The sequence below is a fragment of the Lithobates pipiens genome, unplaced genomic scaffold (genome assembly GCF_037356315.1).
Source record: "Lithobates pipiens isolate NorthernLeopardFrog02 unplaced genomic scaffold, aLitPip1_a1.2 Scaffold_25, whole genome shotgun sequence".
Classification (NCBI taxonomy): domain Eukaryota; kingdom Metazoa; phylum Chordata; class Amphibia; order Anura; family Ranidae; genus Lithobates; species Lithobates pipiens.
In genome coordinates this window covers 202,126,722-202,270,900 of record NW_027507787.1, presented here as the reverse complement: position 1 = coordinate 202,270,900, position 144,179 = coordinate 202,126,722, and the positions used below count along the sequence as shown (strand labels likewise).

At 45.7% G+C, this 144,179-nt stretch overlaps 1 protein-coding gene across 1 annotated transcript; it reads left to right on the top strand.

Annotated features, from left to right (window-relative positions):
- Positions 1-43,639: 43,639 nt before the first annotated feature.
- HSPA12A (heat shock protein family A (Hsp70) member 12A) lies at positions 43,640-133,963 on the top strand. The gene is made up of 12 exons (XM_077455433.1): positions 43,640-43,778; positions 86,626-86,714; positions 89,074-89,201; positions 94,108-94,294; positions 97,048-97,152; positions 99,503-99,619; positions 113,835-113,985; positions 120,501-120,587; positions 121,652-121,756; positions 123,063-123,321; positions 125,516-125,619; positions 127,456-133,963. Exons 1-12 carry the CDS (start codon positions 43,751-43,753, stop codon positions 128,088-128,090), a joined length of 1,995 nt encoding a protein of 664 aa, XP_077311559.1. The 5' UTR covers positions 43,640-43,750; the 3' UTR covers positions 128,091-133,963.
- The last annotated feature ends 10,216 nt before the right edge of the window (positions 133,964-144,179 follow it).

Here is a 144,179-nt window from a genome sequence, read left to right as displayed (position 1 = left end):
TCTTTAACATATTGACAGAAAAACGTCGGGTTGAAGAGACCATTCTCCCAGGTGAAGAGTTTCCTGCTCTCTCCCAGTGGATTTTCGTTACAATGCCGTATCTTTATCTATCTTGGATGATAACAGCCCAGATCTGGATTAATTAATTTTGATATATAGCCAGATTTCTTATTCTGTGGCTACCTCCGACTGAGGGATTCCTATATTTTCTGATATGAACAATCTATGTTTATATCCGGGCTTCTATGAGTATTCACTTTGATACGGCATCCCCTGTTTGCAAGTATCATAACTAGACACTCGTGATCATTGATTCACGTGTGGTTCCTGGGTGTTGTTTGCCTGGTGATTCGCTCTGACCTCATTGCACCCCTTTGCCTTTTCCCTTTGTTGGAAATTACTTTTTCGATCACTGATTGATTAATATGCGATTCCTTTTGCAAGATAGTGAGACCCCTTTCTCTTCTCTGCAACTACTGAACCCCAAATGTGTCCTGAAGAAGTGTACAACGAAACGCGTAGACGCATTAGGGCTCATATATAGATTGTTTTTGTATATATGATTTTTATAAATGTTTCTTTCATGTCCCTGTTGTTTGTGTATATTTCCCTCCTCAGGGATTAAATGGAAGCGCTTTCATTTAACCCCCGAGGAAGGAAATTAATACAATATCTATCTAGTCTTTTGGCTCTTTTCCGAAACATGTTGGGATTTGTTGCGACCACCACTTGCATTCGACTTTATGGCTAGAATATCTGTGTGTCTCTACATTTAGCAGCTGTTACATCATATTTGTATGGGTTCTATTCCAATGTTTTTAGATGTTTATTGTCTATATCATTTTGTATTTAGCTACTGAATAAAAAGTATATATATTTTTATACTTCTCTAGCACCATTGTTCTCAATATCTTGTCAATTTTCTTACCTGCACTATCCCTTGGGGCATTTTCTCCAAGTTCTTTAATACATTTGGAATGTGAGATGTCAAGATTTTTCATTGGTTGGTTTTCTCTCTTTTTTCTCTCAATATTTTTTACTTCTTGTTCCAAGTTGACAGGATACTGTTTTGCAGCAGTTTTGAATGAAACTGCGCATAAGGAACGGCTTTGAAAGAAGCCACTATCTTTCCCAACAATTTCATGCAAAGTCAAATAGAAGGATTCTTCTTTGTTTTGACAAACTGAATCAGTTCCCTTATGGAACTGAGCCTTTCCTGGGGCAAAAACACTCTCTTCTGAACTGTATCTATGATCAGCCCCAAGTACTGCAATCTCCTTGATGGTTTTAAGGAGGATTTCTCTAGGTTGAGAATCCAACCTAGGTATTCCAGGTAGCTGACTGTGGTGACCAAACTCTGGTTTAAGTGGGCTACTGACTGATCTATCAAGAGTAGATCATCCAAGTAGGCTAGTATCCTTATACCTTGAGCCCTTAATCTGCCTAAAGGGGGAGCCAGGACCTTTTTAAAATGGTACAGTAGCTAGACCAAAGGGCAGAGCTACGAACTGAAAATGAAGATTTTCCTACCTCGAAGCGTAAATATTTCTGGTGAGCGGGGAAATTCGGCACATGGAGATAAGCATCCTTGATGTCGATTGACGCCAGAAGTTCTCCACCTTGTAGGATGGAGACTACTGATCAGATTGACTCCATGCAAAAAGAGCAGATATTAAAAACTGGTTTAGATCTTTGAGATTTAAAATGGGTCTGACATCCCAATTTGGTTTTGGTACCGTGGAAAGGTTTGAATAAAACCCTAATCCCCGCTCTTCCAAGGGGACTACCGATTTCACTCTGAGACAAGAGGTGATCCAAAGCTAGAAAGAGAGACTTCTTTTTTACTAGATCTCTGGGAAGGTTTGATCTGAGGAAACGAGATGGGAATTCTCGGAACTCTAGTTTGTAACCTAAAGATATTGAGGAAGCCACCCATCTGTCTTGACATTGTTCCTGCCAGACCCTTAAAAACTGCAGAAGTCTTCCCCCCCCCACTCGAGCGAGCTTGGGCGCCTCTTCATAAGGAGGTTTATATTATTTGGTTTTGTGGGTTTTCTCCCCCAGGGCCTCTTTTGACCCTGAGACAGACCATGAGGTTTACCTCTTGAACCTGATGGTGGAGGCCGTCGTGATTGCCTGCAAGCCGATGCTCCTGGCACTGGAGAAGAAGCTTGTTTAAAAGAAAAACTCTTAAACTTCTTCTTAACCGGTAAAAAGGGAACTTTTCCCATTAGAAATTCTTTTGATGCATTTATCCAGATCGTCTCCAAATAACTGTTCACCATGAAATGGGAAACTGGTCAAGAGCTTTTTGCATGGCACTTCGGCTGACCAATTTTTCAACCATAATATTCTACGCACATGTACCAGCCCTAGCATAAGCCCTGAGGCCTGGAGAATAGATTCTTTCAAAGTGTGTACTTTAAAACACAACGCCTCTGATATCCTGGCAAAATCTTGGGCCTGCTAATCAGGAATAACCTTGAGTACCTCTAAACTGGTCCTTTAAGGACTGAGATCCCCCGATCGCTGCCAGCACAGGCTGAACCACTGAACCTGCAAGCGAAATAGTTTTTAAAAAGGAATTCCAACTTCTTATCTGTTGGATCCTTTAGCATTTGAGCATCGTCTACTGGAAAAGCCAGGGTTTTCTTCACAGAGGATATAGCAGCGTCAATAACTGGAATCCCCCATTTATTATTAAAATCTTCCTCAATAGGATAAAGTGTTGAAAACTTTTTGGGAGGAAAAAACTTTATCTGGGTGCTCCCAATCAGAGTACATAAGCTTTTTTAGCCATGAATGGATAGGAAAAGCATGAACAGTTTGGGGAGGCTTTAGTGAACCCAAATCAGAAGTGGGCTCATCGACTGACTACGCTACTGGCAGCAAAAACTTGGAGCAGACCAATTCAGTGAGAGACTGCACCAACAATCTTTCTTACTAACCTGATCCTTCCGTATTAAGCTGTTCAGAAGAGGAGTCACTAGCCTCTTCCTGATCCCCTGAGAGAAATTCGTCATATCTCACCCCTTGTTCCTCAGCATGAGGGTCCTGAGCAATGGACAGGGACCTGTTACGCTTAGTCCCACTCTGGGATGCGATTAAATTGTCAGTTTTTTGCTCCAAGCCTAAAATGGTTGAAGAAAAAAACCTCCCTAGTAATATATACAGGGGCAGCAGTAACACTTGTCACTCCTGATGGCTCACTCTGACCAGCCATATTACTCTCAGGGGAGGAGGACATCTTTTTTGAGATGGTTCTAGGCTTACGTGTGACTGTAGACGACTTTCTAGAGCCCTTTTTTGAGGCGGTTTTACCCCCCCCTTCCGACCATAGCCTGATGCACAAAGAGGAGGTACTACCAGAAGGAACGCATCCACTGCTTGAGCAATAGTCCAGCCCTATCACTGCTATCAGTACTCAGACTGATGCAATAGTAAATGTGTTAAAAGGAATTCCTATGTCATCAAACCTCTTTCATGCCACCTTTGCTCTTGTGTCCCTTAGCAGCTTGCAGCAGTAACAATGGTGCCTTTTAACCACTTCCCATCCGGCCTATAGCAAAATGACGGCCGGCGGTGGGTCAGTTATCCTGACTGGGCGTCATATGATGTCCTTCAGGATAACAGTCGCCGTGCGCCCGTGGAGGTGCGCATCGTGGTGATCGGTGGTGCGGTGTGTCAGTCTGACACACCGCTACACCAATCTCGGTAAAGAGCCTCTGATGGAGGCTCTTTGCCACGTGATCAGCCGTGTCTAATCGCGGCTGATCACGATGTAAACAGTAAAGCCACTGATCGGCTTTTCCTCACTCGCGTCTGACAAACGGGAGTAGGGGAGAGCCTATCGGTGGCTCTCCCTTGACGGGGGGAGGGGGGGTGTGTGCTGATTGTTTATCAGCGCAGCCCCCCTCGGATCAGCGCAGCCCCCCTCGGATGACCACACTGAACCACCAGGGAAGCCCCCAACATGTGGGTGGCCAGGTACATCCTCCATGGCTATCCACATGTGCCCAATCTGTGCCAATCAGTGCCCACAAATGGGCACTGACTGGCACCATTAAGTAACAAATTTAGTAATGCCCAGCAATGCCGCCTAGTGTCCATCAGTGCCCACCTATCAGTGCCCATCCGTGCCACCCATCTGTGCCACCCATAAGTACCCACCAGTGCCGCCTACGAGTGCCGCATACCAGTGTCACCTATCAGTGCCACCTCATCAGTGCAGCCATAACAGTGCATGTTAAAAAAACATACTTATTTACAAAAAAATTTAACAGAAAAAGAAAAATTGTTTTTATTTTCAAAATTTTCGGTTGCGCAAAAAATCAAAATCGCAGAGATAATCAAATACCGCCAAAAGAAAGGTCTATTTGTGGGAACAAAATGATAAAAAATTTGTTTGGTACAGTGTTGTATGACCGCGCAATTCTCATTTAACCACTTTCAGACCGGACCATTTTGCTGGTAAATGACCAGAGGTCTTTTTACACTTTGGCACTGCGCTGCTTTAACTGGTAATTGCGCGGTCATGCAATGTTGTACCCAAACAAAATTTGCGTCCTTTTCTTCCCACAAATAGAGCTTTCTTTTGATGGTATTTGATTGCCTCTGCGATTTTTATTTTTTGCGATATAAACGTAAAAAGACCGCAAATTTTGAAAAAAAATGATATTTTCTACTTTTTGTTATTAGAAAAATCCAATAAACTCAATTTTAGTCATACATTTAGGCCAAAATGTATTCAGCCACATGTCTTTGGTAAAAAAAAAGTCAATAATTGTATATTTATTGGTTTGCGCAAAAGTTGTCACATCTACAAACTAAGGTACGTTTTCTGGAATTTACGCAGCTTTTAGTTTACGACTGCCTATCTCATTTCTTGAGGTGCTAAAATGGCAGGGCAGTACAAAACCCCCCCAAATGACCCCATTTTGGAAAGTAGACCCCCTAAGGAAATTGATAAGAGGCATGTTGAGCCCATTGAATATTTTATTTTTTTGCCTCAAGCGATTGAATAATGACAAAAAAAAAAATTTTTTTTTTTTTTTTACACAAAGTTGTCACTAAATGATATATTGCTCACACATGCTATGGGCGTATGTGAAATGACACCCCAAAATTAATTCTGCTGCTTCTCCTGAGTACGGGGATACCACATATGTGGGACTTTTTGGGAGCCTAGCCGCGTACGGGGCCCCGAAAACCAAGCACCGCCTTCAGGCTTTCTAAGGGCGTAAATTTTTGAGTTCACTTCTCACTACCTATTACAGTTTTGAAGGCCATAAAATGCCAAGATGGCACAAAACCCCCACAAATGACCCCATTTTAGAAAGTAGACACCCCAAGCTATTTGCTGAGAGGCATGTTGAGTTCATGGAATATTTTATATTTTGCCACAAGTTGCGGGAAAATTACAAACTTTTTTTTTTTTTTTTTTTTTAACAAAGTTGTCACTAAATGATATATTGCTCATGCATGCCATGGGCATATGTGAAATGACACCCCAAAATAAATTCTGCTGCTTCTCCTGAGTACGGGGATACCACATATGTGGGACTTTTTGGGAGCCTAGCCGCGTACGGGGCCCCGAAAACCAAGCACCGCCTTCAGGCTTTCTAAGGGCGTTACAGTTTTGAAGGCCATAAAATGCCAAGATGGCACAAACCCCCCCAAATGACCCCATTTTGGAAAGTAGACACCCCTAAATTTAGGGGTACACTAGTGAGACTAGGTAATAAATGGCGGGTGCCCTGAAACTATAAAAAAATAACTAACCAACCAGCGTCACCTGTAACAGTTATATGGTGATCACTGGTGAAAGGGTTAACTAGGGGGCAATTAGGGGGCTTTATGCGGTAGTATATGGGGGTCCCTGGCGCTATAAAAAGCTGCAGCGAACCTAAATACCTACCTGCCTAACTAGCGTCACCTGTGACACTAATACAGCGATCAGAAAAACGATCGCTTATTAGGCTGGGTTCACACTGGAGCGATGCGGGAACGCCACGAATGCGCGGCGGGTTCCCGCATCGCATGCCTCCCGGCGGCAGTTCACACTGCCCTATGCGAACTGCTGGGAGTGTCAGTGAAATGTTACTGACACCCCCAGATCAGTTCGCATATCGCAGTGCGATCTGCAAACTCGGATCGCATGGTGTGAACACCCATGCGATCCGATTCTGCTGCGGGCCAAAAAAAGGGTCCCGTGCGAATTTGCGGCGGGTGCGGCGAATGGCTGAACTCGAATCGCACAGAGATCGGATGTGATTTGCACTGCAGTGCGGTGCGAATCACATCCGTTCTCATAAACCGCTGCAATGTGAACCCAGCCTTAGTGACACTGGCGACGGGGGGTGATCACGGGGTTAAACCTTTATTGGGGGGGTTAGGGGGTTACCTTAGAACTAAAGGGGGCTAACCCTAACTGCCCTAACAGTTATTAGTCACAAATGACACCCGCCGGGTGATCAGGGGGTTAAACCTTTATTAGGTAATAAATGGCGGGTGCCCTGAAACTATAAAAAAATAACTAACCAACCAGCGTCACCTGTAACAGTTAAGCCTCATGCACACGAGACGCAGTTAAACGCGCGTTCAGATGCAGTTGGACAGTTTTTTCAACTGCACCTGAACTCATTCAATGTTATCCTATGTGTCCATGCACACAGTCTCGTTTTTTTCCGTTTATATGCAGTTGCGTTTAATCTCGTTTTTCCAGAAGCAAAAAAATGCGTTCAGAAACAAAAATTTCTGCGTTTCAGACGCAAAACGCGGCAAAACGCGGCAAAACGCCGCTACCGCATTTAGCCGCGTTTGCGTTTATATGCGTTTTTAAAGGTGACCTTTTTTTTTACATTAAAAATCTCAAAAATGATTGCAAATGATGAAAAACCATTAGAAAAAATGGAATTACGTACCGGTAATGTCCTTTTCCAGGAGTCTTTCAGGACAGCCACCTTTGAGAGACACTGGCTCCTCCCCTCTTAGGAAACACCGCCTTCATTTTCATGATTTAAGCCTCCTCCTCCCTTCGTTCCTCAGTTCTTCCAGAGTACCTCCGGCCAACTGGGGAGACACAAGAACACGTCAAATAAACAAACCTTTAAGTCTTACCTGACGGCCTCATGTAAGGAGTTCCCGATGATCTGCAAAAAACTTGGGTGGGAACCGGTGCTGTCCTGAAAGACTCCTGGAAAAGGACATTACCGGTACGTAATTCCATTTTTCCCCAATCGTCTTTCAGGACAGCCACCTTTGAGAGGATAAGCGAGTACCCTGTCTTAGGGTGGGACCTACTGCTTGCAGCACCTTGTGACCAAAGGGCTTGGTCTTTGGCTGAGAGAAGATCCAATCTATAGTGCTTCACGAACGTAGAAAACTTGAACCACGTTGCGGCTCTACAGATCTGTTCAGGAGACACACCAGCCCACATTGTCTGCGGAGTTGCCGCTGTCCTGGCTGAGTGTGCTTTAATTCTAACTGGAGGCTTTAATACCCCAACCGCGCAAGTCTGCCCAATGGCTGACCTTAATCATCTGGTTAGCGTACGTCTAAAGGCTTTGGAACCCTTCCTAGCCCCTGGAAGTAACACCAAAGGTAAATCAGACTTCCTGAACTGGCTTTGTGTAACCAAAATAATGAAGGACACGTCCAAGAAGATGTGTTCCTGTTCGCTCACTGGTTTTGAACGAAAAATAGGCAGCATAATCTCTCGGACTCTCTGAGGATTATAGACTACCATTAGGTAAAAAGGCCAAAATGATCTTAAAAACTGAATGGTCTGGAAAGGGAGTGCCTTAACAGAAAGGGTTTCGAGTTTACTCACTTTCCTTGCCGCAGTGATCGCCACAAAAAACACAGTTTTGAGAGTGATCAACCATAACCAGCCAGATTCCAATTGCTGAAAAAGGTTCCTTTGTGGGAACCTGTAAAACTAATGAGTGACCCCGACTGGGAAGGGGGCGACCAAAGGCTTGGTCTTTGCCTACTTAAGGCTCTAGGAACCTTACTATACCAAGGTCTGATGTTAGATGCCCTTCCAGGAATACGCTAAAAGCGAAAACCTGACTCTTCAATGTTTATGGGGCTAAACCTTTATCTGCCCCTGACTGCAGGAACTCTAGAACGGCTACAAGGCTGTGCACATTGAAGGAGTTCTCTGAGCATCAGCTGTTGAACCGTCTCCATACCTTCAAGAAAATGGTCTGAGTTTCTATTTACCTGCAATTCAGAAGAGTGGCTATTAAACAGTCTGAGACCTCTTTGCCCTTCAGCAATTCCTTCTCAGTAGCCAAGCTGCAAGAATCCACCTGGGGACCGCAGACTGGACCCTGGGAGAAGGGACACTCCTAGACCGGGAAAACCCGGGGGGGGGGGGGGGGAGTTCTACTGACAGGCCCTTCAGAATGGAGAACCACGGCCTCCTGGGCCCAAGAGGTGTGATTAGAAAATAGGTAGTAATCTCCACCTGAAAACTTCCCTGACCCTGCAGGAATCAGAACGGGAGGGGAGAAAGCATAGCACTTAGAGAAAACCTAACTCTGTGCTTTAGTGTGTCTGCTCCCGACCTCCCATCTCCCCTGTTCATGGAACAGGAGATGGCTTCCTTTGCGTTTTCCCTTGAGAAAAAGAGAGGTCTATGCAAGGAATCCCCCAACTCTGGGTGATCCATTCGAAGAACCTCCTGCTTGAGAACCTGGTTGCTCTGAGGAAATCTAATATCAGGATTTGCTCTCCTTCAAGACAGATCACTGAAAAGACAGGATTTTAATATTCGGCCCATCTGAGGATGGCCTTCGCCAGGACCCATAAGGATCCGCTCCAGGAGTCCCCGTCCTGTCGACGCAAGCCACTGCCAAGGGATTGTTTCCATGACTCTTACATGAAGTCTCCAGAGAACTCTGAGAGGTCCTGAGAACCAGATCTACTGTTCTCAACTCCCTCCAATTTGAGGATCTCTTAGATTCCTTCCTGTACCAAACAGGAGTCTAGGTGTGTACCCCAACCTAAGCCGTTCGTATCGGTTGTAACCACCCTGGATACTGGGAAACTCCATTCTAGGTCTTGTAACAAACGTGCTCCCTTTCCCAAAGGGACCTCTTTACCTGAGTTGGAACCAAAGAGTCCCAAGACCCCTGACTGTGGTCCCAAAGCTTCAAGATGAATAGTTTACAGAGGACGGTAACATGACCCCGTCCACTGAACTGCTAGGAGCGTGGCTGTCAGTAAACTCAATCTGCCTAACTGAGTTTTTGACAGTTGCCCTGGAGAAACAACAGTGCTCTGTCTATCTTCTGGATCTTCTCCAAGGAGGGAAGACCTTTTGTTCTGTTGAGCCCAGCACCTACCCCAGGAAGGTGACCCCCTGGTAAGGAATTTAAGTTGGGTTTCTCTAGGTTCAGAGGCCAACCCAGGCTCACTAACAGGTCTTTTGTTACCTGTTGATCCCAAATCGACTGCGTCAGAGAAGGTACAAACCGGAGAAGATCTTCAGGACACACGATCACCGAGACTCCCCTGAGACGCAGGAATGCCAGAACTTCTACCATCACTTTGGTGAAGATAGGAGGAGGAAAGGGATAGCCCAAAAGGGAAGTGCTTTGAACTGAATGTGTAGCACCCCTACAGAAGTTATCACTGCCAGCCTAAGGAAACGCTGGTGGTTCTCTGCAATGGGAATATGCAGGTATGCATCCATACTATCCATGCCCTGAAACAGTTTTGGTGGAAGAGGTGCCCTCACCCAGTGACCAAAACCAACGAAAGCCATCTGTAGGTGACTAAGACACACAGACGTTTCAGGTTCAGGATGAGCCTGAACTTTTTTCCCAAAGGCTTGTGAACCACAAAAATGTGAGAATAGGAGCCCTTTCTATATATCCTGCTGGGACCTGTATTACCACTTCCTGTTCCTCTAACTCCTGAAGAGGAAAGAAGGGCACATTTTGGCAGCTCAGTGACAAGGAGTCTCAAAAGAGGAGAGTTCTGAAAACTCCAAACTGTAACCTCTTACGATGATCCCCAACACAAACTGATTGGAGGTGATCATCTCCCACTGGGGGAGGAAGGCCTCTTTTTTACTGCTCCCCATATTTCTTCTTAAGGGGAAAGGCCTTTTTCTTATCAGCCGTGCGATCTAGCCCTGCTTCAAGACCTGGCCCAAACAGCAGTAAACAGTAGCAGTAACAGCAGCCTCCTGTAAAAAAGATTCCAGAGCTTTGCTTTGGACGCCTTGTCCCCCCTGCCATGCCTTGACCCCCTGCCATGTCTTCAGCCTTGAGGGCCTCCAGGCTGAGTTGGTCAGAGCCGAAGATCTTGCATACATTCGCCTGGATTGAATCGAAGCAGCGTATGCCAACACCTTAAGCAGCATGGGAAAGGAGGATAGAAAGTCTCCTCTGCCGTCATTGCTTCATGCATTAATCTGGCTAAGCCGACACTTCATATTATGAGCCACCACTGTGGCCGCTATGGCAGGCTTAGATATTTTCTTAAGAGAAAAAGCCCATGCATCCTTCAGAAGTGAGTCCATCATTTCAAACATAGGGTCTGAAAGCATTCCCATGTCCCTGAGGACAGGTCAGTATGCCTGGACGTCTGAAGAAAGGTAGTCTCTAACCTGGGAGATTCTATTCCAGACAAGAGCTTCCTCTTCCGTCCAAGAAAAAACCTTTGCTTTAATGCACCAGAAAAGAAAGGTTTTCCTTCGGGACCCCGCCATTCCTGATGGCATCGATCAAGACATCATGAACCGAGAACACCCGCTTCCCCCAGGTCCTAGTACATCTGATCGTGGGGTGACAATGCCTTCTTCCTAAAGTGGTATGAATAGCTCTCAAGAGCTTATCCACTTCATCCAGGGGGAAGTTTATATCGAGGGGTTCTTTTGGGTTCCCCACCCAAGCCCTCACCTTTATCAGATTCCCTTGGGAGTCTGAGACGGCACTGTCAACTTCTTCCTCAACTTCCTCTCTGGAACCCTCTAGACTCTCCCTTAACCTGCAGGAGGAACATCCATCGGGTTAGGTGGAACACTCTGCTGTGCTGGTGAAAGAGTGCTCTGGAGCTGAGGCCACTGGAACCTTCCCAGAAGCCGCCAGATATGCACCGTGTTCTGCTGCCTGTTTCCTGATGGCGCTCAAACAGGGACCTGAACCCTCTGAGGCCACTGGAACCTTAGGTTAAAGGTCTGACTGAGCTATCCGGTGCTTCAATACACTCTTTACCAAGTGCCTTTGAACCAGGGATTCCCCAAAGAGGCTCTATATGAAGGACGCTCCCTCCTAGAACCAAGGGGAGACTTGCTCATGTCCTTCAGAGACCTAGAGATAAAAGAGCAGCATAAAATCCTAAAAAAAAGAAACACCAGCACTACTTAAGAGGACCACCGGGAGTGCCCTCCCCTAGGATCAATCTCCATCTGGATCCCAGACGCACTGCCCTTCCCCCCCGACCACCTAGGGGGAAAAAACACCAGTGGAGCTACTGGTTGTAAGGTAAGGGAACCCCTCGCCAGGGCTTTTACCTTTGAGTGGCTGGTGCCGTTACTCCTGGAGCTCCCGAAGCCACTGCTTTGGACATTCTCCTGTTGAGGAAGAGTGGTACGAACGTGCCTCCAACAGCTACCTGTGCAACTGTAGAAAGAGAGGCTGCACCAGCCGAACGCTAGGTTCCCCTCCACGTGCCGCGTCCGGAACCGGAAGACGCGGATCCAACGAAGAGGTCCGCCCCCACCGGAATTGACGTCGCCCGCCAACCGGTCCGGCCTCTGGCTCCCAGCCGACTGGATACACAGGGGGGCCTTGGACGTCCTCGTTGCAGCGCCCCACTGGGCGAAACGCAGGGATGAACCTCCCCAAAAACTTCCTGCTTTCCCCAAGCGAAGATTGGAGTGCGTATATAGAAAAAGGTCAGTCAAAAGTTCAGCTTCCCCAGCCGACCGGACTGCCTGTTCCGTTAAAACACCCGCGGGTGAACGGACGGACGACCCTGTAAAACTTCCTGCTTTCCCCAAGCGAAGTTTAGGGTGTATAGACAGTACGAACGCTTCAGCTCCCCGCTGATCCGACTGTCAAGGGCCGACCGATAGACGGTCGGGTAACCGAGTGGGGCCGGGGCTCCGCTCGGATAGCTTCAGTCTCACCAACCGAATTCAGCTAAGGTTCCTTAGCGATGTCTCCCCACCGGAGGAAACACCATAACTGAGGAACGAAGGGAGGAGGAGGCTTAAATCATGAAAATGAAGGCGGTGTTTCCTAAGAGGGGAGGAGCCAGTGTCTCTCAAAGGTGGCTGTCCTGAAAGACGATTGGGGAAAATATTTTAAACAATTGCAATTGCAAGTGGACAATCCACAACTTGTGGCAAGTGACGTGGCAAGTGGACAATCCACAACTTGTGGCAAGTGACATGGCAGGTGGCAAGTGATGTGGCAAGTGGACAATCCACAACTTGTGGCAAGTGACGTGGCAGGTGAAGTGGCAAGTGACGTGGAAAGTGGACAATAGACAACTTGTGGCAGGTGACGTGGCAAGTGACCTGGCAGGTGACGCGGCAAGTGACTTGGCAGGTGACGTGGCAAGTGGAAAATCAACAACTTGTGGCAGGTGACTGGCATGTGACGTGGCAAGTGGACAATAGACAACTTGTGGCAGGTGACGTGGCAAGTGACCTGGCAGGTGACGTGGCAAGTGACTTGGCAGGTGACGTGGCAAGTGGAAAATCAACAACTTGTGGCAGGTGACTGGCATGTGACGTGGCAAGTGGACAATCCATAACTTGTGGCAGGTGACGTGGCAAGTGACGTGGCAAGTGGACAATCCACTTGTGGCAGGGGACGTGGCAAGTGACGTGGCAAGTGGACAATCCACTTGTGGAAGGTGATGTGGCAAGTGACGTGGCGAGTGGACAATCCACAACTTGTGTCAGGTGACGTGGCAAGTGGACAATCCACAACTTGTGGCAGGTGATGGGGCAAGTGATGTGGCAAGTGGACAATCCACTTGTGGCAGGGGATGTGGCAAGTGACGTGGCGAGTGGACAATCCACAACTTGTGTCAGGTGACGTGGCAAGTGGACAATCCACAACTTGTGGCAGGTGATGTGGCAAGTGATGTGGCAAGTGGACAATCCACTTGTGGCAGGTGACGTGGCAAGGGACGTGGCAAGTGGACAATCCACAACTTGTGACAGGTGATGTGGCTGGTGACGTGGCAAGTGGACAATCCACATCTTGTGGCAGGTGACGTGGCAGGTGACGTGGAAAGTGGTGTGGCAAGTGGACAATCCACAACTTGTGGCAGGTGATGTGGCTGGTGACGTGGTAAGTGGACAATCCACATCTTGTGGCAAGTGACGTGGCAGGTGATGTGGCAAGTGACGTGGCAAGTGGACAATCCACAACTTGTGGCAGGTGATGTGGCAAGTGATGTGGCAGGTGATGTGACAAGTGGACAATCCACATCTTGTGGCAAGTGACGTGGCAGCTGACGTGGCAAGTGACGTGGCAGGTGACGTGGCAAGTGACATGGCAAGTGGACAATCCACATCTCGTGGCAAGTGACGTGGCAGGTGATGTGGCAAGTGACGTGGCAAGTGGACAATCCACAACTTGTGGCAGGTGACGTGGCAGGTGATGTGGCAAGTGACGTGGCAGCTGACGTGGCAAGTGGACAATCCAAAACTTGTGGCAGGTGACGTGGCAGGTGACGTGGCAAGTGATGTGGCAAGTGGACAATCCACAGCTTGTGGCAAGTGACGTGGCAAGTGGACAATCCACAACTTGTGGCAGGTGACGTGGCAGGTGACGTGGCAAGTGAACAATCCACAACTTGTGGCAGGTGACGTGGCAAGTGACGTGGCAGGTGAAGTGGCAAGTGACGCGGCAAGTAGACAATCCACAACTTGTGGCAGGTGATGTGGCAAGTGACGTGGCAGGTGATGTGGCAAGTCACGTGGCAAGTGGACAATCCACAACTTGTGGCAGGTGATGTGGCTGGTGACGTGTCAAGTGGACAATCCACAGCTTGTGGCAGGTGGCATGGCAGATGACGTGGAAAGTGGACAATCCACATCTCGTGGCAAGTGACGTGGCAGCTGACGTGGCAAGTGACGTGGCAAGTGACGTGGCAAGTGGACAATCCAAAACTTGTGGCAGGTGACGTGGCAAGTGATGTGGCAGGTGACGTGGCAAGTGATGTGGCAAGTGGACAATCCACAGCTTGTGGCAAGTGACGTGGCAAGTGGACAATCCACAACTTGTGGCAGGTGATGTGGCAGGTGACGTGGCAAGTGAACAATCCACAACTTGTGGCAGGTGACGTGGCAAGTGACGTGGCAGGTGATGTGGCAAGTGACGCGGCAAGTAGACAATCCACAACTTGTGGCAGGTGATGTGGCTGGTGACGTGGCAAGTGGACAATCCACAGCTTGTGGCAGGTGGCATGGCAGATGACGTGGAAAGTGGACAATCCACATCTCGTGGCAAGTGACGTGGCAGGTGATGTGGCAAGTGACGTGGCAAGTGGACAATCCACAATTTGTGGCAGGTGACGTGGCAGGTGATGTGGCAAGTGGACAATCCCCAACTTGTGGCAAGTGACGTGGCAAGTGGACAATCCACAACTTGTGGCAGGTGCCGTGGCAAGTGACACGGCAAATGCAAGTGTACAACTGCTCTCTATGCTGCTGCTGCTCACTCTGATCAAAATAGCAGAAATAGTTTAAAAAAATGCTTTGAGAGCTTGGGGAGGGTCTACATGATGTTATCTTTATAAACGCGTCTAAACGCAAACGCGTCTAAACGCGTCTAAACGCGACATGCAAACGCGGCAAAACGCGCGTTTCTAAACGCGCGTTTCAGCTTTTGTTTCATCTGCGTCTCGTGTGCATGAGGCCTTATATGGTGATCACTGGTGAAAGGGTTAACTAGGGGGCAATCAGGGGGCTTTATGCGGTAGTATATGGGGGTCCCTGGCGCTATAAAAAGCTGCGGCGAACCTAAATACCTACCTGCCTAACTAGCGTCACCTGTGACACTAATACGGCGATCAGAAAAATGATCGCTTATTAGGCTGGGTTCACACTGGAGCGATGCGGAAACGCCGCGAATCCGCGGCGGGTTCCCGCATCGCATGCCTCCCGGCGGCAGTTCACACTGCCCTATGCGAACTGCTGGGAGTGTCAGTGAAATGTTACTGACACCCCCAGATCAGTTCGCATATCGCAGTGCGATCTGCAAACTCGGATCGCATGGTGTGAACACCCATGCGATGCGATTCTGCTGCGGGCCAAAAAAAGGGTCCCGTGCGAATTTGCGGCGGGTGTGGCGGGTGCGGCGAATGGCTGAACTCGAATCGCACAGAGATCGGATGTGATTTGCACTGCAGTGCGGTGCGAATCACATTCGTTCTCATAAACCGCTGCAATGTGAACCCAGCCTTAGTGACACTGGCGACGGGGGGTGATCACGGGGTTAAACCTTTATTGGGGGGGGTTAGGGGGGTACATTAGAACTAAAGGGGGCTAACTCTAACTGCCCTAACAGTTATTACAGTCACAAATGACACCAATGCAAAAAAAAAAAAAAAAAAATGACATTGGTGTCACTGTGACTGGGGGGCAGGGGTAATTGGGGGGGTGATCGGGGGGTAAAGGGGGGGTGTGAGTGTGCCTGGCATGTTCTACTGTGTGTGTAGAGTGTTGGTGCAACTCACCGATCCGCTCTCCTCCGTGTCGGAACGAAAAATACCGACACGGAGGAGAGAATACATCACTTCCTCTCCTGTGTTTACATTACAGGAGAGGAAGTGATGTCACCGGGGATTTCTATTCGTCGGGAGCGATCGCGAGGGGGTGGCCATGAATGAATGGCCGCCCCCTCGTCCCGGATCGCTCCCGGACGAAAACCGACCGCCGCAGGCACCGGGCGGGGGCCCGATCGGGCCCCCGACCCGCGGGAGGCAAGGGACGTACATGTAAGTCCTTATGCCTGCCCGTGCCATTCTACCGACGTACATCGGCGTGCGGCGGTCGGCAACTGGTTAAATTGCGACAGCGCTGAAAGCTGAAAATTGGCTTGGGTGGGAAGGTGTCTAAGTGTCTGGTATTTAAACACTCTTTCCCGTGCTGGGAGTTGGTTGCCAAGCCCCACGGGCCCTCTCCTTTCCTTTTAAAAAAGCCTTACCCAAGTAAGCGCGGGCTTCTGATCCTATGGGATCAGCAGTGAGGGGAAAGAAAATGGTGAAGGGGGGGCCTGGAAGCCGCCAAGTAAGGCGGCGTGCCTCTTGCGCTTTTTTTCCCCGGCGCTTCTTCCCTGTGAACAGGGGGAGAAAAAACAGCACTGGGGGGTGTCTGGTGGGGAGGAAAACCCCCCTCAGACTTACCAGAGGTTCACTGCTGGCTGGAGGAAAGGAAAGGAAACTGCTGTTCCTGGACACATCGTAGGCTCTCAGAGAAGCACGAGATAGTAAGTGCTCTATACAGCCCCCAGTGGTGATACATAGGCATAACAACATTTACTAAATTTAAAGCGGTTTTGTACCTAAAAATTCAACTTCATATTATTAAAATCACAAGATAGCATACTTACCTAAATGAATCCTGAAAAAAAAAAAAAATATTCATTACTTACCTTATATTTCAGATGTTTCTGCTGACTTCCGGGTTGTCCTCCCGTGGGAGTAGGTGTGGTTATCCTCCTCGCAATGGTCCCTGGGAAACTTGCTTGTGAGCGTCCGTCTTCATTGCTTCTTTGTTCTCTCTCCTGTGTTATTTTCGTTGCCTTGACAACAGGGCGGGAACTTCTGGGACGCCGCCCGTTGTGATGGTAACAAGAAACGTTTTCAGCGCTGCTCACTGCTATCAGTGAGCATGCGCGAGATGGAGCGGAGCATGCTGGGAGCCGAGCGTCATCAATATAGAGGAAGTAAATGCCTGTGGGCTTCAGACGCCCACACTTAAAATGGAAAACGCCTGAGCACTTTTTTAAAAGTTATCCCGAGCAAAAGAATCGTCGCGCCGGGGGTCAAAAAAACGCAGAACGTGGATGCTAACCGACGGTAGCAGTCGCCCACCTGTGACACAGGTAAGAAAACATCCATAAGAAAATTTCTAAAATTTCTTAGAAAACTCTGCTTACCTTTCCCACTGCAGGGTTTTCTGTGGTAAAACCAACAGACCCAATCTTCACCCTTCACGGTGGGTTCCGTTAAACCTTCAGAAGCTGGGGATCCTCAGGGAAACCCACAATCTTAGACCTGTAATAGCACCACCGCCAGTAAAACTTTATGGCCTTACTACCAAAAGTACTGGATCCCGGGGTCCAGCTCTCTAAAAGCGAAGCGTTTAAAGGCAAGACCTTGTTTCTTCAGATACGAGGCCCGGGTACCATTCAATTCAGCCTAAAAGACACTTTGAATGGGTCTGGCTGCATGGCTATCCCCATCAAGGATTGCTCCAGCACATCTTTACCCGTGACCAACACCTTAGACACTGGAAAAAAAAAACTGAGGTACTCCCAGTAGTGGGAGGGGTTATATAGGGAGTGCACTTTTTGTCTTAGGGCGTGCCAGTGTCCATCACCTGAAGGTGGCCTATAACCCACATAGTAACTACTATGGCGCTGTGTCCCATGATGTACAATAAGAAAAGTGAGCAAGGGCCATGTAAGGCCCCCAGACGACAGTTTGGAGACCACCGTCTCGACTATGTGTAGGCAATGAACTGGAAAATGTAACAAATATTTACAACAATATATAAAAAAAGCTTTTGGGGCTATAGCCCCGAATCTGGGGCCCATATCCCTGAGTCTATGCAGGGGACCCCCAGGGGAGGGGGTGCTCTCTGGGGACCCCGATGTAAAAAGGGGGGGACTCTCCGGGGACCCCGATGTAAAAAGGGGGAGGACTCTCCGGGGAGCCCGATTTAAAAAGGGGGGGGACTCTCCGGGGAGCCCGATGTAAAAAGGGGGGGACTCTCCGGGGGACCCCGATGTAAAAGGAGGGAGGACTCTCCGGGGAGCCCGATGTAAAAGGAGGGAGGACTCTCCGGGGAGCCCGATGTAAAAGGAGGGAGGACTCTCCGGGGAGCCCGATGTAAAAGGAGGGAGGACTCTCCGGGGAGCCCGATGTAAAAGGAGGGAGGACTCTCCGGGGAGCCCGATGTAAAAGGAGGGAGGACTCTCCGGGGAGCCCGATGTAAAAGGAGGGAGGACTCTCCGGGGAGCCCGATGTAAAAGGAGGGAGGACTCTCCGGGGAGCCCGATGTAAAAGGAGGGAGGACTCTCCGGGGAGCCCGATGTAAAAGGAGGGAGGACTCTCCGGGGAGCCCGATGTAAAAGGAGGGAGGACTCTCCGGGGAGCCCGATGTAAAAGGAGGGAGGACTCTCCGGGGAGCCCGATGTAAAAGGAGGGAGGACTCTCCGGGGAGCCCGATGTAAAAGGAGGGAGGACTCTCCGGGGAGCCCGATGTAAAAGGAGGGAGGACTCTCCGGGGAGCCCGATGTAAAAGGAGGGAGGACTCTCCGGGGAGCCCGATGTAAAAGGAGGGAGGACTCTCCGGGGAGCCCGATGTAAAGGAGGGAGGACTCTCCGCGGAGCCCGATGTAAAGGGGGGGACTCTCCGGGGAGCCCGATGTAAAGGGGGGGACTCTCCGGGGAGCCCGATGTAAAGGGGGGGACTCTCCGGGGAGCCCGATGTAAAGGGGGGGGACTCTCCGGGGAGCCCGATGTAAAGGGGGGGGACTCTCCGGGGAGCCCGATGTAAAGGGGGGGACTCTCCGGGGAGCCCGATGTAAAGGGGGGGACTCTCCGGGGAGCCCGATGTAAAGGGGGGGACTCTCCGGGGAGCCCGATGTAAAGGGGGGGACTCTCCGGGGAGCCCGATGTAAAGGGGGGGACTCTCCGGGGAGCCCGATGTAACGGGGGGACTCTCCGGGGAGCCCGATGTAAAGGGGGAACTCTCTGGGGATATATACCCACACACATATATTACTGTATATACATGTATATGTCCGCCCAAGCGTATGACTTTCTTTACTACGCTGCTATGGGCTCTGGCTCCAGATCTTTTGTAGACCTAGCAAAGCCCCTGGTGTGCGCCCAAAATATTTTGCGACAAGCGATAATACCCTATATTTTCCATGGGCGATGCTTTATAAGCCCCCTATAGGTCATCAGTTTAGCGTTGCGGAGGACGTCTGGTACTAGAAATATCGCTCTCACTCCGGCATGCACGACGATATGTACCGTATATACTCGAGTATAAGCCGAGATTTTCAGCCTCTTTTTTTGAGGCTGAAAGTGCCCCCCTCGGCTTATACTCGAGTCATCGCCGTCTGCCTGCTCGATCAGCGTGTCGAGCAGACAGACGGCGGACATTCTACTATTCAAAAGCCGCGCCTCCGTCTGTGATAGGCGGAAAACTCAATTTCCCAGCAGTCAGTGTTCCGCCTATCACGGACATCCGCTCATCCTCGTACTACGGACGAGGATGAGAGGATGTCCGTGATAGGCGGAACACAGACTGCTGGGAAATTGAGTTTTCCGCCTATCACAGACGGAGGCGCGGCTTTTGAACAGAGGAATGGCCGAAGAGGCGCCGATGAATAGCGGCGATCCTGGAAGGACGGAGGCTCGGCTCGGCACGGGACAGAGGAGGCACGGGACGGAGGAGGCACGGGACGGAGGAGGCACGGGACGGAGGCACGAGACGACGGAGGCACGGGACACAGGTAGGCTGGACACACAAGGCTGCACGGACACACACACAGGGATGGATGGACACACACACATGGATGGACACACACACAGGGATGGATGGATGGACGGACACACAGGGATGGACGGACACACAGGGATGGACGGACACACAGGGATGGACGGACACACAGGGATGGACGGACACACAGGGATGGACGGACACACAGGGATGGACGGACACACAGGGATGGACGGACACACAGGGATGGACGGACACACAGGGATGGACGGACACACAAGGATGGATGGACACACAAGGATGGACGGACACACAGGGATGGACGGACACACAGGGATGGACAGGCATGTCTCACCCTCGGCTTATACACGAGTCAATACGTTTTCCAGTTTTTTTGGGGTAAATTGGGGGCCTCGGCTTATATTCGGGTCGGCCTATACTCGAGTATATACGGTAAACATTTTTTGGGTGGGATTTTATGTGCTTGGATGTAACTACGGTCATTTTTTACAATAGAATAAAATTTCTACTTAAACCAAAGTTCCATCCAGTTCTGTGTTTTTTTAGTAGCTGCAGACTTTTAATAAACATTCGCCTGTCCCACAGTCCAGCGATGCAGCATTTTTCTTCCTCCAAACACGGTGCGTCTCCCTCCTCAAGAAGGCACATGGACAGTCATGCCAAAAACCATCTAAATGATTCAGAGAAGGATTGGGAGAAAGTGCTGTGGTCAGACGAGACCAAAATGAAGCTCTTTGGCATTAACTCGACTCGCCATGTTTGGAGCAAGACCCTAAGAACACCATCACCACAGTCGAGCAGAGGTGGAAACATGATGCTTTGGGGCTGTTTCTCTGCTAAAGGCAGGGCTGGACTTACCATTGTGCTTGACTGGGTTCAAGCCCATGGGCCCCACCCAATAGCGGGCCCTGCCGAGATACATAGCCGAGTGTGCTCGGCTCGGCTCCGCTCACAATCATGCCCAGTCACGCCAAGTTCCACCCTATGATGGACATAATACAGGGACTGGGCGTGACTGTGAGCCGAGCCGATTACACTCGGCTACTCTCGGCTCAGCTCGGAACTGCGAGAGGACCCGAGAGCTGCCGAGAGTAACTCAAACTCAGTAACTCAAAAATAAAGTTCCCACTTCGCCACATTAGGGCCCCATTTACATTTCTGCAGTCCGTTGCCTTAATGCGGACCATTGAAAATAAGAGCCTTCCAACGTACCAAAATGTCTGGAAGATTGAACGCATTACAAAATTTGGATTTTGCACCCCATTGTGAGGGTTATTTGTAGGACTTTGTGGGTATAATTGGGAGAAAATCTGCCCCTTCATTGGTGTTGGGCCAGATTGGTGTCGGTGGGAGCAAACGGTGCCCCATCATTGGTGTCGGTGGGAGCAAACGGTGCCCCGTCATTGGTGTCGGTGGGAGCAAACGGTGCCCCATCATTGGTGTCGGTGGGAGCAAACGGTGCCCCGTCATTGGTGTCGGTGGGAGCAAACGGTGCCCCATCATTGGTGGCAGGAATAGTGCATCTTCTTCCTGCAAGCGCATGAAAAGTATGCACAAGTGACTTGAAATGCATTGCTATTGACTATAATGAAATGCACAATTTTTACCCAAGCGAACCTTTGATGCAGCGATCATTTCAAAAACGCACTAATGTGAGAAGCGTCATTGAGTCTAATGGGAACTAATTTTCATTCATTGTGATCCTGTGAATGGTCCCTGAACAAGCCCCATGTGTGCTGCGATTTACAGCAGAGCCGCTCATCCATCAGGACACAAAACCGCCACAGAAAACAAACACAATCATTTATAGATATGTCAGAGAATTTACTGATGAAGAGATAAAAGTGGCAACAAATAACGCTAGAAATAGTTTTTACTTTAGGATTTCTACATTTTAGAATTATGATCAGAGCTCCTTTCTCCAAGTCACACAGAAGCGCGTTGCAGAGGTGTGAATGGGCCCCATAGACAATAATGGGACTCTATTATTATAAACAACCTGTAACATTATCTGTTCCGTGAACTGCTGTACATCCTGCGCTCTTCTCCTGGAGACAGGTCCTCCTTGTGTGTGAGCTCAGGACTAGCTGTGCAGATCTTAGCCACTAGATGGCAGCACTGCACTAGAGAAGAAGACTGGGATGGAGAACCCCTGTGTATTGGGGTCTTGTGTGAAGGGCAGGGGGCTAATAAAATTCACATATCTATGTTTGATCTGTTGCCAGAAGCTGTCAGAAATTTACATAGTCCTACAAAAAAAACTGTCATTTTGCTGTAAATAAGGATCCTTATTGCACAGCATCAGCTCTGTGAATTGCAGTGGAATGTAGTAATATTCACACAACACTCCCTATGCACCCGCTGGCAAAAATTCTTGCCACATCTGAGCAGTTACATGGGAATACTGAACATGCATGTCCAGGGATGGGTTGTCTGCAGAGTTTTGGTAGCAAACAAACTGACCGCTGGTAATCGGGAAAGGATGGAAGGAGGGAGGATTGAAGCTGAAAGGGATGAAAATATGGAAGGATGGAAAAGTAAGGGAAGGATGAAAGGAGGAAAGGATGCAAAAACCAAGTATAGAAGGAGGAAAGAATGAAAGCAGGGAGAGAGAGGGAGAGAGGGAAGAAGAAAGGAAGGGAAATATGGAAGGCTAGGAGGGAAGGAAATGTGGAAGAATGGAAAAGTAGAGAGTGACGAGGGGATGAAAGGAGAGGTGGAAGAAAGAACCAAGTATAGGAGGAGGAAAAAAATGGCAGCAGGAAGAGATGTCAAGATGGAAAGAGAGAATGTTGTATGAAGGAGGGAAGAAGGGGGTGGATAGAAAGGGAAGGAGGAAAAGATGGAAGAATGCAAGAAAGAGGGATGGAAGGAGAAAAGGATGGAAGGAGGGAGAGATGGAAAGAAGGCAGTATGGGAAGGATGAAAGCAGGCAGAGATAAAAAGGTGACATGAAGGATGCAAGAAGGAAGTATAGAAGGAGGAAAGAATGGAAAGAAAGAGGGAGAAATAGATAGAAGGGATGGATGAAAGAGGGAGAGAGGGAAGGATGGAAGTAAGTAGGGAAGGATGCAAGAAGGAGGTATAGAAGGAGAAAAGAGAGGGAGGAGGAAGGAAGTGAAAGATGGAAGAAGGGAGAAAGGGGATGGGTGGAAGGTAGGAAGAGAAGGATGACAAAATGGAAGGATGCAAGAAGAGGGTATAGCAGGACAAAGGATGGAAGAATGCAAGAAGGGAGAAACAGCAACTTGTCCCCATGATGATGGAGACAAGGGTCTTTTCCCGACAACCCTGTGCGGTGGTTGTGGGGGTCTGCGGGAGGCTTATCGAAATCTGGGTGCCCCTTTCAACAAGGAGGTCCCCCAGATCCCGCCCCCCCATGTGAATGAGAATAGGGTACATTGTACCCCATATCGGAAGAAGAAGACATGTTCAAGATTTTTAATAAAAGGACTTGTCAAAACCGTTTGTTTTTATTTACACTACACTGCCTTTTTTTGGGGTGAATGGGTAAGAGTACAATGTACCCCATACTCATTCTCATGGGGGGGTGGGATCTGGGGGGTCTCCTTGTTAAAGGGGGCTTCCAGATTCCGATAAGCCCCCTGCCTGCAGATCCCTTCAACCACTGCCCAGGTTTGTCGGGAAGAGGCCCTTGTCCCCATCAACATTGGGGGTGCAGAGCCCACCCTGCCCCGAAGCACCCACCCCCCCATGTGGAGGGCATGTGGCCTGGCATGGTCCAGGAGGGGACCTCGCGCCCCCCTCATTTCCTGACCTGCCATGCTGCATGCTCTGATAAGGTTCTAGGTATGGTCTATGGTCTTGGGGGGACCCCACAATGTTTTGTTTTTAATTTTGGCGTGGGGTTCACTTTCAAGATCCATACCAGGCTCAAAATGCCTGTTACAGATCTGGGGGGGGGGGCCCACGCCATTTTATTTTTTCATTTTGGCTTGGGGTTCCCCTTTTAATCCACAGAGCACAAGAGTCGCATGCCACATGTTGGATCACGATGATCCAACTTGGATGCAACTTCCATTCAAATCAATGGGCTCAAATTTGGATCGGCAAAGACGGCTCTCATAGGGAACCATTGATTTTGACATGTAAAAAATAAAAAATAAACGCTTGACCTGGCCACGTTTAGAAGCGTCAGACATTTTTACAGCTGTAACGCTGGTCTTCAGAATGCGCTGGCCCTGGGCTTTTTTGTAGCTTGAAAACGCCTATGCCACTTACAGCTCCTAAAAGCCTAATGTGTGCATGGACACATAGAATAACATTGAGAGGCGTTTTTTAAGCAGAAAAAGAAAAAAAAAAAAGAAAAAAAAAAAGAAAAACGTCAAATGCTGGTAAAAACAGCTGTAAAAAAAACGCCCTGTGTGCATGAGGCCTTATAAGTTGCCTTTTTTTTTTCCCCCTTTAACTTTACATTTACTTTTTCTACGGTTACTATTTGGTATTGGAATTTTCTCTGTACAAATTCTATGGGATGAATCCGGTGAACAGATCCAGCGATGAACCATACAAAGGATATAACTGGCCCCTGGATATCAGGACTGGTCAGATGTGTATAGGGGAGGCAGACAAGTCCCAGCTGGAAGCTCTTCCAGCACCGTAGTCCCCACAGATATGAACTCTGATACAGACCCTCTCTGTGCATGGAATGTGTCAGCCGTCTAACAGATGACCATCATACATATGGGGGGTGGGGGGTTAGGGTTGCCACCTCATCCCTCTAAACCCGAACACACATGAATTACACAGGTCCTGTGGCTGTTTAAAGTGGTAATTAAACTCACTTGGTGCCTTATCTGCATTAAATCAGCCTCAGAACCTGTGTAATTCATATGTTCGGGTTTAGAAGGATGAAGTGGCAGCCCTAGGGAAGGGGGGCCCAGATGCCAGAGCCTTCTGCTCCTCCCTGGAATGCAAACATACACCTAATGGATTGCAGGTTCTGGGGGGTGTAGAGTCTCTGGCTGGGAATAGCTCAGACTCCATGAAATCAGCTCCAACCTCCAGAAATATTGCCTGATCTGCAGAGTCTCTGGACTCCTCTCAGGGCCCATTTAGGGTTCATTCACATGAGGTGTGATGAGCTGCGTTCACTGATGCTGAGGATCAATACCAGGACACAGACAAAAACAATTCATTTCTATGTGTCTTGTTCCCATCATACATGTGGATTGCATAAAAATACACCATGACCAATTTTTGTTATTATATATATATATTATATATATATATATATATATATTTATTTTTTACACAGAGCCATAAAACAGCGGGGTTGATTTAATAAAACTGAAGAGTGCAAAATCTGGTTCAGCTGTGCATGGTAGCCAATCAGCTTAAAAATTGAACAAGCTGAAGTTACAAGTTGATTGGCTACCGTTCACAGCTGCACCAGATTTTCCACTATCCAGTTTATGTTATTGGTAAATTATTATGACATGTACTTATATAATACTACCAAGTTTTACTCAGCACTTTACCCATATATTGTACATTTATATCTAGGGCTGCAACTAATGATTATTTTCATAATCGATTAATTGGCCGATTATTTTTTTCGATTAATTGGATAAAATCATTAAAAAAATTGAATGTGCCATTTTTTCATTTATTTCAAAGTAATAATGAAAAAACTGAGTGTTACACTCAAACTGCAGAATAAAAAATGTTTAACATTAACATGACACAACTTTGCAGCAGTACAAAAACAACAAACATTCTGAAAAGAAGTGAACTATGACAGGGTGCTATTCTTCCCGGGAACACCAATGATGGGGCGCTATTCCTCCCGGGGACACCAATGGCGGGGCGCTATTCCTCCTGGGGACACCAATGGTGGGTGCTATTCCCCCCCAGGAACACCAATGATGGGGCACTATCCCCCCCTCCAGGAACACCAATGGGGCACTATCCCCCCTCCAGGAACACCAATGGGGCACTATCCCCCCCCCCGGAACACCGACGATGGGGCACTATTCCCCCCCCCCCCGCCGGAACACCGACGATGGGGCACTATTCCCCCCCCGCCAGAACACCGACGATGGGACACTATTCCCCCCCCCCCCCGGAACACCGACGATGGGGCACTATTCCCCCGCGGAACACCGACGATGGGGCACTATTCCCCCTCCAGGAACACCAGTGGGGCACTATGACTATTCCTCCCTCCCTCCCAGGAAAACCAATGATGGGGCACTATGACTATTTCCCCCCTCCCTCCCAGGAAAACCAATGATGGGGCACTACTATTCCAGCCACCCCCAGGAACACCAATGATGGGGCACTCCCCCCAGGAATACTTAGGAGTTAGGATGGGGCACTGGTCATAAAAATTAATGTTATACTGTGTTATATATTAGCCGCTACCTTTCACAATGTGCAGCTCGGCTCTCTTCACAGCTTTTCACCCTCGCCTCTATTCCCTCGAGGGAACAGTGGGCGGGGCTGAGAATATCAGTGGGGATGACGTCAGCGAGGAGGAGAGGCGTGCCGTAGACGTGCAGCGGCACAGACATGCCTGGTCACGGACGGTGGCGCCGAGGACACAGGAGGGAAGATTTATTTAACGTACGGACAGGAGGAAGGTGCGGACCAACTAATCGATAATGAAAATCGTTGACAACAATTTTCATTATTGATTATAATCAATAATATCGATTAATCGTTTCAGCCTTATTTAGATCAGTCCCTACCATCAAGGAGCTTACAATTTAGGGCCCCTAACTCACATTCATACATACACAAACTAGGGCCAATTTAGATAGGAGCCAATTAACCTAGCAGCATGTCTTTGGATCAACCCTAATGTGTTACGGGGTGGCGCAGGCAAATCCACTGTGCACTTGGCAGTAAAGTCGCTGTAGATCTGAGGGGGGACATGCAAGGAAAATAAAAAACAGCATTTTTGCTCGCACATGATTGGATGATAAAATCAGCAGAGCTTCCCCTCATTTTAGATCTTGCCCTCAGATCTACAGCGACTGCACTTCCAAGTGCACAGTGGATCTGCCTTTAGTAAATCAACCCCAATGCCCCTTGCACCGCACTATTGTACACAAAGTTGAGTGAAGTGCTATTCTGTGACATGTTACTAAAGTAAAAACAAAAAAAAGGAAACAGTGTTTTGTAACAACGCATTGCAAGCCCCCACACAATGCACACGTTATACAGAGCGATGCCATAACAGACATGTGTTGCAGCACGTCTGTTACCATAGCACAGTGCGTTGGGCTGTCATTCAAAATAAATGGCATCACACTTTACCAATGCATCCTCTGTGCATTGCGGTAATGCAAGCAGCAACGCATGTGTGACCACAGTGCATGTTGTGAACAGGCCCTTCGCTTTTTTTTTTGCTGTGCGTTCAGGGCACATTTTACAGGCCTATACCGGAGCGGACTGCAGTCTTGGCAATATACTAAGCAGAGAAAAATTCCCCTGCCAGCCAATAAAGGGGACATTATTATTGCCTGATAATAAAAGCTGAGATCTCAGAGGCGTCTATGGCAGCCACACACCATATACTGCTGTACACCAAGGTCCTACCCTAATCCATGGGAGTACCAACACTGTGCCTTATGTACCATCACAGAGACTGACAGCCATATAACTCTGGGATGACTCTCCCTCATTAAAGCGGGGTTCCACCCTAAAGTGGAACTTCCACTCATCGGAACCCCCCCCCCCCCTCCGTTGTCACAGTTGGCACCTTTCAGGGGGGAGGGGGCGTGCAAATACCTGTCTAAGACAGGTATTTGCACCCACTTCCGGGCATAGACTCCCACAGGAGTCTATGCCTCTTCCTGTCCCGGCACGCTGTCTGTTGGGACACACACGGGTCCCAGAGACAGCAGGGACCATTCCTATTGCGCTGCACGACTAGCACATGCGCAGTAGGGAACAGGGAAGTGAAGCCGCAACGCTTCACTTCCTGATTCCCTCACGTAGAATGGCGGCGGCAGCAGCCGAGAGACGAGCGATCGATCGTCCTCGGCTGCCGACATCGCTGGACCCCGGGACAGGTGAGTGTCCATTTATTAAAAGTCAGCAGCTGCAGTATTTGTAGCTGCTGGTGTTTAATAATTGTTTTTACTGTGAAATCCCTCTTTAAAGTGTAACTCCACTTTTGTTTAGAGAGAAACAATCCCCCCCAAATCACTTCTATACATTGCAAGACTTTTAGCAAAGTCTCACCTGCTTCTGTTGATACCGACACCTGACTGCAGTCACTTCCTGCTTCCTGTGTGGGCGGGTCTGTTATAATCACATGACTATTCCTAGTTCTGGGAACCAAAGGAAACACAGGTAGCCAATCACATGAGCTGGAAGCAACATTAAAGTGGTAGTATAGTCTTTTTTTTTTTTACTTTTACCTACAGGTAAGCATATAATAAGGCTTCCCTGTAGGTAAAAAGAATATCTCCTAAACCTGTACGGTTTAGGAGATATTCCCCTTGCAATGAACCTCTGACTTCAGCTGCGCATGCTCCAATGGGATTCTCGGCTGAAAGTCCGCCAGATGCTGAACCTTGTCGGAAAGAAGTCTCCCGCGCGCATCCCGTGACGACGTCGCGGCTACGGCCACTCACAGCGAGAGAGCCGCGATACCCGGAAGACACGCGGAGGGAAAATGTCAGCTCCCTCGGCGTGGATCGGGTGAGATACCGGCGCCTCATTCTAAGGTAAGTATTTCATAATGAGTTAGTATGTGGTGCATACTAGCTCATTATGCCTTTTCCCTTACAGGTGTAAAAGAAAGAAAAAGTCAGCGGGTTTACTACCGCTGTAATAAAGCAAAACAGGGATATATACTATATTACCAAAAGTATTGGGACACCTTCTTGTACACGCACATGATCTTTAATGGCATCCCAGTCTTAGTCCATAGGGTTCAATATTGAGTTGGCCCACCCTTTGCAGCTATAACAGCTTCGACTCTTCTGGGAAGCCTGTCCACAAGGTTTAGACCCCTTTAACACTGTTTTCCAGCATTTTATCGCTAGAAATAGCCTTTAAATAGCGCCTGAAAACCACCTCCCATTCATTTCACTGTGTCTTTTAAAACTGGGGCTGTGCGATTGTGGGACGTTAGGAAAAGTCCTGCAAGCAGCATTTAAAATGCCCTGCCCATTGAAATGAATGGGCAGCGCATCCAAAGCGCTTCAGAAGCACCACAACACTGGCATTTGTAAACCCTTTCTTTGGGGTTAGAAGTGCCCCGCTAGTGGGCAAAAAGCGGCGCAAAAGCCGTGTGAAAGCAGCCTTAGGATTGTGTGTATGGGAATGTTTGCCCATTGTTCCAGAAACACATTTGTGAGGTCAGGCACTGATGTTGGACAAGAAGGCCTGGCTCTCAGTCATCGCTCTAATTCATCCCAAAAGTGTTCTATCGGGTTGAGGTCAGGACTCTGTGCAGGCCAGTTAATTTCCTCCACCCCAAGCCTGCCCATCCATGTCTGAACAGCGCCTAGAGGCGATTCAGTTCGCATTGTGCGCTATACAAGTATTTCATTCATTCATTCATTTATGGACCATGCTATGTGAACTGGTCCAAATCATTTTGGTGGAGGGGGGATTATAGTGTGGGCTTATTTTTCAGGGTTTGGGCTTGGCCCCTTAGTTCCAGTGAAGGGAACTCTTAAGGCATCAGCATACCAAGACATTTTGGACAATTTCATGCTCCCAACTTTGTGGGAACAGTTTGGGGATGCCCCCTTCCTGTTCCAACATGACTGCGCACCAGTGTACAAAGCAAGGTCCATAAAGACATAGATGAGCAAATTTGGGGTGGTCGAACTTGACTGACCTTAGCCCAATAGAAGACCTTTTGGATGAATAAGAGCGGAGACTTCAAGCCAGGCCTTCTCGCCCAACATCAGTGCCTGACCTCACAAATATACTTCTGGAAGAATGGTCAAACATTCCCATAGATACGCTCCTAAACCTTGTGGACAGTCTTCCTGGGAAGAGTTGAACCTGTTATAGCTGCAAAGGGTTGGCCAACTCAATATTGGACCCTATAGACTAAGATTGGGATGCCATTAAAGTTTGTGTGTGTAAAGGCAGGCGTCCCAATACTTTTGGTAATATAGTGTATGTCACGAGAGATACAGAGAGACTGCCACTGCTGAGCTCAATAAAAATGCTGCCTGCCTGGCTGTCATGCTGATCCTCCTGCTTCAGTACTTGAGTCTCTAACCTTCAAACAATATAAAACGAGCCAGGCAACTAGTGTAGCGCCCTGGGTTTTGTCAGGGAGCTCCTCACCAAATTCCTTGTCAGGAGTAGCTACTGTAGATAATTGGAGATCCATTGATTTCTCCCTAAGTTTGGCCTTGTTGTACATTTCTCTTCTGTCACTAGGTGGCCAGGCACTTGGTGGCATTAGATGTGAGAAGGACATTTTAAGGTCAAGTAATGGGTATATACCAGTGGTCATCAACCCTGTCCTCAGCACCCACTAGCAGGCTGGGTTTTATGTATTACCTTGGGGAGATGCAGACTAGAACAATGCAATCACTGAGCAGCAAATTATATCACCTGTGATGTATTTTAGTTATCTTGCAAACCTGGCCTGTTAGTGGGCCCTGAGGACAGGGTTGATGACCGCTGGTATATGGGGTATCTCAGCCAATGGGCAGGGGTGTTCTTGAATTCCTTTGGCCTGCTGGGAGAGCCTATATATTTGGGAGAGGTCAGGGGATCTGTGTTCGGTGGACGTTTGTCGTATGCCCCAGGCCGCTAGGCCGGAGATTGGGCCTATCCCGGGGAGGGGGCATCTGGCTGCTACGCTGTGTGAGGGCCTATCCACAAGTAAGAGGACAGCGAAGGGTTGGGACTGCGGCTTGCAGTCCAGCCAACACTTACGGTTCTGCCGGCCAGAGAACCTGTCTTGGTTGGAGGTAGAAGGGAAGCTGTCGCCACTAAGGGGCAAAACACCTTTACCAGGGACCACAGTGAGTAACTGAAGAAAGTACCGGAGGAACATTCTCACTGAACAGGCACGGTGGAGAATCGGGAAGCTTCAGGCGGTGATCAAGCCAGGGATCCAACCAGCGGAGGTGACGCTTGCAGAGCAGCCTTTTGTGTCAAGTCAGGGACTGAGCCGGTTAGCAGGGGTGAAGCTTGAGAAGTATCTGGTGTGCCAAGCTAGGGAAGAGTGGGTTACGCTTGAGGGAGATGCCACCGCAAAAGCTAGGACTAGGAGCTCAAGCAGCTGAAGAGCTACAAGTGGACAATGTAGTGAAGCTGAGGGAACTGTTGAACTTTTTGTTAGGAACTGTTAGATACTGTTGCCGTGGGAGACAGCAATCCTGCACGTGCAGAAGTGGCACCTTGCTGGGGCCTGTCTCTGTACGGCTGTCCTCCTATTGAAGTCTCTGAGTCTGCCAATTGAAATTGTTACTACTCAAGGGCCCCAACCCTCTTTGCCTTGCAAAATATAAAAGGACTGGTAAAATAAATAAAACCTATTTTGCATCCAAGAAGTGTCTGGCGCCCAATGACTTTCACCATCTTTGTACCCACTATGCCTTATAACCTGATATTGAAGAATGTCAGCTGTCTTCGGTCTTGAAGGTTCTCATTAGACTGGGAGAGGTAAAATACTTTTCTACACTAGCATTATGAAAATGAGTCAGCAATGGCAGCCCCCATCTATGACAGGTCTGTGCCCCCATCTATGACAGGTCTGTGCCCCCATCTATGACGGGTCTGTGCCCCCATCTATGAAAGGTCACAGGTCTGTGCCCAGTGCACAGATTCACCCAGAGGGAAGATTCATTCCAAGTCTGCAGATTCCCCAGCAGTGCTCTGCCCCCTGTGTTTTGGAAATTGTTACAAATCGTAGGAAAGTGTTGTTTTATGTTGTGGGGGGGGGGGGGGGGGGGGGCAGAGACACAAACTACTGCAGGAAATCTCACCATTGTGGGAGGGGCAGAGACACAAACTACTGCAGGAAATCTCACCATTGTGGGAGGGGCAGAGACACAAACTACTGCAGGAAATCTCACCATTGTGGGAGGGGCAGAGACACAAACTACTGCAGGAAATCTCACTATTGTGGGAGGGGCAGAGACACAAACTACTGCAGGAAATCTCACCATTGTGGGAGGGGCAGAGACACAAACTACTGCAGGAAAGCTCACCACTGTGGGAGGGGCAGAGACACAAACTACTGCAGGGAAATCTCACCATTGTGGGGGGGGGGGCAGAGACACAAACTACTGCAGGAAATCTCACCATTGTGGGAGGGGCAGAGACACAAACTACTGCAGGAAATCTCACCATTGTGGGAGGGGCAGAGACACAAACTACTGCAGGAAATCTCACCATTGTGGGAGGGGCAGAGACACAAACTACTGCAGGAAATCTCACCATTGTGGGAGGGGCAGAGACACAAACTACTGCAGGAAATCTCACCATTGTGGGAGGGGCAGAGACACAAACTACTGCAGGAAAGCTCACCACTGTGGGAGGGGCAGAGACACAAACTACTGCAGGGAAATCTCACCATTGTGGGGGGGGCAGAGACACAAACTACTGCAGAAAATGTCACCACTGTGGGAGGGACAGAGATACAAACTACTGCAGGAAATCTCAGCATTGAGATATAGTGATGAATCAATTTTTTATTCATTTTTATTAATGACTTCCTTTTTATACACTATTGCATTTTCCTGTTTGACACCCCCAGTGCTCTGGGCATGCTTTGGTCTGTAATGAATGTTTATTTGTAAAACAAAGCTTGTATATACACAATAAGAACATGTCATTCATTTAGAAATGTATTGACAAAATTAAAATTAAATAAAACTGACTTGTTATAGGGAAGACTGATCCTGGGGCAGTAGTAGGCAGACTCATGTGTGTTTATGGAATGATTGTCCTGTAGACTGCACTGTCGTCTCCGGGGCCCAATAACACCTGGTTGCAATGTTTTCATATGTTGAGGTGCATTATAGCATTATACACCCCATCTATGTTTAAGCCATGAATTACTCTATTGCATTGTGGTCTTTGGCTTGTTGCTGTGTGTGGTATTGAACGCGCTGTATACACGCGTTAGCGCCTTGGGCTGCGCTGTGATGTATTGCGGTGCTGGTGTGTTGGGATTAGGTTTAAAATGAATGGCATTGCAACATACTGAACTAGTGCATCCCACTGTCTTGTGGTGAGTGTGCTCATCACGGCAACACACCGGTGTGAACGAGCATTTTCATGGCAGGCCCAGCTCACCCAGAACCCCAGTAAAGTCTTATGCCCCATACACACAGTCGTAAATTCCGATGGAAAAATTCTGATCGGTTTATGTTGTCAGAAAATCCGATCGTGTGTGGGCTCTATCAGACTTTTTCTGTCGGAATTTTCAACGGAAAAAGTTTTAGAGCAGGATCTAAAATTTTCCGACAACAAAATCCGATCAGACTTTTTACGATCGTGTGTAGAGAATTCCGACGCACAAAGTGGCATGCATGCTCAGAAAAAATTTGGAGACGAAAACTATTGGCTACTGGCCTCTACGTAGTCCCGTCGTACGTTACGAACGTCACCTCGTTCCGAACAATCGGATTTTCCGACAACTTTGTGCGACCGTGTGTATGCAAGACTAGTTTCAGGCAAAATCCGTCTGAAAAAAATCGAACGGATTTTGTGGTCGGAATGTCCGACCGTGTGTATGGGGCATTAGCTGTGATAGGGATGTAAACTCCCCACATGATCCCCAACCTGGAGTACTGGGTGTCACTTTAAATCAGGACTGTCTAACTTTACAGCTATCCTGGGATGGGTGACCCTTTGGGAGTGAAACCTCCCACTGCCATAGTCCACCTGATACCTACAAGAATAGAGGAGGGTTGCCATCAATATTCCTGAACATATGTCCCCATCCCTATCCATGCTGACTCAGTGATACGAACATGGAGATTTCCGGGGACAATACAATGCTGAGCCAGGGATGGGGTACAGTGGTTTTTCCAGGGACTATGCATTCTAAACCTATGGCAGGTATACTTCCAGGATCAATGGACTAGGTAAAGGGGTATTTCCAGGAACAATGCATTACTAAACCAAGGACAGGGACACAGGGATATTTCCGGGGACAATACAATGCTAAGCCAAGGATGAGGTAAAAGGGTATTCCCCAAGACAATGCAATGCCAAGCCAGTGTCAAGGGACAATGCTAAGCCAGGATTGAGGTAAAGGGGTATTTCCAGGGATGATGCATTACTAAGCCAAAGACAGGGACAAAGGGATACTTCCAGGGACAATGCAATGCTGAGCCAGTGACAAGGACACAGTGGTGTTTCCAGGAACAATGCTGAGCCAGTGAGAAGGACACAGTGGTGTTTCCAGGAACAATGCTGAGCCAGGAATGGGGTAAAGGGGTATTTCCATGAACAATGCATTGCTGAGTCATGGACAGGGACACTGGGATACTTCCAGGGACAATGCAATGCTGAGCCAGGGATGGGGCACAGGGGTATTTTTTTCTAGGTGCAAGGCACTGATGAGCCAGTAACAGGACACAGGGGTATCTCCAGGAACTATACCATACTGAGCTAGGGATGGGGTAAAGGGGTATTTACAGGGACAATGCAGTGCAAATGCTGCACCAGGGACATGACACAGTGAGTGATCAGGGGCCACAAGTGGGTGGTTCGTGCATAAATAAAGGCAGGGTTTGGGCAGGGCTTATTAAGTGGGAGGGCCTGAAGCTCGCTGTGGGCGTGGCTAACGGAGTTCCAGGGACCAGGACTGAAATGTTGGGAAGTATGTACATTACAGAGGTGATTAGAACTATTTCCCGGGGAGTCTATTTCATCATTTCAAAGCTATCACTGTAAACAATCCTGTCTGTAGTTAAAGGAGTTCTATGGACACAGCACACATTTATAGTTATTACGTAAGCATTGTAGTAATAATACAAACTATAGTTTTTTCCAACAAAATTATATAATCTTACTTAAAAAATCTCCCTTCATGTAGTGAGCTCGGCCTGTCTGCTGGATGTCTCTTTCCACAACTTCCTGGACTCCATGCATGCTTTGCAGCTTCTCTTCCATGTCTAAGGACTACATATTCCATGGTACCTTGCTGCCTGGAAGCAGTGATTCCTGTTCTGACTCCGCCTCCTGAAACTCCTCCTCTCAGTACCTCTGTAGTTCAGAAGGCAGGCTCTGTGAAATGTGTGACACAGGGAGGCCTACACACAGGATATAGAGACTACGTGCCATGGCATTCCAGAAGGTAAATGTGTGGGGATCTTCACAAAGTAAGTCCACAAACTTCAGGATCACTCAGATGAATAGGAGTAGGATGAAATGTGTATAAGCTGGCTTTGGGACCAATTCAAACTATGTCCCGCATGGTAAAATGTCTGTCACCACAGGGACACACCAGAAAAAATGGTTTCCTGTGTCCCATTCACACTGCAATGCAGCCCGTCGCTGTGCTGCATTCATACTTCATTTTATCGCAGCACACCAGCCCGAGTCGCACTGCAGTGTCAGGCAGCACGCTACCAGATATTGCAGTGAATCAAGTGTACATTTTGTACACTTCAAATAAAGCACAAACAAACAAAAAAGCAGTGTGAAGAATTGTGCACCACACTGCCCCCTAGCGCAGCCAGAAACACAGAGCGGCTGGAACGGTAAATCGCTCCTCCTGCCGCTCTGCTTTGTGCTGTGAATTGACCCTTAAACAGTTATCCTATGAACAGGTGTGCCCATTGGAAGATGTCCTCCCCTTTCCTGTTCTGATGGCAAATGAAAATATTGAAACTAAAGCGGAAGTTCAAGCGGAGGTCCGCCCAATTTTTATTTTTTTTTTACAAATACTGCAGCTGCTGACTTTTAAAGTATGGACACTTACCTGTCCAGGGTGCCCGCGATGTCGGCACCCGAAGCCAATCTGTCGCTTGGCTTTCAGGTGCTGCCTCCTCCATCTTCGGTGAGGTAATCAGAACTGAAGCCTTGCGGCCTCACTTCCTGGTTCCCTACTGCGCATGCGACTGGCGCTGCGAAATCCGGATGGTCTCTGGGACCCGTGTGTTTACTAGCAGACAGCATAGACTCCTGCAGGAGTCTATGCCTGGAAGTGGGTGCAGATACCCGTATTAGACAGGTATCTGCACCCCCCTCCCCCCGTAAAATGCCAAATGTGACACCAGAGGGGGGAGGGTTCTGAAAAGCGGAGGTTCCATTTTTGTGTGAACCCCCGCTTTCAGTTATTTTTTCAACTTTTCATCTAATAAATCTTCTGCTCTTGTTGTTTTAACTTTGGGTAGTAAAACATTTTTTTTCTGCCAGTAAATACATTATACAGCCCACTTCCTGTTTCTTGTCTGATAAAAAGCCTAGGCGTATGACATCATGCACAGCTCTCTCTCTCTCTCTCTCTCTCTCACTCTTGTCAGAGTTTGCCAGGAAGGGAGGGGAGAGGAGTCATAAGAGGGCTAATGAGAGCTGCAGAGCTGGAGGTGTGTCTGTGTAAATCCAGGAAGTGAACAGGCATCAGCTTCAGCTGCCCACAGTTAAAATGGTTGCAGTCAGACTCAGTGGAGGGAGATTTCTGCTGCATATTTGGCAAGTACAGAATCACAATATAGATAAAATAATATGCAAAGTTGTTGGAGGGAAGCTTCAGAATGGCAAAGATGTTTTTATTATAAATTATGTGAGCAGACTGGAGTTCCTCTTTAACCACTTGCTGACTGGTTTAGGCCGATATATGTCGGCAAAATGGCACGTTCCCACAAATCGCTGTATGGGTACGTCTTCCCCTTTAAGAACCATAGCAGGCGCACGCCCCGCTGCACAGCCACTGGCCACCTGTGATCACGGGCACGAGAGCCAGAAAGGGGATTGGTGTATGTAAACACACCGATCCCTTTTCTGACAGGGGAGAAGAGACACATCTGCTGTAGTAATTACTAAAAGCGATATGTCTCCTCCCCCAATCATTCCCATCCCCCAAAGTAAGAAACACTCATGAGTAAGGATGAGCTCCGACGTGTTTGCATACTCCACGTGCAGAGCCCGCAGGAAGTCGGCGCAGCTCTGCGCTAATCACAGGCAGTGAGACATTGCCAGATCTCTGCAGCCGCACATGGGGGCAATGTCTCACTGCCTGTGATTAGTGCAGCACCGTGCCGACTTCCTGGCGGGCTCTGCACGTGGAGCATGCGAACACGCCGGAGCTCACCCTTACTCATGAGGGAACACATTTAACCCCTTGGTCCCCCCCTAGTGTTAACCCCTAGTGTTTTTATAGCACTGATCGCTGTATAAATGTCAAAAGTGTCCGATCTGTCCACAGCAATGTCGCAGTACCGCAAAAAAAAAATTGCAGATCTCCGCCAGTACTAGTAAAAAATAAAATAAAATAAAAATGCCATAAAAATACCATAAATCTTTCCCCTAGTTTGTAGACGCCATAACTTTTGCGCAAACCAATCAATATATACGCTTGTTGCGATTTTTCTTTTTTTTTAACAAAAATATGTAGCAGAATACATATTGGCCTAAACTAAGAAAGACATTAGTTAAAAAGCTTATTTGGGGATATTTATTATGGCAAAAATTAAAAAATATTGTGTTTTTTTTTTTCAAAATTGTCGTTACATTTTTGTTTGTAGCGCAAAAAATAAAAACCGTAGAGGCGATCAAATACCACCAAAAGAAAGCTCTATTTGTGGGGAAAAAAGGACATCAATTTTATTTGGTCGCACGACTGCGCAATTGTAATTTAAAGCGATGCAGTGCCATATCGCAAAAAATGGCCTGGTCCAGTGGCAGGAAAAAAGTAGGACATGATGCATTAGCTCTTCTGAGCAGGGCCCTCTTAATCCTCTTGTATTTTATTGTATTTTAACTGTAATGTCTCCTTTTATATTGTAAAGCGATGCGTAAATTGTTGGCACTATATAAATCCTGTATAATAATAATAATAATAATAATAATTCTTCCTGCACTGGACTGTGGTGGAATTCAGTAAAATGCATCAAAAACACACCAGCCCCAGTACAATGAAGAAACAAAACAGGAAAATAATCATCTGGAATGCATACAGAAACGCATCAAAAATGCACCGGAACGCATTCCAAAATGCATTTGGAACAGATCTAGAGTGCATTTTTGTGGAATGAACCAGCCCTTAAGTTGGCCATTACAAGGTTAGTAAATTGTTCATAAACACATTCAATGCGCTCGATCTTTCAACTTTGAAACGTTAGTGGGCTAATTTTGATTAGCAAAATGCACATTTTTATGCCAAAACAAATGAACCAACATGTCAGCTTTTTTGAGCCGAAATTAACAATTTCTGAAACATTAGTAGTGGAATCGATCGAAAACAGTTCAAACAGATCTGCAGTGCATGTGCGTGTTAAAATGTAACCCCAGATTCTGTAAACAATTGCTGAAAAATCTACCATTTATGTTGTTTTAATCAATAATTGGGCGACATCTATTGATACAATGATGCTGTTATTGCATGCACGGGCGACAGATTTTTAGAAATCAGACTTTTTTTTTTAAACTACCATATTTATCGGCATATAACATGCAGTCTTATAACACACGCCATCATTTTATTTTAGGAGGGAAGTTTCAGGAAAAGACTTATGCCGCGTACACACGATCAAACAATCGGGTGGAAAAGTCCGGCAAACTCAAGTCCGCCGGACAATCCCACCGTGTGTAGCCTCCGGCATACTTTTTTTGACCCGAAAGTACGGCGGACTTAGAAAGTAGTTTTGCACTCCAATCTTCCCGCCGGACTCGCATTTTGGCGGACAATCCGGCCGTGTGTATGCCAGTCCGCCGTACTTTTGAAATGAACAGACTTTTCCCGCGGAGAGCGGAGAAAAGTCCGCTCATTTCGAGCGGGTCTCCAGGTAGGCGGGACCCGCGAAGGAGACGTCGCTGGCCCCGCCACCTGGTATGGACTTAAAGGGGAACCCCAACGCCGAAAAAAATCGGCGTGGGGGTTCTCCCCAAGTCCACAACATACCCTTGTCCGAGCACGCTACCCGGCCGGCCAGGAAAGGAGGGGCGAGCGAGCACCCCCCCCCCCCTCCTGAGCCGTACCAGGCCGCGTGCCCTCAACATGGGGGGTGCCTTGGGGAAGGGGGGCCGCGCCCCCCCCCCACCCCAAAGCACCTTGTCCCCATGTTGATGAGGACAAGGGCGTCTTCCCGACAACCCTGGCCGTTGGTTGTCGGGGTCTGTGGGCGAGGGGCTTATCGGAATCCGGGAGCCCCCTTTTAAATAAAGAACTTTGAAGCAAAATAAGGGTCAGTGCCCATCTGCTGCCTGATCAATGCCCATCTACAGCCTCACAATTGCCCATCAATGCAGCTCGATCAATGCCCATCTGCAGCCTCACAATTGCCCATCAATGCAGCTCGATCAATGCCCACCTGCAGCCTCACAATTGCCCATCAATGCAGCTTGATCATTGCCCATCTGCAGCCTCACAATTGCCCATCAATGCAGCTTGATCAATGCCCATCTGCAGCCTCACAATAGCCGATCGATGCAGCTTGATCTATGCCCATCTGCAGCCTCACAATTGCCCATCAATGCAGCTTGATCAATGCCCATCTGCAGCCTCACAATTGCCCATCAATGCAGCTCGATTAATGCCCACCTGCAGCCTCACAATTGCCCATCAATGCAGCTTGATCATTGCCCATCTGCAGCCTCACAATAGCCGATCAATGCAGCTTGATCAATGCCCATCGGCAGCCTCACAATTGCTCATCAGTGCAGCTCGATCAATGCCCATCTGCAGCCTCACATTTGCCCATCAATGCAGCTCGATCAATACCCATCTGCAGCCTCACAATTTCTCATCAATGCAGCTTGATCAATGCCCATCTGCAGCCTCACAATAACCGATCAATGCAGCTTGATCATTGCCCATCTGCAGCCTCACAATTGCCCATCAATGCAGCTTGATCAATGCCCATCTGCAGCCTCACAATAGCCCATCAATGCAGCTTGATCAATGCCCATCTGCAGCCTCACAATAGCCCATCAATGCAGCTTGATCAATGCGCATCTGCAGCCTCACAATTGCCCATCAATGCAGCTTGATCAATGCCCATCTGCAGCCTCACAATTGCTCATCAATGCAGCTTGATCAATGCCCATCTGCAGCCTCACAATTGCCCATCCATGGAGCTTGATCAATGCCCATCTGCAGCCTCACAATTGCCCATCAATGCAGCTCGATCAATGCCCATCTGCAGCCTCACAATTGCCCCTCAATGCAGCTTGATTAATGCCCATCTGCAGCCTCACAATTGCCCATCAATGCAGCTTGATCGATGCCCATCTGCAGCCTCACAATTGCCCATCAATGCAGCTTGATCAATGCCCATCTGCAGCCTCACAACTGCCCATCAATGCAGCTCGATCAATGCCCATCTGCAGCCTCACAATTGCCCATCAATGAAGCTTGATCAATGCCCATCTGCAGCCTCACAATTGCCCATCAATGCAGCTTGATTAATGCCCATCTGCAGCCTCACAATTGCCCCTCAATGCAGCTTGATTAATGCCCATCTGCAGCCTCACAATTGCCCATCAATGCAGCTTGATCAATGCCCATCTGCAGCCTCAACTCAGATTACTGCTGCCTCGGAGGGGACAGGGAGGGGGACGGGAAGAGTGCCGTCAGATTACATACAGTGGGAATTTAATCAGCGGCCTCTTTAATACAAAGTCCCGCTTCCTGGACCGGCTTGTATGATAGACAGAACATTGGTCCAATGCCGGCCCAGGAGACGGGGCTTCCTATTACAGAGGCCGCTGAGTAAACAGGAGATTCTCGCTGTATGTAATCTGACAGCGCTCGTCCCAGCCCCCTCCTGGTTCCCTCCTAGGCAGCCCAAATTGCAGTATCAGTGTATAACACCCGATTTTCAGGGTGAAAAAGTGCACGTTGTACGCCAATAAATACAGTATTTTCTAACCGTTTATTGGTCAGCTTTACCCTCACGTTCATTCCCAGAGATAGACATTTAGAGAGAGTGGATCCTCCAAATGCCTTTAGTTATACTTTAACCACTTCAGCCCTGGAAGGTTTTACCCCCTTCCTGACCAGGCCATTTTGTGCGATACAGCACTGCGTTGCTTTAACTGACAAATGCACGGTCGTGCGACGTTGTACACAAAACAAAATTTATGTCCTCTTTTTCCCACAAATGGAGTTTCCTTTTGGTGGTATTTGATCACCTCTGCGCTTTTTATTTTTTATATATATATATATATATATATATATATATATATATATAAAAGACAGACAATTGTGAAAAAAAAAAAACAATATTTATTACTTTCTGCTATAATACATATAAAAAAAACAAAAAACTAATTTCTTCATAATTTTAGACCAATATATATCCTTCTACATATTTTTGATTTAAAAAAAAACCAATAAGCGTATATTGACTGGTTTACGCAAAAGTTATAGCGTCTACTTATTTACTTATTTATTTACGTATTTATTAATTTTTTACTGGTAATGGCGGCGATCTGCAATTTTTGGCAGTGCCATACTATTGGAAAAGAGAGATCCGTCATTCAGCTCAGCTGATTCACAAGATCTCTCTTTCTCTTCCTGACAGATCCACTGTTTGCCTTGTTTACACAGGCATACGTCTGATCCGTCTCTCCTATGAACGATCGGCGGCCATTGCGCCCCTAAACCGCGTGCACTAAATCACATACAGGTACGTGATTTTACGCAGCCGGGCCGCCCTGCAGTAGTGAATGTACGCAGGGCAGTCCAGATACTAATGGACAGGGGTTTTAATTCTCCTTAAAGCGAACTCTAGGATCAGCAAATATTACCTAAATACATACATCATGTGTATTTCTTCCAGATCTGTGCAGTAATCCAGTGTGACACTTTTCCTTTAATAAAGACCGCTCACTGCTGCTCTCTCTACTTGTGCAGAGTGACTGGTCTTGTCTCCTCCCCCTCCTGTAGTCTTTTACAGGCAATCTGTAGTGGGTGGAGCCTGCTGGGCCCCTCCTGCAGCACTTCTCTTTGCACAGGCTGTATACAGCCCAGTGGTGATGTCACCACTTCATTGATAAAAGGTAATATCTGGATTTGTAAAGGCATTTGATGCACACAAAGTAGCTTTACATCCTATTTGCCTATTGAAAAATATATTTGAATGAGAACTTTTGTGGCCAGAGCTCAACTTTAACCACTTCACAACCACCCTATAGCAGTTTTACCACTACAGGGCAGCCTGTGTGCAGAATCACATATATACATAATCCCAAACTTCCGGGTAGCAGGGGCAAGTGTGCGCCATCGGCAGACATAGAGTCCACGGGTACTGTCTGCCGCCACCCACTGATCATTCGGTACACTGGCAGTCGGTCTATGTAAACAAGGCAGTATGCCGGTTTCTCAGTAGGGAAGGCATGGATCCTGTGTTCCTGCAAAGCAGGGAGATGGATACATCTCTTCCCCTAGTAAAAGCACCTCCCCCATAGTACACAAGCACTTTCTAGGCACACAGTTAACCCTTTGATTGCCCCTGATGTTAACCCCTACCCTGCCTGTGTCACTGGTGCAGTAACAGTGCATATTTTTAGCACTGATCACTGTATTGGTGTCCCCAAATAAGCGCCAGTTAGGTGTCCGATTTGTCCACCACAATATCACAGTCCCGCTATAAGTCACTGATCGCCACCTTTAATATATATATATATATATATATATATATATATATATATAGGTTTATTGGAAATTAGAATTTAAAAAAAAATGTTTTATTGGATATGTTTTATAGCAGAGAGTACATTTTCCAAAATTGTCAGTCTTTTTTTGTTTATAGTGAAAAAAAAAAAAACGCAGAGGTGATCAAATACCACCAAAAGAAAGCTCTATTTGTTGGAAAAAAAAGGACATCAATTTTATTTGGGTACAGAATTGTATGACTGCGCAATTTTCAGTTAAAGTAATGCAGTGCCGTATCGCAAAAAATGACCTGGGGGGTAAATCTTCCAGAGCTGAAGTGGTTAAGCTGGCCATAAAGCAGTAAAATTTTGGTAGAAGTTTTGTAAAATTTTCTAATCATTAGGGAAATCAATGTCTGTTTTCAACTACAGTGATGAGAAAATTTGAAGGAGCAGGATGGAAAACTTTTATCGAACAACTAAATTCCTAACAATGAATGCCGCCTTTGTTCAGGAAAGTTCATTTGTTCGAAAATTGATTGTTGAATGCAAATGAGAATTTCAAATGACATTCATCAAGTTGCGGAATCAGAGAATCTCCATATAAACGTCCGCTTGAACATCTACTAATGTATGTGTGTTTTATCTTTTTTTCTTTCAGCCAACAGATTATACGATTCACACAAGCGAGGAGGATGGCGCAATCCTCGCGGTCGGGACATTGCATTATAACCCGGTGCTGTCAGAATACACTGATCATTGGCTGCAGCTGCTGATCGACAAAAGTTTTCCAGCATCGAATGATCATGGATCTCCTCAATGCCTCCTATCAGTTCTCTATAATATCCTTTTTATTATCTGGTGCACCAAACTGGACTGGATCTCCCAGATGAGGTTTTCTCATGCCGGGTACAGAGCAGACCAGGTCCCCTCTCCGGGGTCTAGACCTCTTATATACACCAAGTATCTGTCTGGCTGTAGAAGCTGCAGATTGGCATTGAGTGCTCTATGATCTATATCATGGTGTGATGAGTCTATTGTGGGAGGGGGGCAGGTCCAGCACTGCGGTGTGTGCAGGATGGGGGTCCTGGGACTAGGATCAGGGGGCAGATCCAGCACTGCAGTGGGGGGAGAGGCAGGAAGGGGCGGATGCAGGGTGGTGGGGGGGTGCAGTGTGCTGGGATGAGAGCTCTGCGCACACGTCACACTCTCCTCTGTGCTGCAATGGCTCTGCCTGGAGTGTGATCAGCAGCAGAATCAGCAGACGCAGCATCCAGCATGTCCGTCCGAGAGGTCCAGGCTGCAGGTAGGACTGTGTTGTGGGGGGGCACAGCTGTAATAAGGGACATCTGGGGGGGCAGAGCTGTCATTGGATAGAAGAGGGAGAACATCTGGAGGTGACAGCTGTCATATCAAGATGAAATGGGGATTGGGGGGGGGGGGGTAGAGGTAGCTGTCATATCAGGATAGAATGGGGGGGGGGGGATATAGCTGTCATATCAGGATAAAATGGGGGGGATATAGCTGTCATATCAGGATAGAATGGGGGGGTATAGCTGTCATATCAGGATAAAATGGGGGGGGGGGAAATAGCTGTCATATCAAGATAGAATAGGGGGGGGGGGGATATAGCTATCATATCAGGATAGAATTGGGGGGGGGGGAGATATAGCTGTCATATAGAATGGGGGGGGATATAGCTGTCATATCAGGATAGAATGGGGGGGGGTATAGCTATCCTATCAGGATAGAATGGGGGGATACAGCTGTCATATCAGCATGGGGGGAGGGATATAGCTGACATATCAAGATAGAATGTGGGGGAGGCAGCTGTCAGGAGAAATGGGGGTGGCAACTGTCCTATCAGAATGGAACAGGGGAAACACAGCTGTCACATCTGGATTGGGGGGAACAGTTATTACACAGGGTAGAACTGAGGGGACACAGTTGTCCTATGAGGTTGGAGTGGGGTGTCATAGCTGTCCTACCACAATGGAAAAAGTGGGGACATAGTTGTCATATAGGGTGGAATGGGGTGACAAATGTCCTATCGGGATAGACTGCGTGTGTGTTTGTGTGTGTGTGTGTGTGTGTGTGGGGGGGGGGGGGGGTGGTCCTAACAGGATGGGGGGGGTACAGTTATCATTTAGGATGGAAGGATGGATACAGTTGTCCCATCGGGATGGAATAGAGGAGACTCAACAGGAATTACAACTGAATAAGGGGTGCGGGGAGACATTCTATAAGGATAAAATGGAGGGGGGGGCAGCTGTCCTATTAAAATGAACTGGGGGACACACTGCTGTCCTATCAGGATGGAATGCGGGGGGACAGTTGTCATATAGGGTGGAATGGGGGGGAGAAACGGCTGTGATAATCAGGATAGAATGAGTGGGGGGGGGGGGGAGTTGGGGGGAGACACAGCTGTCCTATTAAAATGAACTGGTGGACACACCGCTGTCCTATCAGGATGAAATGGGGGGGGGGGGCGCAGTTGTCATATAGGGTGGAATGGGGGAGAAACAGCGGTGATAATCAGGATAGAATGGGGGGGTTGGGGGGAGGCACAGCTGTCCTATTAAAATGAACTGGGGGACACACCGCTGTCCTATCAGGATGGAATGGGGGAGACACAGTTGTTATATACGGTGGAATGGGGGAGAAACAGCTGTGATAATCAGGATAGAATGAGTGGGGGGAAGACACAGCTGTCCTATTGAAATGGACTGAGGAGGACACAATGGTCCTAGCAGGATGGAATGGGGGGCAGATACAGTTGTCATATCAGGATAGTTTGGGAAGGTAGCTGTCCTGTTATGCTGGGACTTGTAGTTCTCCTGCGCCCAGACACTGGGGATTGCCCCCTCTGCCCTTGCAGCTTACTGGGAAGTTTTACTTAAGTCCATCTTGCTCAGCTTCTCTGTATGGTCATCCGTATGAAGTAGGGGTGGGAGGGGGGTTTGTAAGTTTTGGGGGTCCTCAGACAGTAATATATGCGTACGCTGGGTTTTGTCATGTGACATCTGCCATGACTGAGCGATGCAGTTTGGGGCTGCGGTTAAATTTATTGGCTGAGAAATGGCATCTCAGCAGAACGCAGCGGCCATAATGTCGCCGAGGAGTTGGTGGTGGGCTGGCAGCGTCCCCCCCAGGGACAGATCTGGGGAGAACAAATGGCCCATCTGCCACATTGATGAATGTACGGGCCTAATGGGGTCTTATAGATCTCGGTGTATTTCAGTATAATTCATGCTGTATAAATGACGGCAAACACTGTCTGAAGCTAGCCACACACCTGACAATCTGATTGTACAATCTCTTGCAGATAGTGTGAGTGCCAGGCTGATTGGATACAAATGGAAGGATTGGTCAGGTGGAAGGTGGTACATCCTATAGAGATTGTACAATAAGGTTGCAGCATGCGTGGCCGTTTATCAGGCTATAGTACGCTGTGATTGGATGATGATGCAGTTTGAGTTATCAGATCACTGGCTGCATTTGTATAATTTCAGGGAGATTGTTACAATCACTTACAGTATATTGTAAAAATGTATTTACAATCATCAAAAGAGAGAATTAGCGTGAGAAAAATTCTTCCCGATTTTTTTTTTTTGGTTATGTGATCAGTCCCGGCCCGACAATCTGATGTCCAGAACGACCCGACGGACATTTCTATCTATGAGGAGTATTAAGGGGGCTCAGCGCTGTCAGTTGGGGTTTTTGGACCCCCGATGTGTGTTAAGAGGCAGGAAATAGTTCTCATATTTTCAGCGATGAGAACAGACGAGGTTTGTGCCTGACTTTGTGCTGAAGATGTGACAGTTTTCACACTTTATATACCGCCAGCCAGCGCACAAGGCGAGTCCAACCCAGCCTGGCGTCATCCGTGAAATCACGCCGTGGATTACCATCAATGTAACCAAACTGTGGCGATAACTGAACGATACTCACATCAGGATTTCTGAATTTATTTAAAGTGTATTTGTAGCCAATTCGTTTTTCTAGTTCTGGAAAGGGAGGGTAAGGGTTGGAACCCCTGTCAGGATTCAGCCCTCATTTACTTTGGAGCCACTTGTCATGCAATTTGACAGATCAAATCGCATGACAAGTCGCACCATATCGTCAGCAATTGTCATGTTCAAATCAATGCGACGCCAACTTTGCAGTGATTTGAAAAAGTAGGTCCTGTACTACTTTGGCGATTTCGGGTGCGACTTGAACCGACGTGTACGCATGAAGCCCCACAGATGTCTTTGAAGTTGCACTGACATGTGGCTTTGAAATTGTGCGATTTCAGATGAAGTCACATGATTTCAAAGCAGCATTCAATGTGAACGAGGGCTTACTTCTATGCAGGACTCCATTAAAGAGATTCATCCTCACATCCTGTTCTGGTGACACACTTTCCACCAGAAAGGAAGTGAGGGAAACTCTTCAATGGCAACACAGACAGTAAACTGCAGGCAAAACTGCTAGACTTATGATTGAGGGAGAAGGCGCAAAAACACGTGGCTGGGCTGCATTTTTATCACCCCCACCTAACTGCCCCCAAACCCAAAGGCAGCAGGAGAAAGGTGTTCACATGCCACAGCATAAGTGATACACCTTGTCGCATTCGGTGGCCAGTAACGCTGCTGAATGCAACCTATTTAAGTGGATACAGTCGCACCGCAGCCATGTGCAATGCATGTGCGATGGTGTGGCATTTACGAGGTTAAAAAAGACATATCACCTCCTCACTGCCTGTCAGTGTCTCTGAAGAGCCATCTGAACATGGATCGCTTTTCAGGGGTGTGACAATCTTGTCACAAGTCTAAATTAAGCCTAAGAGAGGATTATAACCTCTGTCAGTTTTTTTTTTTTGCCATCTGAAACATCAATTTGACATCACTAACGATTAAAAAAAAAAGTAAAATAAAAAAATAAATAATAATACTTAAAATTCTAAAAGCAGTATTTGCACTACTTTTGGTGATTTTGGGTGCAATTTCAATAGACATCTGTGCATGAAGCCGCCCAGATGCCTTCAAAGTCGCACCAAAAGTTGCACTGAGATGCATCTTTGAAATCGCGCAATTTCAGGTGAAATCAAACGATTTCAAAGCCGCACTCAATGTGAACGGGGCTTAAAGTATAACTAAAGGAAAACCTTTTTTTTGGATAGAGTGGGATGGGATTAGAACACCTGTCAGGATTTTATTGCTGTTCCCCCCCCACCCCCCTCGTTAGGGAGATTCACCCTCTCTATTTTTCCTGATGACGGTTATCAAAAGTGAAAGATAATCTTACATTTTGGGTAGTTACCAGAACAGGAAGAGAAAGCAAACCTTCAAATGGGGACACCAGTTCTGGTGCCTACTAGGGATTTCCTCTCATTTCCTGTTTGGCTTTGGGACAGGAAGTGAAGGGAAATCTCCACAATCCGACAGAGATGACAAATAAGATAAAAGAACACCTTAATGCCCTGTACACACGGTCGGACATTCCGACGACAAAATCCGTCAGATTATTTCTGACGGATTTTGGCCCAAACTTGTCTAGCATACACACAGTCGCACAAAGTTGTCAGAAAATCCAATCGTTCAGAACGCGGTGACGTAGAACACGTACGACGGGACTATAAAGAGGCCAATAGCTTTCGTCTCATAATTTATTCTGAGCATGTGTGGCACTTTGTGCGTCGGAATTGTCTACACATGATCAGAATTTAAACAATCGGATTTTGTTGTCGGAAAATTTTAGATCCAGATCTCAAAATTTGTGTGTCGGAAATTCCGACGGAAAAAGTCAGATGGAGCCCACACACGATCGGAATTTCTGACAACACAGTCCGATGGCACATTTTCCGTCAGAAGGTCCGACCGTGTGTACGGGGCATTACTCTATGAAAAAAGAACATAACATTTTTCCTGCACTTCTACTTAAATTTGAAACATAAAATTGCTAAAAACTGACTCAGCAAATTTGGTTTTGCCACTTGATTGTCCATTTGTAATCGACATAGCGATGCCTAAAGTGGAGTGATCAATACAATTCTCATACATCAGTGATGTCAGCATTACCAAATCACATTATTATATTGATTGGAAAAGTCTGACTTTCTCATAATAGATATTGAATATTGTTCCCGTATCCCTGGCTTGGCACTGGTACCAGGACAGGGTCGCCCAGGGCAAGGATCCAGAATTGCCCCCCCCCCCCCGCCTCCCTGTTAATAAATGTCAAAGGAATGGGCATACCACCTTGCGTCTGTTCTGTGCCCCCTTGCTCGTCTGCGCCCAGGGCAGCTGACCCTCCTGCCCACTCATTGTCCCAGCTCTGCTTGGCATATTAGATCACATGACCTCTAGCTACCAATCACTACAGAGGGACCATTGTGTCCAATCAGCAGGGACATCAACTCACCAGAGGTGACACCTTCTATATACAGGAGGCTCATTATCTTTGTCTGTACCCTAAATAGACAACTGATACGGGACCCCAAAATGTCATCATTTATAGACAATCTTTCTTCTGTTACTTAAAGGAATTTTATAAGATTTCCTGAGACAGAACAGATGTCCAATTCATGAGAAATATACTAATATAAAGACGTGATGGATGGACTGCCAAAGGACATAGAGCCCCCCATCCTCCCCATATCACAGAGGGACTCATCTTAGTGCCGTCATTGGTGTAGATGAGAAGATGTCCCCACCACTCCGACTATCCTCCCATCATTCACATAGAGGACTAGCAATAGGCACTGCTATCCAGATACCGGCCACCATCACCACCAGATCACACATCGCTCCACATTCCAGTGATTATTGATGTCAAAGATTAATTCTAGGGTTTGAAAATGAAATTAAATATCTCTGAAAGCAACATCACAAATTTCCTTTGTATTTCCAGGGTGGAGTCTGACATTAGATGAGGGCAATAGAAAGACACTTGACAGGCATAAGAGGGGGGGCGAATGTAAAGGAGAGAGGGGGCCTGGGTACAGTAGAGGGAAAGAGGGGTGACTGGGGTACAGTGCAAGGACACAGAACGGATTGGAGTATAATAAAGGGAAAGAGGAGGAATTGGGGTAAAATAGAGGGATTGGGGGGGGGGGGGGGGGGTTGGGGTATAATAAGGGACAGAAGGGAGGATTGGTGTATACTAGAGGAGCAAAGGGGGGACTGGGGCATAATATAGGACAGAGGGGGGTTAGGGTATAATCTAGGACAGAGGGGGGATTGGGGCATAATAGTATAATGGGAGGCCAGAGGGGAGATTGGGGTACAATAGAGGGACAGAGGGGGAACACTGGGATATAATGGGGGGCCAGAGGGGGTTTTAAGGTACAATAGAGGGACCGAGGAAGTACTGGGGTATAATAGATTGACAGAGGGGGGATTGGGTACAATAGAAGGACATAGGGTGTTTTAGGTATAACAGAGGGACAGATGGGGGATTAGGGGACAGTAGGGGGACAGACGGGGAGATTAGAGGACAATGAAGAGACAGATGGGGGATTATTATTAACATACAGGATTTATATAGTGCCAATAGTTTGTGCAGCGCTTTACAACATGAGGGCAGACAGTACAGTTACAATACAATTCAATACAGGAGGAATCAGAGAGCCCTGTTAATTGGAGCTTACAATCTAGGATTAGGGTACAATAGACAAACAGATGGAGGATTGGGGTTCAATAGAGGGACACAGGGGGGAATAGAGTACAATAAAAGGCCATAGGGTGTTTCAGGTATAATAGAGGGACAGAGTGGGGATTGGGATAAAATAGAGGGACAGATAGGGGTATGGGGTACAATAGAGGGACAGATGGGGGATTGGGGTAAAATAGAGGGACAGAGGGAGGATTGGGGTGTAATGGAAGAATGGGGGGGGGGTGGGATAAAATAGAGGGACAGAGGGGGTGTGGGGTACAATAGAGGGACAGAGTGAGCATTGTGGTTGGGGGTATAATAGAGGGACAGAGTTGGCATTGGGGTATTATAGGGGGACCGAGAGGGGATTGGGGTACAATAGAGGGATAGAGAGGGGATTGGGGTACAATAGAGGGACAGAGTTGGCATTGGGGGCATTATAGAGGGACAGAGAGGGGATTGGGGTACAATAGAGGGACAGAGTTGGCATTGGGGGTATTATAGAGGGACAGAGTTGGCATTGGGGGTATTATAGAGGGACAGAGTTGGCATTGGGGGTATGATAGAGGGACAGAGAGGGGATTGGGGTATAATAGGCCATAAGTGGTCTGGGGTATATTAGAGGGGTTACTGGGGTACAGTAGAGGGGATTTAGGTATAATAGAAGGGCAGTTCTCGGGTGATGGGCTGTTAGGTGCACTTCCTTTGCCTGTCATGGCCTGCTGGGAGTTGTAGTCCTCCGAGTCCAGCGAGTTCTGGTCTGCGCATCCCTCGTGGTTGGTGCCGGGCAGACCTCTGCATTATGATAAGCTCACAGCTTTCACTGCAGCAGATTGTGCTCAGGTCATGGCACGCTGGCTGGCAGCACGCTGGGCGAGGAGGAAGAGGCTGCAGGCGGACAGCACATTATGAATCAATATTATAACTCTCCGGAGATTTCATGATTATAAAGTGTCCGGCTACCTCTTCTCCTCCAGCACATGTCCTGCTGGCTGCAGGGAGCCTCTCAAATATACTGCAGTGTGCTGAGTCTGTAGCAGAGCCGCGCAGCGGAGGGAGTGCTGGGGGATGGGTATTCTGCATTCTGGGGTCCCAGAACTGCAGCAAGTCTGCGTGTGGCCCCCAACATTCCATATTCATCATACAACACAGAGTCACGGCATGCTTAACCACTTCATGGTCAGTTATCTGTCTGTCTCGGGACAATTTTATAGCAAAGCAGCAATTAAATCCCATTGCTGTATCTGCTGATCACTGCTCGGTCCCTGTGGTCGGCTCCCTGCCCTGTCCCTGGGACAACACTTGGGGTATACACCCCTATGTACAATATTATCTGGGTTTATCAGGCCTCCTTAGCCAAATGGAGATCTGCGATTTCAGTGCCAAAAGGAAATAATGATGGGACATCTCCACCATTCTAATAAAGAAAACCCTTTCTATACATTGCAGAGATTTTATCAAACTTACCGTTTTGTGTTCTGAAGAAATACAGTATCTCACAAAAGTGAGTACACCCCTCACATTTTTGTAAATATTTTATTATATCTTTTCATGTGACAACACTGAAGAAATTACACTTTTCTACAATGTAAAGTAATGAGTGTACAGCTTGTATAACAGTGTAAATTTACTGTCCCCTCAAAATAACTCAACACACAGCCATTAATGTCTAAACCGCTGGCAACAAAAGTGAGTACACCCCTAAGTGAAAATATCACAATTGGGCCCAAAGTGTCAATATTTTGTGTGGTCACAATTATTTTCCAGCACTGCCTTAACCCTCTTGGGCATGGAGTTCACCAGAGCTTCACAGGTTGCCACTGGTGTCCTCTTCCACTCCTCCATGATGACATCACAGAGCTGGTGGATGTTAGAGACCTTGCGCTCCTCCACCTTCCATTTGAGGATGCCCCACAGATGCTCAATAGGGTTTAGGTCTGGAGACATGCTTGGCCAGTCCATCACCTTTACCCTCATCTTCTTTAGCAAGGCAGTGGTTGTCTTGGAGGTGTGTTTGGGGTCGTTATGTTGGAATACTGCCCTGCGGCCCAGTCTCCGAAGAGAGCAGATCATGCTCTGCTTCAGTATGTCACAGTACATGCTGGAATTCATGGTTCCCTCAATGAACTGTAGCTCCCCAGTGCCGGCAGCACTCATGCAGCCCCAGACCATGACATTCCCACCACCATGCGTGACTGTAGGCAAGATACACTTGTCTTTGTACTCCTCACCTGGTTGTCATCAGACATGCTTGATACCATCTGAACCAAATAAGTTTATCTTGGTCTCATCAGACCACATGACACGGTTCCAGTAATCCATGTCCTTAGTCTGCTTGTCTTCAGCAAACTGTTTTCGTGCTTTCTTGTGCATCATCTTTAGAAGAGGCTTCCTTCTGGGATGACAGCCATGCTGGCCAATTTGATGCAGTGTGCAGCTTATGGTCTGAGGCACTGACAACCCACCCCTTCAACCTATGCAGCAATGCTGGCAGCACTCATACGTCTATGAGTGGCGAGGCCTGTTCTGAGTGGAACCTGTCCTGTTAAACCGCTGTATGGTCTTGGCCACCGTGCTGCAGCTCATCAGGGTCTTGGCAATCTTCTTATAGCCTAGGCCATCTTTATGTAGAGCAACAATTCTTTTTTTTCAGATCCTCAGAGAGTTCTTTGCCATGAGGTGCCATGTTGAACTTCCAGTGACCAGTATGGGAGAGTGAGAGCGATAACACCAAATTTAACACACCTTCTCCCCATTCACACCTGAGACCTTGTAACACTAACGAGTCACATGACACCGGGGAGGGAAAATGGGTAATTGGGTCCAAGTTGGACATTTTCACTTAGGGGTGTACTCACTTTTGTTGCCAGCGGTTTAGACATTAATGGCTGTGTGTTGAGTTATTTTGAGAGGACAGCAAATTTACACTGTTATACAAGCTGTACACTCACTACTTTACATTGTAGCAAAGTGTCATTTCTTAAGTATCGTCACATGAAAAGTTATAATAAAATATTTACAAAAATGTGAGGGGTGTACTCACTTTTGTGAGATACTGTGCATGCATTTTTAAAAGAAAAACAGCTATGCAAAGTTTTTTTAGCAATACGCCCTTGAGACACCGCCTTACAATTAGCTGCAGCATTGTCAGGCTGCCATGTTAGATCAATCAGATCCCTTGGGCTTCCTTCGTACTGTATGTGTCTAACTTGGAAGGCTATTGGCCAACTGAAGACTGCACAAGACAATAGCACTTCCTGTTGATGGGTGACAACACTAGGCCTGCAACAGGAAGTGCTGCTACTGGCAGGATCTCCAAGGAGGACAACTGTACACGTTTAGGTATGACATTTAGGGTTTACATTCAACAAATGATGTGTGTTGGTTTCACCATGTCCTCTCTGGGAGGGTCAACCTCATTATAACCACCTGGTGCACTCTCAGTGTTCTGAGGAGGGAAGCTGCAGTCCCTATAGACATAATTAAAGAGGAACTTCACCTACTTTCCCCATTTCATTTTTTCATCCCCTCTTGACTAAAGTCGAGTTGTCCTCAATTCACATACCGCTCAAAAAATCCAGCGCCACCCTTTGGGCACCTTTTGCTAATGACATGTTTGGTGAGCATTGACTCCATGCATGCGTGTTTGTATTTTGGACTTTTGTGTGACGGACTTGTGTACACACGATAGGAAAATCTGACGACAGACCATTGTCTGACAAAAATGTACTAGTCTGTCATCCGACATTTGTTGGCGGAAAGTTGGACAACAATTGTCAGAAGGAGCATACTAACGTTCAGATTTTAGTCAAACGATCTGTCATCACACAATTCCCTGCCGAAAATCCAATCTTGTGTATGAGGCTTTAGTCATGGGTCCCATAAACTTTAATAAAAATGGGGGTGATCATTGTCCCAACACACCCCCTATGCCGGGCACATTACCTGCCGCAGAAAGTCACAGAACCGTCTTGAAGGCTCATTCACACTAGGAGGTGCACCTGAGCATGCATGCTTTTTTTGCGCGTTCCTACGCAACACATTTTAGGGAAGCCTATTCATTTCAATGGGATACCTAAAAAAAGATGAAGGAGCAATTTATAAAATTGTGCCACACCAAAACGCATGCTACCATGCGTTTTGCCCGTTTTAAATGTGCATATGCTTGCTAGATGTGTGAGGGTGCCATTAAGGATTAATAGCACTCGTACAAATCTGCAAAAGGCAGAGCAATTTTTTTTTTGCACAATTTTGCATGCGTTCCTGCACTGCACCAGGTGAGAGCAAGCCCTGAAGCGGACACAAGCAGACTGCATATCACAGAAGGGCACAGACCGATTCCATTGAAATGCATTCTGCTCATCGCTGCTCTCACGCTGTCTCGGGATACAGGCCGGGAGACATCCCTGAGACGGGCGACCTTCTCCTCGCTATGAAGGTCAGTGTGGCAGCATCACTCTGCAGCTTAGCCGTCCCTGTAATGTGAGGATGGCAGGAAGTGATCCTTCTTCCAGGGTGACCTTCCAGAGAGATACTACACAGCCGGGGCCCCTCCAGACAGACTCTATAGAGGACGGGGGCCCGGCTGGCACTATGGAGACTTCCATCACATATCATTAGGGGATAGATGGCTTACAAGGCGATTCCGTACAGGAACAGAGCACCTCCACTCCTCATTGGTCCCCAAGGGCCTTTGTCAATGGACTTGTGTTGGGTTTCGCTTTCCCATACAAGTCTATGGGGATAATAAACCTGCTTGAAGCAGGTCAAATAGAAAGTCGTCAGCAAGTCAATCACAGTGAATTCTGAATGGTCTTAAACTGATGTCACTGAAACAAGCCCATCGAAATAGGGCCTAACAGAGCCCACAGCAACCAATCAGTATCCTTGATTGATTGATAACCTTGGGCTCATAGGTGTGCGCAGCCTATTACATTAGGGTGTGCACCCCAAAGATCAAACACACATGCCTTTCTCTGCAGCCCCAGCTACACTGGACAGTGAACGAATGGGAAGTGCTGAGTGGCTTCCTGTTCATTCACAAACTGAAGTGTAGTAAACACCGTTTACTATGCTTCAGTTATGAATGAACACAATGAGTGAATGTGTTCATTTAGAAAAGTAAGGGGCCAGTAAATTCATATTGACTAGCCCTTACCTATACTCGCCATCCTGAAACATCCCCCGCAGCAGCCAAGGGAAGAGGAGGGAAGCCAGCAGCATTGCGGGAAGGGGGGGGGGGGTGAATAACATGGGTGAGGGGGGAGCCCAGGCAGTAAGGGTAGATGGCACTGCACAGAGTGATTAGGGTGTGCCCAGGCACACCCCCCCCCCCCCCGCGCACACCTATGCTTGAGTTGTAAAAGTTGACAGTTGGATGCCTCCGCGCACACTCCTTCCTATTACTTCTTCAGTCTTGCCTCCCTCGCGCACTCACTGTCATCCCCATCCTGTCACTGACAAGTAAACAGATCAAGGAAGTCAGAGAAAAGTTGTTGCGTACTTGTTCTGGGTCACTGACAAATGGTTGAATCTAGAGGATCATAATGACAGCCAGGCAGCTAGTATTTTCAGGAGAGCTCAGCAATGGCAGCCTCCTTGTTACTTGAAGAGGAAGTAAACCCTGATGAGTTTACTTCCTCTTTGATTCCCTGCAAAGGTAAAGCATAATGGACTATTATGTATCGCATAGTAGTCCATTATGTGTCACTTACCTGACACAGGAGCCAGCGAAGTCACCGCTGTCCCCTGTAGTCCACAGCATCCATCTTCTCGGTGGGTCTCACTGCTCTGCCGCTGTCATTCGACGAAGCCGCGATGACGTCACTCCCGCGCATGCGCACGGGAGCCGCCACTCGTGCCATATCGGCGTTGACAGCGGCGCGCTCAGTGCGCCTGCGCGCCGCTGTCTACGGCGAATGCGCCATAGACAGCGGTACCTGTCTTTCGGCAAATATCTCCTAAACCGTGTAGGTTTAGGAGATATTTCTTGGACCTACAGGTAAGCCTTAATCTAGGCTTACCTGTAGGTCAAAGTGGTTTGTAAGGGTTTACAACCACTTTAAGTCATGGCAGATTTAAACAGACGTAGATCCTTACCGGATGACGTTTAGGTTGGGTTCACACATATGTGCGGTCACAGTTTTGGTGCAGTCCGGTGCGGTTCTATTTATTGTTTCAGGTGCAAATTTTTATCTGAATTCGACCCAAAGGGTCCCATGCGGGACCCAAAAACGCACAGGAGGACCCTTTTTTAAAACTGCGCCACGACCGCACCACACATCAAAACTTGTCCGATGTTATGCGCATTGTATGCGGTTAACAACGCATCGAATTAGCATTGATGTGAACTGAGCTTTAGTTTGCACTGTGCACTATGCATTGTTTTGTTTTTTTGTTGCAAAATTTCCATTGAATTTTCACAATTGTACAAAATAACCAAAAAATAAATAAAAGGAAGAGAAAGCAAGAAAATAATAAAATAAATGAGGAAGGACATATGAATGCATTTTAAACAATTGTCAGTTTTTATTTATTTATTTTTTAACAAAGTTCTTGTTTTCTTTTCTTTGTTCTGCAGATCTCCTGCAGCCTATGTGCAGCCACACTCCAGTGATGGCTGCATGGCATTTCTCAGGGGAGTGGAGCTTGTCTATGTATTGTGTGCTGAGACCGCCACTTGTAGTCTCCATCAGAGAAGGGTGACAACACAGGAGCACATCAGGGGCATTGCATTGTCACCTTATAACAGGAAGTGCCTGAACAAGCACATTCATGGCAGGATATCCAGGAAATAGTCTAACCACTTCAGCCCCGGAACGTTTTACCCCCTTCATGACCAGGCCATTTTTTGCAATACAGCGCTGCGTTATCTTAACTGACAATTGCACGGTCGTGCGACGCTGTACCTAAATAAAATGAATGTCCTTTGTTTCCCACAAATAGAGCTTTCTTTTGTTGGTATTTGATCACCTCTGCGGTTTTTATTTTTTGCGCTATAAACAAAAAAAAAACGACAATTGTGAAAAAAATACAATATTTTTTACTTTCTGGTATAAAACATACCCAATAATTAAGAAAAATAAAAATAATAATTTCTTCATCAGTTTAGGCAAATATGTATTCTTTTATATATTTTTGGTAAATAAAATCCCAATAAGTGTATATTGATTGGTTTGCGCAAAAGTTATCGTGTCTACAAACTATGGGATGTTTTGCATTTTTTGTTATTTTTTTTGTTTACTAGTAATAGCAGCGAGCAGGGATTATTAGCGGGACTGCGGCGGACAAATCGGACACTAACTGACACTTTTTTGGGAACCAGTGACACCAATACAGTGATCAGTGATAAAAATATGCACTGTTGCTGTACTAATGACACTGGCAATGAAGGGGTTAACACCAGGAGCGATCGAAGGGTTAAGGCCCGTACACACGATCGGACTTTTTGAAAACAAACATGCAAATTTGCTGTTTTAAGGCAACATCCGACCGTGTGTACGCTCCATCGGACAAACCTTTTTCGGTTTTAATTGGACTTTTGTTGGCTGCGCGAATGGACAAACTTTTCGACAACATAAGTCCGATGGAGCAAAGTCCGATTGCGTGTACAGAAAACCATCAGACTTTACAAACACGCATGCTCAGAACCAATGCAAAAGATCAGACAACAATACAGGAGTAGACCAAAGGTGGCGGTAAAGAGCAGAAAAAACACATGATTTGGTGAAAGTTGGCTGAAAAAGTCTGATCCTGTGTATGCAATACAAGTTCACGGCCAGCGCCCTTTGTACTAAAGTCCACGGGAAAGTTTGTACAAAGTCCTATCGTGTGTATGAGGCTTAAGTGTGTCCATACGGAGTGCCTTCTAACTGTGTGGGGCATGGACTGACTTGGAGGACACAGAAATCCGTGTTCCTGCTTAGTGGGAACACAAGATGACTGTGTTCTTCCCTGTCAGAACGGTGATCTGTGGTGTTTACATAGGCTGGTTACTGTTCTGCCTCTCTGGGGAACGATCGACAGGTCGTGTGCGCCCCTGCTATTTATTGCACAAAATGACATATATTTACGTTGTTTCATGCAATAGAGCCAACCTGCCCCAGTATATCTGCGGTGGCGGTCTTTAAGTAGTTATTGAAAGACTTTTGAAATACCATTAACCCCTTCCCACCTAGCCCCCACATAGCTTTAGCATGGTCTTTATGCCCAGCGAATAGGCAATACTGTGTGATCATGTGACCATTGTGATCATCCCATGCCTGACAAAGGGGTCCAGCGTGGCTCCAAAACGTTGCGATGTGATCATTGTTTAATAAAGATTTGGATGTAATTGATGAGCCATAGTGTGCTGGCAAATATGTACACTTCATTGTGATTGGCTGTCACAGGATTAAGACGCAGTCCTGCCAGTGCCCACTCATTACTATAGATGAGCTGTCTATGACAGCTCAGTCACAGTGCTGGGAGTACAGAGACCTCAGGCGCCCATGGATGCATATGCATGCTCTTTGCAGCACATAGGCGCTATGTGGACGATAATAACATATTAAAGCTTCTATATGATTTTAGTGATTGGGTTTACATCTACATCAGGGGCCTCCAAGCTTTTTAAAGCGGGAGTCCCCCGGGAGTCCGCGTTTTTTTTTTTTTTTTTTTTTTTTTAAAGCCAGCAGCTACAAATAATGCAGCTGCTGACTTTTAAAATAGTGACACTTACCTGTCCAGCGCGCCCGCGATGTCGGCACCCGAAGCCGATCTCTCGATCGTCTCTTGGGTGCTGCCGCCGCCATCTTGGGTATGGGAATCAGGAAGTGGAGCCTTTCGGCTTCATTTCCCGGTTCCCTACTGCGCATGCGCGAGTCGCGCTGCGCAATAAGGATGGACCCGCTGCCTCTGGGATCTGTGTGTTTCCCAGCAGGCAGCAGGGGACTTTCGGAAAGGGGCGTAATCTACGCCCCTTTCCGCAGAGAGCTATCCCGGAAGTGGGTGCAGATACCTGTACTGTACAGGTACCTGCACCCCCCTCCCCCCTGAAAGGTGGCAATTGTGGCGCCGGAGGGGGGGAGGGTTCCGATGAGCGGAAGGTCCACTTAAGGGTGGACCTCCGCTTTAAGCAAAGGGCCAGTTTACTGTCCTTCAGACTTTAGGAGGGCCAGTTGGAGTAGTAAATGCCTCAGACTTGGTGGTCAGTGGGGGGTAAAATCATTTCATAACACCTGTGGGCAGTAGGAGGTGTTGATAGTAGTTGGGAAAATAATCTCCATCATTGGTGTCAGTGGAAGGAATAGGGCTCTATCTATGATGTCATTGGGAGGAATAGTGCCCCACTGTTGGTGTTAGTGCAGAAATGATTGCCCTATAGTTGGTATCAGTAGGAGGAATAGTGCCCCTTCTATGGTGCCAGTGGGATAAATAGTGTTCTATCTATGGTGTCAGTGGGAGGAATAGTGTCCCATTGTTGGTGTCAGTGGGAGGAATAGAGCTCCATCTTTGGTGTCAATGGAATAAATAGTGCTCTATCTATGATGTCAGTGGGAGGAATAGTGTCCGGTTGTTGGTGTCAGTGGGAAGACTAGTGCCCCATTGTTGGTGTCAGTGGGAGGAATAGTGCTCCATCTTTGGTCTCAGTGGGAGGAATAGTGCCCCATTGTTGGTGTCAGTGGGCAGAATAGTGTCCCATTGTTGGTGTCAGTGGGAGGCATAGTGCTCCATCTTTGGTCTCAGTGGGAGGAATAGTGCCCCATTGTTGGTGTCAGTGGGCAGAATAGTGTCCCATTGTTGGTCTCAGTGGGAGGAATAGTGCCTATAAAATCAAGCAAGGGACCACATCTGATGTGGGCGGCAGTTTGGAGACCACTGAACTACATTCATTTTTTTACTCCCAGGGTTTGGGGGGGGTATGTAAGCGTATTAGGAAGACCACCGACTCCACATCGCACATGTTATTTGGTTATTTGAATTGTGACGTACTTATCACCAAATTGAAACTTCTACAGAGCTACAACTCCCAGCATGTCCTCGCCAGCTCACAGATTCTGCAAATGCAGCTAATACTTTTTTATTTCTGTTAATTGAGTCAGGCCGTACCTCGGTCCACAGAGCTGTCCCTATCTCTCAGTGATCTGATTGGCTGCATGATACAGCCCATATATTCATAGCCAATCATAGAGTGTGTCTCCGTTATGCTGTGATCAGCGTATCACAAAGTCTCCAAGATCACCTTTACCCTACAGACTATGTTCTGGATTTCGGCTGCTGCAGGATATAAATCACACATGTTTAATGGCTGCGCAGCTCATTAATAAAACATCGGCACCACCCGGCTGTATCTTCAGAGACTTATTTACCACAGAGGCACAACAGGCAGCTGTCTACTGGTCGCCGTGTTCGGGGGGGGGGGGGGAAACGAGAAGTAATTTACAATATATGTGAACTGATTCTCTTTGTTCTTCTTGGTTATTACTTGCTTGTATTGGTTTCAAGGGTAAAGATGGTCCCACCCGTGGGGGGAGGGGCTATAAATACAGTAAGTTATTTCTGTCACCATCCTGGTTGGCTGGCAATTACTGTGGATATAACGGTGGAGTTTTGAGTTGCCTATTTCCTATTTTTGTGTCGTGAAATAAAATTGTAATACTTTTTTTTTTTTACTTCACATTTTTTGCAAAATACGAGGTATACGAGTGATCTGCTTTCCCAGGACTCAACCCTCCTTCTTTTGCAGCCCAGGCTTAGGACCGGCCATAGCAGAGTTAAATGGATAGAATTCTCTGATTCTCCACAGCTATTGTCGTTTCTGGGACAATAGATACAGGCTCAGTGCTATGTTGGTTTGACCCCCCTATCATACACCCTCCCTATCGGATTCTCTCTCTCCCACTACTCCTTTTTCCTCTATTCTTTCCTATCCTCCTCTTCTGTTTCCCCACATTTCTTGGAAAAAGTGGCTTTGACTGTAATTTTAAATCAGACCCCATTTCCTTCATAGTCTCATGGAAATTTGCTTTTCCCTTATATTCTATCAAGCCCGCCCAAGTGGTCAATAGAGCTCGCAGCTGTGGAGAACGTTCATAGTCTCTGCATAGTCCATTTCTCAGAGTCATTTTCACGTTGAGTGTTAGGCCTTGATGATGATATTCTTGGCTGGTGCATATACTATCTTGGTTATGGTATAAAGCTCAAATGTCTTGCATTGTTGTTATTACTGTTGTTGTGCCATATCTTTTGATTATCGTTATTCTTAAAAAAATTCTTATACTTTCTAAAGCTTTGTGGAGCTCTCATGATTCTAATGTTCTACAGACTGCTCCAGGAACCCCCCAAGATAACACCATTGACTCACACATCCATGTCTTTATGGACCTTGCTTTGCGCACTGGTGCGCAGTCATGTTGGAACAGGAAGGGGCCGTCCCCAAACTGTTCCCACAAAGTTGGGAGCATGAAATTGTCCAAAATGTCTTGGTATGCTGATGACTTAAAAGTTCCCTTCACTGGAACTAAGGGGCCAACCCAACCCCTGAAAAATAACCCCACACCATAATCCCCCCTCCACTAAATGATTTGGACCAGTGCACAAACAAGGCCTATAAAGACATGGGTGAGCGAGTTTGGAGTTGAGAACTTGACTGGCCTGCACAGTCCTGACCTCAACCCGATAGAACACCTTTGGGAGGAATTAGAGTCTGCAAGCCAGCTCTTCTCGTCCACATCAGTGCCTGGCCTCACAAATGCGCTTCTGGAAGAATGGTCAAACGTTCATATGGACACACTCCTGAACCTTGTGGACAGCCTTTCCAGAAGAGTTGAAGCTGTTATAGCTGCAATGGGTGGGCCAACTCAATATTTAATCCTACGGACTAAGACTGGGATGCCATTAAAGTTCATGTGTGTGTAAAGGCAGGTGTCCCAATACTTTTGATAATATAGTATATCTTTCATAAATGGGGGACACACAAGCTCATGTCTTAATTGCTGCTGCACCGCCATATCTGGTCAACTTGACCGCACCCCACCAATTACTTTCAAAAGCAGTGCAATTAGAGGACCTCCAGCTGTTGCAGAACTACAAGTCCCATGAGGCATAGCAAGACTCTGACAGCCACAAGCAAGACACTCAGAGGCAGAGCATGATGGGACTTGTAGTTTTGCAACAGCTGGAGGCCCGCTAATTGCATATCCCTGTTCTAAAGCTTTGTGGAACTTTCATCCTTCTAATGTTCTATAGACTTCTCCAGGAACCCTCTGACATAGCACCAATGAGAGAGGCCGCTAAAATTTAAAATTTTGACTTCTGCCTTTAGTTTGGGATCCAGTGCTCCTCCACCAACGTGTACCTTCCATACATGGAGGACACACAACCTTGTGTATTGACTGCTACACCGCCATTTGTGCATTGCTGCTGCACCGCCATATCTGGTCAACTTACCCACCATACCAATATCCATAATCTAGAGTTGCCATAGGAAAGATCCATTCATACAATGAATGAGAACATAATGCAGAATGCAGGTGAGTGAAGAACGTCCTCTGACCACTCAGAGATCTCCTCCACATTCACAATGGAGGACATTAGTGAACACCACCAATGATGATCTGACAAAAGGAAGCCCAATGGATTGGTCTTTAAAGGGACGGCTACCTCCAGTCTAGTGGCTGCTGGGAGTCACATCTGTTATACCTCTACCAATCTGCCATTTGCTGCCGCAGGATGATAACATTTTTATATTTTAAATCATTCCACCCAAAACAGATCTGTCATTACTTTGTATTCCACCCCCCACTCCCGTAAGTCTAGCGTTCCCCCAGGGACATGTCTGTCAGCCTCCCACATTGCCTTTTCTCTGATGACATTTTGTGGGATCCGTGCGCTCTGGAGGTTGCAGTTGGCGAAGAATCTACTGTATCTCTCACTGTATATTCCTGCAGCTCTTACACACCCACAGAAGAGGAAACTGATCTGTCGTACTGTCATCCCTTCCAGAGGCGTAACTGGAACCTTAAAGCGGTGTTCCACCCAAAAAAAGAAAAGCCAGCAGCTGCACATAGTGCAGCTGCTGGCTTTTAACAATTGGACACTTACCTGTCCTGGAGTCCCACCATGTCGGCACCGCAGCTGATGTTTCCATCAGCTGTGGGGTGCTGCCACCACCATTGCGGGTAAGGGTACCCGGCAGTGTAGCCTTACGGCTTCACGCCAGGAACCCTACTGCGCATGCGCGAGGCCCCGCTTCTCTCTCCTACTGGCCCGGGGACAGGGAGAGGAGGAGGGAGCCCCGCAGTGATGTCACAGGCCGCGGCCCGGACTCCCGGCAGTGAGAACAGGATACCTGTCCCCCCTCCCCTGCGAAAGGTGTCAATTGTGGCCAGGGCCGCCATCAGGGGGGTACGGCCCACACTCTTGTAAGGGGCCCCAGAGTCTAGAAGGGCCCGGCTGTCTGGCGGGGAAGAGAGAAGGCAGGGAGAGGTGTATGAAAGCTCCGTGGTTGTGCTGGCTCTCAGAATGTGTGTGAGTCAGCAGCTGCTGCTGTGTCACTGATATCGGGCTCTTTGCTGCCACCTCTGGTCATTTGCAGCATGTGCACTCCTCGTATGTTTTGCACAAGAGCTGGGACCAGGAACAGCACCTTCCAAGTAAGGACTAATGTACAACTGAAGAGGAATGAGGGTGGGGTGGTGTACATGTGTGTGTCTGTGTATATATGTGTGTGTGCCTATGTACATGTGTGTCTGTGTACATATGTGTGCGTGCATGTGTGTGTCTGTGTACATAGGTGTGTGTGTGTGTCTGTGTACATATATGTGTGTGTGTGCCTATGTACATGTGTGTTTAAAAAATTCTCTGACGGGGATCCGTTCAAGTTTCTCACATTTATAGTACTAACATCCCAGGAATAATCATGTATACACAAGAAATTTGGAGGTAGGGGACTTTATGGTACCAAAGGGTCATAGACGAAAAATTATATGAACGAAGTATGGTTTAATAAATTCATAAATTTTTTATTCATATCGTTTTTCGTCTTTGACCCTTTGGTACCGTAAAGTCCCCTACCTCCAAATTTCTTGTGTGTACATGTGTGTGTCTGTGTACATATATGTGTGTGTGTGCATGTGTGTGTCTGTGTGCCAGTGCATGTGTACGTGTGTGTTCATGTGTGTGTGCCTGTGTTCATCTGTACGTGTGTGTGTCTGTGTACATATGTGTGTGTGCATGTGTGTGTCTGTGTACGTATGTGTGTGTGCCAGTGCATGTGTGTTCATGTGTGTGCGCCTGTGTTCATGTGTATGTGTGTGTGTGTCTGTGTACATATGTGTGTGCCTGTTTATGTGTGTGAGGGGGCTTAGAGAGTACAGATGTGAGGGGGATTGAGAGGGTACAGATGTAAGGGGGGCTGAGAGTGTACAGGTGTTAGGGGGGCTGTTGGCATACAGGTGTTGGTGGGCTGAGAGCGTACAGGTGTGAGGGGGGCTTAGAGTGTACAGATGTGAGGGGGGTTGAGAGGGTACAGATGTGAGGGGAGCTGAGAGTGTACAGGTATTAGGGGGCTGAGACCGTACAGGTGTTAGTGGGGCTGAGAGCGTACAGCTGCTGGTTTGGGATGTCTCTTTTGGGCAAGCACAGAAGGACTTGATGGGATGGCTAGTGGGCGGATTCTGCGGGACGGCCAGTGGGCAGGCCCTGGGGAATGTTGGTGGTCAGGCTTGGGGGGGGGGGTGCCAGGCCTAAAGCTGTCTAAGGGGCCCCACAATTTATGATGGCTGCCCTGATTGTGGCAGTAGAGGGGGAGAGGAGACAAATGAGTGAAAGTTCCACTTTTGGGTGGAACTCCACTTTACGGGCCCCCCTGACTGCCGAGGCCCTTTCCATCAGTTCCGAGGACCTTTCCACTGATCCCAGGGTGCCCTTTATTTTACTGCCAGGGACCCTTGCAACCCTGGTAATTCTGCCACTGATCCCTTCCACATCATGGCCTGTTTATAATGGGGGGAATGATCCATCTGATGTCTTCTGGTTTCAGCCATTCTGAACTTGGTGTCACTTCACCATTTTTCTTCATTAAACTGAATCCAATATCGATGAAGCCTCCAGGTTATTAGTATTATTCGGGTTGATTTATGTATTGATAGATATCTTAAATTTGCTTATCTCAACATTTTCAACACAGAGGAACCCTTGAAATGACTTTCTGATCTCAGGGAAGCCCTGCTAAAAATGGCTATATCTACAATCAATGATACATTAGTTGTGATGGTCAGTGGGAAGAATGCGCCTTACACTTGTGGTCATTGGAAAGAATTACCTCCTTACAGATAGCTAAAAAGATTGTTGGTGTCTGAGGGAAATTATCTCAGAAGCAGAAATGTCTCAAGGAACCCTTAGCGACTTCTGGGGGAACCCTAGTTAAGAAATCCTGTCTTAGATGGTTATGAATGACCCTAAACCAGTAGTAGGGGTACAATTCTTCCCACTGATATAAGGCATTGTTCCTCCCACTGACACCAACAAAAGTGCAACAATTCCTGCACTGACATTAACAAGAGGCACTTTTCCTCCCACTGACACCAATGAAAGGGCACTATTCTTTCCACTGGCACCAACAATGGGACACTACTCTTAACACCGATACCAACAATGGGGCACTATTCCTCCCACTGACACCAATGATTGGGCACTATTCCTCCCACTGACATCATCAATGGGGCACTATTCTTCCCACTGACACCAATGCTGGGGCACTATTCCTTCCACTGACACCAATAATGGGGCCCTATTCCTTCCATTGACACCAACAATGTGGCCCTATTCCTCCCACTGACACCAATGATGTGGCCCTATTCCTCCTACTGACACCAAAAATGGGGCACTATTCCACCTACTGACACCAATGATGGGGCATTATTCTTCCCACTGACACCAAAAATGGGGCACTATTCCTTGCACTGACACCAACAATTGGGCCATATTCCTCCCACTGACACCAATGATGGGGCCCTATTCCTCCTACTGACACCAAAAATTGAACACTATTCCACCTATTGACACCAATGATAGGGCACTATTCTTCCCACTGACACCAATTATGGGGCACTATTCTTCCCACTGACACCAAAAATGGGGCACTATTCCTTCCAATGACACCAACAATGGGGCCCTATTCCTCCCACTAACAGCAAAAATCGTGTGTAGACAATTCCGACGCACAAAGTGCAACGGATGCTCAGAATAAATTACGAGACAAAAAATCTATTGGCTACTGAACTTCCTCTTTACAGTCCCGTCATATGTGTTGTACGTCACCTCATTCTTGACAATCGGAATTTCCGACAACTTTGTGCGATCGTGTGTATGTATGCAAGACAAGTTTGAGCCAACATCCGTTGGAAAAAATCAGACAGATTTTGTTGTCAGAATGTCCGATCGTGTGTACAGGGCATAACAGGTTTTCTTCTAATGCCGTGTACACAAGACCAGACTTTGACGGACTGAATTCTGTAGGACTTCCATCGAATCGGACTTGTCTACACACAATCACACCAAAGACAGAAGATTGGACAATGATGACGTACGACCGGACTAGAATAAGGAAGTTCATAGCCAGTAGCCAATAGCTGCCCTAACGTCAGTTTTCGTCCATCAGACTAGCATACAGACAAACTCGAGTCTGTCAGGAAGATTTGAAACGTTCTAAATCTAAAGTCCGTCTGATTTTTCGACAGCAAAGGTCTGATGAAGCCCACACACGGTCTAATTGTCTGACGGATTTGTTCCATCGAACCTTTGCTGTCGAAAAGTCTGGCCGTGTGTACACGGCTTAGGATTGTCCTGTATTTGGCTCCATCCATCTTCCCATCAACTCTGACCAGCTTCCCTCTCCCTGCTGAAGAAAAGCATTCCCACATAACCCTGCTTTAAACTTCTCCACACCTTTATCCCTGACCTGTCTGGTGTGTTCCTTGGCCTTCATGATGCTGTTTGTTCACTAAAGTTCTCTAGCAAACCTTCACAGAACAGCTTTATTTCTACTGAGATTAAATTAACCACTTGCTTACTGGGCACTTAAACACCCTTCCTGCCCAGACCAATTTTCAGCTTTTGGTGCTCTCACACTTTGAATGACAATTACTCAGTCATGCAACACTGTACCCAAATGAATTTTTTGTCCTTTTTTCCCCCACAAATAGAGTTTTCTTTTGGTGGTATTTGATCACCTCTGGAGTTTTTATTTTTTGCGCTATAAATGAAAAAAAGACCGAAAATTTTGAAAAAAAAACGCATATTTCTTGACAGAATTTCTTATTTCTTCTGACAGAATTATGCAAATTATTAATTTTTCTTCATAAATTTTGGCCACAATTTATACTGCTACATATCTTTGGTAAAGATAACCCAAATTAGTGGATATTATTTGGTCTTTGTGAAAGTTAGAGAGTCTACAAGCTGTGGTGCGAATCGCACAAAATCGATCACATCTGATGTACTGGTGGACTATCTCGCTTCTTCTGACCCGAACAAGCCAGGAAAGTACAAATACCCCCCAAATGACCCCTTTTTGGAAAGTAGACATTCCAAGGTATTTAGTAAGAGGCATAGTGAGCTTTTTGATGTTGTCATTTTTTTCCCACAATTCTTTGCAAAATTAAGATTTTTCATTTTTTTTTCTCCACAAAATTGTCATTGTAATAGGTTATTTCTCTCACGTGGCCACATAGAGAGGCCCAACATGCAGGTAGCGCCATCATGTGTTCTAGGAGCATAAATTACACATCTAACTTGTTGACTATTTATTACACTTTTGAAGCACCAGGACAATGACACGTGACAGGTGACACTGATGACAGATGGCACTGATACGTGGCAATGATGACACTTATACGTGGCATTGATGACACGTGGCACTGATGACAGATGGCACTAATATGTGGCACTGATGGCAGATGGCACTAATATGTGGCACTGATGACATGTGGCACTTATACGTGGCACTGATGACACGTGGCACTAATACATGGCACTGAAGACACGTGGCACTAATACGTGGCACTGATGACAGATGGCACTAATACGTGGCACTAATACGTGCCACCGATGACAGATGGCACTAATACATGTCACCAATGACGCGTGACACTGATGACAGATGGCACTGATAAGTGGCATTGATGACACGTGACACTGACAACAGATGGCACGTGACACTGACAGGTGGCACTGATGACAAATGGCACTGATACGTGGCACTGATGACAGATGGCACTAATACGTGGCACTGGTGACAGATGGCACTTATACGTGGCACTGATGACAAATGGCACTGACAACAGGTGGCACTGGGGGCAGGTGGCACTGGGGGCAGGTAGCACTGGGGTGGATGGCACTGGGGCAGGATGGCACTGCTGGGGGAGGATGGATGGCACTGCTGGGGGAGGATGGATGGCACTGCTGGGGGAGGATGGCACTTTTTTTTTACTTTTTTTTTTCATCAAAGCAAAGCAGAACGGCTGCCGCTGCAGCTGTTCATCTCTCCCCTCTCACACTCTGTGTGAGGAGGGAGAGCGGCGCTGAGAGATGATCTCATATGTTTACATATGAGATCATCTCCCATTGGACACGCCGCTGTGATTGGCCGTTTACAGCGATCTGTGTTTGCCTGTCCCCGGGGGACACGGCGAACACAGAAGTTCCGCGATGCGCGCCCGCGGTTTGCGCGCATTGCGGAAGTAAACATTAGGACGTCCAGGGACGGCCTCCCGGACGAACGCGCCTGCTCTACGGTCGTCATTTGGCTATAGGGCGGGCGCGAGGTGGTTAAACAGAGGTGGACTCTATTTACAAATAAGGCGACTTCTGAAGGCAATTGGTTCCACTAGATTTTAGTTAGGGCTATCAGAGCAAAGGGGGCTGAATACGATAAATGCACACCACACTTTTCCAATATTTATTTGTAAAAAAGTTTGAAAACCATTTATCATTTTCCTTCCACTTCACAATTATGTGCCACTTCGTGTTGGTCTATCACATAAAATCATAATAAAATACATTTATGTTTTTGGTTGTGACATGACAAAATGTGGAAAACCTCAAGGGGTATGAATACTTTTTCAAGGCACTGTATAGGCAGATTAACCCTGAGCTTTAAATACATTAACCCAGTAATACCGCAACCCTATCTGATATTATGATGGTATAACATATCAGAAGTGAGAATGTCTTCATATAGTTCATAAAACACAGCACACTATATGAAACAAGAGCCCAGATGTGCTAAAGTGCTGGGATTGTATTGTCTAAAATTACCACATTGACAAAATGCTATATTTTTTTATAAATTATTATTAATCATTTCTAATATTGCATTAAAACAATAGCACATAATAAATAGGAGCTGTAAAGTAATAACAATACATATTACAATAGGGAAATTGGGATTATGACGGTGCCCAACATTATATATTACATATATGTGGAAATTAAAGATTATTTCCTTGATTCATTGATTAATTTTTTTGATCGATCAAAATTGTTTTGATCGGTACTCACCTCTCCGCCAGCTTCCGGGTCTTCAGGGAGTTCCGTCGAAGATCCGGTGACGTCACGGACATCAACGTCACCGCACTCCTCCCCCCTTCCCCAAGTGCCTCCATCTGCTAACAAAGAGAAGGGAGGAGGAGGAGTCTGGTCACGTCGAAGTTTTGATTGAACGTAACACGTAAGGGGGAGGAGCTACGCATGACGTCATCCGCTGCTGCCCTACAGAACGAACACGATTGTCGGCTTTACATGCTGTGTTTTTATCATCTTTATGTGAGTAGTTTGTGTTTGAACACAAAAATTAAATCTTATACTTAAGCGGTGAGCACTTAGATCTTTTCTTTCTACCCATGACCTGGCGTCCTTGCTGAGATCTAAAGCGACGTGAGAGAAGTTTATGGTCCGTGTTAACCCTTTTGATACCTGCTTGCATGACCACCTGTTTGCACAGGGGTGCATGCCATAAGGTGAGAGTGATTAGTTAGACTGGAGGTGGAGGGATTGTCACACTACTGTGGAAAAACAAAATGACTTACGTCAGTGCTACAGTTTGAATTTAAAACGTATTTTTGTAAACTGTGAAGTTAAGTCATGGATTGTGGAAACTAACTAGTGTCGGGTGATTGTATATAGTGTATACCACATTTACCACTGACTAATGCAAGGAGATCAGCTAAAAGCAGTTGGATCTGTATGTGCGTTATAATTAATCGAAATTAGTCGATTAATTGATTAAAAAAAAATTGATTAATCAAACACAAAAATTTTAATCAGTAACAGCCCTAATATATATATATATATATATATATATATATATATATATATATATATGCATATTTGTTTAAAATGTAAAATATTTTATTACAAAACAAATCTAACAAAACAATCATAGGTGCTTAAAATAACAGAGTAACATATAGTAACTAATACTGACCAGAGTATCCATATGCCTGTAGTAGTGGCTGGTAGTGAATCCCTACATGTTTCGTCAAACATTGGCTTCTTCGGGGGAATGTGTAATTACCAGTGTGAGACAATGGCTCTAATAACAATGGATACAAAAACAACATTTCAGTAATTGCCAACAGATTAGTACTTGATTTACAAGGCATGCAAAATAACAATCGCATATACCAAACTGATCGTGTGGCATGGCTCGTGATATCACCCGCCACATAGTCCCCGCCTACCTAAGAGTGCCTCCACGAGCAGGGCGCTCACCCAAGAAATTCCTTTCACCCAATACTGTTACCCCTATTCTGTTACCTTCTTCCCATTACCCCATCATATCACCTCTGTCCTGTTACCACCATCTTGCTGATTTCATGGGATCATTTTGGGATGCATTAGACATCCTTTGTCCTCCCTAACATAATGTGATTGCTGGTTAATGATTTCCTGGTAGGAATATTATAATGGGCGTTTTATTGTCGGAGTGTTATTACGGGCAGAGCGGTTTATACGGCCCTCAGTGATTGGTAATTACAGCGCTGATTTTTTTTTTCGGTCGGCATGTGTTTTTGTTCCGGTCATCAATCAGTGATTGGATAAACAGAGTGACAGGACACAGAGGAGGTTCTTGTCTTCCTCGCTGTGAAATAAATGTTTGCTCTGCTGTTTGCTGATTATATATTTTGTGCAAAATTGTTCTCATTGCTTGATTTACATAATTTAGGGGTAAGAGCCAATGAAAGTCGCTCTCTGGTCTATAGATATGTGCGTCTTGTAGATTACTGCATACATTTTCTTGCAAAATAGCACTTACTCTTTTATTCTAGTTCTTCCCACACATCATTTGTAGAATCTAAACCCTAAATGTCATACCTAAACGTGTACAGTTGTCCTCCTTAGAGATCCTGCCAGTAGCAGCACTTCCTGTTGCAGGCCTAGTGTTGTCACCCATCAACAGGAAGTGCTATTGCCTTGTGCAGTCTTCAGTTGGCCAACGGCCTTCCAAGTTAGACACATACAGTATGAAGGAAGCCCAAGGGATCTGATTGATCTAACATGGCAGCCTGACAATGTTGCAGCTAATTGTAAGGCGGTGTCTTAAGGGCGTATTGATAAAAAAAAACTTTGCATAGCTGTTTTTCTTTTAAAAATGCATATACAGTATCTCACAAAAGTGAGTACACCGCTCACATTTTTGTAAATATTTTATTATAGCTTTTCATGTGACAACACTGAAGAAATTGCACTTTGCTACAATGTAAAGCAGTGAGTGTACAGCTTGTATAACAGTCTAAATTTGCTGTCCTCTCAAAATAACTCAACACACAGCCATTAATGTCTAAACCGCTGTGGGTGTACTCAAAAGTGAGTACACCCCTAAGTGAAAATGTCCAAATTGATCCCAAAGTGTCAATATTTTGTGTGACCACCACTATTTTCCAGCACTGCCTTAACCCTCTTGAAGGATGGAGTTCACCAGAGCTTCACAGGTTGCCACTGGAGTCCTCTTCCACACCTCCATGATGATATCACGGAGCTGTTGGATCTTAGAGACCTTGCGCTCCTCCACCTTCCATTTGAGGATGCCCCACAGATGCTCAGTAGGGTTTAGGTCTGAAGATATGCTTGGCCAGTCCATCACCTTTACCCTCAGCTTCTTTAGCAAGGCAATGGTCACCTTGGAGGTGTGTTTGGGGTCCTTATGTGGAACACTGCCCTGCGGCCCAGTCTCTGAAGGGAGGGGATCATGCTCTGCTTCAGCATGCCACAGTACATGTTGGCATTCATGGTTCCCTCAATGATCTGTAGCTCCCCAGTGTCGGCAGCACTTATGCAGCCCCAGACCATGACACTCCCACCACCATGATTGAATGTAGGCAAGACACACTTGTCTTTGTACTCCTCACCTGGTTGCTGTCACATACGCTTGACACCATCTGAACCAAATAAATTTATCTTGGTCTCATCAGACCACAGGACATGGTTCCAGTAATCCATGTCCTTAGTCTGCTTGTCTTCAGCAAACTGTTTGCAGGCTTTCTTGTGCATCATCTTTAGCTTTTATCATCTTTTCCTTCTGGGACAATAGCTATGCAGACCAAATGCAGTGTGCAGTGTATGGTCTGAGCACTGACAGGCTGACCCCCCACCCCTTCAGCCTCTGCAGCAATGCTGGCAGCACTCATATGTCTATGAGTGGCGAGGCCTGTTCTGAGTGGAACCTGTCCTGTTAAACCACTGTATGGTCTTGGCCACCGTGCTGCAGCTCAGTTTCAGGGTCTTGGCAATCTTCTTATAGCCTAGGCCATCTTTATGTAGAGCAACAATTTTTTTTTTCAGATCCTCAGAGAGTTCTTTGCCATGAGGTGCAATGTTGAACTTCCAGTGACCAGTATGAGAGAATGAGAGCGATAAAATCAAATTTAACACATCTGCTCCCCATTCACACCTGAGGCCTTGTAACACTAACAAGTTACATGACAACATGGAGAGAAAATGGCTAATTGGGCCCATTTTGGAAATTTTCACTTAGGGGTGTACTCACTTTTGTTGCCAGCGGTTTAGACATTAATGGCTGTGTGTCGATTTATTTTGAGCGAACAGCAAATTTACACTGTTATACAAGCTGTACACTCACTACTTTACATTGTAGCAAAGTGTCATTTCTTCAGTGTTGTCACATGAAAAGATAGAAGAAAATATTTATAACAATGTGAGGGGTGTACTCACTTTTGTGAGATACTGTGCATCATTGCCCTTAGATGGTGCTGACTCTCAAAGGACATAGTTATGCTCCTCAGCAGCACCAACTAGTGGCCATAATTTGGTATTTTGCACATGCAGAGAATATAGTCTGAGAGCATTTGATATTGCCCTTGGTGTTGTCAGCCTGAATCTGGAAGTGATGTTACTGGCAGGATCTCCAGATAAGAAACTTTGCACCAGATTTGCAAAATATTCTTTCTTTTAGACAACTGCATGCAGTGAAGTATTATTACAAACACACTAAAATATACATTCGGAGGTTACATCCACTTTAATGTTATCTATCTGCACTTGGCAACAATGATTTTCACACTTTCCACAAACCCTGAGGGCAGAGGAAAGGATTTTTCTTTCTCTGTAATACATAGTCAGAATTTGATCATACCGATGTGCGCATCAACGACACGGCTGTGCCAACCTCACCATCTTTCGCAGTGCCCTGTAGTTTCCATTTGATCAATGCCAGGCCTCCTGTGTGCAAACATTTATTTCCCCTTTTCTGTCGTGCTTGAGCTGATTGTAGCTGTATTAGTGAGTTGAGTATTGTCTGTCATACTTTTTTATTTTTTTATTTCTGTCAGTAATATAGGAAAGGCCAACCATTTCCAAATGTACTAACGTCACAAAGCCTGTGATGGGCCTGGTACAGGAGGGGGCCGGGGGTGTCATTGCTGCCATCTCCACAATCATTGCTATGTAAGCTCAGTACATCAAAGCCGATATCTTACCCTCTGAGGAATTGGAGAGGCCAGACAGATGGAGCAGCAATGTCAGCTAAAGGGTTAATGTTTTCTCTGTGCCCCAAAATACCCCCCTGGGAAAGTGATTATTAATCTGATCCCGGATGAGGCCCCCAACGGACTGCCCCCCAGACATCTGGGCAACAAAATAATAGCTGCATGTTGCTTCTCAGACTAACCCAATATTACTCATGTATGTCGCTTATCTACCACATACATGTATTATTTATATATTATTGCAGTATATATATTGAAAAAAAGTTTATATTATACAAGAATGACATCACCGCTCTCCAGATATAAGTTATATTATGCAGGAGTGACATCACCGCTCTCCAGATATAAGCTATATTATGCAGGGGTGACATCACCACTCTCCAGATACAAGTTATATTATGCAGGAGTGACATCACCGCTCTCCAGATATAAGTTATATTATGCAGGAGTGACATGACCGCTCTCCAGATATAAGTTATATTATACAGGAGTGACATCACCGCTCTCCAGATATAAGTTATATTATACAGGATTGATGTCACCGTTCTCCAGATATAAGTTATATTATGCAGGAATGACATCACCGCTCTCCAGATAAAAGTTATATTATACAAGAATTACATCACCACTCTCCAGATATAAGGTATATTAGAGATTTCACCATATACAGTTATAATGTATCCAGTAGTAGATCCTCGGTCTCTAAGCTGGACTATGCAGCAAATCACAGGCGCTGGGCTCTGGATAATGTACAGAATATATACAGGAAATAACTGTGGGTGGAGGAGGGGAGGGTGGCGTATAAATAGAATGTGAGTGTAGCAGGTGGGATATGGTGAAGGGATTTCTATATCTGAACAATGGGGGCTCATTACAGCGGCATCGTCCTCTATGTCCCCCCGCTGTGCTCCTATTGGTCAGTTCCTGTTGGATATAAACACGGTATTTCTGCTGCTGTTTCCGAACATTATCTTCATCTTTATTCATCGTCCCTCACTGATCATTATGGAGCCCGGCTTCTCCGTTCTTATCTGTTGTGATGGATCGGAGTCACTGACCCGGAATGAGGATGCAGTAATTGAAACCAGAACCCGATCAGCACCAGTCCAGGTCACATGAGGCAGAGGCTCAGTAGCCAGGCAACTAACATTTTCAATAGGAGTGCAGTAATGAGGTCCCTTGGTGATCCTGCCATGGAGGTACTTGTTCAGGTACTTCCTGGTATAGGGTGGCATGCCCATCTCCCAACCGTGCTTCTGCATTGTCACTCTACCTCCAAGACTACCATTGATAATTGCATTACCTTACTTACCTACAAGAATTGGCTTGGGCGCGTTCGGATCGAACCTGCCAGGAATCTGGCACAGCACATCGCCAATCATAGGCAGCGTGTGGATGCAGCTGCCGGTTAGGAAATGCCTCATTGCCTATGATTGGTGATGTGAAGTGACGGCTTCATGGCAGGTACGATCAGAACACACCCGAGCTAGGGTTGCCACTTGTCCGGGATTCACCCGGATAGTTCAGGTTTGGAATCGTGTCCAGGCACATTATTCAGAGTGGACTATGGCTTCCCAGCAGGGTTGCTGGCTGCAGTTGTCTAACCTGAGAGTGTCTATTACACTAATCTTCATGCTGCCCAAAGCCAGCACTAACAATCCTCCCCCCAACACACACACACAGACGGGAGAGGAGAGAGGGATCGATCTGCACCTCTTGCTCCCACCCCTACCCCTCTGTGTCTGCCCACACTCCAATCCCCGGCGCTGTGCCTCAGAAAAGGAAAGTGGGGCTGGAAATGTAAAGTCCAGCAGCCTCAGATACATCTGGATGAGAGGTGCTGACTGCCAAGAGGTGAGTGAGCTCACCATCCATCCCTATCTATGACTGAAGTCTCACCCCTTCTCTCTCCTGCCTTTGAGTGAGTACACTAAGGTAAATCTAAGGTAAATTAGGGTTCTTAGAGCACCCCGTACATCAGAGTTCCCCTTTACACCAGAGGCCACAACCTTCCCCCTTACATCTATGTCCTCTCCATACATCAGAGTTATCTGTGTTCCCCCTTAAATCAGAGTTCCCAGAGCATCCCTTATGTCAGAGTCCCCAGAGTTCTCCCTTACATCAGAGTCTGCAGAGTCCCCCCCTTACAGTGAATGGGAACTCTGTGGACTCTTGATAGACAGATGTAAAAGGGAAACTCTGCGGACTCTGGTGTAAAGGGGGACTCTTGTTATTAACTTCATATTATTAGAAATGTTATTTTATTATCAAAACACATGTATAAAATAAAATTGCTGTGCGCCGTTAAAGTGTTCGGGTTTGACTTGAAGAAAAAGTGGCAACCCTAGGCCGAGCCCATCCATACCAACATTTTTTGCCCCGTCAACTTACCAAAGTGTTCTACTCGTATCCGCCCACTAATTATGCAGGGACCGCCTGCCCCACCCCTGAGCACTACAATAGATGCCTTATTGAGTTACTGCAGTAACAGAAGAAAAGGTGACACCGTGAGCCCAGGACATATCCCGGGACACAGCATCATTAGTACTGAGGTCCAAGATGGGGGTACTGTCCCGTAAGATCCAGGACAGTTGGCAGCAATGCGTTTTGGCCCATACACACGGTTGGACATTCCGACCACAAAATCCGTTGGATTTTTTCTGACGGATTTTGGCCGAAATTTGTCTTGCATACACACGGTCGCACAAAGTTGTCGGAAAATCTGATCGTTCTGAACAAACACGTACAATGGGACTATAAACGGGCCAGTAGCCAATAGCTTTCGCCTCTTAATTTATTCTGAGCATGCGTGGCACTTTGTCAGATGGAGCCCACACACGGTCAGATTTTCCGACAACACAATCCGATCGCACATTTTCCTTCGGAAAAGTCAGACCGCGTGTACAGGGCATTACAGTTATGGACATTGTTATCACTATCAGGTATCCCATCCTGAGAACGGCCATGCAGCCCTCGCTTGAGTAAATTTATATAGGAAGTGGCTGCAAAGGGGCAGAAAGGAGATCAGCAGCAGCATGTTTCCTGGCTGTCAGTGACCCTCTGTCTTCAATTGTTTATCACTTACCCAGTTACACAGGCGCCACCGTCACCATTGACCACCATATCCAGGGAAATGCCATGCAGACATCGCTGGAGTGCATTGAAATAGGAAGTGGCAGCAAAGGGGCTACATGGGGATCAGCAGCAATGAGATGTAACAAAGGATGAGGACAAAACAAAAAAAGGGAAAAATGACAATTGCATATAATACACGGTGCACAGAGCAAACGAAATGTCACCCAGTTCGGCTACATTTCCAGTATTGCGACCCTCAAAGTCGTGCAATTTGGAATGCGACTTTGAGTGCAGCCTTGATCCAACTTTACAGTCTCTGGATCAAAGTTGCATCAAAAGTCGCATCAAAGTAGTGCAGAAACCTTTTCAAAGTCACTGCAAGTCACATAGGTAACGGGTGCCATTGAAATCAATGGGCTGTGACTTGTCATGCGACTTTATGGTGTCCAAAGACGCATGACAAGTCACACTAGCGGAAACTGAGCTTTAGGGTTTACATTTACTGAAATGTCTGAAAGTAACATGGAGGCTGCCATTGCTGAGCTCTCCTAAAATGACCAGATTCCTTGCTGTCATGGTGATCCCCTGGCTTCAATGGTTTGTCAGTGAGTCGGTTATGCAAGCATGGTCCACTGTTGTCACCAGCAGGGAACCTTCTCTCAGAAATGCCATGCAGCCCATCACTGGAGTACGTGTAGGCGGGAAGGGGCTGCAAAGAAGCTGCAGGAGATCAGCAGCACTCAGAGGTAACAAAGGATAAAATAAAAGGAAAAGGAAGTTTCATTCAATTGACGAGTGTTTCTAAAACACGGTGCACAGAGAAAACGAATGCCAATGGTAGAGGGAGTCGGGAAAGGATGGTAAGGGGTCTGGGACGGGAAGCGTTAATAGCAGCAGATGGAAAGCGCTGGTTCATTACGGGTGGAACTTGTAACCCCACCGCTCCCAGCGGACGCAGGAGGACAAGCCGGGATCTGTGTGTCGCCGGGACAGATGGGACAAAACATCATTTATGTCTTTTCCTGTCCTCGCTCCATGACACAGATCCTCCATACGGGAGGTCAGTGTCCCCGGGAACGCCATCTGGGTCGTGAATGTTAAATGTCCCTCCACCGCTCGCAGTATTCTTCCCCTGGTTATAGGGGGGCCCAGTGAGGGAGTTTGCATATCATTGTCTTCTGTCTGGGATAATCGCATCAAGATTGACACAATGCAATACCCAGAGAGGCAAACGCCAACCTAATCCACTGCCGCTGTATAGACCGTCATTGTACGATGCTCTGTGGTCTCCAAACTGCCACCCGAGGGCCGGATGTGGTCCTCCGCTTCCTTTTCTCTGACCCTTGGGGCACCATTTCATCCACTGATACCCACTATGGGGCATAATTCCCCCCACTGGACCTCGTTGAAGGGGCATACTTCCTCCCAATGATGGGGCCCAATGACACCAATGATGGGGCATGATTCCTCCCAATGACACCAACAATTGGGCTCAATGACACCAATGATGGGGTACACTTCCTCCCACTGACGCCAACAATTGGGCCCAATAACACCAATGATGGGACACACTTCCTCACAATGAGACCAACAATTGGGCCCAATAACACCAATGATGGGGCACAATTCCTCCCAATGACACCAACAATTGGGCCCAATGATGGGGCACACTTTCTCCCACTGACACCAACAATTGGGCCCAATAACACCAATGATGGGGTATGATTCCTCCCAATGACACCAACAATTGGGCCCAATGACACCAATGATGGGGCACACTTCCTCCCACTGACACCAATGATGGGGCACACTTCCTCCCAATGACACCAACAATTGGGCCCAATGACACCAATGATGGGGCACGATTCCTCCCAATGACACCAACAATTGGGCTCAATGACACCAATGATGGGGTACACTTCCTCCCACTGACGCCAACAATTGGGCCCAATAACACCAATGATGGGACACACTTCCTCACAATGAGACCAACAATTGGGCCCAATAAAACCAATGATGGGACACACTTCCTCACAATGAGACCAACAATTGGGCCCAATAACACCAATGATGGGGCACAATTCCTCCCAATGACACCAACAATTGTGCCCAATGATGGGGCACACTTCCTCCCACTGACACCAACAATTGGGCCCAATAACACCAATGATGGGGTATGATTCCTCCCAATGACACCAACATTCGGGCCCAATGACACCAATGATGGGGCACACTTCCTCCCACTGACACCAATGATGGGGCACACTTCCTCCCAATGACACCAACAATTGGGACAATGACACCAATGATGGGGCACACTGCCTCCCAATGACACCAACAATTGGGCCAAATAAAACCAATGATGGGGGCACACTTCCTCCCAATGACACCAACAATTGGGCCCAATAAAACCAATGATGGGGCACACTTCCTCCCACTGACAGCAAAGATGGCATTGTTTATTTCCCACTGATGTTGAGACCTTTTCTACGCCCAATGGCCACAGTCAGAACCCCCCCCCCCCCCCCCCCCAAAAGTCTGAAGGACAGTAAACTAGTTCTTCATTTAGAAAGTTTGGAGATCCCTGATCTATATTAATCTCTCCACAAGTAATACAATCTGACTGTACAATCTACTTTAGATCCACCAACAAACTGTGTATTACCAGGGCCTGTCTGATTGCATACAAATAAAGCGGTATTGAACTCATAAGCAAACATTTCTTATATTGCAGCTTACCAATCCCTAGATGTGATGGCTGCATTTGTTTTCTTTTTTAGGCTTTCTTTCTTCTATTTTCAGCTGGTGATCCAGCCAGTAAGTCTGTTGTTTTTCAAAACAAAAAATTACATTTACAGGGATAAGACAAACTATTTCCCACCATCAAGGGTGCTTACAAAAATCAGCTTTTTTTAAATTTATGTAAAGCCTTTCTCCCAAAAGGAAAAAAAACTGTTTGCTGTAATTGATTACAAAGTGTGAACTGGAGTTTGGCTTCAATTTGTTAGTGTATCTAAATCTGCTAACACCCAGACTGACAATGCTGCTATCCAATGGTGCTCCATGTGCTCCTTCATCCAGAGTGGAGGGCGCTCTAATACAAGAGGTGTGTTACCAGCCAGATCACCAGGTGAAAACAGAGGCAAAAAGCCTAAAAAAAAGAAAACAAATGCAGCCACCACATCTAATGACTGGTAATATGCAATAATTACATTTTTTGTTTTGGGTTTAATAGCGCTTTAAATGGATCATTTAGGCAGGTCGATATGTTATGTAGGGGTCTACATTCGCACAGCCGTAACAAATAATATCTATGTGACTAATATGTGCATTGCATATGGTCATCAGCTCCATCTAGTGGTCATAAAGTGTTATTTACCTGATTACTGCTATTTACCTGATTTATAAGCAGAACCCCATAGCTTTGGCTAATAAGAAGGCGATTGTACAAAGATTGTCACGTATAGTAAGTTTGGATAGGTTTGGCTCGACAACCACCCCAAGTATATGTGGAGGTCTAACCTGATTATTATGGGTGGAAGTCAACCTGACCTTCAGAGGAACTGCATTCTACTTGCAGACAGGGCTGCTGTTAGAAACCACAGGGCCCAGTACAGACAACCTGAAAAGGGGCCCCATACAGCCAATGCTTCTGTTATGAATCAACACAGTGTGTGATCAGTACAGACTGTGTTCATTCAGGGAAGGAAGGGGCTGGTAAATATTTACTGGACCCTTCCACCATTCTCCATATTGAAGGATCCTATTGTGTGCTTGCAGCTTCCGGTGGGAAGGAGAGGAGGGAAGCTGGAAGCACTGTGGGGGTAGGGGGGGCGATTAGTGTGGCTTTGGGGGGGCAATTACTGGAACTGACCCCCTCTATGCAGGGCCGTTTTTAAGGCAGGGCAAAAGGGGCAGCTGCCTTGGGCCCTGTCATTGTTGTGGGGCCCAAAGCAGCTGCTTCATACTTGTGAAGTATCCTGGTTTAAATCCCCTCACCCCTTGAGGTTTTAGTCCAGTGCTGTGTCCCAATATCTCAGTGTGAAGTGTCGCTACTAATGCTGCCCAGCTCTGCTCTATTGTTGTGTACAGATGACTCACCTGCAGACCGTGTGTTTACATCTAAATTACCGGCATTCATATGTAAATTGCGACGGCCGGCAGCACTGATATGTATATAATGCCCCCCTGAGGTCATATCCACAGTAATCTCTAGCAACCAATCAACAAGCAGAAATCATGTGCTGTAACCTCTAGCAACTAACCAGTAAGCTGTAATGTGTGCTGTAACCTCTAGCAACCAGTCAGTGAGCGGTAATGACACACTGTGCAAGAAACGTTTTGCCCAGGGTCCAATGAATATTAAAGATGGCCCTGCCTGTATGGCTCTCTGTGCAGCAGCTGAAAGCCAATGGGAGGGAGAGGAGAAGAAGCCAGCTTTCAGCTTCTGCAGAGAGGGCAATACAGAGGATTGGTTCCAGTAAGTGCCCCCCCTGCCGCGACAATAACCCTCCCTGCCCACATCTGATTCACCTTGCTGCCTGGGCCCCCCCCCCCCCTGCTGGCCCAGGCCCCATACAGGAGGACCAGTGGTACCCCTTATTCACGGCCCTGCTTGCAGATGCCAAGTGGACCAGATTGCCTGGGACAGTCCTTTATCTTGGTCTCCAGTCTGGAAGATGCTGTGTCCTGGGTCAGTACAGTGATCAGGGGCCACAAAGAGGTGGGCCCCAAATAATTAGAGGTGGGGTTTGAGTGGGCCACACTGTTAAGTGGGTGGTGCCACCCAGTCATAGGGAGGGCCTAGGGCAGATTGGGGGTGGGGTTAACTGTGTCCCGAATACTGGGACTGAAATGTTGGTAAGTACGTTGTGTCTAGTCCAGCACTGTCTCCTATACAAACATGAATAGGAAGTCTATGTAAAAGCTGAATGAGAGAAACGTATGGGAAGGTCATTATGCTTCCTTTATTTGGGCAGAAAATGTCAGGTTCATGCATTTCAGTTTTCATGCATTAAATGAAGAGGATGCCAATAATAACCAGGCTTTGAAATTACTGTTTGCCTGGCTGTCTCCCAGATTTTGATCATCCCCGATTCACTGCCCCCGAACCAGCATGCAGCAAATGAAGAGTGAAATCTGAACTCTTAAACCTGTATATTGGTTTTCTGGGTGATGGCCCGGAGTTCTGAGCCCAGAGGATCAGTATGACAGCCAGTGAACTGGTATTTTTAGTGGAGTTTGGCAATTCCGTCCCTTTGTAGTTTCTCTCCAGACAAGTCCTGTTTATTCTGGATTCCTCTGCGCCATATGTGACGATTCTACTGACATCAAAGAGCCCTCGAGAGCTAAAATAAGATGCATGAGAGACTGAAAGGGCCGCTGTGTGATCGCATCTCCGCCAGCTGGAGTCCCACAGTCACTCATCCCCTCCACCCACAATGGTCAGGTGGTTCCATTATTTCCAGGGATCAGCGGGGACAGTCCAACTGAAATGTCCGTGTTATCTGCAGCACCGGAGTCTGATCAGCATCGCCGCCAGCCGCCCATTAGGGCCACTAACTATTTACTGAGCATTGATGGAGCCATTCTAATTCTGTGTTATCCTACAAAAATGTAAAAATATACAGATCAGACTGTCCCCACATACATTGTTGCAGCGTATACAAATCCGACTATCCTGGAAACATTGTTGCAGTGTGTACAGATTGCACTGACCCTGGATACAATGTTGTAGAATATACAGACTGTCCTCTGCCTACATTGTTGCAGTGTACAGATTAGCACAAATGGGGAGCTGTGCTGGGAGTCTCTGCACCAGAATCTGACTGCCCAGATACATACCTTGTGATCTTGTGACGGGATCACTGTAAGTGGTCAGAATCAGATGATGGGATCACTGTAAGTGGTCAGAATCAGATGATGGGATCGCTGTAAGTGGTCAGAATCAGATGATGGGATCGCTGTAAGTGGTCAGAATCAGATGATGGGATCGCTGTATGCGGTCAGATGATGGGATCGCTGTATGCGGTCAGATGATGGGATCGCTGTAAGTGGTCAGTATCAGATGATGGGATCGCTGAATGCGGACAGATGATGGGATCACTATATTCAGTCAGATGATGGGATCGCTGTAAGTGGTCAGAATCAGATCATGGGATCGCTGTATGTGGTCAGATGATGGGATCGCTGTATGCGGTCAGATGATGGGATCGCTGTATGCGGTCAGATGATGGGATCGCTGTATGCGGTCAAATTGTGGGATCGCTGTATGCGGTCAGATTATGGGATCGCTGTATGCGGTCAGATGATGGGATCGCTGTATGCGGGCAGATTATGGGATCGCTGTATGCGGTCAGATTGTGGGATCGCTGTATGCGGTCAGATGATGGGATCGCTGTATGCGGGCAGATTATGGGATCGCTGTATGCGGTCAGATTGTGGGATCGCTGTATGTGGTCAGATGATGGGATCGCTGTATGCGGGCAGATTGTGGGATCGCTGTATGCAGTCAGATGTGGGATCGCTGTATGCGGTCAGATGATGGGATCGCTGTATGCGGTCAGATTGTGGGATCGCTTTATGCGGGCAGATGATGGGATCGCTGTATGCGGTCAGATTGTGGGATCGCTGTATGCGGTCAGATTGTGGGATCGCTGTATGCGGTCAGATTGTGGGATCGCTGTATGCGGTCAGATTGTGGGATCGCTGTAAGTGGTCTCATTACGAAAATAGCAAAGTTATATTCCACATGGACAGGGAGTGCCAGTCAGGAATGGAATGTGAAATATCTTATTTACACACAGAATGTTGAGCTGTACAAGAGACTCCCAGAGAGCCGCCATTTATCGCCCATCTGATCTCCCTTCTGCAGGGTTCTGGGTGATGGTGGACAGTGATTGGTCAGTGCAGGAATTCCTCTCTCATAGTAGAAAAAACATCACAACTCCAAAATAGTAAAACACAAAATCTGCTACTGAGCCATCCTGGGGGGTGGGGGGGGGGGGGGGGGGGTGGCTCCTTCCAGACACGGGGGTGGAAAGTGATCTAAGGAATAGAAAATATATTAAAAGCTAACTCCACCCAAAACTGATATATTAATGCATGGGTGATGGCGACCTAAACCACCTGACAGTTTCTTATACAGATCCTGATACAAACAGGCTGCACATCCGCTGTTTGTTTCTTCATATCCAGCAAGCTTTAATGCAATATCGTAAAATATCTCTGATAGATAGCAGTAGTGAGTTCCCAATCCCCACCCACCTGCTGCAACCCTTTTGGGGGGGGGGGGTCCCACTCTTACTGATGGGTTGGGCAATGCTAGCAATTAACATCCCCAAAAAGGGTGGGAACACCTAGAAACTATAATGTGTTCTAGGTGGTAGCAGAGGAGGGGCAGAGCTGGGAACATGACTCCCTGGGCACCCAGCATATAGCACAATGGCAGTGAAGCTGCTGTATGCTGGGTGTCCAGTGGGCCCTGTGCCTTTAAGGAGGGGTGGGCTTCCTCCAGGCTCACCTACCCTCTGCCTATCCATTATAATGCACTTCTATTGTGCAGGTTCCCAAAATTTAGAGTTAGGACTGCACTGCAGATAATACTGGGATGCAGTGAAGTGGCCCTGCAGCTTAAGCATGTATGTGCAAATGTATGCAAAAACCCCTGTTTTTAACGCATACTGTTAGACAGGACAATTTGGTTGGTTGCAGGCTGATCGGTAAGTTGAGCTGGGAATTTTCTCTGGTTTTGTTTTGCATGTGTTGCCATTCCATGTGCTCCTTGCTGAAAAGGCCAGTTATAGGTGGGACAGTGGCCATTTGTTTGTACTGCCAGAAAGGGGCAGAGGTGGGGACATGACTCCTTTATCATGGTCAGAGAGGGTGCGGAGCTGGGAACATGACTCTTATTAGGGAACTTTCACACTGGGGAGGTGCCGGCATTAGGGGTAATGTGACACTTGTTTTAGGGGCGATTTACCGCTGTTATAGTGGCACTTTGGTGGTGCTTTTCGGGTGGTAGCGGGGTGCTTTTAACCCCCAAGAAGGGGTTAAAAGTGCCCGTGATGCAGTGCTTTTCAGGTGCTTCGGTGCCTATTCATTCCAAAGGGGAGGGGTGGTTTGGGAGTAGTGTATACACCACCGCCCTCAAAGATGCTGCTGGGATGGCTTTAGAGGCAGTTTTCAGGCGCTTTACAGGTGCTATTTTTAGCGCTAAAACGCCTGAAAACTGCCTCAGTGTAAAAGGGATCTTATGGTCAGAGAGTGGGGACATATATAGGAACATGACTTCCTTATGGTCAGAGAGTGGGGACATATATAGGAACATGACTTCCTTATGGTCAGAGAGTGGGAACATATATAGGAACATGACTTCCTTATCATGGTCAGAGAGTGGGGACATATATAGGAACATGACTTCCTTATCATGGTCAGAGAGTGGGGACATATATAGGAACATGACTTCCTTATCATGGTCAGAGAGTGGGGACATATATAGGAACATGACTTCCTTATCATGGTCAGAGAGTGGGGAGATATATAGGAACATGACTTCCTTATCATAGTCAGAGAGTGGGGACATATATAGGAACATGACTTCCTTATGGTCAGAGAGTGGGGACATATATAGGAACATGACTTCCTTATCATGGTCAGAGAGTGGGGACATATATAGGAACATGACTTCCTTATCATGGTCATAGAGTGGGGACATATATAGGAACATGACTTCCTTATCATGGTCAGAGAGTGGGGACATATATAGGAACATGACTTCCTTATCATGGTCAGAGAGTGGGGACATATATAGGAAAATTACTCCCTTATCATGGTCAGTGAGGGGGTGGAGCTGGGAACATTATTCTCCTTTTATGGTCAGAGAGGGTGCAGATCTGGGAACATGAAGATCTTATCATGGTCAGAGAGGGGGCTGAACTGAGAACATGATTCTCCTATTATGGTCAGAGAAGGGGAGGAGCTGGGATCCTGACTCTCCTATTATGGTTAGAGAGGAGGTGGAGCTGGGAACATGACTCTCTTATTATGGTCAGAGAGGGGGCGGAGCTGGGAAAATTACTCTCTTATTATGGCCAGAGAGGGGGTGGAGCTGGGAACATGACTCTCCTGTTATGGTCAGAGAGGGGGTGGAGCTGGGAACATGACCTCCTTATCATGGTCAGAGAGTGGGTACGTACAGTATACAGAAACATGACTCCCTTTTGACGGTCAAAAAGGGGGAGGAGCTGGGAACAAAATTCTCATTTTATGGTCAGAGAGGAGGTGGAGCCGGGAAAATTACTCTCCTATTTTGGTCAGAGAGGGGGTGGAGCTGGGAAACTGACTCCCTAATCATGATCAGAGAGGGCTAGAAGCTATAGGTAGTAGGTATGGTAGAGTCACTGAGAGTGCTGGTTCCAAGAGCTGACAGTCTGTCTTTGTTCTCTGTTGCAGAGAGGGTCTCCACCTCCGCGTACTCCTCACCAGCGCGGAGTTTGGGGGATCCAGGAATTACTCCGCTCTCCCCGTCTCACATCGCTGCGGTAAGTTACTGTTTTTGTGGTTTGTCTCCATACAACTTACAGATTATATAGTTATTACATTCTGGGCATTTTCCTTGGTGAGAAGCTCACAGTGTCCACTGAAAGCCATTTCAGTAGTGAAGAGGAAACTGAAGGGAAGGCTGGAGGTTAGTGCAATGCGCTTTATAGGGCTCCCTTTTCCCTGATGGAGTACATTGCAGCACACTCTAAGCATAGGGCTTCCCGCCTTCCTCGGTATCAGGTCCGGATTTTTTTAGGTTGAATCCAATGGTCCTAACAATTTACATCTATGCATGTCAAGACACTCGCAAATTGCACGCTTTACCGACGCGCTGCCCTTTAGGAAGCGCACGTGGGTGCCATTAATCGCTAAGTGCACACTAAACCACATGGGGCCTCAGCCCTAGCAAGTAGGTTAGGCCATTGAAATGAATCGGCTGTCCTACACGCAGTACATGAAATGTACACATTCACCCACACGTGGTGCCGGTCACATTACGCTATTTGGAATTGCGGGCAGAATCACAGTGATTTTGCCTGCGATTCCACATCATGGCAAAACACACGACACGTGTTTAGGTACCATTATTCTTACTGCCAATTCTGCTGCAAATATTGTGCAATGCAATAGCAGGAAAACATGCATTTTCCCTCCATTGCCCCAACCAGCCGAGAAAGACCGGCCAGCAGGGGTCTCCCTTCCCCCCCCCATAGACACAACCATAATGTTCCATTCATCCAAATGCAATCAGATTGGATGATTGACATCTCAATGGAGATTTTCTGACAAATGATACTGTTGCTGTATATTATTACATGTCAGCTTGTAAAATTAGTGACAGTTCCACTTTGCAGCTTGTAGACCAGCCGCCGTCATTATACAGCGGCAGGTTGGCACGGCCGCGCGAATCACCGTAGGTGTACACGCCCGCTTTATAAACTCTAGGGGGCGCGCCCATGGTGTGACACTGATGCGTGTGGCCAGCAGCCATGATTTACGTCGGTGACCCGCGATCGCTCCTCAGAGAGCCAGAACGGGGATCTGTCAATGTAAACAAGATAAATCCCCATTCTGTCAGGGAAGTAGAGAGAGATCTGCTGTTCCTAGTGATCAGGAACAGCGATCTCTCTCCTCCTCCAGTCAGTCCTCTCCCCCCACAGTTATAAACACCTTCCTAGGGAACACATTTAACCCCTTGATCTCCCCCTAGTGTTAACCCCTTTCCTGCCAGTAATATTTATACAGTAATGAGTGGCTATTTTTAGCTCTGATCACTGTATAAATGTCAATGGTCCCAAAAAACTGTCCGATCTGTCCACTGCAAAGTCACAGTCCTGCTAAAAATCGCAGATCGCCGCCATTATTAGTAAAAAAAAAAATAATAATAATAATAAAAATTTCATAAATATATCCCCTATTTTGTAGACGCTATAACTTTTGCGCAAACCAATCAATATATGCTTATTGCAATTTTTCTTTACTAAAAATATGTAGAAGAATACATATTGGCCTAAAGTGATGAAGAAATTAGTTTTTTTACATTTTTTTGAGGATATTTATTATAGCAAAAAGTAAAATATATTGCGTTTTTTTTTCAAAATTGTCAGGCCGCGTACACACGGGCGGACTGTTCGCCCAACTTTGTCCGCTGAACAGTGTTTGGGCAGACAGTCCGCTCGTGTGTGGGCTTTCAGCGGACAGTTTCAGCGGACAGTTTGACGAACAAGGTTTTTCGGAAATTCCGTAAAACTGTCCGCTGAAACCTTGTTTCAGCGAACAGTCCGCCCGTGTGTAGGCTTGTTCGTCAAACAAAGTTGCGCGCATGCTCAGAAAGGATTTTCACGCCGAAAGTTATAATGCAGTGTATAGGACGTCGTATTTTTCGTCCCGTCGTATGTGCCGTTCACGTCATCGCGCACGGTTTCAGCAAACTGTTCGTTTGTCGTGTGTGGGCATGTCCGTCCATGCTAATTTTGAGCGGACTGTTTGCCGAAACTGTTTGACGGACAAAGTTGGGCGAACAGTCCGCCCGTGTGTACGCGGCCTCAGACTATTTTGTTTATAGCGCAAAAAACGCAGAGGTGATCAAATACCACTAAAAGAAAGCTCTATTTGTGGGAAAAAAGTACATACATTTTGTTTGGATACAACGTCGCATGACCGCGCAGTTGTCAGTTAAAATAACGCAGTGCCATATCGCAAAAAATGGCCCGGTCATTGAGGGGGCAAATCTTTCCGATCCTTAAGTGGTTAATAGGGAGGAGGGGATACAGCTCGGTGATCGGGACCGCCATAAGGATACAGATGGGTGGGATTGCGGTGATGAAGTGGTTAACCTCTCCTGATTCGCTGTTACAGAAGGACTCAGATGCCGGCTCAGTGGATGAACAGAACTTCTCGGTGGTGGTGGCCATTGATTTTGGCACGACTTCCAGCGGATACGCCTTCAGCTTCGCCAAGGAGCCGGAATGTATTCATATCATGAGGTAATAACTGCAGTGCAGCACCGGCGAGGGGGGGAGGGGGATCTGTACCATCTGCAGCCTGCAGGACAGGACACAATTGGTGTCACATCTCTGCTGGAGCGGAGAGGGAGGGGCGCCATGTGTCTGTGATTGCTCTGCGACTACTACATGAGGATCCTTTATCATGACTTTAACATCAGCATTTCACTATGGGCCCATTTATATTTGTGCGATTGAAAATGCGGTATGCAGTTTTCAAAAATGCATAATCGCATGTTAAAATATTGCGTCCAAATTGAACATAGCAGATATGTCTTTAAGATGTGTTTAGCATGCGTTTTCATCCTTGGCTACCTGAATAAAAATTAGAATGCAACTCAAAAAATGCATCAAAAATGCATGGCGGTGCTTTTTTTGGTAGGTTTCAGTTGACCTTATTGGAAGGTGCGAAAGATCCGTTCAGTACATTCCAGAATGCCAAAAGAGACTTGATGAATATCATTCAAAAGTACTTTAACCACTTGAGGTCTGGGCCATAGCCGAATGATGGCTACAGCGCAGACCTCAATTTCTGCGAGGCCGTCATAGGACGTCCTCCCCTGTGCACGCTCCCTGCAGGGCATGGGGAGTGCACTGTGATCACGAGTCACTGAGACTCGGGTGATCACCGTTCCGGTCCCGGCCCCTTACCATGTGATCAGCTGTCAGCCAATGACATAGGGTTGCCACCTCATCCCTTTAAACCCGAACACAAATTAATTACACAGTTTCTGTGGCTGATAATTAAACTCACTTGGTGCCTTATCTGCATTAAATTAGCCTCAGAACCTGTGTAATTCATATGTGTTCGGGTTTAAAGGGATGAGGTGGCAACTCTACAATGACAGCTGATCATATAATGTAAACAAAAGCTTGGTAATCATTTTTTTTTCCTCCTCACTGGCTGATGTTAAAGGGACATCAGTCCCGAAGAGAAAGAATCACAGGCACCTCATATGTGCCACCTGTTATTGCCACCAGTGCCCACCAGTGCCACCTACCAATGCCCACAAGTGCCACCTATCAATGCTCACCAGTGGTGCCAATCTGTGCCACCTATCAGTGTAAGCAATCAGTGCTCATTATTGCCACCCATCAGTGCCCATCACTGCCACCCATCAGGTGCCCATCACTGCCGCCTCATCAGCATACATCAATGAAGGAGAAAAATTACCTGTTTGCAAAATTGTTTCCCAAAATATTTTAAAAAAAAATATTTTTTTTAAATTTGGTCTTTTTCAATTCTTTTAACAAAAAATAAAAACCGCAGAGGTGATCAAATACCACCAAAAGAAAGCTCTATTTGTGGGGAAAAAATGATAAAAATGTCATTTGGGTACAGTGTTGTATGACCGCTCAATTGTCATTCAAAATGCATCAGCACTGAAAGCTGAAAATTGTTCTGGACAGGAGGGGAGGGTTTAAGTGCCCAGTAAGCAAGTGGTTAAAATTGAATTTGCATTTAAAGCTTAACGCCACTTTTATTAAGAAAAAAAACATACCCCTTTGGGTGATCTATGTACATTATTAGGAATTTTAACAAACTATGTTGCAGATTCCTACCTTTTTGTTATTCTGAAGAACTATCTGTTGGCTTGTCTGTGTCCATTTGCACTGTGAATCTGTATGGGAGCGGTATTATAATTATCAATCAGCTGCTGCACCTGTAGGACTCTAATGAGGAAAATGGCAAGGCCTGAATCCCTTTAGACGTGATTTCCCATTGGGAGTATCTTACCAAAAATGACATTTTTGTTGCAGGGGATGCCTAAAATCAGATTTGTACCTTAGTGTAGACTTCTGGGAAAATCAGTGAGCCAATCACACAAGCAGGAAATTACATATCTGGGGGGGCGTTCTGTATACCAATTGTGTATAGAACACCTCCAGGTAGTCATATTACATTTTACAGAAAATTACAGCACTGCAGATTTAAAAGGAAAGGGAATTTTGAATAACATTGAATATGACTTGTGTCACAATTGTATATGACATTTTTTATTTGCTACTTTTTTCCACCCATGAAAGTGGAGTTACCCTTTAACGTTTGATTTTGGAACCAATTGAATTTTTAACATTGGTGATGTGGCAAATTATGAAATCTCCAAATGCAGTGCACAATTCTCTTCTTCTTTAATGGGATAATAATGAAGCTGCTTTGCTAGTGATATTGATGGAATTATTGCAAACTAATTTTCAAAGGCTTTTTTTTTCTAGTGATATCAAGAATAATATTATTATGCTTTTTTTTTTCTATTTTAAGTAAGTTACCACAGCACCATTATCCTGTAGTTTTTAAGATCAAAGATACAACTATGTCAGTGTCCCTTGTTAATTTTACATTGTATTTTTTTTATTATGTAACTGCCTACTCCCAAAAAGTGCATTCTATGCACCCAAAAATATAGAAAATATACCAAATTATTATTCAACCCAAAAAAATAATGTCAAAGCAATAACTCCAAGGCCAATAATAATTAACACGTTATCTCCTCCGATTCGGCAATATGTCCGGTTGACGAACGGCCGTTCAGAAACTAACTGAAAAGTGCAAACTGAAAAGCGCGAATCAACACTCACCAAACTTCTACTAACGCGAAATTAGCAGAAGGAGCCCAAAGGGTGGCGCTAAAGAGCTGAAATACCACGTAGTACATCACTACATTTGTGATTGTTGGCCAACAATTGTGTGGCCGTGTGCATGCCAGACAAGTTTGGGCCAACGCCCTTCTGACAAAAGTCCACTGTTTTGTTGGCCAACAGTCCGATCGCATGTACAAGGCTTAAATTTACATGTGTGCCAGCAAGATTCATTTTATCCACTTTTCTAAGGCTTGGTTCACATCTGAGCAGGTGGTTCCCGCTGTGGGTACGCACCTGGTCAGGTCGGCCAGGGGACTTTTTTCTGTTTTTTGGTTCCATAGACTTCAATGGATCGAAAATATGCATTGAAAAATGCAAAATGCACCTGGAATATGCAAACTGGAATCTGCAAAGGTGTGAATCCAGCCTAAAGCCTCTTAAATGCCCATCAACGCCCTGTACAAATTATGTTCATTGCGGTACACAGTGTCGTTCACATTGATCGCCTTCATAGCACTTTGCGTTGCACCAAAATGTGTCCGGTATGTAGCATTTGGCTGGCTTTACGCTCCCCAAGTGCCTCCATTCATGTCAATGGAAGCGTGCCACAAACGCATCACAAACGCCCCTATGGCGTATAAGATGCATTTAGACAGCATTACTAGCCAAGATAATACAAGAATTCATACAAAAGAAGACAAACACAGAGGAGGGGCATACTATGCTTAAAACGTGTCAATAATGCATTTTAAGGAGATAGGCATGGCAATGGGATTTCATGGTTTATAAAATTTCAAAGCACGTCTAAAAGAACACTTACTGTGAGGGCTTGTTTACACTTGCAATTGGGGAGCGGTAAAGCCCAGTGGTTGAGTTGCATTTTTATCACCCCTCAACCGATTCTCCTATTGCTGCCGAGGGCCTGATCGGGACTGGTTCCCGGTCATGTGACCGCAGTGAGTCACATCTCCCAATGCACCCCAATGGGCGGCTGTGCACAGTGTCAGCGAGTCCTGGGAATGTCATTTAGCAGTCTCTGCCTGTTGTACGGCCGTGTGCATGAAGCTTAAGGAACATCTAAACCCCAAAACAACAATTTAATAAACTGACAGTCCTCAGATGTGGCTACAAGTACAGAATAATCCCTGTTGATCCTGCCAGAAATCCAGTGTCCTTGCCACTTCCTATACTGAAATCTCAAGAAGAGTTATCAGCCTAGTTCTCTCCATGGTCTACCGAACACCTTCCTTCTATGTGATTGAGATGAGGAGAGGTGTTCTGTAGGCCCAAAACATCTCCTGTCTTGGGGGGGGGACAACCCTGCTACTCTATAGATATGGTACAAGGAGCGTCGTCACCCTAGAACAGGAAGTATGTTACTGGCAGGATCACCAGGTGAAAATAAAGGAAAAAGGACTGAAAAAAAGCACTTTCCACACTATGACAGGAGGGATATTCTGATCTTGGCACAATGCAGAAACATATTGTGGGGATACGGCCTCTGTGACCTTGTGATAGGTCAGTGATCACTCAAGGAAGCTGACCGCACAAGGAAGCTGATTTTATCAGGTCATGGTTATGGATGGGTAGGGAAGGTGCAGTGAGTCTGGGGGAGGGTCAGACATTAGTCACAGGGGAAATGTTAGGAACAGGGATGGGGCACTCACCCACCTTTTGCTGATCGATTAAAAGCTTTTCAATGGCCCCATTGTCTGGCTATCCTTCCGACGAATCAATTTCCTCAGCTTTATTATGTCCCTCTGGCCATTAAAGAAACTATTTAAAATAAAATCTTCCACATCACCTAAACCTGCCTGCAAGGGGCGCTAACTGCCCCAGTCCAAGGCAGTTTCCACAGTGGTGACCAAAGCTGCAGGTTGGCTGATGGATTATAGAGGTGGGAGGTGACAGGTGCTCTTTTCTTGTGACCCTGACATGAAAAACATGAGACGAAACGCCAAAAAAAGCACCTAAAAAAGGGCCAAAAGATATGTCAATGAAATTGTAGATTCTGTTTTTTTTTTCATAGCTTTTATTCAGCAGAAAAACTTTCAGTTAGGATTTCATCCTAAACTAAGCCAAGGAATGTGACAGTCACAGCGGTGAAAATATAGACCTTTACCCCTGTGTAGAGCTTTGTGAATTCAGTCAGTAATAAATATTCCTGACCTGAGCAACAAAACCTTCTGTAAATCAATAATAATATTTTGCTTAAAAAATGTCGATGTGCAGAGAAATGAGCTCTATCACTTAATAAATTGACCATATGATGTAGACTGATGGAAAATTCTTACCTTGTCTGCAGGCGGTGGGAGGGTGGAGACCCCGGAGTTTCCAATCAGAAGACCCCAACCACAATACTTCTTATGCCGGACAGAAAGTTTCATAGCTTTGGGTTTGCCGCCAGAGATTTCTACCATGACCTGGACCCCAGCGAGTCCAAACACTGGCTGTACTTCGAGAAGTTCAAGATGAAACTGCACAGCAGTACCGTGAGTGGTCCATGACATGGACGGGGGACATCTCTACATCTGTTCCACTTTATACCCATCTACTTCATCCATCCCACATATAGAGGCGCTAGAGGCGATTCAGTTCGCATTGTGCGCTATATAAGTATTTCATTCATTCATTCATTCACATATACCTCTACTCTTCATCCGTCTCCTTGTATTCCTCTACTCTTCATCCATCCCACATATACCTCTACTCTTCATCCATCTTCCCTGTATTCCTCCACTCCTCATTCATCCCTCATATACCTCTACTCTTCATCCATCTCCTTGTATTCCTCTACTCTTCATATGTCTCCCATATACCTCTACTCTTCATCCATCTCCCTGTATTCCGCTATTCCTCATCTGTTCCCCATATACATCTGTTCTTCATCCATCCTCATATACCTCTACTCTTCATACATCTCCCTGTACTCCTCTACTCTTTATCCATCTCCCTGTATGCCTCTATTTTCATCTGTTCCCCATATACATCTTCTCTTCATCCTTCCCCATATACCTCTATTCTTCATCCATCTCCCTGTATTCCTCTACTCTTTATCCATCTCCCTGTATTCCTCTATTCTTCATCTGTTCCCCATAAACATCTGTTCTTCATCCATCCCTATATACCTCTACTCTTCATCCATCTCAATATACCTCTACTCTTCATCCATCTCCATATACCTCTACTCTTCATCCACCACCCTGTATTTCTTTGCTTTTCATTTATCTCCCATATACCTCTACTCTTTGTCCACCTCCATATATCTCTCTTCTTCATCCATCCATATATAACTCTACTGTTTATCCATTCTCATATACCTCTACTCTTCAACCATCCCCATATACCTCTACTCTTCATCCATCCCCATATACCTCTACTCTCCATCCATCTCCCTATATTCCTCTCCTCTTCATCCATCCCCATATAGCTCTCCTCTTCATCCATCCTCCATTTACCTCTCCTCTTCATCCATTCCCCATTTACCTCTTCTCTTCATCCACCCCCATATACCTCTCTTCTTCATCCTCCCCATATACCTATACTCTTCATCCATCCCCATATACATCTACTCTTCATCCATCTCCATATACCTCTACTCCCCATCCATCTCCCTATATTCCTCTCCTCTTCATCCATCCCCATATAGATCTCCTCTTTATCCATCCTCCATTTACCTCTCCTCTTCATCCATCCTCCATTTACCTCTCCTCTTCATCCATTCCCCATTTACCTCTTCTCTTCATCCACCCCCATATACCTCTCTTCTTCATCCACCCCATATACCTATACTCTTGATCCATCCCCATATATCTCTACTCTTCATTCATCCCCATATAACTCTACAGTTCATTCACCTTCTTATAACTCAACTGTTCATCCACCCTCATATACAGTAACTCTACTGTTCATCCATCTCCATGTAACTCTACTGTTCATCCCTCCCCATATGCCGCTGCTCTTTTTCCATCCTCATATCCCTCTCCTCTTCATCTATGACCATATGCCTCTCTTTTTTATCCATCCCCCCTATAACTATACTCTTCATCCATCCCCATATACTGTACCTCTACTCTTCATCCATTCCCTGTATACCTCTACTCTTAATCCATCTCCCTGTACAGTAATCATGTGCTCTTCATCCATTCCCCATAGACCTCTGCTCTTCATCCATTCCCCATAGACCTCTGCTCTTCATCCATTCCCCATAGACCTCTGCTCTTCATCCATTCCCCATAGACCTCTGCTCTTCATATAGCTCCATATACCTCTTCTCTTCATCCATCTACATATACCTCTAGTCTTCATACAGCCCCATATATCTCTACTCTTCATCCACCTCCCTGTATTCCTCTACTCTTCATCCATCTCCTTGTATTCCCCTGCTTTTCATCTCCCTGTATACTTCTGTTTTTATCCATCCCCATATACCTCTACTCTTAATCCTATCACCATATACCTCTTCTTTTCATCCAGCCCCCATATAACTCTACTCTTCTTCCATCCCCATATACCTCTTCTCTTCATCCATTCCCCATATACCTCTTCTTATCATCCAGCCCCCATATAACTCTACTCTTCTTCCATCCCCATATACCTCTTCTCTTCATCCATTCCCCATATACCTCTTCTTTTCATCCAGCCCCCATATAACTCTACTCTTCATCCATCTCCATATACCTCTACTCTTTATCCATTCACCATATACTTCTTCTCTTCATCAATTCCCCATATAATGTACCTCTTCTTTTCATCCAGCCTCATGTACCTTTACTCTTCATCCATTCCCCATACACCTCTTCTTTTCATCCAGCCCCATATCCCTGTACTCTTCATCCATCCCCCATCTACCTCTTCTTTTCATCCAGCCCCATATGCCTCTTCTTATCATCCAGCTCCTATCATCCAGCCCCATATACCTGTACACTTCATCCATCCCCCATCTACCTCTACTCTTTATAAACACTTCAATACCACTCCTATTCATTCACCCCCCCCCCCATGCATTTCTAATCCTCTCCCATATACCTCTACTCTTCATCCATCACATCTAATGTTAACCCCCCCCCCCCCAGGGAATTACTCCTTCCTAGGCCCCGCCCACTGCGCAATTAAACAGACATTGTGGCAATCCTAGATGTACAAAGTCTTATTGTAATAAGAATTCTGGAGAAGAGTTATAATTTCAGATTTATTAATCTGACTCTGCACACATCATATAACAGCTTTTTTTCCCCCCGCACAGGATCTCACTATGGAAACCGATCTGATTGCCGCCAACGGCAAGAAAGTGAAAGCTCTGGAGATCTTCGCCTACGCGCTGCAGTACTTCAAGGAGCAGGCACTGAAGGTGAGAGGAGCCCCCCTCCTTATATACCTTACTTCAATTAATAGGGGGTTAGGGGGGAAGGGGTACCCCAGTTTCCTAGCTGCCCTATACTTACAGTGTTGATTTACTATAATAGCTTGTACACTTTGCAAGTGCAGTTGCTCCAGAGCTTAGTAAATGAAGGGAAGTTCTGCTGACTTCCATCATCCAATCATGTGCAAGCAAAAAGTATTGTTTTATTTTCCTTGCATGTGATTGGGTATTCTTTGTAAAGTGAAGCTTCACCTCCATTACTAAGCTCAGGAGCAACTGCACTTGCAATGTGCACAGTCTATTTGCCTTTAGAAAATCAACCCCTCTGTGTCACTGGTCTGCAACAAGTAAGCAGTTCATGTGCTCTTGTACTCTCTATGACCAGGGAACTGGTGTTTTTTTTTTCAGAAGGATATCCCTATAGTAGAACCCAGATTTTTTCTCAGCATGAGCATCCTATATTCTGGGCAAAACTCATTTAAATTTTGCAGGCAATTACGTAACTCGAGTTCAGCCTGCAGGACATATTTAAAATATTTATTGAAAGCTAAAATGTAGTCTTTCAGTTTTGGATGGAGTATGAAATGGATAGACCCTCCTATCTGGTTTATCTGGTTTATTTTGTCATCTGGGTCCTATTGAGGAGATTTCCATTCACTTCCTGTCCTGGAGACACAGCAGGAAGTGAGAGGAGATAACTCAAAGTTTGGGGAAATCCCTCTAAGCCCTTGTACACACGTCGGATTTTGTCCGAAGCTGGTGTTGCATACACACGGTCGGACAAAGTCGTCGGAAAATCCGATCGTTCGTAACGTGATGATGTTATTTAGTTACGACGGGACTATGTTCAGGCTAGTAGCCAATAGCTTTGGTCTAGGAATTTGATCTGAGCATGCGTGGCACTTTGTCAGATCGGAATTCTCTACAAATGATCGGACAAAGTCCGATCGGATCATTGTGTCGGAAAATTTTATAGCCCTGCTCTAAAACTTTGTCGGCCGGATATTCCGACGGAAACAGTCCGATGGAGCCCACACACGGTCGCATTATCCGACAACAAGGTCCGATCGGACATTTTCCATCGGAATGTCCGACTGTGCGTACAAGGGCTTAGACAATTGTCGCCAGAACAGTGGCCCCATCAGAAGATGTCCCTTCTATTCCTGTTCTGGTGATAACTGTATGGGACGGTTCACACCACAATTTCTGCATTCGGGATGCGTTTCTGCATGTGCATTTTTTATGCATTCCAGATACATTCCATACAGAAAAAATGCAGCATATTCTACTTTTGTTGACTGCACTGGTGTGAACTAGGGCCTTTGAAATTTATATTAACCCCTTGGCGCCGGCTCCCGCAAGCAGCGATCTGGAGGTTTCCATTAGCATCCGGTCACTGTGCCTGAAGAGTGCACTGCACACACTCTCGGTACAGCTTTATTGGCACTAGTGCACGCAGATATGCGGCTGCTCAGTGTCAGGGCCCGGCCGCCAAGAGGAATGCGTTTTTGATGCCGAATAAAAAAAAATGCTCTGGACTGCATCTGGTGTGAACCAGCCCCCAAATTTAGGATTTTCCATCACTTTCTGTCTCGGTGACAATAGTGGACAAATAGAGAGGGTGAACATTTATGGCTGGATATACACTTTAAAGCTGAAGATTAATCTGCTTATATTTTGCCCTCCCTGGTTCCTGCTTCTACCATCATCGACATGCTAATAATTATTTTTTTAAATAAAATCTTTCCTAAATACCTTATTTAAGATCCAGTGATGTTATCAGTGGGTCTCTGTGCTTCTCTATGCAATGCAGGCAGATCATAACTGGTAGGAGGGCAGAGAAGGGCGCTGTGCACATCCTGAAAACATCTCAGCACTGTGCCTCAGTACCGCTCTCAGCCATAATGTACATAATGTATGCAGTGGGAAGGCACATGGGAGGGGTTATGTAAATATTAAAATGCGTTAATGAGCAGAAGCCAGTTTGGAGACGTGGGCGTTCCAAAACAGACTGTATTTGCATCAGCCTTAGGTAACACCCACATGTGATGCTGAGCCTCTATGATTGAAAGAACTGAAATTCAATGAATGAAAGGGGCGGGCAAGGGAAATTTAGGCTAGGTAGTAAAGTGCTAGATGATGCTGGGTGTCCTCCAGCCAGAAAAGGAGGTGGGCTCTGGCTTGCTGCAGCTTCTAATCCACACTGTTGGAAGCTATTTTATTTTTTATTTCTTTTAGTAATGATTCATGATGACTGTATAAATATGGGAAATAAATTAAACATCAGGCTGGGGTCCACACATCATTGCAGGCCTCACCCTCTCTCCTCTTCCCGTAGGAGCTGAGTGACCAGGCCGGGTGCGAGATGGAGAACAGCGAAGTCCGATGGGTCATCACCGTCCCCGCCATCTGGAAGCAGCCGGCCAAGCAGTTCATGAGACAGGCGGCGTACAAGGTAAGTGCCGGATGACACCGGCTGGAGGAGATTGTGTGAGGGGAGGGTCAGGAGACTCTCCTGTCTATGCTGCCACCACCAGGAAAGATGAATGGCACAAAGTCATGTGTAATGTACTGACACCCCATAATAACCAATCACATTTCATGACAAATATACATTTTTTAACCAAGCTCAACCGCTATATTTTATATCCAGGAGCTGGAGTCCGGTCCTCTGGCTGGGGCGTTTAACTCCCAAGGTTGTAGATATCAATAAGATGAAAGCCGGCGACTCGGAGTGCTCTTGCAAAAAAAAAAAAAATCTTTATTGGCCACATGTAGAAAAGCATGATACAAAAGATGCTAACGCGTTTCTGCTTTTACAGCCTTCCTCATGAGGAACCTCAAGCCGAAACACGTTATATTCTTTTGTATCATGTATAACTCAGCACAGGAACAGACCCCTCGTAAGGGGCGCAGCGAGTGCACAGACCCGAGAACTCAGCACAGGGATGGTGGAAACCCCTCATAAGGAGCACAGTGAGTGTCCAGACCCAGGAACTCAGCACAGGGATGGTAGGAACCCCTCATAAGGAACACAGTGAGTGCCCAGACCCAGGAACCCCTCATAATGGGTGCAGCAGGTACACAGCAGGTCAACTCAACACAGGAATGGTGGGGACTTCTCATAATGGGCACAATGGGTGTGTTGGCCTGGGAACTCATTGAAGGGATGGTGGAAACCCCTCATAATGGGCGCAGCGGGGACACAGCGGGTCCACTCAACACAGGAATGGTGGGAAATTCTCATAATGGGCACAATGGGTGTGTTGGCCTGGGAACTCATTGCAGGGATGGTGGGAACCCCTCATAATGAACACAGTGATTGTCCAGACCCAGGAATTCAGCACAGGGATGGTGGGAACCCCTCATAAGGAGCACAGTGATTGTCCAGACCCAGGAACTCAGTACAAGGATGGTGGGAACCCCTCTTAAGGGGCACAGCGAGTGCACAGACCCGAGAACTTGGCACAGGGATGGCAAAAACCCCTTGTAAGGGGCACAGTGAGTGTCCAGACCCAGGAACTCAGCACAGGGATGGTGGGAACCCCCCATAATGGGGGCAGCAAGTACACAGCAGGTCAACTCAACACAGGAATGGTGGGGACTTCTCATAATGGGCACAAAGGGTGTGTTGGCCTGGGGACTCATTGCAGGGATGGTGGGAACCCCTCATAATGAACACAGTGATTGTCCAGACCCAGGAACTCAGCACAGGGATGGTGGGAACCCCTTGTATGTGGCACCATGGGTGCCTAGACCCAGGACCTCAGCTCAGGGATGGTGGGAACCCCTCATAAAGAACCCAGTGATTGTCCAGACCCAGGAACTCAGCACAGGGATGGTGGGAACCCCTTCTAAGTGGCACAATGGGTGCCCAGGACCTCAGCTCAGGGATTTCACTAGCAGAGGTTCTGAGAGACAGAAATAACTGCCAGGTTTAATTGTTCAGCATCCAGCAAACTCTGGAATATCGCTGTCCGTTGGAGGTGAAGTGATGATCTTTTAGAATGGATCTTTATGTCTCTGCTTAGTTTTCTCACCACAATCTCAATATTTTTGCAGTCTCAAAGCATCTGCCAACAACTTCTCTTCTCTCCACCATCTGACCACCATAAATAAAGTGACCATAAATATGCTGACCTCAGTGATATGATCAAATTCTGCTATTTTATTGGTTGATGGTGGAGCTGCTTCCTGTCCTTATTATGAGTCTCTCCCCTTGCCAGGAAATCTCTTAGAGGCGCTCAGCCACCATCCGATGCATTAACCCCGGTCTCAGGTGGGGGATATAAATTGATTAGCAGAGATTTATCATCCGCTGGCTGCGGAGTCTGCGAGAGACTCGCCTATAATGTAGTGTACAGACCACCATTAACAGGCCATGTTTACTGGAGAAGCTGGCAGATAGTGTGCGGCCCCTGGGGGCCCCTTCAGCCATCGCACAGCTGCAAAGGAAGTTTCAAGGGGAGATATGATGGAGAAGGATGTACAGTGATATAATGTATATCACAGGAGGGACAAACGTGGAAGATGCGGCAGTCAGATTCATGCTATGTAGCCCCCTTGTCCTAAACAGGGGTATTGGGGTTGATTTACTAAAACTGGAGAGTGTAAAATCTGGTGCAGCTCTGCATAGAAACCAATCAGCTTCCAGGTTTTTTTTTTTGTCAACATTTGATTGAACAAGCTGAACTTAGAAGTTGATTGACTACCATGCAGAGCTGCACCAGATTTGACTGTTTTGGAATTAATTCAAGCTGATTGTATACGTTTTCACCAGTTTTTTTCCTAAGCTTAAAGCGGGAGTCCACGTTTTTTTTTTTTTTTTTAAAAGCCAGCAGCTACAAATACTGCAGCTGCTGACTTTTAAAATAATGACACTTACCTGTCCAGCGCGCCCGCGATGTCGGCACCCGAAGCCGATCTTTCGATCGTCTCTCGGGTGCTGCCGCCGCCATCTTGGGTATGGGAATCAGGAAGTGGAGCCTTTCGGCTTCATTTCCCGGTTCCCTACTGCGCATGCGCGAGTCGCGCTGCGCAATAAGGATGGTCCCCGCTGTCTCTGGGATCTGTGTGTTTCCCAGCAGGCAGCGGGGGACTTTCGGGAAGGGGCATAGATTCTGCGGAATGGGGCGTACCTTCTGCAGAATCTACGCCGGAAGTGGGTGCAGATACCTGTACCGTACAGGTACCTGCACCCCCCTCCCCCCTGAAAGGTGCCAATTGTGGCGCCGGAGGGGGGGGAGGATTCCAATGAGCGGAAGGTCCACTTTAGGGTGGACCTCCGCTTTAAATTTGCTTGTGATTTCTCACTGTTGCCAGTAGATGTCACTGGTCATAATATGAGATTTCACAAACAAAACTAAGTCATGAATATTTATATTGCTTTAGCCAGGGCAATCCACTACGAGGTTTATGTCACTGGTGCATGCTGGGGGAGGATATAATTATTTAGGACAGGCCATGTGCTCCCTCTTTTCCCCTGAGGTGAGGCCTAGGGAGGTGTTGCTGGATGGAACTCTGGTCTTAGGCCCAATAGTTGTGTGCTGCAGTGGTCATGAAGCTGTCCTGCATGGTCTGGGGGAAGCTGAGCCAAGGGGGAGACCCAGGGGAGGACCTTTGCTGGAGAGAGCCAGGAAGAAGCCCAGTCTCTCAGAAGGACCTGGTGACTCACTTTGGGAATTTGGGAATGCGTTTGCAGTGTTGCTGTGTCTGTATAAAGGTTCTGACACACCTCTCAACTTTTTGAAATGGGAATGAGGGACACCTATCAGCAAAAGTATACAGGCATAGGACACACCCCTTGCCACGCCCCCTTAAAGGAGAACTGTACAAAAAAACAAGATTGGTTAAACCCACAAGTGCTTTTTTTTACCACTACTATTCCTTTATATTGGCTTTTGGAATTTACAAATGCAGCAATTTAGAAATCAGATGAAAGGTTTAGCGCTGGGAAAAAAATTTTGATAGATAAAAAGTGCATTTTATATACAGCTATATGGATCAGACCAAAATGAGGGACAAATGAGGAGGAAAGAGGGACATTGTTCCAAATCAGGGACAGTCCCTCTAAATCAGGGACAGTTGGGAGCTAAGGAAGTTCTGATACTGTGAAGCTGGACATTGATCTGGAGAGTCTGTAAGTGATCAGCTATGGTGTCTGGGACCCCTGACCACCACCTCAACCATTCTGCAATAAGGCTTCATTCACACATAGTTGTTGTGAATCGCACATCAGTGTGTTGAGGTGCCATTCATTTCAATGGTATCTAAAAACGTGGTGTGATCCTGGCGCGATTGTCATGCGACAAATTATGCTGCAATCGCACAAACCAAATTGCGGGATGCATGTCGCCCAAAATAATTTCTAGAACTTTTTTGGGGCGACACTTGATTTGGTTTGCGAGATGGCAGTGCGATTTGCCTCGCGACAATGGCAGCAGAATTGCACCGCATTTTTAGGTGTCATTGAAATGAATGGCACCTGAACACGCTGATGTGCGATTTGACTTGTTAACAGTGTATTTTGAAATCACAGAGATTCTGCCCACTATTTAAAACGCCTATGTGTGAATGGGGCCTTAAACTTTAAATAGAAAAAGTGACAATATCCTTTCTTAGTCCTTTCTTAGTCGCCATATTTTAGCCAGGAACTCAACTTCAAGGTGAAATGCTAGCCCACTCCTACCTTTGGAGGTGCTATCCTGCCATTGGGGTGTCAGAAGGGTTTTTAGATTTTTTAGGACAGTTCCCCAAATTAGTCCTGGTAATGCTATATCCTGGGGATGTCCATCGCATTGTCACCCTTTTGGAAGTTTAAACAGTCAAAATGTGCCCCCACCATGGGCTATGAACTACTTTAGCAGTACAGGTTGCATGTCCTGCCCCTTTCGCACCCCCTTTCCGTTACTGCCCAAGGCATCTGCCTCTTGTGCCTACCCCTCAGGCCAGCCCTGGTGGCAGGAGCAAAGCTGAGAGCAGAACTCACCATATAAGAAACCACTGTGCGACCCAAGCCTCCACCTGTACCTCAAGTATCACCACTTGACAGAATCATCCCTCCAGAGACAATATTACATAGTGCAAGTCTGCTTACTTATATAACAAGTCATCGCAACGATCAGAATCGATTTTTATGCTTTTTTTTCCTCCCTTGGTGAAGAGCTTAATGGAAGCCTCCGAGCATCCCTCGAACGGCCCCAGCATCCCCTTCTCATTAGGTGCTGGAAGAGGCTTTTATTATCCAGATTTATGCCGTCTCCTTTTCAAAGCCTCATCCCCATCAAACAAGCCTCACATTGACAGACCCCTCCAGACAGGAGCCAAACGGGGACTAATGGCTTGTGAGAGCGTCGCAGACAATGAGCGCACTCTCTGCGCTGGAAGCTTCCCCGGATGTAATGCGCTCCGAGCGTGTCATGAACACAATGTGACACTTAATTCCCCAGATGTAAACAAGACAGCGCCGTTTCCACCGTCTCTGACAATGACCCTCGAAAACCTCTTACGCCAGACGCCAATTACAGGCTCAAGATTACTGCGTGGGTTTTTTTTTTTATCCTGAAAATGTTAGAAAACAGAGTGAAGAGCTAAATTGTTTAAGTGCTAAAAGATATCAATAATAATATGGAAAAGAGTGTAAAGAGCTCCACAATGGGAGTCCACTGAGCCAGACATGGACTGCGGGGTCTGCAACTTAGGGGAGCGATCTCGGCAGGATACCGCAAACGATCCCCGTGTACCAGGGGCATTGCTAGGTCTACAAAAGATCTGGGGCTGGAGCCCATAGCAGTGTAGTAAAGAAAGTCATACGCTTGGGCGGTCATACACATGTATATACAGTAATATATGTGTGTGTGTGTGTGTGTGTGTGTGTATATATATATATATATCCCCAGAGAGCCCCCACTTACATCAGGGTCCCCAGAGAGCCCCCCCTTACATCACAGTCCCCAGAGAGCCCCTCCTTACATCACAGTCCCCAGAGAGCCTCCCCCTTGCATCAGGGTCCCCAGAGAGCCTCCCCCTTGCATCAGAGTCCCCAGAGAGCCCTCCTTACATCACGGTCCCCAGAGAGCCCCCCCTTACATCACAGTCCCCAGAGAGCCTCCCCCTTGCGTCAGGGTCCCCAGAGAGCCTCCCCCTTGCGTCAGGATCCCCAGAGAGCCTCCCCCTTGCATCAGAGTCCCCAGAGAACCCCCTTACATCACGGTCCCCAGAGAGCCCCCCCTTACATCACAGTCCCATGAGAGCCTCCCCCTTGCATCAGGGTCCCCAGATAGCCTCCCCTTGCATCAGGGTCCCCAGAGAGCCTCCCCCTTAAATAAGGGTCCCCAGAGAGCCTCCCCCTTAAATAAGGGTCCCCAGAGAGTCTCCCCCTTGCATCAGGGTCCTCAGAAAGTCTCCCCTTTGCATCAGGATCCACAGAGAGCACCCCACTTACATCAGAGCCTCCCCTCCCCTTGGAGACCCCTGCAGAGACTCGGGGCTATAGCCCCAAAAGCCACCCCCTAGCAATGCCACTGCCTTGTACTCAGCTGATGACATCTAAAAGTTCCTTCATATGTGTGGCGACCGTCAGTTTTCTACACCAACACAGGTCTCTGCAAAGGCACATAGAGAACGGTTGCTTGTTTTACTTGTGCCCCATTCACACTACAATGGAGTGGAGAGGTGTGGAAAATGCAATGTCTGTATTTTCCTGCACTGCAATGGAGTTCATCTGTCATGCACTCAAATTAATGAAATGTCACGTTGTGACATTTCAATAAAGTTTAAAAAATAAAAAAAGGTTAAAGTGGTTGTAAACCATTACATATCCCCAGTGAAGTGACTGGCTTCAGGTGATACACAGATATGAAACAAATCCTCTTACATAAATTGTATCTGTCTATCTGCAGTCTTCTCTTCTCTACATTTATTCAAAGTCCAGAATTTCTAAAGCTTGTTTAACCACTTACAGACCGGACCATTTTGCGCGGTCGTGCGACGTGGCTCCCAAACAAAATTGACGTCCTTTTTTTTCCCACAAATAGAGCGTTCTTTTGGTGGTATTTGATCACCCCTGCGGTTTTTATTTTTTGCGCTATAAACAAAAATAGAGCGACAATTTTGAAAAAAACGCATTATTTTTTACTTTTTGTTATAATAAATATCCCCCAAAAATATATAATTTTTTTTCCCTCAGTTTAGGCCGATACATATTCTTCTACATATTTTTGGTAAAAAAAATCGCAATAAGCGATTATTGATTGGTTTGCGCAAAAGTTATAGCGTTTACAAAATAGGGATAGTTTTATAGCATTTTTATTAATAATTTTTTATTATAATTTTTTTTACTAGTAATGGTGGCGATCAGCGATTTTTATTGTGACTGCGACATTGTGGGGGACCCATCGGACATTTTTGACACATTTTTGGGACCATTGTCATTTATACAGTAATCACTGCTATATAAATGCACTGATTCCTGTGTAAATGACACTGGCAGTGAAGGGGTTAACCAGTGAGTGACAGTGTAGGGGTTAAGTGTTCCTAGGGGTGTGTTACTAACTGTGGGGGGGTTGGGCTTTCATTTAGTGAACACTGATCTCTGCTCCAATCACATGGAGCAGAGATCAGCGTCACTAGTTGCTAGGCAGAATGGACAAATGCTGTTTACACAGCATTTCCTCCATTCAGCCGTCCCGTGAGACGATCGCGGGGATGCCCGCGGCGATCGAGTCCGCGGGTCCCGCGACCGGACTCACGGGGGTCCCGACCAGCGCGGGAGCGCGCCGCCGGCGGCGCGCTCCCGATGGCAGGGCGGCATTGAATATTGGACGTACCTGTACGCCAATATGCCTGCCCGTGCCATTCTGTCGACGTACATCGTCGTGCACTGGTCGGGAACCGGTTAAGCTGTCAGAAAAAAGGGGGTGGAGAGTTGAAATTACATTCTGCAAAGCTCAGTGAGGAGAGCTCCCCCCCCCCGACCCCCCTTTACACAGCAGCAGAGCTGAGGCTGTCAACCCCTTAGTGCTCTTAACCACTTGCCGACCGCCCTATAGCACTGTGATTATACAGTGCCTTGAAAAGGTATTCTTCCCCCTTAAAATTTTCCACATTTTGTCATGTTACAACCACAAACATAAATGTATTTTGGGATTTTATGTGATAGATCAACCCAAAGTGGCACATAATTGTGCAGTGGAGGGAAAATGATAAATGGTTTTTCCAATTTATTTACAAATAAATGTGTGGCATGCATTTGTATTCAGCCCCCTTTACTCTGATACCCCTAACTAGAGAAGAGGAACCAATTGCCTTCAGAAATCACTTAATTACGGTAGTAAATAGAGTCCACCTGTGTGTAATTTAATCACAGTATAAATTCAGCTGTTCTGTGAAGCCCTCGGAGGTTTGTTAAAGAACCTTAGTGAAAAAACAGCATCATGAAGGCCAAGGAACACACCTGACAGGTCAGGGATAAAGTTGTGGAGAAGTTTAAAGCAGGTTAGGTTATAAAAAAAATATCCAAAGCTTTGAACATCTCACGGAGCACTGTTCAATCCATCATCTGAAAATGGAAAGAGTATGGCACAACTGCAAACCTACCAAGACATGGCCGTCTACCTAAACTGACAGGCCGGGCAAGGAGAGCATTAATCAGAGAAGCAGCCAAGAGGCCCATGGTAACTCTGGAGGAGCTGCAGAGATCCACAGCTCAGTTGGGAGAATCTGTCCACAGGACAACTATTAGTCGTGCACTCCACAAATCTGACCTTTATGGAAGAGTGGTGAGAAGAAAGCCATTGCTGAACGAAAACCATAAGAAGTCCTATTTGCAGTTTGTGAGAAGCCATGTGGGGGGACACAGAAAACATGTGGAGGAAGGTGCTCTGGTCAAATGAGGTCAAAATTGTACTTTTTGGCCTAAAAGCAAAACGCCATGTGTGGTGCAAAACTAACACTGCACATCACCCTGAACACACCATCTCCACCGTGAAGCATGGTGGTGGCAGCATTATGTTGTGCAGATGCTTTTCTTCAGCAGGGACAGGGAAGCTGGTCAGAGTTGATGGGAAGATGGATGGAGCCAAAATACAGGGCAATCTTAGAAGAAAACCTGTTAGAGTGTGCAAAAGACTTGAGACTGGGGCGGAGGTTAGCCTTCCAGCAGGACAACTACGCTAAACATACAGCCAGAGCTACAATGGAATGGTTTAGATCAAAGCATATTCATGTGAATGGCCCAGTCAAAGTCCAGACCTAAATCCAATTACGAATCTGTGGCAAGATTTGAAATTTGCTGTTCACAGACGCTCTCCATCCAATCTGACAGAGCTTGAGCTATTTTGCAAAGAACAATGGGCAAAAATGTCACTCTCTAGATGGGCAAAGCTGGTAGAGACATCCCCAAAAAGACACATTTCACATATGTATTTGTAAAAAAAGATTTGAAAACATTTCGGCACTGGACAATAACAGCTCTGCGAATGGGACTATTATTCAGTTGGTTGTGTAACTCTTGTGAGTGCAGCCACTGTCCATGGACTAAGCAGGCAGGTGGCTGCATTTTCTGATGTTACCTCTATAGTTCCAGCTACAGCATCCCTGACAGATGAATATCATCGTGTCCACCGATGAGGAAACTGTTGGTTGCTAGGACTGTCCCTGGCAGAGGAGGAGGTTGTAACTTTCTCCTCTCTGCTCCGTCTCCGAATTCCCCTGCCTCCCAGCTTATGCCCTGCCTACAATGGAACCAACTGAGGTGATGGAGGACCCTCTGGGACCAGGGTCTCAGGACGTGTCACTGGTAAGGGGAGACACGTCCTGAGGACTTGGGTCTCAGCACGGGTCACTTGTAAGGAGAGACACGTCCTGAGGACTAGGGACTCGGGAAGTGTCACTGGTAAGGAGAGACATGTCCTGAGGACTTGGGTCTCAGCACGGGTCACTTGTAAGGAGAGACACGTCCTAAGAACTAGGGACTCAGGACGGGTCACTTGTAAGGAGAGACACTTCCTGAGGACTAGGGACTCGGGAAGTGTCACTGGTAAGGAGAGACACGTCCTGAGGACTTGGGACTCAGGACGTGTCACTGGTAAGGATAGACACGTCCTGAGGACTTGGGAATCAGGACGCGTCACTGGTAAGGAGAGACACATCCTGAGGACTAGGGACTCAGGATGGGTCACTTGTAAGGAGAGACACGTCCTGAGGACTAGGGACTCTGGAAGTGTCACTGGTAAGGAGAGACGCGTCCTGAGGACTTGGGTCTCAGCACGGGTCACTTGTAAGGAGAGACACGTCCTGAGGACTAGGGACTCGGGAAGTGTCACTGGTAAGGAGAGACACGTCCTGAGGACTTGGGACTCAGGACGTGTCACTGGTAAGGAAAGACACGTCCTAAGGACTAGGGACTCAGGACGTGTCACTGGTAAGGAGAGACACGTCCTGAGGACTTGGGTCTCAGCACGGGTCACTTGTAAGGAGAGACACGTCCTGAGGACTAGGGACTCGGGAAGTGTCACTGGTAAGGAGAGACACGTCCTGAGGACTTGGGACTCGGGACGTGTCACTGGTAAGGAAAGACACGTCCTAAGGACTAGGGACTCAGGATGGGTCACTTGTAAGGAGAGACACGTCCTAAGGACTAGGGACTCAGGATGGGTCACTTGTAAGGAGAGACACGTCCTAAGGACTAGGGACTCAGGATGGGTCACTTGTAAGGAGAGACACGTCCTAAGGACTAGGGACTCAGGATGGGTCACTTGTAAGGAGAGACACGTCCTAAAGACTAGGGACTCAGGACATGTCACTGGTAAGGAGAGAATGGGGGCACAGACTCTAGCAGTGGTAGTGAATGGGAACTCTGACGTAAGTGGGATCTGTGTGGTAAACAGAGACCCCCTCACATCAGAGGCCCCCCTTACATCGCAGTCTGCAGAGATACCTTTTGTGTCATAGTCCCCCTTTACACTGTATATAAAGGGGGATCTTGATGTAAGGGGTCTCTGATCACGTGAACCCCCACCCCCCCTTACATCAGAGTTCCCAGCATGCCCTCTTACATCGGAGTCTCCCCCTTACAGTGTATATAAAGGAGGACTCTGATGTAAGTGGGGACTCTGGGAACCCCGATATAAAAGAGAATGCTGGGAACTCTGATGTAAGTGGGGACTCTGGTAACCAGAGACCCCCTTACATCAAAGGTCCCCTTTACACCAGCGTACACAGCATTCTTTACATCAGGGGAACTCTGGGGATTCTGATGTAAGGTAGGCTCACTGGGAACCCTGACAGTATTGGCTCTGGTCTAAGGGGGAATGTTGTTGACTCTGATGCAAAGGAGGACTCACATGTGAGGGGGGCACTGTGGACACTGTGGAATATGTAGGGGCTCATTCACAAATGCTTTGATTTCTGAAGAGCGATCCACAAACGGATCGCTTTTCAGAGAGCATTTGCAAGGTGATGAGGAGGCCTTGTATTACCTCCACACCTCCTTCTTTATCTCCTTGAACTCCACACTGCACACAGTTGCAGGGCGCTTGCAGAGTTCTGCCATTCACTTAAATAGGTCACAGTCAGTGGGTGCTACACCTGCTGAAAGCAACAGGGGGTATAATTGCATCTGTGGCATGTGAAGATGCCCAGTCACTGCCTCTAAAGCTGAAAGGTGGTAGTGGTTGAGGGGTGGTAAAAAAACAGCTCAGCAGCAAAGGATTACTGCCCCTCAACCACTAATGTAAACAATTACATTATTTTAATAAGTAAAAAAAATTAAGTGTTTTATTATATATTTTTAAGATTGATAAATGTTTTAATACATTTTGCAAAATGTTTGTTCATATTTATTTATAAGTGTGTGTGTCTATATATTTACGTATACGTGTGTGTGTGTGTGTGTGTGTGTGTGTATATATATATATATATATATATATACACATATACACACACAGGCATGTGTGTTTGAGCTAGGGCTGCTCATACCTACGGTCCCTCACATAAAATCCCAATAAAATACATTTACGTTTTTGGTTATAACATGACAAAATGTGGAAAATTTCAAGGGGTATGAATATTTTTTCAAGGCACTGTACACAGCGGGAGCCGATCGGTGGGTACGACTTGATGTCCGCCGCCACCCGCCGATCATCCTGCAGAGAGGCAGAATGGCAGTCTGCCTATGTAAACAAGGTAGATCACCGTTCTGTCAGTAGGGAAGGCATGGATCCTATGTCCCTGCTAAGCAGTGACCCGGATCAATATCTTCCCATAGTAAAAGCACCTCCCATATAAAACACTGGTTAGGCACACAGTTAACCCCTTGATCACCTCTGGTGTTAACCCCTTCCCAGCCAGTGTCATTAGCATAGTAACAGTGCATATTTTTTAGTGTCACTGGTCCCCAAAAAGTGTCAAAAGTGTTAGTGTCCGATTTGTCTGCTGCAATAACTCAGTCCCGCTATAATTTGCTGATCGCCACCATTACTAGTAGAACATAAATAACAATTGTAAGCTCTTCTGAGCAGGGTCCTCTTAATCCTCTTGTATTTAATTGTATTGTAACTGTATTGTCTCCCTTTTATATTGTAAAATGAATTCCTTGATTAATTGTTAATTTTTTTGATCTATCAAAATTCTTTTGATCGGTACTCACCTCTCCACCGGCTTCCGGGTCTTCAGGGAGTTGCGTTGGAGATCCGGTGTTGTCACGTACATCGACGTCACCGGACTCCTCCCTCCTTCCCCAAGTGTCCAGTGAAGTCGATGTCCGTGACGTCACCGGACAGCCTGGACAGTGATGGTAAATATGGATGTGGTGAACTGGGATCATTCAGTGAGTTAAAGAGAGATTCCGCCCAAAATAAAAAAATATTAAAAGCCAGCAGCTATAAATACTACAGCTGCTGACTTTTAATAAATGGACACTCACCTGTCCCGGGTTCCAGCGATGCCGGCAGCCGAGGCCGATCGACCGCTCGTGCCTCGGCTGCTGCCGCCGCCATTCTAGGTGAGGGAATCAGGAAGTGAAACGAATCGGCTTCACTTCCCGGTTCCCTACTGCGCATGCGCGAGCCGCGCCGCGCAATAGGAAATCTCCGCGCTGTCACTGGGACCCGTGTGTGTCCCAGCAGACAGCGCGGCAGGGCAGGAAATGGCGTAGACTCCCGTGGGAGTCTATGCCCGGAAGTGGGTGAAAATACCTGTCTTTGACAGGTATCTCCACCCCCCTCCCCCCTGAAAGGTGTCAATTGTGACACCGGAGGGGGGGGGGGGGGTTCCGATCAGCGGAGGTTCCACTTTAGGGTAGAATCCCGCTTTAAGTGTAGGCAAATTTGATAACCTCTGTTTTTAACATTGTTATAAAAAAATAAAAATTTAAACGCTCTGGTATGTCTGCGTGACTGGCTAAAGTGATGCCTACTATAAAGTGACTGACAGTCAATATACTAGATACGTTTTATAATTAAAGCTAAACGAACTTTCTATGTTTTTCTTAAAGTTTAATAAAAAAAAATACATCAATGCTACACTTTGAATTTAAAACATATTTGTGTGAACTGTGAAGTTAAGTCATGGATTGTGGAAACTAACTAGTGTCGGGTAATTGTATATAGTGTATACCACATTTACCACTGACTAATGCAGAGTTGCAATGCAAGGAGATCAGCTAAAAGTAGTTTGATCTGTATGTGCGTTATAATTAATCGTAATTAGTCGATTAAAAAATAAAATCGATTAATCGAACGCAAAAATTTGAATCAGTAACAGCCCTATTTTTTTTGTTTATATCGCAAAAAATAAAAAAGGCAGTGGTGATCAAATACCACCAAAAGAAAGCTCTATCTGATGGAAAAATAAAGACATACGTTTTGTATTGGGTTACAGCACCGCATGATTACGCAATTGGCAGTTAAAGTTACACAGTGCCGTATTGCAAATGGCCTGGTCATGAAGGAGGCAGGGGGGTAAATCTTCCAGAGCAGAAGTGGGTAATGGAGACAAGTGCGCACTATAGTTACATAATTAGTCTGGTTGAAAAAAGACAAAAGTCCATCTAGTTCACCCAATAGAGGGCTGTGCTTTGTTCACATTTCATGCCTGAGGTTTACAACCACTTGAACAGTGCCTTGCATTGTATAAATGCAAAGAGCTGTCACCCCTATCTGTACAAAACGAATAAAAGTCTGCACACTAAAACGTTCATTTTAGCATTTCAACTTATCCAAACATTATTATTTTTTTACAGATTCTTACTGGCTTCTGCTCTGTAGTTACTAATAAAGGCCATCACAGTTTACTTCACCTTCAGTAAGATTTTTTTCAAAAACCCTTCTATGTAATTTTATATCCTCTGAATAGTACATACCAGTGCTCCATCTGTTGTAAATGGTGCACATTCCACAAAAATAAAATGGTGGCCCTTCACCCCTCCCCCCATTCAACGGCTTCAATATTTTCTCAAGTCGCTTAACCAGTACAAGCATATTGACCGCTCTGCACCACGGTGGGGGGCGAGGGACTTTGTATTTCAAAAGGAGGTCGAAAGTGGCAGTTCTCGTGTCCCTTCCTATACAGGTTTGGTTATCACCGACATTACAGAGAGAAGCCTATGGTACAGACTTACCAATCCTATGTGATGTCATAATGCCCTGCTATAACTACTTCTCCATTGACAGGCCGGACTGGCTTATCCTGATAACCCGGAGCAGCTCATCATTGCACTGGAACCCGAAGGGGCGTCCATCTACTGCCGAAAACTGCGCCTTCATCAGATGATCGACCTCAGCAATAAGGCCGCCATTAACGGGGTCAGCCCTACTGATCCAGGTCTGTACAGCATCACAATCCTTCGTAACTTTATTTGGTATAGAAATGTACGCTATATCTTTTAAAAAAAAAAGACTCCAGTTGTATCTTGTCCACGGGTCTTCTGTAATTAGCTGTTCTTTTGCCTCCACTTCACCATGATCACCCTCCACTCCACCATACCCAAAGGACACCACTAACTACCATCTCAGTGCCAGGACAAGGTCAGCCAGAGCACAGGACGAACATGCCAAATTGTCCCCAAGATGTATGAGCATTATATGTCCCCCTGCTAATATCCCCCTCCCAGCACAAATCTCTGCCCCCAGATCAAATCCTCTCTCACCCCATATGCCCCCAGCACAAGTCCCCCCCCCCCCCCCCCCGAAAAAAAAAAACCCCTCTCAAACACCTCTACAACCCCCCCCCCCCCTTTACACTCTAATCATAAATCATCTATCCCCACTGTTGTAATATGTTGGCTGATTTATGTAGCATATTGTATTAACCTCCCTGGCGGTATGATTCGTTCTGGTTTTAGGTGCTGAAAGCGGTACAATTATTTTGCATGGAAATTTGGCGTTTTATTTCGTAGTCCTGTAATTCTTAGGAATAACTCTCTTAAATCTCTTCAAACCAGAGTCTAGCGGACATCCCGGGTATGATAAAGTTTATAATATAATAAAGAATAATAAAAATTATTCAATAATGTAATCAAGTCCTAAAACACTGAAAAAGGGACATGTTTTGGTTGCTATGGACAATCTCCAAATTTCAGGCAGAAAAAACAGTATTTATAATATAAAAGTGCATGCAGGGCACTGCACAGACCACTAGGGACAAAGGGGGTGTGTAATTTTTAATACAGTACTGTAATCTGTAAGATTACAGTGCTGTGTGTGTTTTGTGTGTTTTTACTTTTTTGAATTTGCCGCTGTTCTCCGCTCCCGTGCACCGTAACGCCGCAAGGAACAGAGCTCGGCGGCATTCGGCACTGTGAATCGAGCGGAGGACGGCTCGATCACACAGCGCGGGGGACATCGCTGGATCCAGGGGACAAGGTAAGTAACTCTCCCTGTGTCCTCCCCTGCATCCAGCGATGCGATCCCGAGTCTGTAAACACACCGCCGGACATTCCGACCACAAAATCCGTCTGATTTTTTCCGAAGGATTTTGGCCGAAACTTGTGTTGCATACACACGGTCGGACAAAGTTCACGGAAAATCCAATTGTTCGGAACGAGGTGATGTTCGTTCCGTACAACGGGACTACGTAGAGGCACTTTGTCCATCGGAATTCTCTACAAACGATCTGAAAAAGTCATATCGGATTTTGTTGTGGGAAAATTTTAGATCCAGCTCTCAAACTTTTTCCGACGGAAAAAGTCCAATAGAGCCCACACATGATCAGATTTTCCGATCGGACCTTTTCCATTGGAATTTCCGATCGTGTTTACAGGGCATTAGAGGTTCTATGTTCCTCAATATCTAACACCATCTAACACCATGGGGTTGATTTACTAAAGGCAAAATGAGTGTGCACTCTGCAAGTGGCTCCAGAGCCTAGTAAATGAGGTAAGGCTTCACTTTGCAAAGAATAAACAATCACGTGCAAAAAAAAAAAAAAGAAGAAGCATTTTTGCTTGCATATGATTGGATGATGGAATTCAGCAGAGCTTCTGCTCATTTATTACATTTACTAAGCTCTGGAGCAACTACACTTGGCAAAGTACACAGTCATTTTGCCTTTAGTAAATCAACCCCCATTTTTCCAGCTAATGCCACTCCATATATAAGCAGGACAAGGTAGTGTTTGGCATTCTACACACACCAAACGCCCCCTATGTGGCGCTTTAAGGTAATTACAGATTGCAGCATTTGATGTCACTGGCTTTGTGGTTTCTGGTATCTTCTATCTCTGCCCCCAGCTGGTTATACTGAATGGGAGGACAGACAACAGGCACAGGATCTGCATGTGTGATCATATATATATATACAGTGGGGACGGAAAGTATTCAGACCCCCTTACATTTTTCACTCTTTGTTATATTGCAGCCATTTGCTAAAATCATTTAAGTAAATTTTTTTCCTCATTAATGTACACACAGCACCTCATATTGACAGAAAAACACAGAATTGTTGACATTTTTGCAGATTTATTAAAAAAGAAAAACTGAAATATTACATGGTCCTAAGTATTCAGACCCTTTGCTGTGACACTCATATATTTAACTCAGCTGCTGTCCATTTCTTCTGATCATCCTCGAGATGGTTCTACACCTTCATTTGAGTCCAGCTGTGTTTGATTATACTGATTGGACTTGATTAGGAAAGCCAAATACCTGTCTATATAAGACCTTACAGCTCACAGTGCATGTCAGAGCAAATGAGAATCATGAGGTCAAAGGAACTGCCTGAAGAGTTCAGAGACAGAATTGTGGCAAGACACAGATCTGGCCAAGGTTACAAAAACATTTCTGCTGCACTTAAGGTTCCTAAGAGCACAGTGGCCTCCATAATCCTTAAATAGAAGACGTTTGGGATGACCAGAACCCTTCCTAGAGCTGGCCGTCCGGCCAAACTGAGCTATCGGGGGAGAAGAGCTTTGGTGAGAGAGGTAAAGAAGAACCCAAAGATCACTGTGGCTGAGCTCCAGAGATGCAGTCGGGAGATGGGAGAAAGTTGTAGAAAGACAACCATCACTGAAGCCCTCCACCAGTCGGGGCTTTATGGCAGAGTGGCCCGACGGAAACCTCTCCGTTACATGAAGACACATGAAACTCCTGAAGGACTCCAAGATGGTGAGAAATAAGATTCTCTGGTCTGATGAGACCAAGAAAGAACGTTTTGGCCTTAATTCTAAGCAGTATGTGTGGAGAAAACTAGGCACTGCTCATCACCTGTCCAATACAGTCCCAACAGTGAAGCATGGTGATGGCAGCATCATGCTGTGGGGTGTTTTTCAGCTGCAGGGACAGGATGACTGGTTGCAATCAAGGGAAAGATGAATGCGGCCAAGTACAGGGATATCCTGGAAGAAAACCTTCTCCAGAGGGCTCAGGACTTCAGACTGGGCCACAGGTTTACCTTCCAACAAGACAATGACCCTAAGCACACAGCTAAAATAAGGAAGGAGTGGCTTCACAACAACTCAGTGACTGTTCTTGAATGGCCCAGCCAGAGCCTTGACTTAAACCCAATTGAGCATCTCTGGAGCGACCTAAAAATGGCCGTCCACCAACGTTTACCATCCAACCTGACCGAACTGGACAGGATCTGCAAGGAGGAATGGCAGAGGATTCCCAAATCTAGGTGTGAAAAACTTGCTGCATCTTTCCCAAAAAGACTCATGACTGTATTAGATCAAAAGGGGGCTTCTACTAAATACTGAGCAAAGGGTCTGAATACTTAGGACCATGTGATATTTAAGTTTTTTTCTTTTTTAATAAATCTGCAAAAAATGTCAACAATTCTGTGTTTTTCTGTCAATATGGGGTGCTGTGTGTACATTAATGAGGAACAAAAATGGACTTAAATGATTTTAGCAAAAGGCTGCAATATAACAAAGAGTGAAAAATGTAAGGGGGTCTGAATATTTTCCATCACCACTGTATATATAGATATATATATATAGATATATATATATATCTCCTACCATGGCTCAGAGTAAAGTCTTCTTTAATTAAATTTGTAAAGAGTTGCTGTATAAATCCTGTATAATAAAAGTAATGATAGCGAGTTGGCTCCAATCATTGTGCAGTCCCACCTCTGGGTCCCATTAGTATGTGCAGAGCGCCATCTGCTGTCTGAATAGTAAATCTACTGTTTAGCAGTAAAACGGTGCAAAGGTACAAATGCACTAAGTGGTATTTATACTATGTGCCTGTACCTGCAATCTGTCAATGAAAATGTCTCAGCGGTAGTAGAGAAATCATAGGTTTTAACTACATAATTAAGTTAGAGATAATTTTATTGAGAGGTAACAGATTCCAGAAGGTGTCTTATTATTTATCAGATTCACATTGTGACCTTATTTTCCATACTTCCCTTTTGCACTTTCCAAATACAATCATGCCCTAGACTCCTGTAACAAGTTCTCTAAACCCTCTTAAATTTTTTACAAATCTTTAAATGTGAAGTTAAAGGTCCACGCCATGAAACATTTTAGTATCTGGCAGAAACTGGAAAGAGTGAATCAAATGCAGGCTTCTTGCATTTGCTGAAAACATCAGTGGTCAGATGACTCAGGACTAAACAATAAGTCCCGGCTCTCATCTTGGAGACACATTCTTTCTGCTGCAGCAAGGAGAGTTGCTTCTTGTTACATTCTCCATTGTAAAAGATAGTTCAGCAGGGAAGGTGAGAGCTCCTTGTAATGACCTTGGTGACTCTTCTGGGAACTTTGAGATCTTATTTCCAGAAGAAAAAAGAAAATGCAGCGTCTACCAGAAACTTAAATATTGGTTTTGAATGTGCTGATTTTAATCGCGGGTGTTGTAAGTTGTGCACGCTTTAAAGTGATTGTAAAGCTTACATTTTTGTTATTTATAAATAATAAACATGTTATACTTACCTGCTCTGTGCAATGATTTTGCATAGAGCAGCCCTAAACCTTCTCTTTTGGGATCCCACACCCGCACCCCTGGCCCCTATTCTTTTCTAGTGCTCCATCACAAGCTGATTGCTCTGGGGCACTCATGGAGGCTCGATCCCGGCCCATGCTGCCTGTCTCCTGCTCCTTCTCCCTTGTCACAGGATTTAATTGACAGCAGCAGGAACCAATGACTCCCACTGCTACCTCTCTGTCCTGTGAGGAGGGAGAGACCGGAGAGAGCTGCAGGTCTTGGGCGCAGCACTGGATCGAGAATGGGCTCAGGCAAGGGGGTGCTGGAGGGATTCTAATAACATGTTGCAGAGAATGCATTAAGATAAAAAAAAAAACCTTAAAAGAAAAGTATGTTTTGTTTTTTTGTTTTGTTTATTCATACCTACCTAGGTGGTACATCTGTCCCTCCCATGCCTCTACACTGAGAACTGAGCGATCGAGCACCACCGATCGCTCGGTTCTCACAGCTCCCTGAGTAGACAGCTGCTGACTGTCAGTCACAGCTCACTGCTCTGCCCCCTCCTCGCTCGCTGGAGTGCTGGGCTGTGGAGGGGGTGGGAGCAGCCGGCTCAGGCTCTCAGCGGCTTGCTGAAACACTGAGCTGTGTGTCAGTCCAGGAATCTAGGCAGATCCCGACTTCATGGTAGTGATGAGACGGAGCCTGGACTGACTCTGTAACATCAGCAGAGAGCGGACTTCATCCAGCTCTCTGCTGAAAACGAGTCACAGGAGTGCAAAACGAACTGCACTCCTGTGATCCACAGGAGTACAGACAAACAAGCTTTGGCTGTACTTCTTCTTTAAGTCTTTAGAGCAGCTTTAAGTGACAATTAAAACTGAACTTCAGTCATCTCTTCAGTCTTGCACAGTTGTAAAGGCTTCTCTCCTCTACTGAAATTGCTTACTCTTGTTTCACTGCACACTTTGAGCGTCTCACAATGTGCATTAGAAGCTGTAGTAAGCCTGATAGAGCCTGCCTCATTTCCTGGCTGGAGGATGTCCAGCATAACTTTCCCTGGCCCACCCGTTTCATTCAATGAATTTCAAGTGGTTGTAAAGGCATTCTATGCATGAAAGTAAAAAACTTTCAGTGTGCAGCTCCCTCCTCAGTCCCCCCTAATACTTGCCTAAGCCTGATCTCAATCCAGCGATGTGCACGAGACCCGTGAGAGCCTCCCTCCTGATTGGCTGAGATGCAGCAGCAGGAGGGCTCCCACTGCTGCCAATCACAGCCAGTGAGGTGAAAGGAGGGAGCAGGGATGAGCTGCACTCTCTGTGTCTTATGGATGCAGAGACCTGGCTGGGGAGCGAGCCCACATGAGTGCCCCCACAGCAAGCGACTTGCTAGAGGGGCACTCGGCAAGGGGGGGTGCCCAGAGCACTGGCGGGGGGACCCCAGAATAGGAGAATCGGGACTGCTCTGTGCAAATCTAAATAAAAAAAAATTATTTACAGGCATACCCCACTTTTAAGTACACAATGATGGGGTTTATTTACTAAAGCTGGAAAGTGCAAAATCAGGTTCACTTCTGCATAGAAACCAATGAGCTTCTAACCACAGCTTGTTAAATTAAGCTTTGGTAATAAAACCTGGCAGCTCATTGGTTTCTATGCAAAAGGGAGCCTGATTTTGCACTTTCCAGCTTTAGTAAATAAACCCCATTGTGTACTTAAAAGTGGGGTGTGCCTGTACAATCATTCAGTTCTTTCGATCATGGAGGCTCAGGGTCACAATCATGTTCCCTATTGCTGCTTGGCACAAATCACAGGGTCTGCTACTGAGTCCTCAGACAGTGTCCTATTTCCTTGCAGTTGGATAGAAGGAAAATAAAGCAGCCAATTAGTGAACTACATTCTGTATTCCCTTTGCCTTCACTGGGAGCATACATTGAAGGTGCTGATGTTGTCTTTTTTCTCTCCTGTGTGCTCAGCTAAGGACCACACGCGGAGGAACCGGCAGAGCCGAATTTTCATGGTGGAGAACGTGATTGGAGAGTTATGGTCAGAGCTGGAGGAAGGTAAAATCAACACTCACCTTCCCTGACAATGGGGGGGGGTATAATGATACCACCACTCACCAAACAACCAACACTGGCTTCTGGAGGTCAGAGCCAACTTCCCAGCAGTTTCATCAAGTTCAGATTTCCTACCTGAAATGTATGTGTGAGCTGCAGTACAGGTGCCAGTTGTGCACCTCCTTGTCATTTACAAGGCCCAGAAGGTGGGCTATACTGTGTGTGTGCACTGACCTGAACCTGGAGCCTGGATACCTTTGATAATGTCCCCCCCATGCCTGGTTTTATAATGGGTTACTTGGGCTGAAGTAACATTTTGAAAATGAAATCATGAAAAGAGAATGTCTGTGTAGTTCAGACACAACCTGTCCACTTATCCAGGCACCGATGGCACATAGGAAGTCATTATAATAACAATAAAAATGAAATGTGTTTCTGCATATAGTGCAGCTCTCCTGTACCTGGCCATACAATAATTTATCCACGCAGAATAGAAAAAAATGCGAATAAAATGGAAGTGTATTTAGCTCAGAAACACTGTCTGGCAGGTGTAATGATTTATGCCGAGGGCACTTGTTAAGTATAAAAGGAATGTGTTAATAGCTCAGGTAGCTGTGTCCAATTGATGTGTAATAGGCATAGCTCCCAACTGTCCCCGATTTTGAGGGACTGTCCCTCAGTTGAAACAAAGTCCCCCTGTCCCTCTTTCCTCCTCAACTAATTTTGGTCTGATCTATATAATTGTATATAAAATGCACTATATCTATCAGAAAGTGTTTCCCAGCGCTAAACCTTTCAAACAATTTTTAAATTGCTGCATTTGTAAATTCTAAAAGCCAATATAAAGGAATAGTAGTGGTAAAAAAGCACCTGTGGGTTTAACCAATCTTTTTTTTGGTACATTGCTCCCTCACGGTGGAATGGCAGGGTGTGTGTCCTATGTCTACATACTTTGGCTAATAGGTGTCCTTCATTCCCTTCTCAGAAAGTTGGGAGGTATGTATATATAGGAAGTGGTCCGAAATTGTTGGTGTTTATTGGACATCTTTGTGATTTTCTTCTTCTAGGTGACAAGTATGTGGTGGTAGATTGTGGAGGAGGAACTGTAGACCTTACAGTGCATCAGATTCGCTTACCGGAAGGTCACCTGAAGGAGCTCTACAAAGCGTCAGGTACAGAGCATGAAGAGATCCGCGTGGGAGAAGTATGTGTGTGTGGGGGGGGGGGGGGGGGGAATATAGAAATGTTTGGGTTCACTATATTAATATGTCATTGTATTCTACATAATAACCTTTGCTACGTCAGTTTGTTGCCTACACTTGATTGCCAAAAGTTGGTGAACTTCAGGTGAACAATGCTGCGGATCATCAGGTGAACAATGCTGTGGATAATACACTAGGTGTTTGCACCCTTTGTTTTATTTGTTTGTATTGTTGGAAGATCCCCCAATCCTAAAAGGGCAGCATTGTCCACATCATCCCATCTGGATTTCATAAGTGCCTTTTTTTTACTTGAAGAATTTAGCTCAGCTTCTCCTGGCTTTATGGTGTCTAGTTATTTTTTGATGAAGAGGTAGGGCTTATTCCCGTAAGCGCTTTGGTTTCTGTTAATTATTTGGGGTCTGTTTATAAAATAAATTGCTGTGTGAATGACTCAGCCATGTTTAATATTTCCTATAGCCATCAACTCCATCTAGAGGCCATGATGTGGTATTTTCCTGATCCTTAGTATTTCAGGAAAATACCACCATATGGCCACTAGATGAAGTTCATGATCGTAGAAAATAATCATATTAGACACATTGGGGTTGATTTGCTATAACTGGAGAGTGCTGGTGTAGCTCTGCATGGTAGCCAATCGTCTTCTAACTTTTTCAATTAAGTTTTGACAAAAACCTGGAAGCTGATTGGTTTCTATGCAGAGCTGCACCAGATTCAGCACTCTCCAGTTTTAGTAGATCAAACATAGGGATTATTCATAGCGGATATGCAAATGTTTGGACATTCACACAGCAAATCTTTTGTAAATAAACCCCTAATGCCGCATACACCTGATCAGACTATCCAGCGGACTTGGAGAATGAACGGACTTTCCTCCGTGTGTGGACAAGTCTGTTAATTTCAAAAGTACGGCGGATTCCCGCCAAAGTCCGGTTGTGTGTGGGCAGGTCCGCTCACTCTGTCCGCCAGACTAAGTCTGCCGGATAATCTGATCGTGTGTACGCGGCATTAGTCTTTGGAAAAAAATGTATATCTGGACTTGAAAATCATGGTGCAGTGCTTTAGTTCTAGTCATTAGTATATTATTTAGATTATGAATTGTAAGGCTATAAAATGTTGCAGAAGGTAAGATATGATATTTCCTTGAATAGCTGTGTCGGTGTGCTCTCATCTCTATGATAATTAAACTATAATTATCATTTTCTAACAATAAAACTTGTGAATAAAATATTGAATAACGGCGACTTTTCTATCACAGGGGGTCCTTATGGTTCTCTCGGAGTTGACTACGAGTTTGAGAAGCTCCTCTGTAAAATATTTGGAGATGATTTCATCGATCAGTTTAAGGTGAAGCGCCCGGCTGCCTGGGTAGATCTCATGATTGCCTTCGAGTCCCGCAAAAGAGCCGCCGCGCCGGACAGGACCAACCCACTAAATATCACTTTACCCTTTTCCTTCATCGATTATTACAAGAAATTCCGGGGCCACAGTGTGGAGCATGCACTGCGCAAGAGCAAGTGAGTCCACCTGTCTGTGCTGTAGGAATGAGGCATTTCTTGCAATTCCCTGTTATCTGGAAGACTCAGCCCTTGTACACACGGTCGGAGAATCCGTCGGACTGTGTCCTATCGGACCGTGTTGTCGGATAATCCGACTGTGTGTGGTATGCATCGGACTGATTCCGTCGGACCCAATTTTCCAACTTGTTGGAAATATTTTCCGACCAACTGGTTCGATCGGACATACTCCGATCATGTGTAGAGAATTTTGATCGGACCAAGTGCCACGCATGCTCAGATCAAATTCCTACATCAAAGCTATTGGCTACTAGCCTGAACGTAGTCCCATCGTAACGAAATTACGTCATCATGTTCTGAATGATCGGATTTTTCGACAACTTAGTCCGACCGTGTGTATGCAACAGTTTCGGACAAAATCCGACGGATTTGGTTGTCGAAATCTCCGACCGCGTGTACAGGGGCTCAGAATATCTCACTCCTGTACAGACCAAAAATATCTGTTTACAGGAAAATATTTTATAGGGGATCTTGTAAGAAGCCAAATATACTATTTTAGCTTTTTTTCAGAAACGAGTGTAGGTGAAATGCCATGAGTAAATGCAGTGCTGGGACAAGATCATCCAACGCCCAGGGCAAAGATGCCAAACTGCGCCCCCCCCCCTCTCCCATTCACGATTTGCAAGCTTAGGGGATCCTACACCCAACAGTCAGTCACTTGTTAATATCACGGCTGTCACTACTCCTGTCAGCTTTGCAACAGAAGAAAGGCGCCACATCCCTACATTAAACCATTATGCCCAGGGCAGCTGCCCCTCCTGCCTCTATCTTGTCCCGGCCCTGAGTGAATGGGAAGTATAGAGGATGACTGGTTGTATTATAATGCATTTTCCTAAAAGAGAAACACTCAGAATGAACAAGCTGCATGCAATCGGATTCCAGAGCTTTCTTTTTATAGGGGCTGTTGGTGCTGAAGCTTATAGGTTATAGAAGCTGATTGGTTACTATGCAGAACCGCACCAGATTTTGCATCATGCAGTTTTAGAAAAATAAACTGCATTGTCTTCCCTGCTATTGACTATAGTTTGTATGATACATAACTCAGAGCAAAAATGAGAAAAAATCATGTTCAGGCCTTGAGGAACCCATGTGAACTTGGATGCTCAACCTGTGGCTCTCCAGCTGTTGTGGAACTACAAGTCTGATCATGCTTCTGCCTTTGGGAGTCATGCTTGTAACTATCAGCCTTGCAATGCCTCATTAGACTTGTAGTTCTGCAACAGCTGGAGGGCCACAGGTTGAACACCCTTGGCAGCACAAGGTACATTAACATGATCAGTAAGATGAGATGTAGATATTGCAATCGTAAAGTATTTCACCACCAGGTTGGATCATTTTTTAACATGCCTCATCTCTATCCAACAAAATAATAAAAAAAAAGGAAATGAAGACAGAACCCCTTAGTTAGTGGTCAGCATAATGCTCACTCAGGTGTTGTGTGGCGACCCCTTCCATCGGTGGTCAGTGCAAAGAATGACCTTAAACTGACGGTCAGTGGGCATAATCCACCTCTTACTGGTAGGTCATCTGAAAGACAAGAAGAGAGGCTTCATGGGTGCCCTGCAGTTGGTTCTGCAAGTAACATTGGCACTGTGTAGACAGATGAGAGGTCAATCCACCACAGCTTGTGGAACCCCTAGCAACCTCAAAAGGAACTCCTTGGAAACCTGGTTGAGAATGGCTGATCTTCATACTTGTTCTGGATTAGTGGCTCAAATTATCGAAGCCGTAGGATTTGTATGTCAGCCAGGCAACTAACATTTCTGGAAGGAGTTTAGCAATGATAGCCCTGTACTGTCCTCATGATGGATGGGATGTTGATAAACACGTTTCCTGTTAAGCTGGCATTGTGTGCTCCTCTATATTGCATGTTGAACAAACTACACATTTCACGATCCAGAATTCGAATCATGATTGATATGCAGGGATTCCACCCCCCCATTACCCACTTCCTCCTATACAGACCCAGACACAGAATGTTATCACAGCTGGCACATTTTAGAATTATATAAACAGTCTCAGGTATAATCAGAGGGCCTCCAGCTCAGAACTATGTAAAAAATGTGACCTTGAATATTGAATGTTTTGTGCAGATATTGCAAAATTCTTTGCTGACACCTCTTCTCCCGCGCAGTGTGGATTTTGTCAAGTGGTCCTCGCAGGGAATGCTGAGAATGAACCCAGACGCAATGAATGCCTTATTCAAGCCAACCACGGACCACATAATTGAACACTTGTGTAAGTCCGGGGTGATGTTAAAGGGGGAGCTAAAATAAAGACAATGTTAAGCAACGGAATATTTCAGTTCAAGCATTTTTAGGTGTATTTAATAGTTTTTATTTTTATAAAAGAGAAATACAAAAAATAGGTCTTAATCAAAAGAGTCCACTTTTCATATATAGCAGAGCTTTATCACTTTCCTCTAAGGCCGCGTACACACGGGCGGATTGTCTGTCCAACTTAGTCCGCTGAAACACGGTTCAATCCGCTCGTGTGTGGGCTTCAGCTGACTTTTTCAGCGGACAGTCTGGCGGACTAAGTCTTTCGGAATTTCCGTAATACAGTCCGTCCAAACTTGGTTTTGTCCGTCCAAACTTGGTTTCAGCGGACAGTCCGCTCGTGTGTAGGCAAGTTGGACGGACTAAGTATGGCGCATGCTCAGAAAGGATTTGCACGGCGGAAGGTTGCATTGCAGTGTATTGGACGTTGTTTTTCTAGTCCCGTCGTACGTGCTGTACACGTCATCGCGCACGCTTTCAGCGGACTGTCTGTTCATCGTGTGTGATCAAGTCCGTTCATTCAAATGTTGGACGGACTGTCTGTCGGATTGTCTGACGAACTTAGTTGGGCAGACAATCCGCCCGTGTGTACGCGGCCTAAGTGAAACTGTCATTTTCTTTCTGAGTTTTCAGAAGTGGTGCTTAATAGTAATTAAACAGTTCTTATTGTGGTTGATAGAGAAACAGCTTCCACCAAACAATTCACCACTCGTGGTTCCCGGGTCCCCCTTTGGGGATACACTCACCAAAACACCAGAAAAAATTAGCCTTCAGTAAAACATCATTCACATGTGAACTTTTCCTTAGCCTCTAGATGTCTCTGTTAATGGGATAGGGCTCCAGTGAACCATATAAAAGGAACAGAATATAAAACCATATCGTAATTCTGCTTTACAGCTTTATTAGTAAAAATGGCCCCCCAATACAAAATAAGCGTACCAGAAATTAAATATAAGAACAGCGTTTAAAATAGTCGTACTGTGCCTTTATCCCGATCCCGGTTGCTGGAAGAGTAACAGGCGTTTGCTGTGTACACCAGCGGGCCACTATAAGACTAAGACTACTTCCTATAGTTAAGACTATAGGAAAAATAGGATACGTTGTTTTGCATAATAAGTTACACCTATCTGTATTTTTTATTTTGTCTTTCAAATTACAAATCGTGCTAAATACTTGTTGATCCTGCCAGAGCTCTGTGCTGTATGTCATTTCCTGTTAGAGGGTGGTAACGTTAGGCTGCCTTGTGAGAAATGGTAGAGTTGCCACTTTTACGTCAGCTTTTGTATGCAAGGATTACAGCACGACATGCCATTATTTGGGAGGTGTGAACAATACTGTTGCCTCAATCTATTAGAATGTCCATCGGCTACAAGTACAACCACTTTTGTTAAATGCAAGCTGGCTCTTCCCACAGCAGCTGGTATAAACCAATAGCACACACCTGATTTGCATAGGGTGCAAGTGAGCTGTAGATTATCTTTGGCCTGCACCTTATATCGGGGTGACTTGCAAGCTCAGGATAGTCCCACCCACCAGGCTAGTTCCACCCACAATTGGCCAAATTTCTATAAAGGACAGACAGTTTGAGGCAAGGGAAAGTGAAGAAATATGATTATAGGAAGGTAAGTAAATTTTTTTTTACATAGGCAATTCTAAAAGGCTTTTAACTTTCCCTAGGCAGTGCAAATGGCTTCTGTTATAGTATGCTTGTAGTTGTATTTTAAAACACATAAGGATCACTGGGGTTTTTTCTCTTTAAAGCTTGACGGCCATGTTTTTTATTTTTGTCTTTCAGCCAACCTGTTCCAGAAGCCAGAGGTGAGCGGAGTTAAGTTCCTCTTTCTGGTTGGCGGGTTTGCAGAATCTCCATTACTCCAGCTAGCTGTGCAGCAGGCATTCGGTAATCAGTGTCGCGTGATCATCCCCCATGATGTGGGTTTGACCATCTTGAAGGGAGCTGTCTTGTTCGGCCTGGATCCGGCTGTCATCAAAGTTCGCCGCTCACCTATGACGTATGGAGTTGGAGTCCTCAACCGCTACGTAGAGGGGAAGCACCCAGCGGAGAAGCTTCTGCTTAAGGACGGCACGCGGTGGTGCACAGATGTGCTGGATAAATTCATTCTGACTGACCAGTCGGTGGCTCTGGGGGAGACGGTGAAACGCAGCTACACGCCAGCCAAACCTTCCCAACTGCTCATCATCATCAATGTTTACTGCTCTGAGCAAGAAGACGTCAACTTCATCACCGACCCAGGCGTACGGAAGTGCGGCACCTTGAAGCTCGACCTGACTGGGGTGGACAGCACGCCGCTCCCAACACGCAGAGAGATCCAAACCATCATGCAGTTTGGGGACACTGAGATTAAAGCCACCGCCCTTGACATCACCACCTCAAAAAGCGTAAAAGTTAGCATCGATTTCTTAAACTAGAACTCCACCATCCTGTATTCCCTGTCGGCGCTTGCCCAGCTTCCGGAGACATAGTCCAAGCTCTTCTATATCCTGACAGTCCCGGGACCCGATTATATCACGCAGCTAATTTTTGGGATTAGCGCCATCCTCCAACCATCACATAAGAGAACCTGGAAGCCATTTGGGAGTTGTAATTCCTCAGTTGTTGGAGGTCAGCAGGTGGTGCTCTCCTTCATGCTTCTCCTATATTGCTCAACCAGCAAACATCTAACCCAGGCGTGTCAATGCGTATTTTATATATTATGCTGCCTGTGGTTCTCTGACTCCTCAGACGGTCTAAATGAATGAGGCCCAAATGTGTTGTACAACAGAACCTGTGAAGACTAACATACAAGAACTGCCAACACTGACTTGCTTGTTAATGGTACTGGCTCTGGGAGTGTCCTCCTCATCCTGAACCCACTTATTAATCTGGAACAAGCACCCGCCTATCTTGAAAAGTCTAAGTGTCCATTTTTCATGGTTCTGGGCAATGAATCTCTGGGTTGTGAAACTTGGGATGAGGATGAGGTCTGAGAGCCCACTCTTTAAAAAAATCAATGGCAGCTTCCATATTAGTCCTCACAGGTTTCCTTTACGGTTCAAAAGCCATTAAGACTTTTTTATTTTTCTGCTGAGAACAGAAAATATTCTTTTCTGATCTGATCCCTTTAAGTGTCTCCAAGTTGCAGTAATCTGGCACACCAAAAAGAAGAAAAAAAACAAAGGGAGCATTCTCACCTAGACATGTATAATGTAATCCACATCTCCATTTGTTCTTCTGTGTGTGTTTTCTTCACTTCCTGTGAGCCTTCAACGTACGTTCATGATTCCAAAAATACACAGGACCCCATTTTTCCATTGCAACACAGGTACAAGCATATGCGTGCCATGTTGAATAGAAAGATCAAGTTTATATACTTTTTTGATGTATTGCTGTGTATTGAAAACCAATAGGAAATTGAGGTGCACATGCAAAAAACAAAAACTATTTTGAATGTAGAATGGGTTTGACCAATGTGTATTGGCACATGAAAATTGGCAATATAATGTATCCCCCTGATAGTTTCTGTGGCAGGTAAAATGACTCTATATTTGTAGGATCCTGATGAGCAAACATAACCAATAGAGCACCCTGCCTCATCTAGATTTACCTTAAGATTTCTTTCTCCACATTTTCCCAGAAGGATATTTTTTCTCTCCAGTGGCAAATGAAAACACAAACTGGATGTCAAAGGAAAGTTAATTACAGCAATAGACATTTGCAATGAGATGGGTTTGTGATATTTCAGTAAAAGGTGGAGTCTAAAGCCACGTACACACGGGCGGACTGTATGGCCAACTTAGTCCGTCAGACAATCCGACGGACAGTCCGTCCTACTTTCGAATGAACGGACTTGACCACACACTATGAACAAACAGTCCGTTGAAAGCTTGCACGATGACGTGTACAGCACGTACGACGGGACTAAAAATAGGACGTCCAATACACAGCAATGCAACCTTCCGCCGTGTAAATCCTTTCTGAGCATGCGCCATACTTAGTCCGTCCAACTAGCCTACTCACGAGCGGAATGTCCACTGAAACCAAAGTTGGACGGACAATATTACGGAAATTCCGAAATACTTAGTCCGCCAGACTGCACGCTGAAAAAGTCCGCTGAAGCCCACACACGAGCGGACTGTCCGCTGAAATGTGTTTCGGCGGACTAAGTTGGACAGACAGTCCGCCCGTGTGTACGCGGCTTAATTGTTTGGCTTCTTATGTCCCATGAAACCATCACTGGGGAGGTCTCCTTATCACAGCAATGGTGGGAGCCCATATAATGGGCAAGTGTGAAGTCCCAGGAACTCAGCACAGGGATGGTGGAACAATTTGTAATGGGCACAGCAAGCGTGCAGACCCGGGAACTCTCCAGAATCCACCAAATACTGAAATACCACTTCTGAATGGAGTTACCCTGTTAATATTTTCTGTAATGTAATAATATTGCATTATATGTACGCTGTGGGATAAAATTCCTGAAACAGGATTTATTATGACCCCTCTTTTACTAAACTGCTTTATATAAGACACTTGAGGGTTGATTTACATAGAATTTGCATAGTCATTCACCTAATTAAAGTGTATGTGTTCTGTGCGAATAGGGAAAAAAAAGAATGGAAATAGTCTTTTTCCTGATCTGTTGATATGTAAATCATCAATTTTAAACTGAACATACTGCATTTGACCACTAGATGACAGTACTTATCATAGGAATTTTGTATAATACTTAGTTTTATCTAGTGACCAGATGCGATTGGCTATGCAAATTCTTTATAGATCAACAACAAAATCTACATTTTTTAAATATAAGTCCAAATGTATATTAAGATTTAAAATGAGACCAGCTGTGCCCAGGAGTTCATTACTGAGCTGCCATCTTCAAGCCATTTATCAAGTATAATAGGTTATGTCAGACCTTTTTATATAAGATCTCTGTAGGTAAGAAAACTGTATAACCAAACGCACGCTGCACAGCATTCATACAGGAGAATGTGAGTGCATAGACTGCCAGAACCCAGACCAAACAGATTGTACCAAATTACTGAAATCTAATAAATAGGAGATGAACTCTGATTGGTTAAAATGTTAAACTGATCTGCATGGAGATTTTTGTCTGTCCTTTAAAGGACCCGTAATCCTAAAGTACGAGTTTGTTAATTATATAATAAGCTGCAAACCCATTTCGCAGAGTGTACAGCCCAAACTAAAGATGCTATGCAATGTCTTCCATTGAAGTTACTAGATAGGAATCAGCCATGAAAAAGAAAATACCCACTTCAGGAGCAGAGTTCTGAAAAAATAAAACCCTTCCAATAGCTGAGCCTTGAAAAAGATAATACCCTATCCAAGAGCCGAGTCCTGACAAAAAAACGAAAAAACATTCCAATAGCTGAACCTTGAAAAAAGAGAATAGCCCCTCCAGAAGCTGAGTCCTGAAAAAAAAAAAGAAAAAACCTTCCAGGAGCTGAGCCTTGAATAGAAAACATCCCCTCCAGTAGCCGAGCCTTGAAAAAGAGAATATCCCCTCCAAGAGTTGAGCCTTAAAAAAAAGAGAGTAACCCCTCCAGGAGCCGAGCCCAGAAAAAAAGAATACCCCATCCAGGATCTTGAAAAAGAGAGTCTTGAGTCTTGAAAAAGAGAATACCCTCTCTCTAGGAGCTAAGTCCTGAAAAAAAAAAGAAAAAACCTTGTAGCATCTGAGCCTTGAAAAGAGAATATCCCCTCCAAGATCTAAGCCTTGAAAAAAGAATACTCCATCCAGCAGTCGAGCTTTGTAATAGAGAATATCCCCTCCAAGAGTTTAGCCTTAAAAAAGAAAACAACCTCTCCAGGAGCTGAGCCCAGAAAAAATAATACCCCATCCATGATCTGAGTCTTGAAAAAGAAAATACACTCTCCAGGAGAGCTGAGCCTTGAAAAAGAGAATACCACTTCCAGTAGCTGAGCCTTCAAAAATAGAATATTCCTTCCAGTAGCTGAGCCTTGAAACCCCCCCCCAGGAGATGAGCCCTGGAAAAAAGAGAATCCTTCCCCCTTCCCAAGGGATCAAGCCTTAAAAAAAAAATACAACCACCAGGAGCTGAGCCTTGAAAAAGAGAATATCTATCTCCAGGAGCAGAATGTTGAAAAAGAAAGTATCCCCTCAGGGGCTGACCATGAAAAAAAGAATGTCCCCTTTCAAGAACTGAAAATATTCCTTCTAGGGACTCAGCTGTGAAAACAATACCCCCCCCCCCCCCACACACACACACACATGGAACTGAGCCCTAAAAAGAGAATCCCCCTATCTAGGGGCTGAGCCCTGAAAAAGTGAATACCTATCTCCAGGGTTGAACAGTGAAAATGAGAATAACACACTCTAGTACAATGTTTCTCGACTCCAGTCCTCAAGTTGCTCCAACAGGTCATTGTTTCAGGATTTCGCGATGAGACGTCTGTGGTAATTACTAAGGCAGTGAAACTGATCAAATCACCTGTGCAAAGTAATGGACAGCCTGAAAACATGACCCGTTGGGGCACCTTGAGGACTGCAGTTGAGGAACACTGCTCTAATAGCTCAACTGTGAAATAGAAAATGCCTTTCCAGGAGCTCAGCTTTGAAAAAATAATACCTCTCACCAGTAGCTGAGCTAAAAAATAGAGAACATCCCCCTCCAGGAGCTGAGCTATAACGACTACCCCCTTGAGCTCAACCTTAAATAGAAAATAACCCCACCCATCACCATAGCAATGTTATATTTGTCTCATTAGGTTTAGACACAAGCTTTTGGAGCACTTAAAGAGGATATACGTAGATTTATTGGTGTATTTATTTAGTATAAAAAGAACCTAAAAAAGGGATGGATTTTTTTCTTATTCATGATTTCCGTCTGACCTCTAGGCACAGTTAACCAAGTCACCACTGTGTAAATTAGAGCAACGATTCATGGCGGATGACGAACCAATCCTGACTTTAGCTGCTACTAAAACATAGGCACTCCACACACATTCAACCAATCCTTCAACTGTGCAATAAAGCATGACTTCCCCCCCCCCCCTTTCTATAGCACTCTCCTCCTTTCCGGGCCCCTACAGATACTCACGGTACTCACCCCAAGACTCTATAACGTGCTTACTGTGCGCCGCATAGCTTCAATAGTGCAAATGCTTCAACACCGTCCTCACTGACCGTAAAGAGAGAATGTATTTTGGCTGGAAATCTGGCCTTAATGTATGGCAATGCCTATGAAATTTAGGATTTTAAGAAAAGAAGCTAGATAAAAATCTAAACCTTAAATCTTCAGTCCACCCAAAACTAATATATTTTCTTCTATGCCTTTGAGAGATGTGAAGCCCCAGATCCCCACCTCCCTGTAGATATTGTCTCTGTTTTGTCTTTTGGTTGTCACTTTCCTTCCCATGGAGATTGTACAAGAATAAATGAAGAAGGCAGGGGGAGGAGCCTGACAATCTTTCTCTATTTTGGGGAGGATCCAGAGCCTCAGGGGAGGTGCTACTGGGTGAATCAAGCTCCTTGTACCCCAGTTAGTGGGTGGACTTAGAATTTTAAGGTTAGGTAACCTCTTAGCTATCGAACCCTGGTCCTCCAGGACGGCCATGGTAGTCAGACACTTATTGCGTAACCCTTAAGGGGCTCACTGGAACATATTTAGTAATAATGTAGAAAAACAGACACCCCCAAAACTTAGCGCAGTAGAGAACACTCCAGGCTTATGAATGCTACATTTTGATTGGCTGCTGTTGCTTACTAAACGCTTAATCTTTATTGTCGCTCCACCGGTTCTTTTACAGAACACGCAGATTGTTTAGCTGATGTATTTTTAAGAATTTTTCAGGTTTTGTGAGCCAAAGGAACCTTTTTATTTGCCCTCCCCAAGCCTTATGGGGCATTTATATTATATATAATTTTGTGTATATATATGTAATGATTGTATAATGTACATATGTTTATTTTTACCGTTATGGTTTATTGCTCTGTATGTTATCTCTCCCCACTCTCCTGGTTATCACTCATGATATTGCGTAATTTGAGACGCGGTATTGGGGGTCTATTTACAACTGTGAAGTTCTGCAACTCCGGATTTTTATTAAGATGAAATTTTCAGCCCATTCAGGGGTGATGTTGACACTTTGAATGTCCGACTGACTGTCCATTTTCTGTGTCGCACACAGCCCTGGGAGGGCAGTACAAGCCACAATATGGTCTCTCTTGTTTATTTAACACACAACCGTGCCTGTAAAGTTTACATCAGAGCCCGCATCCCCTGACTTCCTGCAAACAATAAATACACAATTCAATGTGAAACACTCCGTATTCCTGTGTCTGTGCTATCTGCTAATTGTATGGGTGTGTGATTGTGTGTGCAGCTGATCTGCTGTTATATTTAAAGATTTTAGAGTTCCACATTCATTGAAAAACAGAAGGTTGGGGCATTATGGTTCAGAGAATAGCCAAGATGTGACTGAGGGCTTCCTTGATGATAGCCTTACCATTGAGGTGGTTGGTTTATGGTGTTTCCCTAGCCAGCTTTCCCAATGTTGTACAGTTCCAGGTTATATCATTATAGAGAAAGTTCTTATTCTTTGTTTCTATTTTATTAACTAATTTGGAAAAAAGATAAATTGAGGAGCAAGCTATTTTTCTTTTAAATCTTTGAATTGAATGTTTATAAAGAAAAAAAATTAAATAAGACAAAATTGAGCCATGTGCATCAAAATAAAAAGCACATTTTTTTTTAAGAGTCGTGTTATATCATGGGGCTTTCAGATAGTAAGTTACAAACACAAATCTAAATATATGGGTTTTATCACTGATGCATTTAAGGTTTAGAGTTAATCTGGCCCAGTTTTGTGAAGTTTGGCACAAAAAGGTATAAAAACGGATATTATCACTGCTGACATATAAAATGACTTCTGCTGAGTGGAATATTGAGGCTTGTCATGTAGGATTTAGCCTCAGAGTAGTCTGTACTCTACTGGGGCATATCTATTAAAATATGATAATAGTACTTTTTTTTTGCATATTAAAGTCTATCTTCAATTTATCATTCCATTAATTAGCTTAGAGACTAATAGGGATAGGAATTCAGTCTAATGATAAAACTTCAAACTGCTGGGAGTGATAAAGTATTGGTGGAGCTGAGTGTGCTGTACATAAATTTAGATGGCTTCTACCATTCACTTTTAGGGAACAATGACCATCTCTAAGGTAACCAAGGCCTCAAGATGCAGAATTGTCATTGTCTTTTCTTCATTGGTATGCATCACTGGTTCTGTACTATCCACCATAACTTTTACTCTCAAGACTCCATGGAAATAGTCACTAGAAGGAGCCATGAGAAGCTATCAAACAAACGTCAGTGACTGCAATCACAAGATTCACAGCCATTTTTGTAGGAACCTTAATGTATTTTCTAGGTGATGACTTAAAAGCCTGTAAGCTGTGGTCCTCAGCCATCATTTTAGACTTTGTTAGGACCTTTGTATGGAAGGCTTCAAGTTGAAAATACAACTGTTTTCAATGCATGGTTCATATTTGGTGACATGCAACCCTGAAAGATTCTGTACAGTATCAAGCAAAAGGGGCCTGGATATGAACAGGAATTACTTCAAAAATGTCTAAAGTCTGTGTTGTATGTTTGAGGAGTGGGTGAAATGGACAAATAAAATACAAAAGTCCTTAGAGATACCTCCAACCTCTTTACAGATTTATAGAGATTCAGCTAAGTGTAGGAATGAAGAGATACTGGAACTGTGATTTTAAGATGATTAAGATTAATAGGAACATAACCGTAACACCATAAAACATGAGAACATGCTTAACACAGTATAGTCAATATGAGAGCATGGCCTAACGCTTCAAATAGTAGTGCACTATAAAATACAGAGGAAAGCGCTGCTTTATCTTAATCTTGGCATGTGATAACCACACTAAATTTCTATTTCCATGTGTACTTCCACAAATCACTGTCAATTATATACTTAAATATTACAAATATACATAAAGTTCCCTAGTGACAATAAAGTGGCTCTGTGCAACAATATAATGCAACGCGTAAACTCATATCATCATACAGTATATAATAACAAATCCTTATTTGTGTGCTCAAATACTATACAAGAAAGTGTTCTAGTGCACTGAAGTGCTACGTGCAAAGTTCTATGTTGAAAAACTCATGTGAAGACATGCATTGATAAAAAAAATAATAAATATAAAGTCCATTCCAAAAATCAATAATAGCGTGTTCTTGTGTCCCCCTTCAGTGTATGTGCTCACCTTAGAGCGCGCGACCTTGCCCTTAAGCTTGGTCAAAACACGCATATGAACCTCCTCTGGGTTCAGTGTCCGGGCTGATTGCTGGTACGTTTTCCACATATAAGTATAACAGAAGAAACTAGACAGTGTGATATTGTTTAAACTATTTTTATGTAGTATTTGTGTTTTCATGCCTTTTTTTTTTGTCAACAACCACACATTTGAAAGTGCTGCCATAGGCCCTATAACACACTTCAATGCACTAAAAACAGACACCGTGTGCCAAGGCATTGCACAGATGCATTCAAATCATTCATCATTCAAAACAATGGGTAAGTGAGGTACATGAAATAATGTGGGATTGTAGGTGTGCCTTAAAGAATAACTTGTACCTTTATCATATGGCCACTTTACACCCACATTAACAAATGTTTAAAGATGCAGACCTTGCCCCCATTTCAGTGCCTAGATGGGTGGCGTTGTGAGGCTCCATGTTGCCAGCATCCTGTTCAATACGGAACAGTCTTAGCTGAGGGCCATTGAGAAAAAAGACTTGCCCATACACCTAAATTCCAGGTATCCCCTCCTATTCAGTGGCTGGAGTAAAAAAAACAAACAGAGGCTACTACTATTTTTTGTGATGGTCAGGCTGCTGTCAATGGAAGGAGTAAAGTTGGCCAGTCCCCTTTTGAATTTCAGCCAGTTCCTAATAAACTGGTCCAAATTTACTTAGTGGTTGGCCCTGTAGCCTCACTGCCACCTGAGAGATTTTGATTAGTTCCCATGGGACAGAGTACTAAATGTCTAGGTAACCTGTAATAAGGCCTGGGGTTCTATAAAGTTTGTTAACTTAAGAAAGTAGCGGCCGTGTGGAGGAGATGTATAAAATCCCAGGCACCATTTTATAATGCACATTTAGATCTGTAGAGACTTTCAAAAAAAGCAAGGAACAAAAAAAAAGAGACTTCTTATGGTGTAGTATTTTCTGTGGCTGGAGGGAGAGTACATTTCATGACAAAATTGCATTTGTATAATTACATCTGCAAGGTGGCTGAGACTTCTAGTTGGAGAATATTTGTGTCTCCACGCAGATATCGTAGGAGAGGGCCACATGATACACATATGGGTCATTGCAATCCTGAGCAGTGTACTGGTGGGCAGGGCTGGACTGGGACAGAAATTTGGCCCTGGACTTCATCCAGACCGGCCCATTTACATTTTGAGTGTCCCATAAGCACTCCCTTACATCAGAGTGTCCCATCACCAACCCCCTTACAACAGAGTGTCCCATCACCAACCCCTTTACAACAGAGTGTCCCATCAGCACCCCTTACATCAGAGTGTCCCATTACCAGCCCCCTTACATCAGAGTGTCCCATTACCAGCCCCCTTACATCAGAGTGTCCCATCAGCACCCCCTTACGTCAGAGTGTCCCATGAGCAGCCCCCTTATATCAAAGTGTCCCATGAGCAGCCCCCTTATATCAGAGTGTCCCATCAGCACCCCTTACATCAGAGTGTCTCATCAGCACCCCTTACATCAGAGTGTCCCATCAGCACCCCCTTACATCAGAGTGTCCCATCAGCACCCCTTACATCAGAGTGGCCCATCACCAGCCCCCTTACATCAGAGTGGCCCATCACCAGCCCCCTTACATCAGAGTGGCCCACTGAGCCATCGGCCCACCGGGAAACTCCCGGTAGTCCCAATGGCCAGTACATGCCTGCTGGTGGGGTATATAAACAGTATGTAAACAGATTCTTGGGTGTGACTAGTTTCACAATGCTGCATTCTGATTTCCATTCAATTTTCAGTGTGATTATGTAGTGAAACTTGGATGTAACCTGGATGTGGTTTGCATATTCAATGGGGACAAAATTGCACTGGCATTGAACCAAAGTAGTACAGGAAGCTTTTTAAAAATCTCTTTGTGCTGAGTTTGATTGGTATTAATGGACACCATTGAAAACAATGTGATTTTCATTGTCATGCAATTTTGTGCGACCCAAGTTGTATTTGTAATCACACTAGTGTGAAGGAAAGATGCATGGACACATATATAAAATTATGTTTTTATCCACTTCCACATCTTCCTATAAAAGTCACAACATTCTTTACTGATCCATTCAGTGTTAAAAACCTGTGTCAATGCATTAACTGACACACCAGCACAAAGGTAAGATCAGGCTCCCAGTGGGAGTGACTGCTTTATAATTCGATGGATGGAAAGAGGCGGTACTTCTGTGGGTTCAAGGAGCTCAGGGCAGCCAAAGCCCATTTGACATCCGGTGGTTCCCCTGTGCATTGTCTAGGATTGGCTCCTAATTTATAACAATCTGCTAAAGCCATGGAATTTAAAGTTATCGGTCCCGACAGCAATGGTAGAACCCCACTGCAGGAACACATGGACGTTTCTTGCAACAAATATTCACAACTGAATCTGTGCTGATACGATTGCAGTGGGACATGCTTGTAGTTTTAGAGCAGGAGGAGGCTGGTCGCTGTGGTGGGAAAGAAAAATGCTTCTGAGATCCGTTCTCATGACACAGGTCAAGTACAGTACAGATTTGTTTTCATTGTTAGCATACGCACCCTGATGACGGGAGATCTATGAGATGCTGAAAACGCATTGGTTTTTACGTTTATCTAATAAAAACCAATACTGGACTGAATCATTTAATGTGGTGCTCGCAGTCTTCCAGTACCCTACAAACCCTTTCCAGGGACTCCTTGGGGTACCCTTGCTGAAAAATATTCAGAAGTTGGATGCTTGTCTAACCACTGGGTCATAGAGAAAAACATTGTCAGTCATTTCTCAGCCCAGAGCCTTGCAGGAATAATAAATGTACATAAGGATAAATCTAGTTAGAAAAACACTTACATTGAATCAACACTTTGATTGAGCAGTCATTGACCCGTGACAAGCATCAGGTGATCCAGGAGGAAGGATGGAGTTGACAGCCTTAAAACTTGAACCTTGCCCACATTGCTATATTAGGTCAATAATGTAAGGAGCATCTCTGCTACTTTGTCTGTGTGCAACTGCGGGGTGGGGTATGTCTCAGTCGCTGCTGATTGGCCCAGTTCAGCCAAACCCAATTTTGGACTAAACTGATGTTCATCACTACTCCTGAACTGCTTCCGACCTCCTCACTTTTGCTTCAGGCTTTTATCTGAGCTGCTTCTGACCTCTATCTCAGACGCTTCGGCACTCCTCCAGAGTTGCTTTTGACTAACTCCTGAGCTGCTTCTGACTTTTTTCTGAGCTGTTTCTGACCCCATCCTAAGATGCCTATGACTTGCTCCTGAGCTGTTTCTGACCTCTTTCTGAGCTACACCTAACCTTCTCTTAACCTACTTTTTCACCTGTTGACTTGTATGGATGAAATTATATATAAAGTTGCGCTGAATATATGTGAAATCTATAGTGTAAAAAGTAATGAAATCCAATATAGATTATATATAAAACATGAATCAAAAAAAAATATATATATAAATACCATGTATGAAATTCAATCAAAAAAGTCCTTATACGAAAAAAATCCTGGTTATGACTAAAGTCCCCAAATAATAGAGAACAGGGAAAACAGTCCTTCTCAAAAGTTTGATGAGACCTTCCTGGTTTTGCCAGTATCACTTCCAGACCGGAAAAAAGTTGGACTCTTACCGCATCGGATGGACTCCAGACCAACGGAGTCGTTAGTGCTGGCAGACAAACCCTCTGCAGGGATCACAGATGCATACTCCGCTCTCACGCGCCGCTGAGGGTGTGAGCACGTACGGATCTTCCGAAGATTACCGACACGGGCCAAAAGATTCCGGAACCAGCCAATCGTCCTGCTTTCCTCTCAGTCGACACGAAGCAGATAGGCAGGGTGGCCGTCCAATCACTGTAAATTTCCGGAGTTATGCAAAGCTCTCCGATAGGCTATCATATACAAAGGTTCTTCAGTGAACAAACCTTGTGTGGTCACTTATACGCAATGTGACAGCACAAGGTTTGTTCAAGCGCAATATTTTTGTTTGTTTTTCGTGTAGACTTGTATGGATGGAAAAACTCTTCTAATGCTAACCATTATATGTGTGTAAAAGCTCTAACTTAATATCTATGTAATGGAATGCTCCATTTAAAGTGGACCATGCATCTGAGTGACAAGGTCCTCTTGATTAAGTTGCTTTATTCCCTAAAACAGGGGTCATCAACCCTGTCCTCAGGGCCCACTAACAGGCCAGCTTTTTATGCATTACCTTGGGTAGAGACAGACTAAAATACTACAATCACTGAGCAGAAAATGATATCACCTGTGATGTATATCAGTTATCTTGCAAACCTGGCATGTTGAGGGGCCCTGAGGATGGGGTTGATGACCACTGCCCTAAAATGTCTGGAAACTGCAAAAACAAGGTTATATCATATACAGTACTTACCTTTTCCTGGCTTCCTCAAATTGAGCCTCAGCGAAGGTGACCTCATCCTCTTCCCAGTCGGATCACAGAGAATTTGTATAGCCCAATAACCCATAGGAAGACTATCAGATAATTCTCCAAGAAAAAAAGCCCTGGTGCAGACTAAAGGAAGTTTAAAGTTACTTTTTTGCACTGAAGCACTTATCCATTCAATGGATTTGGATTGTTTATATCTGCAGAGGAACATTAACCAATTTGGTGTTTAAAGCGGAGCTCCACCCAAAAACTGAAATTCCGTTCATCTGATTCCTTGATTCCTCCCCCCTCTGGTGTCATGTTTGGCACCTTTCGTGGGGGGGGGGGGGGAAGATACCTGTCCCCACTTCCAGGAGACTGGGCATGCGCCAATCTATGTCAGCAGCTCGGCCCCCCTCCTCCTCTTCTGGTGGCCAGGGAAAGAGCACAGCATGCTTCATGCATGCACGGTAGGGGCTCAGCCATGCTGGGTTCCCTTAGAAGCAATGGCCGCGGCAGCATGCCACTAGCCAATCCGAAGATCGCCTGCGGCGCCCACATCTCTGAACTCCAGGACAAGTAAGTGTCCTAATGTTAAAAGTCAGCAGCTACAATATGTGTAGCTGCTGGCTTTCATTTTTAAAGGGGCGGGCTGACCTCCTCTTTAATTATCGGGACTTATAGAGCACTTTATTTGTTCACCTGAACTTTAGATTTTCTGTGTGTGTGTGTACGGACCTTAAGGCTGGCCATAGGTTATAATATGATATGAGATCAAACCTAAACATGTTACATTTGTTTGCAATAAGGCAGGCCCTTGTACTACATAGTTGAAGGTAAATCAGTTCAAGGAAATTGAACAAGAAAATTGTATAATGTATGGCCAGAGTTATACCCCAAACACATTAGATTTTCTGCAGATTTTTGTCTTCATATTTACCAGAACCTTGTAGTGCAAGGGCCTGCCTGACTACATACAAATAGAAACTCTTAAGGTTTGACCTCATATTATATGGTTTTGGTAAATCTGAAGGCAAAAATCTGCAGAAAATCTAATAGTGTGTATGGGGTCTAAAGCCTCGCACACGCGATCGGATTTTCTGCAGACAAAACCTCAAACTTTTGTTCGAAAGCGTGTGCCTGGATTTTGTCTTGCATACAAATGGCAAGAAATTGTCGGCCAACAAACACAAACGTAGTGACGTACTACATGGTTTTTCAGCTCTTTAGCGCCACCCTTTGGGATTCTTCTGCTAATTTTGTGTTAGTAGAAGTCTGGTGAGTGTTGATTCGTGCTTTTCAGTTTGTTTCTGAACAGCAGTTCGTCAACCAGCCATGATACGAAATTGGAGGAGATAACATGTTATTTATTATTGGCCTTGGAGTTATTGCTTTGACCCAAGTCCAGTCCAGGAACAGGAGAAGGAGTTCTCAGACCAAAAATTGGTTGCTTTATTAATCGTGACCGATTATGTCATATGCCTTTGCTGCGGGAGCTCCAGGAGAATAATCCAGATGATTTTCGCAATTATATCCTGATGACGAACCCCTGCTTTCGCCAACTCTTGGCATTGTTGACCCTCTATATTAAGTAGCAGGATACATGCATGAGGCTTTTATTTTATTTTTTGGTTGAATAATAATGATTTGATTAGTTAGATTTTCTATATTTTTGGATGCATAGAATGCACTTTTTGGTTATGTTCTATTGGCAGATTGCATATCTAATTTTATTTGTTTTCTTTTTTTAATGCACAATAAAAAAATTGTGGAGAATAATACTTGGCTATGTATTTTACTTCAAATGACAGTTTGGGAGTAGGCATTTACATTTAAAAAAAATACAATGTAAAATTAACAAGGGACACCAACATAGTTGTATCTTTGATCTTAAATGGGATAATGGTGTTGTTGTAACTTGCCCATACAAAAAAAGCATAATAATATTACTCTTGATATCCCTAGAAAAAAAAAGCCTTTGAAAATGTGTTTGCAATAACTCCATCAGTATTGCCAGCAAAGCAGCTTCATTATTATCCCATTAAAGAAGAAGAGAATTGTGCGCTGCATTTGGAGATTTCATAATTTGCCACGTCACCAATGTTAATTCTCCATTATGAGCGCTAGTTAGTTAGTTTGTACTTTGGACTTTTGTCCAACGGACTTGTGTACACACACTTGGAAAATCCAACAACAGACATTTGTCTGCGGAAAATTTTAAAACCTGCCATCCAACATTTGTCCACGGAAAATTGTCCGATGGAGCATACAAACTGTCCGATTTTTTGCCAACAGCCTGTCATCACACATTTCCCATCAGAAAATCCGATCGTGTGTACGTGGCTTAAGTAAACAAGTTGAAGTTGGAAGCTGATTGGCTACCATGCAGAGTTGAACACTCCAGTTTTAATTAATCAACCCCAATGCGTCTAATATGTTTATTTATTTGTTTATAGACATGGCAATTGCTGAGTCATTCACACAGCAATTTTTTTTTATACACAGACCCCAAAATAATTAACCTCCTAGCGGTGATCCCGAGTCTGGCTCGGGCTGGGATTTCAGTACCATAAGCGGTAACCCCGAGCCAGACTCGGGATCGCATCGCTGGATACAGGGAGAAGTTACTTACCTTGTCCCCTGGATCCAGCGATGTCCTCCACGCTGTGTGATCGAGCTGTCCTCTGCTCGATTCACACAGTGCCCGAGTGCCGCCGAGCTCCGTTCCCTGCGACGTTATGGCGCACGGGAGTGGAGATCGGCACCAAAATCAAAAAAGTAAAAACCCACAAAACACACACAGCACTGTAATTTTACAGATTACAGTACTGTATAAAAAAATTACACACCCCCTTTGTCCCCAGTGATCTGTCCAGTGCCCTGCATGCACTTTTATATTATAAATACAGTTTTTTTCTGCATGGAATTTGGAGATTGTCCATGGCAACCAAAAACTGTCCCTTTATGTCAAAAGTGATTTTAGACCAACTAGAAAACAGTGATAATAAATTATAATCACTCGCAGAATTGAGCGATAGCGATTTGTGGGGAAATTCGTCATCAAACGCTAAATCTAATGACAGCGACAATTCTGCAAATTAGCAAATTTCAGTGTTTTTGGATTTGATTACATTATTGAATAATTTTTATTATTATTTATTATCATTATTTATTATATTATAAACTTTATTATACCCGGGTTGTCTGCTAGACTCTGGTTTGAACAGATTTAAGAGAGTTATTCCTAAGAATTGCAGGCCTACAATATAAAACGCCAAATTTCCATGCAAAATACTTGTACCGCTTTCAGCTCCTAAAATCAGAACTAATCATACCGCCAGGGAGGCCAACAGAAACCAAAGTGTTTCTGGGGACAAGCCCCACCTCTTCATCAGGGCTTCCAGAAAAAAAGAAACAAGCTAAAGTCAGAAGCCATTTGGCTACCATGCACAGATGCGCAAGATTTTGCACGCTCCAGTTTTAGCAAATCAAACCCTTTGTTGCCAGGAGAGGGATGTCATTCTCTGCAATATGGAAGTCAGGGAAAGGCGAGTATCTTATATAGCTATTTTTCATTATTGCACGATTATACTGAATTTAAGCAAGGGGGAAGGGGCCACATTGAATAAGCAGGACATGCCTGAAGAGCAAGGTCCACTTTTAAATTGTCTGTGGTAAGTAATTGTTGTAGGAGATGAAAAGGAAAGACTTGACCTTTGTCAGCTCAATGGTTGAACACGCAGCCTATTATATATATAATATGTACACAAATACTGGAAACATATGTGCTCTTTTTCCTTTGTTAACCGGCAAAACACTTTAAACGATTACAGAGGCAATCTA

Excerpts from the sequence above, each read along its gene's own strand:
- HSPA12A (XM_077455433.1), top strand. The coding sequence starts at position 43,751 with ATGTCCGTCCGAGAGGTCCAGGCTGCAG. Across the intron at positions 121,757-123,062 it reads GGAGCTCTACAAAGCGTCAG|GGGGTCCTTATGGTTCTCTC; the intron begins GTACAGAGCATG and ends TTTCTATCACAG. Across the intron at positions 123,322-125,515 it reads CATGCACTGCGCAAGAGCAA|TGTGGATTTTGTCAAGTGGT; the intron begins GTGAGTCCACCT and ends TCTCCCGCGCAG.